A 144,179-nucleotide genomic window follows, 5' to 3' on the forward strand; every position below is an offset into this window, starting at 1 on the left:
AGAGATGATCCTGCCTCTTATGGGCTGAATTGTGTACCCTCAATATACATATATTAAGACTTTAACCCCCAGTACCTCAGAATACGGCTGTATTTGAAGATCAGGCTCTTGAATGTGTCATTAGGTTGAAATGAAGCTGTTAGGGGGGTCCCTGCTCCAATCTGACTGGTGTCCTTGTGAGAAGAGGAGATTAGGACACACGGTAAGAAAATAGAGGTGTGTGAACACGGAGGGACAGCATGTGAAGAGGCAGCGAGAGGCTGTCCATGTGCAAGCCCAAGAGAGTGGTTTCAGGGGAAACCAACCATATCAGTACCTTAATCTTGGCCTTCCTAATTCTGAAACTATGAGAAAATAAACTTTTACTTTTAAAGCCACCCAGTGGGTGACATTTTGTTATGGCAGCTCTTGTAAACTAATGCACTACCCCATGCTCTCCTTGCAACGCATCTGCACATCTTGATCAAAGGTGATGTGTGGGATCACATGAACTCAGCCACACACTGACATCAGAGTTCAAGGCCTAACAAACTACTACGGAAACTGTGTTAGAGTCTTAGCAATCTTACCATACTCAGAGGTAGCTGCCACACTGGTTGTGTTGCCAGCACGTCGGACCATAATCACAAAGAATGAGTCTGATGTGCGTTTGGTTCCATGAGCCCCTGCCATGACATTAACATCATAAGCCTGCTGATGTCCTGCCAGAGAATCAAAGAAACTTCCTAGAAGGCCTTTCTTAAACCCCATGTGCCATTTCGGGCTAATAATACGTTTCCATTCAGGAAGGAAAATAGAAGTTCTTTTTAATGTCAACTTTGCTCCCCTACCATGTTTTACCCAATGCCAGAAGGTTGTGACTCAATTCTCATCTGTCCTTAATGTCCATCCTTTAAGACTCATGTTTCCTGAGATGCAGATCCTGCCATCTGGACGCTCACTATTTTCTAGCTAGGTAGATGCATGTGGCTCAACAGCATTTGTAGATTGATGGGTTCTTGTGTGAAGAGTACCAGGGAGAGGGAAATTCCCATTATGTAAACACCTCAGGATCTAGTCTTTGGATGATTGAAAAATATTCCATCTGGGGTGTCTGGGCGGCTCAGTCAGTTAATCCTCTGACTTCGGCTCAGGTCATGATCTCACAGCTTGTGAGTTCGAGCCTCAGCATCAGGTACTGTGCTGACAGCTCAGAGCCTGGATCTTGCTTTGGATTCTCTGTCTCCCTCTCTCTCTGCACTTCCCCTGCTCATGCTCTGTCTCTCTCACTCTCAAAATAAATAGACATTTTAAAAATTAAAAAAAATTTTTGATCATGTTTTCATGTGTCATGTGAAACTCCATTGAGACATCATAATCCTGAAGACTCACCTGTTAACATGTGACATTCCCTCTTTCCTCTGAAAACTTATTGTAGATTTACTCAACTCTTCCTGGAAAATCAAGGCACTGAAGGTATGAAACCTACCTGCTCAAAGTAGATACTGTAGGCAAGTAAGAGCGAGGACACAGCAGGATGCCCCGTCGTTATTAATCCTATTATCACCCTGTTGATTGTCCCATGCTTGCCAATTAGTTATAAAATCTGTTTTGCAATAGATGAAGCAAACCCTTCAGATATCCAAATGAGAAAGGAGAAGTAGTGTGCTGGCTGGGTGCTATCTCTGTCAATTATACTTGCGTGTGTGTGCCAGAAAAGAGTCATCTAACGTGAAAGAAACAGTGAACAGGTTGTGTCCACAAACACTGACCCTGGGAAAATAAACTTTTTTTTTGCTGTTGTTGTTTGTTTGTTTGTTTTTCATTCCCATCTAAGATGGCTCGGTTTCTTTGCTGAAAGTTAGAAAAGAGTGTACAATTTCTCTGCTGTAATCTTGAAGTAATTCATCCACTAAGAAATGAAACTTCACCATGAGAGGTCTGAGAAACCGGTGTACATAATTTCTTACCTCACTTAGTTTAATCTTGAATAGAAAATAAAGGGTCTGTGGTGAAGAACCCTTTTAATTCTTTTCTGTCTTATAGAATTGAGAACACTTCACTCACTCATTTATTGGAACGACACATCTATTACTGGCACCTTGCCGAGGAAGGGGAATCTTACTTGATCTTTGCCTAAACTCTCCCCTAAACTCTCAGAGCTGTGCCTGAAGAGGCATGCGGGGAATCATGCACATGCCGACAGTGGAATGACAGAGGTTAGTTCCAAGTTTTTCTTACCAAACTGAAAGAAATGGAAACCTTGTTACTTCTAACCTTTAAAGTGTCTTCAGGATACATGCTACAAGGGTGGTTAACCTTGAAAACTTTACGGTAAGTGAAATAACCCAGACACAAAAGGACACCTATCACATGATTTTACAGATATGGAAAGTCTATACTAGGCAAAAGCATAGAGACTGAAAGTAGATTAGAGGATATCAGGGATGGGGTGGGAGGAGTAGAGGGGGGAGCTACTGTTCAATGTGTACAGAGTTTCTGTTCATACTAATAAGAACTTTGACAGGAGTGGTGATAGTTACACAATATTGTGAACCTAATTAATGCCACTGAATTGTACACGTAAAGTGATTCAAATGACCATTTCACACTATACATATATCTATATCTATATCTATCTATATCTATATCTATAACTATATATCTATATCTATATATATTACCACAATAAAAAATGGTGAGGGCATTTGATCAGGAGGCAGAAATCTCTCTTAAGGGCCAGAGGCAGCCATCTAGAAGGGGATTCTAAGTCTGTCTCTGGATAACAATTGCAGAGCCAGGCAGAGGGCCCAGTATCCAGCAAGGGTTCCATAGGTATTAGCTGCTACTTAAACTACTGTCTGTCCCTTTCCTTTCATGTGGAAGTTGTATCTCTGAGGTCTCATGGACAAACCTATGCACTTGTCAGCCTTCTGCTTGGCCTTTCCCTGACCTTTTCTCCCTTTCTCCCCTCCATTCTGCTGATTCTGATATGCTTTTACACTCCAATGTACGATTCTTAATGTCAGTGATTTGTATTTTTTTTTTTTTTAGTATTTCATTTCTTGGTGTATCCATTTGGTTGATTTTGAAGTTCTAGTTTTCTGATGAAGTCTCAATTTTGTCAGCCATATTCTTGAACATATTAATGATAATTATTTCACAGCCCATGTCTGACAATTATGCTATTGGGATATTCTGGGGATGTTTTTCTCTTCCTCTTTCTCTTAATCTGTTTCTTGATATGTCTGGTGGTTTAATTAAGTGCCAGGCGTTGTTGTGCCAGGTGGTTTAATTAAGAGCCAGGGCTCCTAGTCCTCCCAACAGCAGCGGTTCATGCCGTGGTAGATGCCTCCCTCCCCTGGGTATACTGGCAGATATAGAGTAGGAAAGCCAGTGGTACTGGGTGACTGAAGAACAGGCAAGGGGGAAATGCTCTATGTTCCTTAGGTCCTGAATCCCACACCCCCACCTAATGACATCCATGGCCCATGGAAGCATTTTTTCTGCTACTAGAGACATCTCCAGCAATCATCCATCAGAAAATCAGGTGGACTCAGAACAATGTAGTTCAGGATAGCTTTGCAAAAGCCCATTAAACTAAATGACTATGGAACAACAGTCCACCAAAGTAGGTCAGAACAGACAGGCCAAACCTTAAAACTGGGCAACTTACTGGGGAAGAATGAAGACTCCTTTTGTATAATATCCAAAATATGCAGGACGGGGAAAAAATAATTCTTTATATGCAGAACCAGGAAAGTTAAAACTTAAATGAGCAATGGCAATGCCCTGACAACAACAGAGAAGACTCAGATGTTGGGACTAGTTTGCAATGATTTTAACGTAGCCAATATAAAATTTCTTGAAGGAGTAATTATGGATTACTGTGAAATTAAAACATAGCAAACCTCTGTCAACTTACAGATATGATATAAAAAGTACCAAATGGAAATTAAAAATTAAAAACTACAGTGTAAAAAATAAAAACTTGCTGACTGGCATCCATTGTAGAATATAGATGATAGAAGATGAAAGCAGTGAATTTGAGTACAGATCAACAGAATATACTCTTTGGGGAAAAAAAGGGCAAGCAAACAAACAAGGGCAGAGAGGTGGGAGCTGTGGGACTAAAGTTAAAGAGCTAACATTTGTATCATCTGAGTTCCAGGAAGAACAAATAGTCGAAGCAATATACATCAATCCTGATATGACACAGAAGCAGTGGAATAATCAGACAGGGAAGATAAACCATAATGATAAATATGTTCTATGATAAATTTATTTCTTTTTTTTAATATATGAAATTTATTGTCAAATTGGTTTCCATACAACACCCAGTGCTCATCCCAAAAGCTGCCCTCCTCAATACCCATCACCCACCCACCCCTCCCTCCCACCCCCCATCAACCCTCAGTTTGTTCTCAGTTTTTAACAGTCTCTTATGCTTTGGCTCTCTCCCAATCTAATCTCTTTTTTTTTTTTTTCCTTCCCCTCCCCCATGGGTTCCTGTTAAGTTTCTCAGGATCCACATAAGAGTGAAACCATATGGTATCTGTCTTTCTCTGTATGGCTTATTTCACTTAGCATCACACTCTCCAGTTCCATCCACGTTGCTACAAAAGGCCATATTTCATTCTTTCTCATTGCCACGTAGTATTCCGTTGTGTATATAAACCACAATTTCTTTATCCATTCATCAGTTGATGGACATTTAGGCTCTTTCCATAATCTGGCTATTGTTGAGAGTGCTGCTATAAACATTGGGGTACAAGTGCCGCTATGCATCAGTACTCCTGTATCCCTTGGGTAAATTCCTAGCAGCGCTGTTGCTGGGTCATAGGGTAGGTCTATTTTTAATTTTCTGAGGAACCTCCACACTGCTTTCCAGAGTGGCTGCACCAATTTGCATTCCCACCAACAGTACAAGAGGGTTCCCATTTCTCCACATCCTCTCCAGCATCTATAGTCTCCTGGTTTGTTCATTTTGGCCACTCTGACTGGCGTGAGCTGATATCTGAGTGTGGATTTGATTTGTATTTCCCTGATAAGGAGCGACATTGAACATCTTTTCATGTGCCTGTTGGCCATCCGGATGTCTTCTTTAGAGAAGTGTCTATTCATGTTTTCTGCCCATTTCTTCACTGGGTTCTTTGTTTTTCGGGTGTGGAGTTTGGTGAGCTCTTTATAGATTTTGGATACTAGCCCTGTGTCCGATATGTCATTTGCAAATATCTTTTCCCATTCCGTTGGTTGCCTTTTAGTTTTGTTGGTTGTTTCCTTTGCTGTGCAGCAGCTTTTTATCTTCATAAGGTCCCAGTAATTCACTTTTACTTTTAATTCCCTTGCCTTTGGGGATGTGTCGAGTAAGAGATTGCTACGGCTGAGGTCAGAGAGGTCTTTTCCTGCTTTCTCCTCTAAGGTTTCGATGGTTTCCTGTCTCACATTCAGGTCCTTCATCCGTTTTGAGTTTATTTTTGTGAATGGTGTGAGAAAGTGGTCTAGTTTCAACCTTCTGCATGTTGCTGTCCAGTTCTCCCAGCACCATTTGTTAAAGAGACTGTCTTTTTTCCATTGGATGTTCCTTCCTGCTTTGTCAAAGATGAGTTGGCCATACGTTTGTGGGTCTAGTTCTGGGGTTTCTATTCTATTCCATTGGTCTATGTGTCTGTTTTTGTGCCAATACCATGCTGTCTTGATGATTACAGCTTTGTAGTAGAGGGTAAAGTGTGGGAGTGTGATGCCTCCTGCTTTGGTCTTCTTCTTCAAAATTACTTTGGCTATTCGGGGCCTTTTGTGGTTCCATATGAATTTTAGGATGGCTTGTTCTAGTTTCGAGAAGAATACTGGTGCAATTTTGATTGGGATTGCATTGAATGTGTAGATAGCTTTGGGTAGTATTGACATTTTGACAATATTTATTCTTCCAATCCATGAGCAGGGAATGTCTTTCCATTTCTTTATATCTTCTTCAATTACCTTCATAAGCTTTCTATAGTTTTCAGCATACAGATCTTTTACATCTTTGGTTAGATTTATTCCTAGGTATTTTATGCTTCTTGGTGCAGTTGTGAATGGGATCAGTTTCTTTATTTGTCTTTCTGTTGCTTCATTGTTAGTGTATAAGAATGCGACTGATATCTGTACATTGATTTTGTATCCTGCAACTTTGCTGAATTCATGTATCAGTTCTAGCAGACTTTTGGTGGAGTCTATCGGATTTTCCATGTATAATATCATGTCATCTGCAAAAAGCGAAAGCTTGACTTCATCTTTGCCAATTTTGATGCCTTTGATTTCCTTTTGTTGTCTGATTGCTGATGCTAGAACTTCCAGCACTATGTTAAACCACAGCGGTGAGAGTGGGCATCCTTTCGTGTTCCTGATCTCAGGGGAAAAGCTCTCAGTTTTTCCCCATTGAGGATGATGTTAGCTGTGGGCTTTTCATAAATGGCTTTGATGATCTTTAAGTATGTTCCTTCTATCCCAACTTTCTCAAGAGTTTTTATTAAGAAAGGGTGCTGGATTTTGTCAAAGGCCTTTTCTGCATCGATTGACAGGATCATATGGTTCTTCTCTTTTTTTTTGTTAATGTGATGTATCACGTTGATTGATTTGCGAATGTTGAACCAGCCCTGCATCCCAGGAATGAATCCCACTTGATCATGGTGAATAATTCTTTTTTTATGCCGTTGAATTCGATTTGCTAGTATCTTATTGAGAATTTTTGCGTCCATATTCATCAGGGATATTGGCCTGTAGTTCTCTTTTTTTACTGGGTCTCTGTCTGGCTTAGGAATCAAAGTAATACTGGCTTCATAGAATGAGTCTGGAAGTTTTCCGTCCCTTTCTATTTCTTGGAATAGCTTGAGAAGGATAGGTATTATCTCTGCTTTAAACGTCTGGTAGAACTCCCCTGGGAAGCCATCTGGTCCTGGACTCTAATTTGTTGGGAGATTTTTGATAACCGATTCAATTTCTTCGCTGGTTATGGGTCTGTTCAAGCTTTCTATTTCCTCCTGATTGAGTTTTGGAAGAGTGTGGGTGCTTAGGAATTTGTCCATTTCTTCCAGGTTGTCCAATTTGTTGGCATATAATTTTTCATAGTATTCCCTGATAATAGTTTGTATCTCTGAGGGATTTGTTGTAATAATTCCATTTTCATTCATGATTTTATCTATTTGGGTCATCTCCCTTTTCTTTTTGAGAAGCCTGGCTAGAGGTTTGTCAATTTTGTTTATTTTTTCCAAAAACCAACTCTTGGTGTCGTTGATCTGCTCTACAGATCTTTTAGATTCTATATAGTTTATTTCTGCTCTGATCTTTATTATTTCTCTTCTTCTGCTGGGTTTAGGCTGCCTTTGCTGTTCTGCTTCTATTTCTTTTAGGTGTGCTGTTAGATTTTGTATTTGGGAGTTTTCTTGTTTCTTGAGATCGGCCTGGATTGCAATGTATTTTCCTCTCAGGACTGCCTTCGCTGCGTCCCAAAGCGTTTGGATTGTTGTATTTTCATTTTCGTTTGTTTCCATATATTTTTTAATTTCTTCTCTAATTGCCTGGTTGACCCACTCATTCGTTAGTAAGGTGTTCTTTAACCTCCATGCTTTTGGAGGTTTTCCAGACTTTTTCCTGTGGTTGATTTCAAGCTTCATAACATTGTGGTCTGAAAGTATGCATGGTATAATTTCAATTCTTGTAAGCTTATGAAGGGCTGTTTTGTGACCCAGTATATGATCTATCTTGGAGAATGTTCCATGTGCACTCGAGAAGAAAGTATATTCTGTTGCTTTGGGATGCAGAGTTCTAAATAGATTTGTCAAGTCCATCTGATCCAATGTATCATTCAGGGCCCTTGTTTCTTTATCGACCGTGTGTCTAGATGATCTATCCATTTCTGTAAGTGGGGTGTTAAAGTCCCCTGCAATGACCACATTCTTATCAATAAGGTTGCTTATGTTTATGAGTAATTTTTTTATATATCTGGGTGCTCCGGTATTTGGCGCATAGACATTTATAATTGTTAGCTCTTCCTGATGGATAGACCCTGTAATTATTATATAATGCCCTTCTTCATCTCTTGTTACAGCCTTTAATTGAAAGTCTAGTTTGTCTGATATAAGTATGGCTACTCCAGCTTTCTTTTGGCTTCCAGTAGCATGAGAAATAATTCTCCATCCCCTCACTCTGAATCTAAAGGTGTCCTCAGATCTAAAATGAGTCTCTTGTAGACAGCAAATAGATGGGTCTTGTTTTTTTATCCATTCTGATACCCTATGTCTGTTGGTTGGCGCATTTAATCCATTTACACTCAGTGTTATTATAGAAAGATACGGGTTTAGAGTCACTGTGATGTCTGTATGTTTTATGCTTGTAGTGATGTCTCTGGTACTTTGTCTCACAGGATCCCCCTTAGGAGCTCTTGTAGGGCTGGTTTAGTGGTGACGAATTCCTTCAGTTTTTGTTTGTTTGGGAAGGCCTTTATCTCTCCTTTTATTCTAAATGATAGACTTGCTGGATAAAGGATTCTCGGCTGCATATTTTTCCTGTTTAGCACACTGAAAATATCGTGGCATTCCTTTCTGGCCTGCCAAGTTTCAAAAGAGAGATCAGTCACGAGTCTTATAGGTCTCCCATTATATGTGAGGGCACGTTTATCCCTTGCTGCTTTCAGAATTTTCTCTTTTTCCTTGTACTTTGCCAGTTTCACTATGATATGTCGTGCAGAAGATCGATTCAAGTTACGTCTGAAGGGAGTTCTCTGTGCCTCTTGGATTTCAATGCCTTTTTCCTTCCCCAGTTCAGGGAAGTTCTCAGCTATTACTTCTTCAAGTACCCCTTCAGCACCTTTTCCTCTCTCTTCCTCCTCTGGGATACCAATTTTGCGTATATTATTTCTTTTTAGTGTATCACTTCGTTCTCTAATTTTCCCCTCATATTCCTGGATTTTTTTATCTCTCTTTCTCTCCCCTTCCTCTTTTTTCATAACTTCATCTTCTAGTTCACCTATTCTCTCCTCTGCCTCTCCAATCCAAACTGTCATCGTTTCCATTTTGTTTTGCATTTCGTTTAAAGCGTTTTTCAGCTCCTTGTGACTGTTCCTTAGTCCCTTGATCTCTGTAGCAAGAGATTCTCTGCTGTCCTCTATACTGTTTTCAAGCCCAGCGATTAATTTTATGACTATTATTCTAAATTCACTTTCTGTTATATTATTTAAATCCTTTTTGATCAGTTCATTCGCTGTTGTTATTTCCTGGAGATTCTTCTGAGGGGAATTCTTCCGTTTGGTCATTTTGGATAGTCCCTGGAGTGGTGAGGACCTGCAGGGCACTTTCCCTGTGCTGTGGTGTATAACTGGAGTTGGTGGGCGGACTGCAGTCCGACCTGATGTCTGCCCCCAGCCCACCGCTGGGGCCACAGTCAGACTTGTGTGTGCCTTCTCTTCCCCTCCCCTAGGGGCGGGATTCACTGTGGGGTGGCGTGGCCCATCTGGGCTACTTGCACACTGCCAGGCTTGTGGTGCTGGGGATCTGGCGTATTAGCTGGGGTGGGTAGGCAAGGTGCACGGGGGGCAGGAGGGGCAGGCTTAGCTCCCTTCTCCTTAGGTGATCCACTTCAGGAGGGGCCCTGTGGGAGTCAGGAGGGAGTCAGATCCACTGCCGGAGGTTTGGCTCCGCAGAAGCACAGAGTTGGGTGTTTGCGCAGAGCGAGCAAGTTCCCTGGCAGGAACTGGTTCCCTTTGGGATTTTGGCTGGGGGATGGGCGGGGGAGATGGCGCTGGTGAGCGCCTTTGTTCCCTACCAAACTGAGCTCTGTAGTCTGGGGGCTCAGCAGCTCTCCCTCCTTTTGTCCTCCAGCCTTCCCGCTTTCCGAGCAGAGCTGTTAACTTATGACCTCCCAGACGCTAAGTCGCGCTTGCTGTCAGAACACAGTCCGTCCGGCCCCTCCGCTTTTGCCAGCCAGACTCGGGGGCTCTGCTTGGCTGGCAGGCTGCCCCTCCGCCCCGGCTCCCTCCCGCCAGTCCGTGCAACGTGCACCGCCTCGCCGCCCTTCCTACCCTCTTCCGTGGGCCTCTCGTCTGCGCTTGGCTCCGGAGAGTCTGTTCTGCTAATCCTCTGGCAGTTTTCTGGGTTATTTAGGCAGGTGTAGGTGGAATCTAAGTGATCAGCAGGACGCGCGGTGAACCCAGCGTCCTCCTATGCCACCATCTTCCAGGTCCTGATAAATTGATTTCTAATGGGAAGCATAGACAATGTGCAGCAATAGATAGATAACGTAGGTAGGTAGATGGAAACTGTAAAAGAGAATAAAAGGAGAATGCCAGCATTCATACTAGTTCACTAGCTATGAAAAATGTCTCTGTTTGGGTCATCAGTAGTTGTGACCTTGAAGAAAGGCCAACGAGGGCTTCCCAAAGTGAAACACAAGTAGAGAAAAGATGAAAAAACACAGAGTAGAACATCCAAAAACTGGAACAATTTCAAAGTATGTGACATACGCATGAATGGAATACCCAAAGTGGAAGTCAGAGCAGAAAAATATATTTGGAAAATGACGACTGTGAAATTTCCAAATTACTGATAGGCACTGAATCATACATCCAGATGTTCACAGCTATCAAAACAAAACAAACAAACCAACAAACAAGCAAACAAACGAGCAAACAAAAAAGCTACCTGGTGGCCTATAAATTTGAATTAAAGAAGAGACAAAACAAAGAAGAGATCTTGAAGAAAGCCAGACCAATGCACATCCCCCACCCCCCCCACACACACACCAAGAAGAGAAAGAACTACAATAACAAAAACTGCTTACTGATAGAGGAACAAGAAGAAAATTACAGTGGAGTCATGTCAGTAGCCATGCAAGCAGGAAGAGAGTATAGGAGATCTTGTTAAGGTGCCAAAAGATAAATAACTCACCCACCTATGATCATTTATGTGTCTAGTAAACAATATTTTGTTAAAAGGGTTGGTAAATAAAGTCTTTTCTCTCAGATAAAGAAAAAATGGAATCATCACCATTAGACGTATCCTGCAAAAAGTGGAAAAGATTTTATTGAGGAAATAAGAAAAATGATACAGGTCAAAAATGTGGATTTATATAAAAAAGGAAGTGCATCAGAGAAGAAATGCATAAAGGTAAATAAAGTTAATTTTTATCGTTTTTAATAGATCAAAAGTAACTTGTTTATATCATTAAATTTATTTATCTTTTTCTTAATAAATGGCAAATAAATGTTTAAATAATGAGTTATAATGTATCTGGTGATTATAGCATATGAAAAAGTGAAAAGAACGGCATTCATGTAAAAAGGGGAAGAAATAGTGTCATTTACCTGCCCGATTTGTCATTTGCAGGTGTCATTTGAATGTGGCCTTACATTAGTTTAAAATCTATGTGTAACCTCTAAGGAAAGCTCTAAAATGTTTTTAAAGACCTATAATTGATGCACTAAGAAGTGAAAAAAACTGGCTTTGTATAAAATGTTCAATTAAAACCAGAGAAGGCAGGAAAGTAAGCCTCTTGTAATGAGTAGAAAACAGCTATAAACATGGTTGATATCAATGCAAGTGTTTCAATAAGCACTTTAAATAGGAATGGTGTACAAAAAATAGCAATCAATAGTCACAGTACATTTGAAAATTCACAAGTGTAGGGACACCTGGGTGGCTTTGTTGGTTAAGCGTCAGACTCTTGGTTTTGGCTCAGGTCATGTTCTCACATTTTCTGAATTTGGGCCCCCTGAGGCTCTGTGCTGAGGGTATAGAGCCTGCTTGGGATTCTGTCTCTCTCTCTCTGTCCCTCCCCTACTCACTCTCTGTCCCTCTCTCAAAAATAAACTTCAAAAATAAATAAAATAAAATTCACAAGTATATAGTGTCCTCAAGCACCTATTTGCAATTCAGTGATTCTGATACGGTAAAGTAAAAGTATGGAGAAAGACACACCATGCTAACAGTAAGCTAAAGAAGTCTAGATAATTGATGTTAATTTCAAACTGTCAGGGAGCTCAAAACTCACAGAAATTGGCAGAACTGTCACAACCACAAGAAGCCTAAGATGGTACAACTACTAAATATGAGTTAGTATCCTTGATGGGATCTTAGAACACAAAATGAACATTAGCGAAAACCTGAGAAAGTCTGAATGAAGTATAGTCTTTGGTTAATGATAATGTATCAATATCAGTTTTGTTAATGTTGTAAATGTGCCTCACTAACCTAAAATCATAGTAATAGGGAAATGAGATTTTGGGGTATATGGGAATTGTCTTTACTCTCTTCATAGTAATTATGCAATTGTGAACTTTTTTAAATGTAAGATTTATTTTTAAGATTCTCCTATGATTTGTTTCTCTCTCTCTCTTTTTCCCCCTCCTGTATGGTCATCTGTTTGGTTTCTTAAATTCCACATATGAGTGAAATCATATGATTGTGGTGAACACTGGGTGTTGTATGTATGGAATGAATCACTGAATTCTACTCCTGAAACTAATATTGCACTATATGTTAACTAACTACAATTAAATAAAAATTTAAAAATTTAAAAAATTAAAAATAAATAAAAGTAAAATGTGACGTTTATTTCAAAAAGCACATTGCTATCATATTGCAGTAGTTGCAGCTATCTTGATGATCTCTGGACAGATTTAAGACATAAAATGTCACTTTTTAAAAAAGTATACCGAACCCTACTACTGCAACAAGTCTGCGGCCAACAGTGTTTGAGCAGCTGAATTGTAAATGGATGAATCTAAAGAGGTCTACTACCATTACAATCTCTCTTGTTCCCGCTTGGAACCCTTTGGGGATGTGACAGAGAGGAGGCAGCTGTGTGTAAAGCTTCAGTGTAAGGACTTCAAGTGTTTCTTGGGCACTTTCTTGTGTACCCAGAATTGCATGTGCCTAAAGATGAACCTGGCTTCTTTGGGGTGTTCCAGATCAAAGGACTGGCATATTACTGCTTTGACTATAACCCTCCCAGTGAAAACCAAATCTGGGACACCAGGACCTTCTGTACCTCTGTCACGGAGTGGGTGAGAACCAGTTTTTCAAGTACATGTCCCAGAATGAAATAGGCTATAACACCCACCAGCCAATTGATTTGTAAATGTTGAAAGATTAACACTTAAAAGAACAAACTACACCAAGTATTGACATTTGTATTATTGCACAAAATATTCACTGCCACACCCTGATGTGACTTTCCCTAGTGGAAGCATTGTACATCCCTGATGAACACATGCATGTCCACGTGACTTAGCCTGGTTTATGGCATATCTAATCCAAGTGGAATGTCTTTTTTGTGTATGTGTATGGTATGATATATTTATTATTTAATTTTTAGCATACAGTGTTTTATTAGTTTCAAGTGTACAACATAGTGATTCAAGAATGTCATACATCACCGAGTGCTCATCTCGGTAAGTGCACTCCTTAATCCACAGCACCTATTTAACCCATTCCCTCACCCTCCTCCCTCTGGTAACCATCAGTTTGTTCTCTATAATTAAGAGTCTTTTTCTTGATATGTCTTTCTTTTTCTCCTTTGCTCATCTGTTTTATTTCTTAAGTTCCACATATGAGTGAAGTCATATATTATGTGTCTTTCTGTGATTGATTTATTTGGCTTAGCATTATACTCTCTAGCTTCATCTATTGTCATTGCAAATGGCAAAATTTCATTCTTTTTAGGTCTGAATGATATTCCATTGTATATATACACTACTGCTTCTTTATTGATTCATCTATTGTTGGGCATTTGAACTGCTTCCATAATTTGACTATTGTAAATAATGCTGATATAAACATAGGGGTGCATGTGTCCCTTTGAATTAGTGTTTCAGTATTCCTTGGGTAAATACCCAATAGTGTGATTGCTGGACCTATGGTAGTCTATTTTGAACTTTTTGAAGATCCTCCATGCTATTTTGCAGAGAGGCTGCTCCAGTTTGCATTTTCACCAACAGTGTAAAGGTTTCTCCTTTCTCTGCATCCTCACCAACACCTGTTGTTTCTTGTGGTGTTGATTTTAGCCATTGTAACAGGTGTGAGCCGATAGCTCATTGTAGTTTTGATTTGCATCTCCTTAATGCTACATGATGACGAACATCTTTTCATGTGTCTGTTGGCCATGTGTATATCTTGGAGAAACGTGTGTTCATATCTTCTGCCCATTTTTAATTGGATTTTTCGTGTTTTGTGGTGTTGAGTTTTATAAGTTCATTATATATTTTAGATATTAACTCCTTATCAGATATGTCATTTGCAAATATATTCACTCATCCCATAAGTTTTGCCGTTTAGTTTTGATTGTTTCCTAAGCTGTGCAGAAGCTTTCCATTTTGATGAAGCCCCAGTTTTTATTTTTGCTTTTGTTTCCCTTGCCTCAGGAGACATTCTAGAAAGAAGTTGCCAAGACCAGTTTCAAAGTGAGTACTACCCATGTACTCCTCTAGGATTTTTATGGTTTCAGGTCTCACATTTAAGTCTTTCATCCACTTTGAATGTATTTTTGTGAATGCTTTAATAAACTTGTCCAGTTTCGTTCTTCTGCATGTTGCTGTCCCATTTCCCCAACACCGTTTCATGAAGAGGCTGTCTTTTTTCCATTGGATATTCTTTCCTGCTTTGTTGAATATTAATTTACTATACAGTTGTAAGTTCATTTCTGGGTTTTCTATTTTATTCCATTGATCTATGTATCTGTTTTGTGCCAGGACCATACTGTCCTGATCACTACAGCTTTGTAATATAACTTGAAGTCTGGAATCATGATGGCTCCAGCTTTTCTTTTCTTTTTCAAGGTTTCTTTGGCTATTCGGGATCTTTCGTGGTTTCATATAAACTTTAGGATTGCTTGTTCTAGCTCTGTGAAAATTTCTGGTGGTATTTTCACAGGAATTGTATTAAATGTATAGATTGCTTCAGGTAGTATAGACATTTTAACAAGATTTGTTCTTCCAATCCATAACATGGAATGTCTTTTCATTTCTTTGTATCCTCTTCAAGTTCTTTCATCAGTGTTTTATAGTTTTCAGAATACAGGCCTTTCACGTGTTTTGTTACGTTTATTCCCTGGTGTCTTACAGTTTTTGGTGCAATTTTTAAAGAAATGTTTATGTTTATTTATTTTTGAGAGAGAGAAAGACAGAGTGCGAGCAGGGGCAGGGCAGAGAGAGAGGGAGATACAGGAACCCAAGCAGGCTCCAGGCTCTAAGCTGTCAGCACAGAGCCCGATGTGGAGCTTGAACCCACAAACCGTCAGATCATGACCTGAGCTGAAGTCTGGCACTTAACCGACTGAGCCACCCAGGTGCCCCTGGTGCAATTTTAAATGGGATTGCTTCCTTAATTTCTTTTTCTGCGATTTCCTTATTGATGTATAGAAATGCAACAGATTTCTGTACATTGCTTTTGCACTCTGTGACTTTACTGAATTCATGTATCAGTTCTAGCAATTTTTTGGTGTAACTTTTGGGTTTTCTATACCATGCCATCTACAAATAGGGAAAGTTTTACTTCTTTCTTGTTGATTTGGATGCTTTTATATCTTTTTGTTGTCTTATTGCTGTGGCTATGATTTCCAGTACTATGTTAAATAACAGTGGTGAGAGTAGACATCTCTGCATTGTTCCTGATCATAGAAAGAAAAGCTCTCTGTTTTCCCCATTTATAATGATATTAGCTGTGGATTTTTTGTATATGACCTTTATTATGTTGAAGTATGTTCTTTCTAACCACACTTTTTTGAGGATTTTTATCATGCATGGGTGTTGCACTTTGTCAAATGCTTTTTCTGCATCTATTAAAAGGATCATATGGTTCTTACCATTACTTTTATTAATGTAGTGTATCACATTGATTGATTTGTGAATATTGAACCAGTCCTGCAGCCTAGGAAAGAGCCCAACCACCATTGCAATCCAGGAGTAAATCCCACTTGATTGTGGTAAGTGATTCTTCGAATGTACTATTGGATTTGCTTTGCTAGTATTGTATTGAGAATGTTTGCATTCATGTTCCTCAGATATATTGGCTTGTAGTTCTCTTTTTTAGTGGAGTCTTTATCCGGTTTTGGAATCAGAGTGATGCTAGCCTCACAGAATAAGTTTGGAAGTTTTCCTTCTTTTTCTATTTTTTTAATAATTAGAGAAGAATAGGTATAATCTCTTCTTTAAATGTTTGGTATAATTTACCTGTGAAGCCATCTCTTCCTGGACTTTTGTTTGTTGGGAAAATTTTCTTAACCAATTCAATTTCTTTCCTAGTTATCAGCCTGTTCAAGTTTTCTATTTTTCCTGTTTCAATTTTGGTGGTTTATATGTTTCTAAAATTTATCCATTTTTTCTAGGTTGTCTAATTTGTTGGCATATAGTTATTCATAATATTCTCTTAGAATTGTATTTCTGTTGTGCTGGTTGTTATTTCTTCTCTCTCATTTGTCATTTTATTTATGTGGGTTCTTTCTCTTGTTGATAAGTCTGGCTAGAAGTTTATCAATTTTATTAATTTTTTCTAAGAACCATTTTGTGGTTTCTTTGATCTATTGGGGTTTTTTTTAGTTTCTATATCACTTATTTCTGTTCTGATCTTTATTATTTCCTTCCTTCTGCTGGCTTTGGGCTTCATTTGTTGTTCTTTTTCTAGCTTCTTTAGGTGGAAGCTTGGCTGTTTATTTGAAATTTCACTTGCTTCAGGTAGGCCTCTATTTCTGTATATTTCCCTCCCAGTACAACTTTTGCTGCATCCCAAAGGCTTTGGACCACTGTGTTTTAATTTGTCTCCATGTATTTTTTATTTCTTCTTTGATTTCATATTTGACCCATTCATCCTTTAGTAGCATGTTATTTAACCTGCATATATTAGTGTTCTTTCTAGATATTTTTTCTTGTGGTTGACCAAGTTTCAAAGCATGGTGGTAAGAAAATATGCATGGTATGATCAATCTTTTTGTGTTTGTTGAGACCTATTTGTGATCTATTCTGGAGAATATCCTTGTGCATTGAAAAGAATGTGTAGTATGCTGTTGTAGTATAGAACGTTCTGAATATATCTATTAAGTCCATCTGGTCCACTATGGCATGCAAAGCCATTGTTTCCTTCCTTATTTTTCTGTTTAGATGATCTATCCTTTGCTGTGAGTGGAGTGTTAAAGCCCCCTACTACTATTGTATTATATCAATTAGTTCCTTCATGTTTGTCATTAATTGTTTTATATATTTGGATGCTGTCATGTTGGATGCATTAGTATTCACAATTGTTGTATCTTGTTGTGTTTTTTCCTTTATTATGATATAGTGCCCTAATCATCTCTTGTTACAGTCTTTGTTTAAAGTCTAGTTTTTCTTATGTAAGTATTGCAACTCCACCTTTATTTTGATGTCCAGTTGCATGATAAGTGTTTCCCCATCCCCTCACTTTCAATCTGCAGGTGTCTTTAGATCTAAAATGAGTCTTTTCTGGCAGCATATAGATGGGTCTTGTTTTTTTCATCCATTCTGACATCCTGTGTCTTTTGAGTGGAACATTTAGTCCATTTACATTCAAAGTAATTATTAAATTATTTGTATTATTTCTGGAGATATTCTCTGTTCCTTCCTTGTCTTTGTCACTTTTGGTCTGTCCCTTCCACTCAGAGTCCTCTTAATATTTCTTGCATTGCTGGTTTAGTGGTCACGAATTCATTCTGTTTTTGTTTGTCTGGGAAGCTCTATCTCTCCTTCTATTCTGAATGATAGTCTTCCTGGATAGAGTGCTCTTGGCTGCAGATTCTTCCCGATTCAGCACTTTGAGAATATTATGCCACTCCTTTCTGGCTTGCCAAGTTTCTGTTGAGAAATCTCTAGCTAGACTTATTGGTCTTCTTTTGTAAGTTAAGGACTTCTTTTGTATGGCTGCTTTTATGATTTTTTTTAAAATTTATCACTATATTTTTGCAATTTTAATTACAATATGTCTTGGTGTTGTGCTGCTTTTGTTGATTTTGATGGAGTTCTCTCTGCCTCCTGGATCTGGATGTCTATTTCATTCCCCAAATTAGGGAAATTTTCAGCTATTATTTCCTCAAAAATGTTTTCTGCCCCTCTTTTCTCTCTTCTTCTTCTGGGACTCTTATAACATGAATGTTATTATGTTTGAAGGAGTCAATGAGTTCTGTAAGTCTATTCTTATGTTCCATAATTCCTCTTTCTCTCTTTTGTTCAGCTTCATTATTTTGTCCTCTATATCACTTATTTGTTTCTCTGCTTCTTCCAGATGTGTGTTCGTTTCATCAAGCCTGTTTCTAATCTCAGTTATTGCATTCTTCATTTATGACTGATTCTTTTTTTAACTCATTTATCGCTATAGTAGGGGTTTCCCTGATGTCTTCCATTCTTTTCTCAAGTCCAGAGAGTATTCTTATGATCATGGCTTTTTTTTTTCTTTTTTTCTTTTTTTTAACTTTCTTTTTTATTTTTAAAAATTTACATCCAAATTAGTTAGCATATAGTGCAACAATGATTTCAGGAGTAGATTCCTTAGTGCCCCTTACCCATTTAGCCCATCTCCCCTCCCACAACCCTTGCAGGAACCCTCAGTTTGTTCTCTATATTTATGAGTCTCTTCTGTTTTGTACCCCTCCCTATTTTTATATTATTTTTGTTTCCCTTCCCTTATGTTCATCTGTTTTGTCTCTTAAAGTCCTCATATGAGTGAAGTTATATGATTTTTGTCTTTCTCTGACTAATTTCACTTAACATAATACCTTCCAGTTACAGCCACGTAGTTGCAAATGGCAAGATTTCATTCTTTTTGATTGCTGAGTAATACTCCATTGTGTGTGTGTGTGTGTGTGTATATATATATATATATATATATATATATATATACCACATCTTCTTTTTTTTTCAATATATGAAATTTATTGTCAAATTGGTTTCCATACAACACCCAGTGCTCATCCTAAAAGGTGCCCTCCTCAATACCCACCCTCCCACCCCCCATCAACCCTCAGTTTATTCTCAGTTTTTAACAGTCTTTTATGCTTTGGCTCTCTCCCACTCTAACCTCTTTTTTTTTTTTCCTTCCCCTCCTCCATGGGTTTCTGTTAAGTTTCTCAAGATCCACATAAGAGTGAAACCATATGGTATCTGTCTTTCTCTGTATGGCTTATTTCACTTAGCATCACACTCTCCAGTTCCATCCACGTTGCTACACAAGGCCATATTTCATTCTTTCTCATTGCCACGTAGTATTCCGTTGTGTATATAAACCACAATTTCTTTATCCATTCATCAGTTGATGGACATTTAGGTTCTTCCCACAATTTGGCTATTGTTGAGAGTGCTGCTATAAACATTGGGGTACAAGTGCCCCTATGCATCAGCATTCCTGTATCCCTTGGGTAAATTCCTAGCAGTGCTATTGCTGGGTCATAGGGTAGGTCTATTTTTAATTTTCTGAGGAACCTCCACACTGTTTTCCAGAGCGGCTGCACCAATTTGCATTCCCACCAACAGTGCAAGAGGGTTCCCATTTCTCCACATCCTCTCCAGCATCTATAGTCTCCTGATTTGTTCATTTTGGCCACTCTGACTGGCGTGAGGTGATATCTGAGTGTGGTTTTGATTTGTATTTCCCTGATAAGGAGCGATGTTGAACATCTTTTCATGTACCTGTTGGCCATCCGGATGTCTTCTTTAGAGAAGTGTCTATTCATGTTTTCTGCCCATTTCTTCACTGGGTTATTTGTTTTTCGGGTGTGGAGTTTGGTGAGCTCTTTATAGATTTTGGATACTAGCCCTTTGTCCGATATGTCATTTGCAAATATCTTTTCCCATTCCGTTGGTTGCCTTTTAGTTTTGTTGGTTGTTTCCTTTGCTGTGCAGCAGCTTTTTATCTTCATAAGGTCCCAGTAATTCACTTTTGCTTTTAATTCCCTTGCCTTTGGGGATTGATCATGGCTTTTAAACCCCCTATCAGTTATGTTACTTATATCTGTTTCACTTAGATCTCTGACCCAGCCTTATCTTGGTCTTTCATTTGGGATTAATGCCTCCATCTTGGTATTTTGTCTAAGTCTCTGCCTTCTTTGGTGTGTTAAAAAAGCCACTTATGTCTTGCTCCTGAGAATGATGGATTTGTAAAGAAGAAGTCATGTTTGTCCAGAGCCTGGAACTTCACAGAGTGTCTCTGGTATGTGCTGTATGCACACTCTTCTGTTGTGCTTCAGCTGCTCTATCCTTTAAGCCAGTCATCCACAGAGCCTCTCTTTGCCTGCAGTGGCAGTGTTTGGTCCTTCACCAGAGTGTGATGAGTTTTAAGTAGGTGTGCTCTGGTCTGCTTGTTAAATGAGACCTGATACTACTTCCACTATAACTGAAGCCCTGCTGAACTCTCTGGTCGGGAGATATAGTGTGTGCCAGAGTCTCTGCAGGTTTTCTGGGAAACATGCCCGTTGCTCTGGGACTGAGGCAAGCTCGAATGAAAATGGCAGTCCCACCAGAGCATGAGGTTGCTGATCTTGGTGTAAGCATGTTAGGCAACCAGTGTGGGCACTGCACTGCTTTCCACTGGTGTCTCTGTGTTTATGCTGAGGGTCAGGGGAGGGAAATGGTGCCAGTCAGCTCTTTTGTTCACAGAAAGGCATCTCCATGAATGCTGCACTCCAAGAGGAGTGAATAGTCTCCCTACTGTGTGTCCCACTGTTTTTTCAGATCGCTTTTTCTGTACTGTCTACCTTCAGGTTGTTTGCCTGTCTTCTCTCCAGGAGCAGCGCAGTTGCTTCCAGGCTCTATCCCAGCCAACCATGCTGACTTTTAAAACTCTAGGCTTTAGGGACATGGTGTGGGAAGGGATTTGTGCCTGTCTTCTGGATGAGGGACCTGCTGTACTGGAACTGGGACAAGCTTGAGCAAGAAGGGAACTTGGGTCAGAGTGCTGGGGTGTGGGGCTTGGTATAAGAAAGTTAGGCAGCCAGTGTCGGTGAGCCAATTCCTTTTAAGAAATCTCTGGTTCTGTTGCTTGGAGAGCAGTTACAAATATACTCTGCAATGTAATTTTTGCACTCTTAACTTCATCTTAGCATCTGTTTTCTGAAATCTCATCTGTGACAGAGATTAATATTGCAGGAGATGAGAAGTGGACAGATTCAGGATACAGTTTGAAGGTAGAGTTGACAGAGTTTGCTTATGGATTACATATGCCATATAAGGCAAATAATTATTAATATTTATTTTAATTAAATATACAGTAAATATTACTACTATTCATTAACTTCAAATATGAGAAATTCTATGCAATGGGGTGTGTCACATTTCCTTGCCCTCTTGAAATTAGACATAGCTATGTTCCTTTCTCTGATAAATGAAATATAAAAGGAAATAAAAAGTGTCACTTATGTTGGAGGCAATTAAGAATTGATGAATGTTTCCCATGCTTTCTTCTTCCTGCTGCTGTAACTGGTGAGGATTCAGAGGTTGTAGCCTCCATTATCTTATGTCCCCAAATAGGGATAATATAGAGAAAATATCCCATCTGATCCATGAAAAACATGTACAATCAGCAAGAAATAAATGTTAAACCACTGAGATTTTTGTGTATTTTATTACAACAATCTAATATTGCTCAGCCTGACTAAAATAGCTACTGGTACTGGAAGTGGATTGCCACAGAAACAAAACTCACAAACAAAACAGAGGGCTTGCTGTCCAGTACCACCTGCATCCATAGCCCTGGCTCCACCAGCACTAAGAAATAGACCAATTTTGACAAGATGTAGTGCTGTAGTGTGCCTGATGGGATACATTCAGTCATGACATCTGAATTGTCCAAAACGCCTTGCTCAGAAGCTTCCAAACCTTGTGGAAGTGTATTTTCATTCAAATAACATAGTGGTGATTCCAGAAGCCACTGGGTCCCCTGTAAAGCTCCAATGTTTGGATCTTAGTGACAATGCCTTAAACATTATTTGCCCAAAATTTTGTCATAGAGCTTTGTGTCATTTTTGATTAGCTAATAACCAACTGCAACACCTACCTCTAGTACTCACTGTGGACCAAAATCGCCTATGGTGTGTGCCTCAACATCTCTTCCAGTTGCCTAGTCTCAATGAGCTCTTTATGGCTGGAAGCCATCTTGCATGTTTGCCACTTGGCAGAGACAACAAGAACAAAAATAAGCAAATGGGACTACATCAAACTAAACAGCTTCTGCGCAGTTAAGGAAACAAAATGAAACCAAAAAGCAACCTACTGAGTGGGAGAAGATATTTGCAAATGATGTATCCAATAAGAGGCTAACATCCAAAATATATAAATAACTCATAAAACTCAAATCAAATTAGTCAGTCAGAGAAAGACGAATATATGACTTCACTCATATGAAGACTTTAAGAGACAAAACAGATGAACATAAGGGAAACAAAAATAATATAAAAACAAGGAGGGGGACAAAAAATAAGGGACTCATAAATATGGAGAACAAAGGATTACTGGAGGGGGTGTGGGAGGGGGATGGGCTAAATGGATAAGGGGAATTAAGGAATCTACTCTTGAAATAATCATTGCACTATATACTAACTAATTTGGAGTAAATTAAAAAATAAAATTAAAGAAAAGACAGTAAAATAAATAAATAAATAAACGGATTAAAAAATGGACAGAGGACCTGAATAGACTTTTCCAAGGAAGACATACACATGGTCAACAGGCACATGAAAAGATGTTCAACATTACTAACCATCAGGGAAATACAAGTCAAAACCACAATTTGATATATCACCTCACCTATCAGAATGGCAAGGATGTGGAGAAAAAGGATCCTTCATATACTGTTGGTGGGAATGCAAATTGGTGCAATCACTATGGAAGACAGTATGGAGGTTTCTCAAAAAATTAAAAATAAAACTATATAACGACCCAGAAACTCCACTTCTAAATATTTATCCAAAGAAAATGAAAACACTAATTCAAAAAGGCATATGTACCCCTAAATTTATTGCAGCATTATTTACAGTAGTTAAGATATGGGAGCCACCTAAATGTCCATTGATATATAAATGAATGAGGAAGATGTAGTATATGCGTACAATGGAATATTAGTCATAAATAATGAAATCTTGCTATTTGCGACATTGATGGACCTAGAGGGTATTATACTAAGTGAAATAAGTCAAATAGAGAAATTCTGTATGACTTCACTTATATGTAGAATCTAAAAAACAAGACTAACAATCTAACAAACTTACAAACTATCTAGGAGTTTTGGTCATAGATACAGAGAACATAGATAGCTATAGAGAACAAACTCAAACAATGGTTGCCATAGTGGAGGGGGTAGAAGGGCGCGTGAAATAAGTAAAGGTGATTAAGGGGTGCATTCTTCCAGTTATAAAATCAATAATGCACAGTGATGTATAGCGTAGAGAATATAGGGATAAAAGGTATAGATGTGAAATTTAGAAAAATAAATAGTATGAGAGCTAGATCTTTGAGCAGGATTTTGCCACCTAAGTTTTTAATTTGGTTTTGGATCTCAAAGTTTTTAAAATAGAGACAAGAATGTGCAGTGCTAGGGAAATCTGGAAGATGTTGTTAGTTGACTTTAAAGCAAAAATCTGGAGTTTCTACCAGTCATAGTTTTCAATAAAGTTCTTCAGTTTTGGGGGAGGGGAGAAAAAAATCAAGTATAAGTCTGGCTAGGCAACAGATCAAGATGAAATGCAGAATGAAGACACTGTGCTCTCCTTCATGCTGGCTATTACAGCACTGGAAGACACACTGTTGTAATTCCTGAGCCTGTGCTTGATGGTCGGTATGAAGTCTCCTTCGCTAGGACCTTCTCTGAGGGAACTCTTGGTATTTCTTGAGATTACTACTGTAAATCTCTAAGTCAGAGCTACCTCACCAGTTTTTTGATCTTTTAAAGGAAGCACAGGAATATTTTGTTCATCATGTGTCTCCTTGGCAGTGTCTCCTGACATCATACCTGGATGCTTGGGCACAGCGCCTGTCCTCTGGCACTCACAGCATCCATGCAGCTTGTTAGGTAGTATCACCTCCTACATTATGTGGGAGTTCCCTGCTGATATTGAAATGACGTGTTTTGAAAGACTAACATCATGGTGAACCAGGCCAACGTGCTTTTAAATTCCAGCTCTGCCATTTGATAGCTGTGTGATTTGGGGCTTATAAAGGTTATTTAATTTGTCTAAATCTCAGTAACAGGGTGAAATTAATACTAATTCATAACACTATTGTGAAAATTAAATAAGGTCCATTTAAAATACTTCTATCACTCATAAATAAGTCATAGACATGGAACCAATGTGAATTATTTTTATTGTTTCACTAGACTGTTAGAAAAGGTTGGGACTATGTGTGTCTTCACTTTTGTACCCCAAGCATGTAGCACAATGGCTAGCCTATTGCTCATAATAATTGGTTTGTTACCTGAACTATGTAATAGAAATAGAGATGCCGATGCTTGAATATTTAAACCCAACAGAAAAGGAAGCTTGCATTCAACTTCATTAAAATCAATTTATTTTAATTTTTAAAAAATGTATACAGAATTGTACAATGTACAATTCAACCCATGCACCCACCATGCAGCCTAATAAATTAAACTATATTTATGTTAATGTTTTGTGTTCTTTGAATCATTATTATGGTTCTGCAATTTTTTTAGTAATTCAGTGTGGGACTTTATTCTCTGAAAAACAAATAAGACATACACACACAGAGCAGAAGCATGAGCCATGCAGCATGCATGTGAAAGTTCCTTCCTAAATCAATGCATTTTAATTTTATTGTTTTTTCTTTAAATTTTTTGAGTATAGTTGACACACAGTTACATTAGTTTCAGGTGTAAAACATAGTGATTCAAAAAGTTTTTACATTTTGTTATGTTCACCACAAGTGTAGCTACCATCTGTCACCATACAACACTATTATAATATCATTGACTATATTCCTTATGCTGTTCTTTTTATTGCCATGACTTATTCATTCCGTAACTGGAAACCTTTATCTCCCACTTCCCTTCACCCATTTTGACCATTCCCCCCACCCTCCTCCACCTGGCAACCTTTACTTTGCTCTTTGTATTTATAGGTTTGATTCTGCTTTTTGTTTGTTTACTCAATTGTCTTTTTTTAGATTCCTCATATTAGTAAAATCATATGGTATTTGTCATTCTCAGTCCAAAACAATGAATTTTTAGGAGTGAGTTTAGAAGTCCAATGCGCTATCCATTGGGCTATGGAGTCTAGGAGTGAGTTTAAAGCGATGACAGTCAACAATCATGTCCACTAAGAAACCAGTTCTTGTTAACAAAGCCAAATTTGGCGACTTTGCCACCTGAAGAATCAGTCAGCCTAAACTGGAATGCAATATTCCAATTCCAACTAAGCTGTGTTAAAAGGGGCCTACCCATTTTATCCCTTTATTTCAGTGTATATTCTCAATCAACACTAAGAATTATCCCACATATTTTAAAAAGATAAGAAAATTAAAATGCAGAAAATGAAAATAAAGGCCATATTTCGTTTTTAATTTTTTATTGTTTATTTCTGAGAGAAACAGAGAAAGAGCGCAAGAGGGGGAGAGACAGAGAGAGGGAGACACAGAATCTAAAGCAGGCTCCAGGCTCTGAGCTGTCAACACAGAGCCCTATGTGGAGTTCAAACTCATGAACCATGAGATCATGACCTGAGCTGAAGTGACACTTAACCGGCTGAGCCACCCAGGCACCCCCAAATATCATATTTCTTTTTTTTATATGAAATTTATTGTCAAAATGGTTTCCATACAACACCCAGTGCTCATCCCAACAGGTGCTTTCCTCAATACCCCTCACCCACCCTTCTCTCCCTCCCACCCCCCATCAACCCTCAGTTTATTCTCAGTTTTTAAGAGTCTCATGTTTTGGCTCCCTCCCTCTCTAACCTTTTTTTTTCCTTCCCCTCCCCCATGGTCTTCTGTTAAGTTTCTCAGGATCCACATAGGAATGAAAACATATGGTATCTGTCTTTCTCTGTATGACTTATTTCACTTAGCATCACACTCTCCAGTTTCATCCACGTTGCTACAAAAGGCCATATTTCATTCTTTCTCATTGCCACGTAGTATTCCATTGTCATATTTCTTTAATCAACAGAACTCAACATTTTTCACACCTATTCTTTTGCCTGGCAGTCTGACAAACTTAGTTATTCTTCCCTGAATTTCATTGTAACCAATAATAGCATAGTCTTTTCACCTTTCATTTTAATTATATTTATTTAGTTTTGAATATCTCACACAATCACATGGCTTAAGATTTTAAATGTAGCAAAGGGTACATATTTAATCATTTATTAAAACTGTGGTGAAAAAAACTTCAGTGAAATAACTATCAGTTGTAAATATTAATTTTAATTTGCTTCCAACTAAATCAAATATAAATATTTCCTTAAATATGACCATTCCAAATGCACTGTCATACAGTTCCTAGTGTATTGTATTTATTTATGACACTAGTGACTTTGAAAACAAAATGGTACAAATTAACAAAACACAAGATTCCTATGAGGTGGCTAAATTTCACCTGAGATTTAAAACTCCATGCAAACCGGGCGCCTGGGTGGCTCAGTTGGTTAAGCGTTCGACTTTGGTTCAAGTCATGATCGCATGGTTTGTGAATTCAAGCAAGTCCTGTGTGGGGCTCTGGTGCTGACAGCTCAGAGCTTGGAGCCTGCTTTGGATTTTGTGTCTCCCTTTCTCGCTGGCCCTCCCTTGCTCATGCTCTGTCTTTGTCTCTGTCTTTCTCTCTCAAAACTAAAATTAAAACATTAAAAATATTTCTAAACTTCCATGCAAACTATAGTAATGTAAAGTTTATCCAATGCTTATGCATGCATGAGTTTGCACATACTATTAGAACAAAGGTACATTACAAGTGGTATGGTATTAAAAATTTGAAAATACATAAAACATAGAAGTTGAAACTCTAAGGCTAATTCAGTAAATTAATCTTTAGAAAACAGCCTGTGATTTTTCCAATTAAGAAAGTTGCATTTATTCATAATTTATATATATTTTTAAAATATACATATACAACCTGATTACTGTAGTGAAATAGTTTGCATTAGTGTTAACAAAGTCAGTTACCATAACTGTTAAAAGGCAGTTTGGTTAATTCAACTTTCTATGATCAGTTGTAAGTACTAAGTCCCAGATCTTTAGTAAGAAAGCACATTTGCATGACAACCCACATACATGCTTCCTTCACTGGTTCTTCATGTATAACCTTGTATGCAAGGATTCAACAGTGTTCCAGTCTTCTGCATAGAAGATGCTGATTGGCAAGGTCCTTACTGTGCTACAGTGGCAACAGAGATTTTTTTTAATACAACTATGCATCTTTTCAGGGCTCTTAGCCTGCACATAGAAAGTTCAAGATGATATTACAATTTCAAAAATAATTGCCCCTTATCATTACATTGCTTTTCTTACATTCTTGTACTTCATGATCCTCTTTAAGTGGTATTGTCAGGAAAATTTCCTTCTCCAGTCAAGATTTGAAATAGCCTATTGTGTTTTTATCCAATAGAAAAAAAATCTTCTCTTCCAGTTGTTTCATCACTACTCCATGCTTAACACAATATTCAGCTTTGATAACTGCACTATCTGAAGGTGGTTTCAGAGTAAAGCAAAGAAAGCTTCATGACCACTTCAAATTATTTGTCATACTTTCACATTTACTTACTTCTTACTGAGTTGGAGTAACGATGGGTACATCACTAACATCAGTTTTCTAAGACACTTACTTCTTCCCACATTCACCCTGGCAACTTAGGTTATCAGAATGAAGCTGTGAATCTGACTGCCTTTGAAATTTAATTTTTATAGCTTAGTTTAACACATTTACCCATTCTACTAGATCCTGCTGATTGTTAGCTTGTAAGGAAATATTTCCTCATCCATGTATTTACAACAAAACAGAACTCGGCCTTTGATCTTAGCTTAGTTGTATTGCTAACATTTGAAATGTACAAAATATTAATGGTTCCAATGCATGATGATCCAGAATATAGGTTGTGTGTATTATCCATACAAAACAATCTTCTCTGGACAGAGGAAGATGGTGATGGAGTAGGAGGTCACCTTGTCCATGAACACAACTAGATAACTATCAGTTTCTCCTACTAAATACCCAAGAAATAAACCAGAAAACCTACATTAAAAAACTCTACAAATAAAGGAAGAGAAGAGGCCACATAAAAGAAAGTAAGAAGTGTGGAGACCTGATTTAGGGGAAAAATGGATTGTGGGAGCTGCAGAGAGGAGGAAGACTAAGTTATGGAGAAGGGCAAGAGAGAAAGAGAGGAGCACATGGGGAAGCACATAAAAGGAATGTTTCCCCAAAGCCATTGGCTTGGAAAATGAGAAGGGCTAAATTTCATGAGTTCTTGAAACCAGCAGGGCATAAAGCCTGGAGTCTTAAAGGTCAGCAGGTTTGGGGAGGATAGAAGCCAGAGGGCATGGTGATGTTCCTGGAAAGAAGGCAGGCAAACAACACAGGGTCAGACAGCATGGAAACAGCAATCTGAATAATGCTTGGGAAACATAGTGGGGAGACTGTTCTTCTCATAGAGTGTCCCTGAGAGGCAGCATTCATGGAAATACTTCTCCAGGAAAAAAAGGAGCTAGCTGACCCATTTTCCTATCCTGTCCCTCAACATCAACAGAGAGCTATCTGTGGGAAAGTAGCACAGCATCAATACCTGATGCCTAACTGGCTTAAACTAAGCCTCATCACCCTGCATTCTAGCAGGACTGCCCTTTAAGTCATGCTTGTCTCAGGCTCAACATGGCAGGTTCCTCCCCCAGAAGACCAGCACAAACCACTACCCACACCAAATACCCCAACCAGAGTTCTGCAGGGCTTCAGTTCTGGTGGAGATGGTGCCAAATCTCTTTTCACAAGCAGACCAGAGAACACCTATTAAAACTTGCCACATTTAGGCCAGGGACCAAATGCTGCCTGCAGCAGACAAGGAGAGCCTCTGCAGATGATTGGTCTGAAGGACAGAGCAACCACAACACAACAGCAGAGTGCACCCAACATACACTAGAGGCATTCCCTGAAGTGGTAAGCCCTAAGCATTACATGACCTCTTCTTCAAAGGCCATTACTTTCAGGAGCTGTAGACAAGACTGGCTTTTCTAACACAGAAAAGAAGACAGAGACTTAGACAAAATGTGAAGATGGAGGAATTTATCCCAAATGAAAGACTAAGATAAGTCCATTGTCAGAGATCTAAGTGAAACAGATATAAGTAACATGCCTGATGGAGAATTTAAAGCAAAAATCATGAGGATATTCACTCGAGAGAAAAATGGAAGACATCAGGGAGTCCCTTACCACAAAGATAAAAGAGTTAAAAAAGAATCAATCGGATTGAAGTGCAATATTACATGAAGAATGCAATAAGTGAGACTGGAAACAGGTCTGACGCAATGAACAGCAGGCTGGAAAAAACAGAGGAATGAATTATTGGCACAGAAGACAAAATAATGGAAAATAACATAGCAGAACAAAGATAGAAAGAATTATGCACCACAAGACTAGACTTAGGGAATTCAGTGACTCCATCAAACATAATAATATTCGTATTATAGAAGTCCCAGAAGAAGAGAAAAGGGGCCAGAAAATTTATTTGAAGAAATAATAGCTGCAAATTTCCCTAATCTGGGGAAGGGCACACGTATATAGATCCAGGAGCCACAGAGAACCCCCACCAAAATCAGCAAAAGAAGGCCAACACTAACATATACTGTAATTAAATTTGCAAAATATAGTGATAAAGAAAAAACGTTAAAAGCAGGAAGACAAAGGAAGTCCTTAACTTACAAGGGAAGACCCATAAGTCTAGCTGGAAATTTCTCAACAGAAATTTGACAAACCAGAAGAGAGTGACATGATATAGTCAATGTGGTGAATGGGAAAAATCTACAGCCAAGTATACTCCTTCCAACAAGGCTATCATTTAGAATAGAAGGGGAGATAAAGAGTTTCCCAGACAATCAAAAACTAAGTTCATGACCACTAAACCAGCCATGCAAGAAATATTAAAAGGGACTCTTTGAATAGAAAGGAAATACCAAAAGTGACAAAGACAAAAAAGGATCAGGGAAATCTCCATAAACAATGATAAAACAAGTAATAAAATGGCTCTAAATACGTATCTATCGATATTACTTTGAATGTAAATGAACTAAATGCTCCAATCAAAAGACATAGGGTGTCAGAATGGATAAAAAAAGACCCATCTATATGCTGCCTACAAGAGACTCATTTTAAACATAAAGACATGCAGATTGAAAATGAGGGGGTGAAGAAACATTTATCAAGTAAATGCATGTCAAAAGAAAGCCAGAGTAGCAAAACATTTTTCAGACAAAGTAGACTTTAAAACAAAGCTGTAATAAGATACAAAGAAGAGCACTATATAATCATAAAGGAGACAGCCCAACAAGAAAATATAATAATTATAAATATTTATGTACCCAACATAAGAGCACTCAAATATATTAAACAATTAATAACAAATATAAAGGATTTAATTGATAATAGTGCAATAATAGTAGAGGACTTTAACACTCCATTTACATCAATGGACAGATCATCTAAACACAACATCAACAAAGAAACAATGTCTTTGAATGACACACTGGACCAGATAGATTTAACAGATATATTTAGAACATTGCATCCTGAAACAACAGAATATACATTCTTTTCAAGTTCACATGGCACATTATCCAGAACAGATCACATAGTAGGTCACAAAACAGGTCTCAACAAATACAAAAAGATTGACACCACACCATTCACCTTTTCTGATGACAACACTATGAAACTAGAAGTCAACCACAAGAAAAATTTTGGAAAGATTACAAATATATGGAGATTAAACAACATGCTGAAACAATGAAGGAATAAAAAATACATAGAAACAAATGAAAATGAAAACACAGTGGTCCAAAACCTTTGGGATGCAGCAAAAGTGGTCCTAGGAGGGAAGTATATAGCAATACAGGCCTATATAAAGAAGTAAGTAAAATCTGAAATAAACAGCCTAACCTTCCACCTAAAGAAGCTAGAAAAAGAACAACAAACAAAGCTTAAAGCCAGTGGAAGGAAGGAAATAATAAGGATCAGAGCAGAAATAAATGATATAGAAAGTAAAAAAAAAAACAAAAAAACACAAAAAACAAAAATCAAACAAACAAACAAAAACAATAGAGCAGATCAAGGAAACCAGGGCCTGGTTCTTCGAAAAAACTTAATAACATTGATAAACCTCTAGCCAGACTTATCAAAAAGAAAAGAGAAAGGATCCAAATAAAGAAAATGACAAATGAGAGAGGAGAAATAACAACCAACACCTCAGAAATATAAACATTTATAAGAAAATATGATGAAAAACTATATGTCAACAAATTAGACAACCTAGAAGAAATGGATACATTCATAGAAACACATAAATTACCAAAACTTAAATGGGAAGAAATAGAAAACTTGAACACACTGATAACCAGCAAAGAAATTGAATCAGTAATCAGAAAACTCCCAAAAAACAAAAGCTTGGGGCCAGATAACTTCACAGGTGAATTCTACCACACCTTTAAAGAACAGTTAATACCTATTTTTCGGAAACTATTCCAAAAAATAGAAATGGAAGAAAAACTTCCACATTCATTCTATGAGGCCAGCATTACCCTGATACCAAAACCAGATAAAGACTCCACTAAAAAACATAAATATAGGTCAATATTCCCAATGAACAAGGGTACAAACATTCCCAATAAAAACAGGGAGGGAGATAAAACATAAGAGATGCTTAAATATGGAGAACAAACAGAGGGTTACTGGAGGGGTTGTGGGAGGAGGATGGGGTAAATGGGTAAGGGACATTAAGGAATCTACTCCTGAAATCATCGTTGCACTATATGCTAACTAACTTGGATATAAATTTAAATAAATAAGTAAGTAAATAAATAAGTAAATAAATAAATAACAGAATCCAACAGCACGTTAAAAGAATCATTCACCACAGGCAAGTGGGATTTATTCCTGGGTTGCAAGTCTGGTTCAATATTCTCAAATCAATCAATGTGATATACCACATTAGTAAAAGAAAAGATAAGAACTATATGATCCTTTCAATAGATGCAGAAAAAGCATTTGGCAAAGTTCAATATCCATTCGTGCTAAAAACACTCAACAAAGTGTGGTTAGAGGGAATATACCTCAACATAATAAAAGTTATACATGAAAAGAATCACAGCTAATACCATTCTCAATGGGGAAAAACAGAGATTTTACTCTATGGTCAGGAACGTGACAAGGATGTCCACTCTCACCACTGTTATTTAATATTATACTTGAAGTCCTAGCCAGAGCAATCATGCAAAGCCAAAGAAAAAAATGGCATCCAAATTGGCAAAGAGGAAATCAAACTTTCACTCTTCAAAGATGATATGATACTCTATGTGAAAAATCCAAAAGACTCCACCCAAAAACTGCTAGAACTAATACATGAGTTCTGTAAAGTCACAGGACACAAGGTCAATGTACATAAATCTGTTGCATTCTTATGCACAAATAATGAAGCAGGAGAAAGAAAAATTAAAAAATCAACACCACTTACAATTGCACCAAAAACCGTAAGACACCTAGGAATAAACCTAACCAAACACGTGAAAGATCTGTATTCTGAAAACTATAAAACACTAATGAAAGAAATTGAAGAGGACACAAAGAAATGGAAACACATTCCATGCTTATGGGTTTGAAGAACAAATATTGCTAAAATGCCTATACTATTCAAAGCAATCTACACATTGGATGCAATCCCTATAATAAATGATCCTAAAATTTGTGTGGAACCACTAAAGACCCCAAATAACCAAAGCAACCTTGAAAAAGAAAAGCAATGCTGGAGCCATCGCAATTCCAGACTTCAAGTTATATTACAAAGCTGTAGTGATCCAAACATTATGCTGCTGGCACAAAAACAGATACATTGTTCAATAGAACAGAACAGAAAACCGAGAAATAAACCCACGACTATACAGTCAATTAATCCTTGACAAAGCAGGAAATAAAGGGAACAGGGCAATCTCTTCAACAAATGATGTTGGGAAAACTGGACAGCAACATGCAGAAGAATTAAACTGGACCACTTCCTTACACCATACCCCAAAATAACTCAAAATATATTAAGACCTAAATGTGAGACCTGAAGCCATAAAAATTTTAGAGAACATAGGTGATGACCTCTTTGACATCAGCCATAGCAACTTCTTGCTAGATATATCTCCTGAGGCAAGGGAAACAAAAGAAAAAATAAACTATTGGGACTTCACCAAAATAAAAACTTCTGCACAGCAAAGGAAATAACCAAAAAACTAAAAGGCAATCTACAGAATTGCAGAAGATATTTGCAAATGACATATCCAGTAAGGGACTAGTATCTAATATATATAAAGAACTCATAAAACTCAACACCCAACAAAACAAATAATACAATTTAAAAATGGGCAAAATACATGAAAAGACATTTTTCCAAAGACATATAGATGGCCAACAGACACACGAAAAGATGCTGAAAATCACTGATCAGGGAAATACAAATCAAAACTACAATGAGGTATCCCCTCACACCTGTCAGACTTGCCCAACACCAACAGCACAAGAAACTACAGGTGTTGGCGATGATGTAGAGAAAGGAAACCCTCTTTCAGTGTTGGTGGGAATGCAAACTGGTGCCCCCACTGTAGAAAACAGTATGGAGATTCCTCAGAAAATTAAAAATAGAACTTTCCTAATATCCAGCAATTGTACTAGTAGGTATTTATTCAAAGAATAAAAAAATACTAATTCAAAGGGATACATGTACCCTGCATGTTCTATGGTAAGTGAAATAAGTTAGAGGAAGACAAATACCATATGATTTCACTCACATGTGGGATTTAAGAAACAAAATGAGCAAAGGGAAAAAAACAGAGAGAGGCAAACCAAGACATAGACTCTTAATTATAGTGAACAAACTTATGGTTACCAGAAGGGAGGTGGGTGAGGTATGTGTTAAATAGGTGATGGGGATTAGGGAGTACACTTGTGATGAACACTGGGTACTGGATGAAGTTTTCAATCGCTATATTGGACACATGAATGTATTACACTCTACACTAACTGGAATATTTATTTATTTATTTATTTATTTATTTAGAGAGCACAGGCAGGGGAGGGGCAGGGAGAAAGAGAGACAGAATTCCAAGCGGGCTCTGCACCATCATGCAGAGACTGATGCAGGGCTGGAACTCACAAACCGTGAGATCATGACCTAAGCCGATCAAGAGTTGTATGCTTAACCAACTGCGCCACTAAGGAGCCCCAACTAACTGGAATTTAAGTAAAAACTTAAAAAAAAATTCTTCTCTGGTATCCATTATGAAGTACCTTTGAAGAAATTTCACTTATCATTTTCCTCAATGTCATATAAAATCACAAATGTGATTCTGACATTTCACTTAGGTACTCATGAGCCTGAATATTACACTGGGTGACCTTGTGCAAGTCACTTTCAACTCTTGCACCGGTCATCTGCACCATTAAAGTATGATGATTCTAGGGGCGCCTGGGTGGCGCAGTCGGTTAAACGTCCGACTTCAGCCAGGTCACGATCTCGCGGTCCGTGAGTTCGAGCCCCGCGTCAGGCTCTGGGCTGATGGCTCAGAGCCTGGAGCCTGTTTCCGATTCTGTGTCTCCCTCTCTCTCTGCCCCTCCCCCGTTCATGCTCTGTCTCTCTCTGTCCCAAAAATAAATTAAAAAACGTTGAAAAAAAAAAAAAGTATGATGATTCTATGGCACAGGGCAGAATCCACTTCTGACTCAGCGAGCCCAGTGCCCGCTGACTCCTCAGCAGACCCACAGTCACCTCACACCTTGCCTGTCTGCTCTTCTTGCCAAACTGCATTGCAGTCCTCCGCCCATCCACAGGCTTCCAGCCACCACAGTTCCCATGCAGTTGTGGCTTCGCTTTCACAGGCATGAACTGCTGGCACTGCACATGCATTTCTGGGCTGCCTCAGCCCACACATGGTGACAGAGATTCTAGAGCCCTCATTCCCAGTCCATGGAGTCTCGTGGTTCTGCAAATTTTGAGTACAGCATAAAGATCATGGATATTGATGTCAGGCCTAGGTTCTAGTCCACGTTTTACCTTTTAGTTAATTGACCTGGACAAGTCATTTAACCTCCCTGAGTCTCATTTTACTCATCTGTAATACTGGGGTAAGGATAAGCGCCCATTGTACTAGGTAGTTGTGACAGTTAAATGAGATCATTTTGTTAATTAAGATGCTTTATAACAGTGCCTGGCACCCAATAAATTTAGTTTCTTTTTAAAAATTTTTTAAAATGTTTATTTATTTTTGAGAGAGAGAGAGTGGGGAAGGGGCAGAGAGAGAGGGAAACACAGAATCTGAAGCAGGTTCCAGGCTCTGAGCTGTCAGCACAGAGCCTGACACAGGGCCCAAACCCATGAACCGTGAGATCATGACCTGAGCCAAGTTGGATGCTTAACCGACTGAGCCACCCAGGTGTCCCTTAATTTAGTTTCTACTGCCATTTTTGTGTCATCCCAAGCAGCGGAAGGGAAACAGAAGTAAAACATAGTTCTTGTCTTCAAGGAGCTTGTCAAAACTTAAGAAGGATAAAGTGGATACACAAATAGCTACTCTAAGAGCTATAATATGATAAATGCCATAGGGGTACAGTTACCAAAATGCTCTGAGTTCAAAGACTTGAATTGTGGTAGCTGATGTAAGAATTTTGTATCTAATTGTTACATGTGTGATTTTGTTACGCTGATGTCTGGAAATACAGCGTTAAACCAAAGAGGGCAAGTATGCTACCACCCCCTTTCCCATATCCATTGGCAGACACTACTACTTTAAGATAGAGCCTTAAAATTTTTGACATACTGACATCATTTCAGACATCATTACTAATCAATTGAAGTTGTCCTTGAAATAAAGTATGGTACCTAAAGTATGATGCTCCTGGGAGGACAGCAAGAAGCGGACATAGGCTAATTGTACCAAATAGTAGAGATAAAAGAGATAGAAAAGTATCTATTTTGAAGAAAATTATCACTGGTGAATGAGACAAATTATATTAAATTGTAATATATGATTCATAGTAAAAGTCATAGAGTTGGAGCTTAAAGTGGATAGAATTTTATCTGTTGGAATCGTAGGCATCAGGGAGGTTTGAAGCTAAATATGGAGGGACAATCTAAAGAAATCTTGAAGTCACCCATGGTGATGGTAAAAATTGCATGGAAAACAAGAACTGACTGCATGCCAAAGAGCAATGACAGAATACAGTAGATTATAACAAGGAAGATTTGTTAACATGTTCACTCCCTCTACGTGATGTATCTAAAAGCCAAGGAATTATATATATATATATATATATATATATATATATATATATATTTTAAATCTCAGATCTAAATACAGAGTACAAAACATTGAATGAGTGGATGAATGAATGAGGGAATGTTTGGTGATCATCAAGCAAGTAGATGTAGACAATTTATTTAAGAACAAGTTGAAAATACTACCCTAAAAAAGATTAGATTGGGACTAAAGAGAAGTAATGAAAACTGAGTCCATTGAGCAAATCATATCCTCTTTTTCCCGAGTTTTCAACAGGTAAGTTACCCTAGTGAGTATTCATTCTTATCTCAATGTATCCAGAGGTTCTTATTTTTGTCTGCAAGTTACCTTAAACTTGTAAAGTTGTAAAGTTGAACTTACAACCCTGAGATAGAGTGGCACACTCTACTGACTGAGCCAGCCAGGTACCCCTCGTCTTCTGTATTTTTTAAAAATCTCCCCAGGTAATTTGTGCTACTGAGATTGAGAACTACTCGGTTGAGATTGGCTAAAACAAGATGCAGGTGTATTCAATTATCTAATTACACAAAAATTCAACATTAAAGGCAGAATTAATTTCTAGTAATTTTCTGTAAGAAATGGAGTATCTCAGTTGTCAACTTCTACTTACAATGTTTATCCTACAATTACGTAGTGCCTGGAAGCCTAGAGATGGTTTGTGTTTGGCCCTCATAATGCTGAAAATTTTTGAATTGACTTCCAAAATTTTAGAAAATCATATTTCACAAAAAAATGAGAACTTGCAACTTCTCTTGATAATTAGAAGCACTGGTAACATGATGTTTGCATTGCCTAGTGGAACAAGTCAAAACTCAGTAGTTGCTGCCCCATTTAGATAGAATGTTCTTTTTTTTTTCACTCTGATTAGAGATTTGTCAATTTTACTGATCTCATTGAACCAGGTTTTGGGTTCATTTATTTACTCTGTTGTTTTAATTTTTTTCTCTTTTATCAGTTCCCACTTTGATCTTTATTATTCCCTTTCTTCTGCTTACTTTGGGATTAATTTTTCTCTTCTTTTTCTAGTTTCCTAAAAAGGATATTGATTTGAAACCTTTCTTATTGTATAATATAGACAGATATTCATGAATTTAGGATAAATTTCATCCTAAGTACTTCTTTTTTTAGATATAATTGAAATATATAACATTATATTATTTTCAGGTGTACAACATAATTTTCACATATTTTGTTTTCATTTTCATTCAATTAAAATATTTTTAATTTCCTTTTTGATTCATCCTATAATCTATGAGTTATTTATAAGTTTGTTATTTAGTTTCCAAATATTTACATATTTTCTGGAGTCTTTCCATTATTGATTTCTAAATTAATACCATTGTCATCTGAGACTATGCTTTGTATGGCTTGATTCCTTTAAAATTTATTGGGACTTGTTTTTATTCCACAGAATATGATCTATGTTGGTAAATGTTCCATGTGTACTTGAGAAGAATACATATTCTACTTTTGTTGAATAAAGTGTCCTACAAATGTCAAGCAAGTCTTCTGGTTGATTGTGTTGTTCAAGTCTGCTTCATATCCTTGATGATTTTCTGCTTACATTTTCTATCGGATATGAGAGGAGAGTATTGAAATCCCTGACTATACTTGTAGATTTGAATATTTCACTTTGCAGTTGTGAAACATTAGAAAATATATATACTGGTCTCAGCCCCCAGTTTCTGGCACAGAGCTCCTGAAACCACTGTGAACTCCCAAGTGATAAAAGAACTAGGAGCATCTTTTGTTCCAATGAGGCGACTTTAGGTGGGATCCTGGATGGGGATTGGTCACCAGAAAGTCCAAGCCAATATTAGAAGCTTAGAGTTTTCAGCACTCTCCACCTCCCCCTCCCCCCACTCTCCAGAAAAGGGATAGGGGCTGGAAATGGAGTTAATAATTGACCATACCTATGTGAGAAAATCTCCATAAAATCCCAATAATCTGGCATTCAAAGAGCTTCCAGGTTGTACACATCCATGTACAAAGAGGGTGATTCACCCCATCTCCATGGAGATAGAAGTTCTCATGTTCAGGACCATCCCAGACTTCCTCCTATGTATCTCTTCGCCTGACTGTTCCTCTGTATCTTCAATCATATCCTTAATAAATTGGTAAACATAAGTGTTTCCCTGAGTTCTGTGAGATACTGTAGCAAATTAATCAAATCCAAAGAGGAGGTTGTGGGACCCTCAGATTTATAAACCGTCAGTCAAAGCACAGGGTGCCTGGGTGGCTCAGTTGATTGAGTATCCAATTATTGATTTTGGCTCAGGTCATGATCCCAGGGTCGTGGGATTGAGCCCCACGTTGGGATATGTGCTGATACTTGAGCCTGTTTAAGATTCTCTCCCTCTTCTTCTGCACCTCTCCTCCACCCACTCTTAAATAATGATAAAAATAAGAAGCCCAGGTGACAACCTGGACTTGTGATTGACATCTGAAGTATGATGGGGCAGTCTTGTGGGCCCTGTGGACATGATGCTATCTCTAGGTAGATAGTGTCAGAACTGAATTGAACTGAGTTAAATTGTAGGATACACAGTTGATGTAGCAGAATTGCTTGGTGTGGGAAAATCCCCACACATCTGATGTCAGAAGGGTTGTGAGTGTGGTAGTACCATGAGAATAAAGGAGGAACACAGGACGAGAATTGGGTTTTGTCCTAACACAGAAGTTCTATCAAGTTTTCCTCCATATATTTTGATGCTATGTTATTGGGTACATAGACATAATTGTTATGTCCTCTTACCCAATTGAAAAATTTATCACTATTAAATATCCTTATTTTAATGTGGTAATATTCTTTGCCCTAAAATCTACCTTGTCTCTTCTTTACACTAGAGTTAACATGGTATCTCTTTATCAAACCTTTTATTTTTATTCCATTTGTTTGTATATTTAAAAGTAAAGTGTACTTCTTATAGTCTATAGACAGTTTCACTTTTATCCAGTCTGCCAATCTATGACATTAAACCAGAATGTTCAAACTGGTTATATTTTGTCATTATTGATATAGTTTGGCTTGAGTCTGGTATTTTTCAATCTTTTATTTGTCCTACTTATTCTCTTTTCTTTTTTCTGTCTTCTTTTTCATTAGCCAAGTATTTTTCTGAATTCATTTTGTCCCTGGTGTCAGCTTATTACCTATAATTTTGGGGGGAATTTTAAGTGGTCAGTCTTGGATTTATGCCATACATGTTTAACTTACTGTCGTCTACCTTCACGTGATATTTTACCAGTTTGGATACCATTTAAGATCTTTAAAATAGCCTGCCCATTTTGCCTCCTGACCTTTATTCTATTGTATATACATTTTACTTTTACATATGTTATAAAACTTACAATACATATTATTATTATTTTTGTTTAACGTCGATTTTATTTTAAAAGGTTTTAAATAAGAAAAGGATTTTCTTATACTTATCCATTTTGTTATGATTTTTAGAGAAAAAACACACTTTTGTGTGTCTCCTCCACTCTCAATACTCTACTACAATACTACCTCACTTCTGACACCAGATGTGTGTATGTGTGTGTGGGGGGGTGCTGTGTGTGTGTGTGTGTGTGTGTGTGTGTGTGTGTATAGGCGGGCATTCTGCCATACCAAACAATTTTGCATCAGCTGGGTCTCCTACAATTTAATTTCAGAGGTTAAAGGCTCAGTCCCACAAAACCGCCCACAACTTCAGATGCCAATAGAAAGTCCAAGTGGTTACCTGTGCTTCTGACCTACTGACTATAAATCAGAGGTTCACATGATCCCCTCCTCAGGTTTGATTAATTTGCTAAAGCAACTCACATAACTTAGGAAAATATTTAATTACTAGATTACTGGTTTATTATAAAAGAATATTAACTCCGGAATAGCCAGATGAAAGAGAAACAGAGGGCACAGAGTTTCCATGCTCTCTCTGGGGACACAATTATCCTCACATCTCCAAATGTACACCAGTCTGGAAGCTCTCTGAACCCATCCATTTGGGTTTTCATGGAGGCCTTATTACATAGGCATGATGTATTAAATCTTTGGTTATTAGTAATTGAACACAATCTCCAGCCCCTCTCCCTATCTTGCAGGTTGGGAAGGATAAATAGAAATGAAAGTTCCAAACCTGTTATCAGGTTTGGTTCTTCTGGCAACCAGCCCCCAGCCTTAAAGGCTTTCCAAAAGTCACTTCATTAACATAACCTCAAGTGTGGTTGAAAGGGGTTTGTTTTGAGTAACAAAAAATACCTATTTCAACTTTGTGCTCTGAATCTATTTCAGGAACTGAGGATAAAAGATCAAATATTATAACAAAAGATGCCTCTATAGCTGTTACACAAGAAATTACAAGGATTTTAGGAAATACTTCCCAGGAATAGTGGACAAAGACCAAATATGTTTTTATTATAAATAACATTTTTATAAATAATATCACACCACTTCAGGCCCTCTCCATTCCTTTATATAGGTACATATTTTTATCTATCATTTTCCTTCCACATGAAGCACTTTCCTTAACATTTCTTATATTACAGGTCTGCCAGTAATAAATTATTTCAGCTTTTGTAAGTCTGAAAAATGTCTTTATTTTACCTTCACTTTTGAAAGATATTCTTGTCAGATATAGAATTTTACCTTGACTTTTTCTTCTTTCAATATGTTTAAAATGTTTCTTCATTGTCTTGCTTGCATTGTTTCCAAGGAGAAATCAGATGTCATCATTATTTTTGTCTCTTCAGACATAATATGCCTTTTACCTCTGTTTTTTTTAAGGATTTTCTCTTTTTCACTGGTTTTAAGCAATTTGATTATAATATGCATAGGTGTGGTTTTCTTCATTTGTCTTGTGCTTGGAATTTATCTTCCTGATTCTGTATGTTTATAGTTTTCATCAAATTTAGAAATTTTCAGCTATTATTTCTTCAATTTTTTTTTCTCTTTCCTTCCCTCTCCTCTTTCAGACACTCCAATTATCCACCTTTTAGTCACTTGGAAAGTTGTCCCACAGCTTATTGATACTTTTGATCTTTTACAATTCATTTTTTCCTCTGTTTATTTTGGATAGTTTATGCCATCAACTACATTAATCTTTTTTTTCCTGCAGTGTCTAATCTGCCCTTAATTCTATTCATCATGATTTACATCAAATAAATTTTAGTTTTCACCTCCAGAATGTCTATTTGGGGTCTTTTTAGATATATTCCATGTCTCTACTTAACTTTCTGAACAGATGGAATATAGTTATAATGTCTATTTAAATGTCTATGTCTCCTAATTCTAACATCTCTATCAGGCTTGGGTCAGTTCCAATTGTTTTAATTTTCTCCTCAATATAGTTTATATTTTTATGCATTCTTTTCATTCTTTGTAACGTTTAATTGGATATTAGGCAGACATTGTAGATTGTACCTTGTTCAGTGCTGGATATGTCTTTACTCCTTTAAATATTACTGACATATTTCTGGGACATGTTAAGGTACCTGGAAATATTTTGATCCTTTTGAATCATGCTTTTAAGTTTTTTACAAGACTGGAATAGTGTTCAGTCTAGGCTTGATTATTCCCCATTCAAAGCCACCCTTCTATGTACTGTGTGCAATGCTCCATGAATTTTGAGGTTCTCTACTGTGGTTGGTGGGAATAGGCATTATTTCTAGCCCTGCATTCACCCCAGACACTGTTAGCTCTAATTTTTTTGGGTGATTCTCTACCTGGACTTGAGGATACTTTCCTCAAATGCGTGTTCTGATTAGTCCTTAGCTGAATGTTGAAGGGTAATCTTTGTAGATATCTGGGGATTTACCTCTGTGCACTTTCTCCTCTTTGGTACTCTCCCGAAAATTCTAACCATCTAGCTCTCTCTGGACACTCAGCTCCATCTTCTGAATGCAAGGAGTCCATCAGTCTTTTCTTCAATTTTCCCTCCCTGCATCATAGCCCAGAAAATCTCTCAAGGCAATAAACTGGGGAAATCTTTGAGCTCACCTCATTTGTTTCCATATTTGAATCTTTGGATCTCCAGTGTCTTGAAACTGATGTTTCATATGGTTTGAAACATTTTTTGGCTGTCACAACTACGAGGGTAAATCTGATTTTTTTATTCCATATTGTCCACCAGCAAAATTATCTGTTCTTTTTTCTTAATGTCTTTTAAACTGAGGTATTGTACAAGCAATAATACACACTAACATGTGTGTACAGCTCAATTATTTATATATCTGTGCAATCACTCTCAAGATCAAGATACTAAAATTTTCAAGCACTTCTACAAGGCTCACTCATCCCCCTTCATTGTTCTGTTTTATTGAGCGCTATCTACCTTGTCTCTTCATTTTGACCTTGAGGAAACTTTTGCTACATGTAAGCCATGTAATTTTATTGCTGCCACGCTTCAACTATCAATCTCTGTCTTTTAGAAGTAGTCTCATTTAAGATATTCTCTATTTTTTTTAAATAAATGACCATTACAGAATAGAGTGGCTTTTTTTGCTTTGTTTTTATTGAGGTATAATTAACATATAGCATTATATTAGTTTCAGGTGTACAACATAGTGATTCAGTATACATATAAATGGTGAAATGATCACAAGTTTATTTAATATCCATCATTATACAGAGTTACAATTTTTTTTCTTGTGATGAGGACTTTTAAGATTTACTCTTAGCAACTTTCAAATATGAAATGCAGTATTATTAACTGTAATCATCACGCTTACATTATATCCTCATAAATTATTTATTTTATAACTGGTAGTTTGCACCTTTTGGCCCCCTTCACCCATTTTGCCCACCCCTTACCCCCTGCCTCTGGCAACCAGTTTGTTCTCTGTGTCTGTGAGCTTGGTTTTGTTTTGTTTTGTTTTAAATTCCACTGTAAGTGGGATAATATGGTATTTGTCTTTCTCTGTCTGACTTATTTCACTTAGCACAATGCCCTCAAGGTCCATCCATGTTGTTGCAAATGGCAAGGTTTCCTTCTTTTTTATGGCTGAATAATATTCCTGTGTGTGTGTGTGTGTGTGTGTGTGTGTACCACATCTTCTTTATCCATTCTTCCATTGATAGACACTTAAATTGCTTGTATATCTTGGCTATTATAAATTGTGCTGCAATGAACACAGGGATGCATAGATCTTTTCAAATTAGTGATTGTCTTTTCTTTGTATAAATACCCAGCAGTGGGATTGCTGCATCTTATGGTAGTTCTATTTCTAATATTCAAGGAACCTTCATACTATTTTCCATAGTTGTGGTACCAATTTACATTACCACCAACAGCATAAGAGGGTTCTCTTCTCTCCGCGTTCTCGCCAACACTTAGTTTCCCCAAATACTGGGCCTAGGTATTCAGATTTTCCCACTTTGATAATGAAATTCACACCAATCTCACTGTTACCAGGTGTTATCAGTCACATAGTAGAATATCAATAGATGGTAACAAAAGTGAGTGGTGCTAATGGAATTATAATTATGACTTTGATCAGGAAAAGCAACATGATGCTGTGGAAAAAATAATTACTTACTTCCTCTTCTTCATCTTTTTTGTCTACATGGTAAGTCAAAAACTTTATTTTTAAATAAGTGATATTCTTTTCTGAGTTTATTATTTTTGTCTGCCATTACCAATATTTCATGTTTCCCATACCTCAACAATTGAGAAATAAAATAATAGTTAAAAAGGAATATTTCTTTAATTCTGCTCTCATTTAGCTTTCACAAACTTGAGCCCTTGACAAATTCTACCTAAATGGCTTTGAATGAACCTAGGGAGGTTTCTTATGCCCCCAAGTTTTCTTGTCTTGCCCATTACAAAGATTATCTCAGAACTATCTGAGATCCTGTCCTCAGAGAACTGATGTGGTTCCTTTTGTTTTGCATTCTGTTTTATTACGATAACCTCTCCCTAAAACTCAACCTTTGGGTCCCTGGGGCATGGCTGGTGGACAGTCTGAATGACTGGCTGGGTCTTATTTATAATTCCTCTCTTCATGTCTTTGATACACATTTTCCTGATGGCTAATGATGTTGAGCATCTTTTCATGTACTTACTAGCAATTTGAGGAATGTCCATTTAGATCCATTGCCCATTTTTTGAGTTGTTTGTCTTTTCATTTTTCCATTGTACAAGTTCTTTATCTATTACGTATACAAGTCCTTTATCAGATATCTGATTTGCAAACATTTTCTCCCATTTTGAGTATTTTATTTTCACTTTCTTGATGTATCCATTGAAGCATGAAAGGTTTTAATTTTGGCGACTCCAATTTTACCTATTAGTTTTTTATTTTGTTGTTTGGACATTTGTATCATATCTAAGAGGGCTTTGCCTAACTTATAGTCACAAAGATTTACTCTTATACTTTCTTCTAACATTTGTACAGCTTCAGCACTTATATTTAGGCCTATGATCCACTTTTTGCTAATTTTTGTGTATAATATGAGGTAGGGTTCAGGAGGTTTCATTATATTCTTAGTTTGAATTTTTTTATTATGAAAAGGTTTTGGATTTTGTCAAATGCTTTTTCTGTGTCTTTCCAGATGATTATGTGGTTTTTGTCTTTTATTTAGTTGATATGTGTCTTACTTTAATAGATTTTCAGGTGTTATTACCAATTTTGCATTTCTAACATACATTCCACTTAGTCATGGAGTATAATTCATATATATCAGTGGATTTGGTTTCATAGTATTTTATTGAGGATTTGGCATAAAGGTTTGTGGTTTTCTTTTCTTGTCATGCTTTTGTCTGCTTTTATTAGTAGGAAAATACCAGACCTATAGAATTTGGAAAGTATTTCACTTCTATTTTCTATAACAATATGTAAAGAAATGGTATTGGTTGCAATAAGTTACTTAAAAGTTTGGTAGAATTTATCAGTGAATTTGGACATGGATTTTTTCTTGTGGTAAAGTTTTTTAAATTACAAATTCAATCTCTATAGGTGTAATAGGTCAACTTCAATTTTCAACTTCTTCTTGAATTTATCTCAGTAGTTTGTTTCTTTTTAGTAATATGTTCATTTCACCTAAGTTATCTGATTTATTGGCAAACAGTTGTTCATAGTATTCTCTTATATTCTTTGTTTCTTTAATGTCAGTAGTAATGCCCACTCTCTCATTACTCATTTTAGTAATTTGAATATTCTTCTTCTTTTTTTTTTTGGTCAGTTTAGTTAAAGACTTATGAATTTTGTTGGTCTTTTCAGACAAACAATTTTTTTTTTGGTTTTGTTGATTTTCAATTTATTGGGGCTTATTTTATGGCATAACATATTGTTTATCCTGGAGAATGTTCTATGTGCACTTGAGAAGAATATGTATTCTGCCTTGTTGGAGGGTAGTATACTATAGATGCTATTATGCCTGGTTTTTTTATATTGTTGTTCAAATCTTCTATTTCCTTGTTAATCTACTTTCATGTTCTATACATTCCTAAAAGTGGAGTATTAAAGTTTCCAACTATTGCTGAATTCCTTATAACTCTTCTCAATCTTGTGACTTTCTGTTTCTTTAATTTGGGGCTCAGATTTTTAAGTGCATATGCACCTATGTGTATAATTTTACTTTCTTACAGATGGATAGACTCTTTATCATTATAAAATGTTTTTCTTTATTTGTAATAAACTTTCATGTTTTAAAGTCTATTTTTTCCATTATTACAGCCACTCCAGCTCTACTTAATAGTGAAAAACTGAATTCTTTCCTTTTATTTTCTGGAACAAAGCAAAGATACTCTACTCACCATTCCTATTCAGCATTGTAGTAGAAGTCCTAAATAGTGCAATTACTCATGAAATACAAACAGCATTAATACTAAATGGAAGGGGGAAAAATCTTTCCCTACTTGCAGACAACATAATTGTCTACAAAATAATTCCCAAGAAATCTAAAAAACAAAAACCTTTAGGAATATCAAGTGAGTTTAACAAAAATTTGGAATATAAGTCAACACATAACATCTATCATATATCTATAAACCACTAATGAATTTAAAAAAAATCTACATTAGTTCCAAAAATTAAAATTGAATAAAACAATATAATTTATGATAACTCAAAATAGGAAAGCAATTATGTGTGAATTTAACAAAAAAATAAACAAGATCTGCATGTTGAAAACTATAAAGCACTGATTCAAGAAATCTAAGGAGATCTAAAGAAAGGAAAGACATCTAGCATTCGTGGATTTGTAGAATCTACATAGTAACATGACAAATATCCCGAAATTAATCTAGATTTAACACTATTTCCACCAAAACCCAATTTTTTTTTCTAGTTTTGGGAAAACTAATTCCATAACTTATAGGAAAAATCAAAGGAATTAGAATAACCAAACAGATTTTGAAAAAGAGGAATATATTTGCAGGAATCATACTACTTGAGATTAAGATTCAATTTATTTTAAAAAAATCTTTTTAATTTATTGATTTATTTTGAGAGGGGGGAAAGGAGAGGTGGAGAGAAATGATGACAGAAAATTCCAAACAGGCTCTGCAGTATCAGCGCAAAGCTCAATGCGAAGCTCAATCCCACGAACTGTGATCATGACCTGAGCCGAAATCAAGAGTCAGAGATTAACTGAGTAAGTCACCCTGGCTCCCAAGATTAAGAAGCACTTTAAAACGACAATGTCATTGACAGAGACAAGATGGTGGTGTAGGAGGACGCTGGGCTCAACGCGTCCTGCTGATCACTTTGATTCCACCCACACATGACTAACCCAGAAAACAGCCAGAAGACTAGCAGAACAGACTCTCTGAAGCCAAGCAAGACAAGAAGCCCAAAGAAGAGGGTAGGAAGGGTGGAGGGATGGTGCACTCTACTCGGACTGGCGGGAGGGAGCTGAGGCTGTGAAGGGCAGCCCACCCTGCAAGGCAGAGCCCCCGAAGTCTAGTTTGCAAAAGTGGAGGGGCCAGACTGCATGAGTTCTGACACCCAGTGGGACTTAACATCTGGAATGTCATAAGTCAACAGCTCTGCTCAGAGAGCAGGAGGGCAAGAGGACAATGGGAGGGAGAGTTGTTGAGCTCCGGAAGACAGAGTTCAGCTCCGCGGGGAACAAAGGTGCTGGCCAACGCCATCTATCTCGCCCATCCCCCACCTAAAATCCCAAAGGGAACCAGTTTCTGTCACCGAACTTTCTAGCACTGTGCAAACACCAGTGCTGTGCTTCTGTGGATCCATCCCTTTGACAGGTAGGCCTGCCTCCCTCCCAGTGCTGCAGGACCCTCCCCCAGCAGACCACTAATGGCAAAGCGAGCTAAGCCTGCCCCTCCCACCCCTGTGCACCTTTCGGATCCACCCTGGCTAATATGCCAGATCCTATGGAAGCAGCACCACAAGCCTGACAGTGTGCAAGTAGCCCAGACAGGGGCCACACAACTCCACAGTGAGTCCTGCCCCTGGGAGAGGGGAAGATAAGCTACACACCAGTCTGAATGTGGCCCCAGCGGTGGGCTGGGGACAGACATCATGTCTGACTATGGCTCCACACACCAACATCGGTTACACCAGACAGCACAGGGGAAGAGCCCTGCAGTTCCCCAATACTCCAGGGACTATCCAAAATGATGAAAAGGAAGAATTCTCCTCCAAAGAAACTCCAGGAAGTAGCGACAGCTAATGAACTGATCAAAAATGATTTAAGCAATGTAACAGAAAATTAATTTAAAATAATACTCATAAAATTAATCGCTGGGCTTGAAAAAAGCATAGAGGACAGAAGAGAATCTATTACTACAGAGATCAAGGGACTAAGAAACAGTCAGGAGGAGCTTAAAAAAATGCTACAAATGAGGTGCAAAATAAAATGGAGGCGACCACCGCTCATATTGAAGAGGCAGAGGACAGAATAGGTGAATTAGAAGATAAAATTATGGAAAAAAAGGAAGCTCAGAAAAAGATTACAAAATCCAGGAGTATGAGGGGAGAATTGGAGAACTAAGTGATGCAATGAAACGTAACAATATCCATATAATAGGAATTTCATAAGAGGAAGAGAGAGAGAAAGGGGCTGAAGGTGTACTTGAACAAATCATAGCTGAGAACTTCCCTGATCCAGGGAAGGAAAAAGGCATTGAAATCCAAGAGGCACAGAGAACTCCCTTCAGACGTCACTTGAAGCGATCTTCTGCAAGACATATCATAGTGAAACTGGCAAAATACAGGGATAAAGAGGAAATCCTGAAAGCAGCTAGGGATAAATACGCTCTAACATATAAAGGGAGACTGATTAGACTAGTCACGGATCTATCTACTGAAACGTGGCAGGCCAGAAAGGAATGGCAGGCAATCTTCAATGTGATGAACAGAAAAAATGTGTAGCGGAGAATCCTCTATCTAGCAAATCTGTCATTTATAATAGAAGGAGAGATAAAGGTCTGCCCAAACAAACAAAAACTAAAGGAATTCATCACCACTAAACCAGCCCTACAAGAGCTCCTAAGGGGGATTCTGTGAGTGAAATGTTACAAGGACCACAAAGTACCAGAGACATCACTACCAGCATGAAACCTACAGACATCACAATGACTCTAAACCCATATCTTTCTAAACTAACACTGAATGTAAATGGACTAAATGCGCCAACCAAAAGACATAGGGTATCAGAATGGATAAAAAACAAGACCCATCTATTTGCTGTCTACAAGAGACTCATTTTAGACCTGAGGACACCTTCAGATTGAAAGTGAGGGGATGGAGAACTATCGATCATGTTACTATAATTCAAAAGAAAGCTGGAATAGCCATACTTTTATCAGACAAACTAGACTTTAAATTGAAGCCTGTAACAAGAGATGAAGAAGGGCATTATATAATAATTACAGGGTCTATCCATCAGAAAGAACTAACAATTATAAATGTCTATGCGCCGAATATGGGAGCCCCCAAATATTTAAAACAATTAACCACAAACATAAGCAACCTTATTGATAAGAATATGGTAATTGCAAGGGACTTTAATACCCCACTTACAACAATGGATACATCGTCTAGACACAGGATCAATAAAGAAACAAGGGCCCTGAATGGTACATTGGATCAGATGGACTTGACAGATATATTCAGAACTCTGCATCCCAAAGCAACAGAATATACTTTCTTCTCGAGTGCACATGGACATTCTCCAAGATAGATCATATACTGGGTCACAAAACAGCCCTTCATAAGTTTACAAGAATTGAAATTATACCATGCATACTTTCAGACCACAATGTTATGAAGCTTGAAATCAACCACAGGAAAACGTCTGGGAAACCTCCAAAAGCATGGAGGTTAAAGAACACCCTACTAAAGAATGAGTGGGTCAACCAGGCAATTAGAGAAGAAATTAAAAAATATATGGAAACAAATGAAGATGAAAAGACAGCAATGCAAAAGCTTTGGGATGCAGAGAAGGCAGTCCTGAGAGGAAAATACATTGCAATCCAGGCCTATCTCAAGAAACAAGAAAAATCCCACATACAAAATCTAAGAGCACTCCTAAATGAAACAGAAGCAGAACAGCAAAGACACCCCAAACCCAGCAGAAGAAGAGAAATAATAAAGATCAGAGCAGAAATAAACAATATAGAATCTAAAAACCTGTAGAGCAGATCAATGAAACCAAGAGTTGGTTTTTTGAAAAAAAATTAACAAAATTGATAAACCTCTAGCCAGGATTCTCAAGAAGAAAAGGGAGATGACCCAAATAGATAAAATCATGAATGAAAATGGAATTATTACAACCAATCCCTCAGAGATACAAGCAATTATCAGGGAGTACTATGAAAAATTATATGCCAACAAACTGGACAACCTGGAAGAAATTGACAAATTCCTAAACACCCACACTCTTCCAAAACTCAATCAGGAGGAAATAGAAAGCTTGAACAGACACATAACCAGCGAAGAAATTGAATTGGTTATCAAAAATCTCCCAACAAATAAGAGTCCAGGACCAGATGGCTTCCCAGGGGAGTTCTACCAGACGTTTAAAGCAGAGATAAAACCTCCTTCTCAGGCTATTCCAAAAAATAGAAAGGGAAGGAAAACTTCCAGAATCATTCCATGAAACCAGCATTACTTCGATTCCTAAACCAAAGAGACCCAGCAAAAAAAAGAGAACTACCGGCCAAATCCCAGATGAATATGGATGCAAAGTTCTCAGTAAGATGATAGCAAATCGAATTCAACATCATATAAAAAGAATTATTCATCGCGACCAAGTTGGATTCATTCCTGGGCCGCAGGGCTGGATCAACATTCACAAATCAATCAATGTGATACATCACATAAATAAATAAATAAATAAATAAATAAATAAATAAACCTGATAAGAACCATATGATCCTGTCAATCGATTCAGAAAAAGCATTTGACAAAATTCAGCATCCTTTCTTAATAAAAACCCTCGAGAAAGTCGGGATAGAAGGAACATAGTTAAACAGCATAAAAGCCATTTATGAAAAGCCCACAGCTAATATCATCCTCAATGGGGAAAAACTAAGAGCTTTCCGCCTGAGATCAGGAACACGACAGGGATGTCCACTCTGCTGTTGTTTCACATAGTGTTGGAAGTGCTAACACCAGCAATCAGACAACAAAAGGGAATCCAAGGCATCAAAATTGGCAAAGATGAAGTCAAGCTTTCACTTTTTGTAGATGACATGATATTATACATGGAAAACCAGATAGACTCAACCAAAAGTCTAGAACTGATACATGAATTCAGCAAAGTCACAGCATAAAAAACAATATACATAAATCAGCTGCATTCTTATACACTAACAATGAAGCAACAGAAAGACAAATAAACTGATCCTATTCACAATTGCACCAAGAAGCATAAAATACCTAGGAATAAACCTAACCAGTGATGTAAAAGATCTGTGTGCTGAAAACTATAGAAAGCTTATGAAGGAAATTGAAGAAGATACAAAGAAATGGAAAAATACCCCGTGCTCATGGATCAGAAGAATAAATATTATCAAAATGTCAATACTACCCAAAGCTATCTACACATTCAATGCAATCCCAATCAAAATTGAACCAGCATTCTTCTCAAAGCTAGAACAAGCAATCCTAAAATTCATATGGAATCACAAAAGACCCCGAATGGCCAAAGTAACTTTGAAGAAGAGGACCAATGCAGGAGGCATCACAATCCCAGACTTTAGCCTCTCCTACAAAGCTGTAATCTTCAAAACAGCATGGTATTGGCACAAAAACAGACACATAGACCAATGGGATAGAATAGAAACCCCAGAATTAGACCCAAAAAGTATGGCCAAGTAATCTTTGACAAAGCGGGAAAGAATATCCAATGGAAAAAAGACAGTCTCTTTAACAAATGGTGCTGGGAGAACTGGACAGCAACATGCAGAAGGTTGAAACTAGACCACTTTCTCACACCATTCACAAAAATAAACTCAAAATGGATAAACGACCTGAATGTGAGACAGGAAACCATCAAAACCCTAGAGGAGAAAGCAGGAAAAGACCTCTCTGACCTCAGCCGTAGCAATTTCTTACTTGACACATCCCCAACGGCAAGGGAATTAAAAGCAAAACTGAACTAGTGGGACATCATCAAGATAAAAAGCTTCTGCACTGCAAAGGAAACAATCCACAAAGCTAAAAGGCAACAAACGGAATGGGAAAAGATATTTGCAAATGACATATCAGACAAAGGGTTAGTATCCAAAATCTATAAAGAGCTCACCAAACTTCACACCCAAAAAGGAAATAATCCAGAGAAGAAATGGGCAGAAAACATGAATAGACACTTATCTAAAGAAGACATCCAGGTGGCCAGCAAGCACATGAGAGGATGCTCACATCACTCCTCATTTGGGAAATACAAATCAAAACCACACTCAGATACCACCTCACGCCAGTCAGAGTGGCCAAAATGAACAAATCAGGAGACTATAGATGCTGGAGAGGATGTGGAGAAACGGGAACTCTCTTGCACTGTTGGTGGGAATGCAAATTGGTGCAGCCACTCTGGAAAACAGTGTGGAGGTTCCTCAAAAAATTAAAAATAGATCTACCCTATGGCTCAGCAATAGCACTGCTAGGAATTTACCCAAGGGATCCAGGAGTGCTGATGCATAGGGGCACTTTTACCCCAATGTTTATAGCAGCACTTTCAACAATAGCCAAATTATGAAAGAGCCTAAATGTCCATCAACTGATGAATGGATAAAGAAATTGTGGTTTATATACACAATGGAGTACTACGTGGCAATGAGAAAGAATGAAATATGGCCTTTTGGAGCAACGTGGGTGGAACTGGAGAGTGTTATGCTAAGTGAAATAAGTCATACAGAGAAAGACAGGTATCATATATTTTCACTCTTATGTGGATCCTGAGAAACTTAACAGAAGACCATGCAGGAGAGGAGGGAAAAAAAAAAAGAGGTTAGAGAGGGAGAGAACCAAAACATAAGAGACTCTGAAAAACTGAGAACAAACTGAGGGTTGATGGGGGGTGGGAGGGAGGGGAGGTTGGGTGATGGATATTGAGGAGGGCACCTTTTGGGATGAGCACTGGGTGTTGTATAGAAACCAATTTGACAATAAATTCCATGTTTAAGAAAAATAAAATAAACAGAAATAAATTACTTATAAAACTTAAAAAAACTACAGTGTCATATTGGTGAAAGGATGACATATAGATCAGTGGAAAAGAATAGTGTTTAGAAATAGATCAGTACAAATATGATGAAGTGATTTTTTTTACAAAGGTGCAGTTTCAATGGAGAAATTATGGTCCTTTTAACAAATAGTGTGCACACTATAGCCACAGATTCTGCTACATACCTATTCGAATAACTAGCATTAAGAAAAGTGTGAAGGGGCACCTGGCTGGCTCAGCTGGAGGAGCCTGTGACTCTTAATCTCGAGATTGTGAGTTCGATCCCCAAATTGGAATTAGAGATTACTTAAATAAATAAAAACTTTAAAAAAAGTATGAAGAATGCCAAGTGCTGGCAAGAATGTGGAGCAATTATAAATCACATATTTCTGATGGGAATGCAAAATGGCTCATCCACTTTGGAAAACATTTTGGTAGTTTCTTATAAACACCCATATGCGATAACCATTTATGAGCAATCCTACTCCTAGGCATTTCTTTTGAGATATTAAAACTTATGTTCACACAAAAACCTGTACGTTAATGTTATAGCCTCTTAATTCATCCTCTATGAAAGTGGAAACTACCCAAATGTTTCAATTGGTGAATTGATAAGCAGTCTGTGATACATCTATACAATTAAATACTATTCGGAAATAAAAATTAATGAAAAATTGAAACATGTAGCAACTTGGATGAATCTCAAAAGTGTTGTCCTAAGTAAAAGAAGCCTGTCTCAAAAGGTTACTTATTCCATGCTCCCATTTATATGACATTTTAGAAAGCAGAAACTAGATTGAAAGACAAGAGTCTTTGTCAGAGTTTGTGAGTGAGGAAGATTTTATGATGAAAACAGGATATCATAAAGACTTTTAGGAGTTATGGGATTGTTTTGTATCCTGACTGTGCTGTGGTTACATGAATCAATGCATGTGTTAATACTAAAAGTACTTGTTTATACCAAAAAAGTAATTTAATATATTTAATTTTAAGAAATAACAAATATCCTTATGTAATAAGGTGAAACACATGCCTACATATATAGTTAAGTAAAAAAAAAATCCTGGTGCAAAATAGTTTGTGTTATATGTTGCTGTCTGGTAAAAATGTAATATATATATATATATATATATATATATATATATATATATATATATATGTTTGATTGCATATGTATAAAATATCTTTGAAAGAATAAGCAAGATGGCTCTTTCTAGCCCCTAGGTGGCTGGGGGCCAGGTACAAAATGAAAAGTTTTTATATACACAAACTTTTATTTACACAACATATAAATTTTTGTAAGTTTTGGGTAACTGTTTAAAATTACTTTTTATTTCTTTATTATAATATATGATATATCCAAAATAATGCATGTGGTTCTAATGGGCACCTGGAATGAAGAACTGCTGCTTTATAAGTTCCATATTTATTGTTATTTGTTTATTGCTTGTCTTCCTCTCTAAAATGTGAGTTTCAAAAATGTGAGGATTTTTTCTACTCCTTTGTTTATGCATGTATTTCTACTGTCTTGAACAGTACCAACCGCACAGTAGTTGACCAACAAATGTTTGCTGGGTGAATAAAATAAAGTGATAAGAACAGGGTACATGGTAGAAGCCGAGAAGAGGAGCAGCTGTCTGATTTTGGTTAAGGAGAGGAAGGAAGGGTCAGCAAGGTTTAATGAAAGAGATAAAATAAGAGCTGATCTATGCAAGGTGAATATTAGATAGTAGGGTTTGAAAGTACACAGATTTGAGATCTCAGTGTACTTTCCAAATTGTAAGCACTTTTGTGATACTTGAACTTAGGGTGGGAAAAGCAGAGTGGTGAGAGATGGGACTAGAGAGAGAGAGACCAAGTTAGACTACCGAGATTTTTGTATACCATGGTAAGGAGTTGGGATTTGGTTAGAAACATGGAGGGTCTGAACTACGTGATCCTGGTGATTGAGAGGAGTAGATGAAGTCTATAAATATTCATACATCACCTTTTCAGTGAGCTTTTCCATAATGGCATTCTTCTCCCCCTCCCCCATGTACATTGCTATCCTACTTACTTGCTTTATTTCTTCATAGTACTTGTCATTTTTTGGCACGCATTTTCTTAAATATTTTGTTATCTGACACAAGAATTTAGTTCCTTTGAAGGCAGAAATTTTTGTCCATTTTGTTCATAGTTCTATCCTCAGAGCCTTATGTGTATTAACAGCTCAATAAATATTTGTTATGTGAATTTGTCAAAATTTTGAATGTGGATGAAGTCAAGGAAAAATTATCAGGTTTCAATGCCTCTGGATTTATGATAATATACTGGCTATTTTTTCCAGTTCAATTCTTAATTCATTATTATTATTCCAGTTAATTATTCCTTATGATCCAGTCCTAATTCATTATTATATTTTCCAGTTCAATTCCAATTCATTATTAAGTATAAGCCTCTAATTTTCTGTATTTATTCATCGGTTAATACAATACACTCTAAATCAACCTCTCTGCCTCCAGATTGCAACAATACAACCTATTCTATATATTCTGGTTTTAAACATTAATATATACTTTATTGCTTAAAATTCTTCGACTTTCTGTTTTCCATGACATGGCTTGCAAGTTCCTTCCTTCTTTGGTCTCTTACGTTCAGCTTCATCTCTGATTAGTGTTGTTTTCACAGTATACTTCAATACTATTACCATTCTTCCCTTTCATTCATCCATTCAATAATGTATTCAACATCAAACAAGTCTTTATTGAGCACCCTCTAGGAGATAAGGTATATTTCAGGTTTTTAGTATCCACCAATCAATGGGATAGCCATAGTTCCTACACTGTCTCTTCTACCTATTATTTTGTAACAGTATAGTGCTAGTAGTTGTTTGTGTTTATTTCCCCAACAGTTCCGAAGGCCTTGAAATCCAGGATTGTGTCTTATTCTTCCTAAGATGGGCACTATCAGGAACAGAAGCTTACACTCAATGGTTGTTCAGAATCTGCTGGTTGAATGAGAAATTTGAGTTAAAATGTTGAAATGAACTATAAAAAATACCAACAAAAGTAAGGACCTGTTTGCCGCTGATCACATTTTGGTTATTTATTCATTCAACAAACATTGATAATCACCTATTTTATGGTAGGTTCTTTCTTATGCTTAAAATGTCACCTTTAGCCCTTACACTGTGGGTTCCTACTGTAATGTCAGTGGGTGTAGCATAGTATTTGGGACATGGTGGATGCTCACTATATAATTGTGGATTCACTGAAAATAACCACAAAAGAGGAGAACTGGGGTACAGGTTTGGGGCCCAGAAGAGATTTCTGGAGGTAGTGGCAATAGGTGATTCAACATTGAACTTAAAAAAAAATTATGTTTATTTTTGAGAGACAGAGAGAGAGCATGAGCAGGGGAGGAGCGGAGGGGGGGGGGTGTATGCAGAATCTGAAGCAGGCTCCAGGCTCTGAGCTGTCAGCACAGAGCCCAACTTGGGGCTTGAACTCAGGAACTGTGAGACCATGACCTGAGCCGAAGTCAGATGCTCAACCGACTGAGCCACCCAGGCGCTCTGAGAACTTTTAACCAGAGTGAGGATTATTTTATTACTGAAACTTTTTGTCAGTTGTTATTTTCCTCGTTTTCTTGGGGTGGTGGTATATAAGCATACAAGAATTCTTTCTAAATGAGTTTACCTTTATTTGTTTTGAAATTCGAGTACAGCATGTAACTCTTTGGATACAATTCCGAGACAAAAATGATTCATATTTAAGATTTTTTTTAAATCTTGAAATCAAAGTATGCCACTAATAAAAATAAACTTTGTTTTCAACATGGTATGCCAGAAAACAGTAAACCAGTATAGCAAATATGTAACTGTTGACATCCAAGAGTTAAGAGACTAAGGGTTAGGAATGCGAGATGACAAATTGGATAAGTGGGGTTTGACTGAAATACTGCAGTTCCTGGGATGACTAGAACTAGGATTTGTAAAAAGTTACCCAGTCCCCCTCCCAGCCGGTTTACAATACTACCCAGTTTCTGATCTGACAAGAGAGCCATAGCGATAAAGTATTCCTAGGGCTTGCTAGAGAGGCACGGGAAGTTGCTTGAGTAAAGGGGGCGTGGTGGCGGAAGTTAATTCTTCAGCTCAAAGAAAGAAAATAACACTTCCGGTCATGCTGTCGTTGCGTCGCGGTTTTCTTCACCAAGGTGAGTGTAAAGGAAGACTGATAATTTTCGCAACTGAATCCCTAAACACCTCGGGGAAGCTTTCCTCCTTCCTACAACGTGGGATGGAACGAAGAATTCATCCCGAGTACATTCTGTGAAAGATGTTTCTGACGAGTATGGCTCTGCTCGCCAATCTTTTCTCCCTTACTCCGAAGATGGCCGGCTGTCATCCCCTCCCCTTTCTGACTCTTGTAGTCCTTTTTTCCCTGGTCATTCTTCACCTCTCTTCATTATTCCAGATCGTCTTCCTGATTTTTCTGAGCCTGAGTCATTCCCTCTACCACAGATTCTTTTCCTACCTCTTAGTCCCACCTTCTTCCCCGCCCCCCTTTAGCCTCAAAACTTTTGCAACCCAGTTCTGCCACTCTTAATCTACGTTCTTCCTTTTCCTTCATCCCCGGTACTTTACTCCCCTCCTTGCTGCACAAAGTTTCTGATCCATTCTGTCTCCCTCCTGCAGAGGCCATTAAACTATATACTTTCCCAAACCGGGTGTGGCTTCAGTTTCAAGGTCAACGCTGTTTTTGTTCTTAAAAATTAACAGTGGCAGAAATTTTAGAGTCTTAAGAGACATAGGGTCTTGTTCAAATTATTATTATTGTGTTTATTTTTACTCTAAACAAAATTACACATCAGATACTGCACTGATTTTTAACCGTCTATTCGTGACATTAAAAAAAAAATTTGGGGGGCGCCTGGGTGGCTCAGTCAGTTAAGTGGCCGACTTCAGCTCAGGTCATGATCTCGCGGTCCGTGAGTTCGAGCCCCGCGTCGGGCTCTGTGCTGACAGCTCAGGGCCTGGAGCCTGTTTCAGATTCTGTGTCTCCCTCTCTCTGACCCTCCCCTGTTCATGCTCTGTCTCTCTCTGTCTCAAAAATAAATAAACGTTAAAAAAAAATTGGCATAGAACTGAATCCCCACATTTTTATGGGGGCAAACTTAGTGGATTTTCCTGTAACCTGGTGTCATCTCTTGAGGGTGGAAGCTTTTCCCTCTCCTTTAGAACTTGTCATAGATCAGAAATCATTGAAATATATGACATCCAATCACAAATTTATTTTTTCATTTGAGTTATGCTTATTATGCAAATCCTTTTCTGGTCTCTGGTAGCAACATTGAACAGCGAACTGGCAGATTTTTCAGTTTTCCTGGGAACTTTGCAAGTATTATCTATTTGGTGCAAGGTCAAATGTATTTTTCTGTTAATTTATCGTGTTTGTCTTGGGAGAACATTAGTTAATCACAATCTATTATTTCAATTTTTTTACCCAAGAGAGGGGGGAATGATCATTAAACTTATAATGAGGGTCAAGGTTTTTCAGGCTCTAAAGAGGAATTTAACCAAAGATCTCCTTGAACAAGTAATTTATTTCTCCCTTCTCCTGTAGCTACTGTGTTACACTTGCCAAAATAAGTGTAAGAATAAGTAATTCTTTTTTCTAGGCCAGGAATAGTTTTCAGTTCTTTTATAAAAAGATGAGGCAGAGATGTTGTGATACCAAAACACTTAGGAACTTTTGGGAATGTCTCTGTATTCTCTATTCAAATCATAATTACACACCATTTAAATGTCACATGGCTTCAACCCACTGTGCAACCATTATTTATTCATGCAAGAATTTTTTATTGAATAACTTTTATGTGTCAGTGTTAAACACTGAGAATACAATTGGAAAATAAAAAGTTTTAAAAACTATAATTGAGAGACAATAAATGATTAAAATAAATATGAATAGGTTGTGATAGGGAGGGGATGTACTATTTTAAATTGGATGGTTAGGAAGACCTCCCTGGTATGGCAGCATTTTGACTACAAACCTAAAGGAGGTGCAAGCACAAACTATATAGATGTTAGTGGGAAAAACAGGATGTATCTATGTCAGTGTCTGCATTTGTTGTTCATTTGGCTCCCCCCACACACACTTTGTCTGTGGTCACTTTTCCTCACAGCTTTAATGCAGCAATCTGCATACTCAAATGACCTAATCCAGTCACATAAATTTCTCATTCTTTTTCTCCTGGCTAGCTTCTTGCTATCCAGTTAGGTATATTGTCAGTTACCAACCCCTCTAGGAAGGTATCTCTATATCTATCCTCACATCTTCCTCAGTCTGTTTGTTTGTGGTGCACTGTGTGCTATCCTACAGCATATTTGCTTGCCTTTCTCAGTGCTCTTACTGCTGTGTGTTCATGATATTTTACCCACAAATGTTTGATATGTTAAATTGGAATGAATTTAATACTTGTCTGTCTGTACAGGCAACCTTTTAAATATAGTTGGCCCCCAAATTTCAGAACCACCCTATAAGGTCAGTACTATCATTGTCATTTTACTGTTGATAAAACCAAGACTCAGAGGTGGATAGTAACCTGATATTGGTGGTGGAATTCATGGAGGTAAGGTCTGTGAGACACTCAGTCCTGGCCTGGTTTTCTTTGTCTTTTGTCTGTGCCTCTTTAGCTGTTTATTAATGAGAAGTACAAAATATATGGACTATTTTATTATTTTATAAGACATAATCTGGGTATAGAAATTTCATTTTTAAAAATTTCCTTTAATAAATCAGATTATATCAGGAGCTTGAATTACTTCCTAACTATAAATATTAAGAGCTGAGAGGTGTAGTGACTCTTTTTACTTGAACATTTTTTAATTAATTTAAACAAGCATAAATTGAAAGAAGAGTACAATGAATACTTTTATACTCTAAACCTAGATTCAGTAGTTGTTAACTTTTGCCATATTAGCTCACTTGTTCACTCACTTGCTCACTCTTAACCATCCATTCATCCATTTATTTAAAAAAAATTTTTTTTGCATTTATTTATTTTTGAGAGACAGAGACAGCATGAGCAGGGGAGGAGCAGAGAGAGAGGGAGACACAGAATCAGAAGCAGGCTCCAGGCTCTAAGCTGTCAGCACAGAGCCCGACGTGTGGCTCCAACCCACGAACCATGAGATCATGACCTGAGCTGAAGTTGGCTACTTAACCAACTGAGCCACCCAGGCGCCCCTCCATCCATTCATTTTTAAAATTAAGGCATAATTGTTTATCTGTTTTCTGATCTATATATTTTGGTTGAACCATTTGAGATTTGCAGGCTTTATTATTTTTTATTTATTTATTATTTTTTAATTTTACATCCAAGTTAGTTAGCATATAGTGCAACAATGATTTCAGGAGTAGATTTCTTAATGCCCCTTACCCATTTAGCCCATCCCCCCTCCCACAACCCCTCCAGCAACCCTCTGTTCTCTGTATTTAAGACTCTTATGTTTTGTCTCCCTCCCTGTTTTTATATTATTTTTGCTTCCCTTCCCTTATGTTCATCTGTTTTGTATCTTAAATTCTCCATAGGAGTGCAGACTTTATTTTTAAATAAACTTAAATATACACAAAAAGGTACATGTATCAAAAGTGTATGGCTCAAGGCATTTTTAATGTAAACACACATGTGTAACCAGCATCCAAATTAAGAAATAGAACATGATTAGCATCTGAAGGCCCTTGAATGCATTCCCTTCCAGTTACATCTAAACTCCCAATTAGCCACAATCCTTGCTTCTATCACTGTATAATAATTTTGCCTGTTTTTGAACTTTATAAAAATATGGTACTAAATCATTATTTTTTTTGGTGCCTGACCTCTTTGGCTTAAGATTTTGTTTTTGAGATTCATCCATATTATTGGGTGCAGTAGTATGTTTTTGAGATGCATTCATATTATTGGGAATGGTGGTAATTCCTTCATTCTCATTGGTATGTATTCCATTGTTTGAACATATCATAATAGATGGACATTTTGTTTGTTTATATTTTTGGCTTGTAAACATTTGTGAACATTATAGTATATGACTTTTGGTGATATATGTACATATTTCTGTTGAGGATATACCTAAGAGAAGAATTGCTGAATTAAGTTATGTATATTATTAGCTTTAGTAGAGACTGTCAACTAGTTTTCCACAATGGTTGTACAGGCATACCTTGTTTTATTGCATTTTGCTTTATTGCACTTTGCAGATACTGTTTTTTACAAATTGAAAGTTTGTGGCAATCCTGAGTCAAACAAGTCTTTCGGCATCATTTTTCTAACAACATTTGCTCACTTCATGTCTCTGTGTTACATTTTGGTAATTCTTGAAATATTTCAAACTTTTTCAAAGTGATTATGACTTTCTGAAAGTCCGATGATGGTTAGCAATTTTTTAGCAATAAAATATTTTTTCATTACAGTATATACGTTTTTAGACATAATGTTATTACATACTTAATAGACTAAAGTGTAGTGTAAACATAACTTTTATATGCACTGGCAAACCAAAAAATTCATTTTACTTGCTTTATTGTGATACTCACTTTATTGTGGTGGTCTAGAACCGAATCTACAAGTTCTCTGAGGTATGCCTGTACTATAAAACTCTCAGTACAAATCTTTAAGAGTTCTACTTTCTCTAGAATATTGTCAACACTTGTCATTGTCTTTTCTTTTTAAGGAAAAAAAGTAGCCATTCTAGTGGTTATGAATGGTATCTTATTATTTTAATTTGCAGATCTGATGATAAATTTACATCTGTCCGTGTTTGTTGGCCTGGATATCTTTTTATGAGATACCTTTTCAATCTTTGACCACTTTTTCTCCTGGACTATCTTACTGATTTGTTGAGATCTTTTTAATTAAGGATGTTAATATTTTGTTATATTTATTGCAGATCTCAGTTGCTTGCATTTTCAGTTTCTTAATGGTGTCTTTTGATGAACTATCCCAATTTTAGTATTGTTGTTCAATTTCATAATGTTCCCCTTTATGGCTAGTGCTTGTTTTGTTAAAAAATCTTTGCCTTTTTCAAGGCCATGAAGACATTTTTCTGTGTTGTGTTATTGTTTAATCTCTCATTTGTATTCACAATTTATTTGTAATTGATTTTTGTGTATGTTTTCAGTATGAGTTATGGGTATGAGTAAAGGTCTCCTCCCTTTTTTGTATGTCAAAATGGACATCCAATCAACCCAGTATCACTTACTGAAAAGATCATTCTTTCCCTTCTATAGCATCATATTTTTGATAAATCAAATGGTTAGGTTATATATGTGGGTTTGTTTCTGAATTCTGTTCAGTTTGGGTTACTTCTCTATCCTTGTATAAGTACCACTGTCATAATTAATGTCATTTTATAATATACCTTATATACAGTCATTTAGTTCTACAGTTTTGTTCTTTTTTTTCAATAATGCCAAATGGTTTTTTGAATTTCCATTTGCATTTTAGAATCAGCTTGTCAGTTTCCACAAAAATTCTTCTTGGCATTTTGATTGAGATGCCACTTAATATCATGGCATTTTACACCTAAATATCTCAGCGTTCATCTCCTAATATTAGGGACACAATAATTTCCTAATATCACCTAACACTTAATCCATTTTCAAATTTCTTTTTTTCCTCAATGACCCTTTTATAGATGGTATTTCTTTAAAAAAATACACAAGCAGCGTTTACTGAGGTTCTGTTTTTTATCAGGCAATATATATATATATTATTTAATTTAATCAAAACAAAAAAAGAGTAATGATGTACATATTCTTCCATTTTACAGGAAAGGAAAGGAATCATACTTGGTTAAGAAACTTGTTCAATCATAAAGCTTCAAAGACCATTCACATTCAAATGCATAGTTCTATAATATGAAATCCCTTGCTCTTATCACTGTATCATATCAAATACAAAAGAATAAAAGTAAAACTCAAATCATAAAGAGATAGGGAGAGGAAGAAATTCTGCTGAGGGATCTATTAATTATAAAATGCAGAATATAGTTCTTTTTTTTTTTTTTAAAACAATTTAATTTTTTTTTGAGGAAAAAATTTATTTATTTATTTATTTATTTATTTTAATTTTTTAATATATGAAATTTACTGTCAAATTGGTTTCCATACAACACCCAGTGCTCATCCCAAAAGGTGCCCTCCTCAATACCCATCACCCACCCTGCCCTCCCTCCCACCCCCCATCAACCCTCAGTTTGTTCTCAGTTTTTAACAGTCTCTTATGCTTTGGCTCTCTCCCACTCTAACCTCTTTTTTTTTTTTTTTTTTCCTTCCCCTCCCCCATGGGTTTCTGTTACGTTTCTCAGGATCCACATAAGAGTGAAACCATATGTTATCTGTCTTTCTCTGTATGGCTTATTTCACTTAGCATCACACTCTCCAGTTCCATCCACGTTGCTACAAAAGGCCATATTTCATTTTTTCTCATTGCCACATAGTATTCCATTGTGTATATAAACCACAATTTCTTTATCCATTCATCAGTTGATGGACATTTAGGCTGTTTCCATAATTTGGCTATTGTTGAGAGTGCTGCTATAAACATTGGGGTACAAGTGCCCCTCTGCATCAGCACTCCTGTATCCCTTGGATAAATTCCTAGCAGTGCTATTGCTGGGTCATAGGGTAGGTCTATTTTTTTTTTTTTTCAACATTTTTTTATTTATTTTTGGGACAGAGAGAGAGCATGAACGGGGGAGGGGCAGAGAGAGAGGGAGACACAGAATCGGAAACAGGCTCCAGGCTCCGAGCCATCAGCCCAGAGCCCGACGCGGGGCTCGAACTCACGGACCGCGAGATCGTGACCTGGCTGAAGTCGGACGCTTAACCGACTGCGCCACCCAGGCGCCCCAGGGTAGGTCTATTTTTAATTTTCTGAGGAACCTCCACACTGCTTTCCAGAGTGGCTGCACCAATTTGCATTCCCACCAACAGTGCAAGAGGGTTCCCGTTTCTCCACATCTTCTCCAGCATCTATAGTCTCCTGATTTCTTCATTTTGGCCACTCTGACTGGCGTGAGGTGATATCTGAGTGTGGTTTTGATTTGTATTTCCCTGATGAGGAGCGATGTTGAACCAGAATATAGTTCTTATGGCTGGTATTCAAAAGCATCACCCAACCTAGATTAATGTATATTTATAGTTTTTGAGATTTTTTGTTGTCATTTTCCCTGTTTTGTTGAATTTGTGGATATTTATATATTTGGTACTTTTCAATCCATTGCAGTCATTATTTCTTCTGTTGCTCAAACTGTCCAGTTTAGAATGAACCAGTTGGAGCCTCTGATATTGGCTTCTTTTTTTCCTTTATTACTGAAATTTTCAAATATATTTAAAGTAGGATATAGCATGTATCCATTCTCAGCTTCAACAATTAATACCATTTTGCTGATTTTGTTTGATTTTTTCTCCTCACCCACTTTTTCACTGGGGTATTTAAAAATTTTTTTAAGTTTATTTTGAGAGAGAGACAGCATGAGTGGGGGAGGGGGAGAGAAGTAGGGAGAGAGGAAGAGAGAGAGAGAATCCCAAGCAGGCTCCACACTGTCAGGGAGCCCGACGCGGGACTCGAACTCACAAAACTGTGAGATCATGACCTGAGCTGAAACCAAGCGTGGGACACTTAACTGACTGAGCCACCCAGGCGCCCCTTCACTGGAGTATTTTAAAGCAATCTCAGACATTATGTCATTACACAGGTAAATAACTCACTATACAGCTCTAACTCTTAAGTGCATTATATTAAGTAACCAATAAGCCATTACACTTAATAAGATTAACAGTAATTCTCATACTATGTAATACCCAGTTCATATTCAAATTTCTATGATTTTCTTAAAGATGTCTTTGTATAGTTTCTTTGTTAAATCTATATCTAAACAAGGGCCACAAGATATTTTTGTCTTCAGGTGTTTTCCTGTTAAAACCTTGTATAGCCAACCCCTCCTCCACATTTTAAAGACCATTGGTTTGTTAGAGAAACTAAGTCATTTATTATGTCGACAAATGGATTTAGATGATTGCTTCCTTCAGGTGGTATTCATTTTGTTTTCCCATCTACATGTTTCTGTTCACTGGCATTTAGAACTAGAAGATTTATTAGGTTCACTTTCAATTATTATTATATTTTGTATTTTGTTTTGCTTTTTAAATTTTTTTTTTAGTTTTTTATTCTCATGTTAGTTAACATACAGTGTAGTCTTGGCTTCAGGAATAGAACCCAGTGATTCATCTCTTACATATGACACCCAGTGCTCATCCTGAAAAGTACCCTCCTTAATGCCTATCACCCATTTAACCCATCCCCTCACCCCTATCAACCCTCAGTTTGTTCTGTGTGTTTAAGAGTCTCTTACGATTTGCCTCCCTCTCTGTTTTTATCTTATTTTTCCTTCCCTTACCCTATGTTTATCTGTTGTTTCTCAAATTCCACATAAGAGTGAAATCATATGATATCCATCTTTCTCTGACTGACTTATTTTTTAAGGGAAAAAATCATTTCAAGTAGTGATATGCACTTTCTATTGCATTTCATCATATCTGGTTTAAATTTTTAACTGATTCTGGGGTTCATTTGTGTTTTCAGGTGTTGTCAGCCTGATCTCCATTTTTTTTTAAATTTTTAAAAATGTTTATTTATTTTTGAGAGAGAGCGCACGTGTGCACATGCACGCACTCATGAGCCAGGCAAGGGCAGAGAGAGAGAGAGAGAGAGAGATACATAATTCGAAGCAGGCTCCAGGCTCCAAGCTGTCAGCACGGAGCCCAAAGCAGGGCTCAAACTCACAAACTGAGGTCATGACCTGAGCCAAAGTCAGATGCTTAATCTGATGCAGCCACCCAGGCATCCCAACTCCATTGTAGCATCTCCTACCAACCTTTCTCCTGTTTAGCAGCCATTGAAGATAATTGTCTAAATTCATTATTTTACTAATAGTTTAAAAAGAGTGGTCTAATTTTATCAATCCTTCTGCATTTATTAGCTGGAATTATTTCAGAAAAAAGACCTCTTTATCAGCTTTTTTTGGGGGAGGTCCCCAAATGTATTCTATAAAAAAAAAGTCAGGATAAATGCTTTTTTTTTTTTTTTTCATTTATCGGAGTAATGGGTTCGTTCCCTAGGGAATTTCATTGTTTTCTTTAATATTATTAGGAATTCATGGATTTTTATGTATTTTATGTACCCATTGTGGTTTATTTTTGATGCCCGAACTGTGTCATTTTAGAAATTAGGAGACTTTTCCTATATCCTTTACATGATCTCATTAGATTGGCTTCCTTGCTTTCTAACATAAGATATTTTAGGCTTATTCCCTGCCCCAGTCCTGACATCAGCCATTTTGCAAGGAGCCATGTATTCCTTCAATAAGGATTGGTACTTAGAAACCAAGATATGAGTGCTCAGGGGATTATTACTATTTTTTTAGTAATGCTATGTGGCCTTTTGTTGTGACCCTTTTCCTTACTATTTTGAATATAAGTGAATGATTCCACCAGCATTACATTGATAATTAGCTAAGCATGGCTTTCGTTTGTTTATGTAGGCATTCATTCAGTAAAAATTTATAGACCACACTACCATGTATTTGATCTTATGCTGGATACAGGGGATGTAAAGGTAAACCTGACATGTTTCCTGTCCTTGATGAAGATTCATTATAGTGAGGGTACGAGTAAATGAACAGACAGTGTCTAAAGAGTATGATAAGTACTGTAGTGGGCATAGTACACAGTGGGGGCAAGTGGTAAGCTGTGGGGTAGCACAGAAGGGGCATCTGAAAATGCTTTGGAAAGGAAAATAATGCTTGATCATGGGGGAATAGAGGAAGTATGAAGGTAGAAGAGCTATGAAGGGTGTTCCAGTCAAAGGAAACTGGAAAGAGGTGGGGGAGATCTTGATATATTCAGAGAAAAACATATGCGTGGTTGGTTATAACTGGAATGTAAGTTTTATGTAGAAGAGGAGAAATGAAACTAGAGACATAGATAAGGGCCAGGATGTTGAGTGCCCCAAAAGTCAAGTCAGAGAACGAGGATTTCACTCTGAAGCCTATGAGGAAGAAGCAATGGAATTGTCTTAAGCAGATGAGATACACAGTTCTCTTTGTAATGTACTGATGATGCACTGGGTGAATGGGTGGGAATGAGACAGTAGGAGACTGATGGGGGGGGGGGGAGAGGTATAGTGGTCCAGGAGAGAGATAATGTCATGTTACACTGCATTCTGCACCTTATGTGTGTGTGTAGTGTATGGGAAAGTTATGTGTGTATGTATTACATATACTATAATCTATTATAATCCATAATATACATATACACACATTTGTAGGGTGCAGTGTAACATGACATTTTTTGTATATGATAATATAATATAGGCAACATATATGTATATAAAATAGATCTGTGCATACACATGTACATAGCTATATGTGCATATATATCCAGGGGCTGTCCCATTACAGCAGGTCTAAACCAGAGTATATTTCAGTGAAGAAGTATTGCCCAAGGACAACTGAAAAGTGGAAAAGGGCTAATAAGCACTCCCTCCTTGACCAAATGTGAGTCATGCCCCTCGGAGCCCTCTTTTCAACTAGATCTCATCCTTGGGCATTGTCTTTGGCCTGTCTGGTCTAGTTTTAGAAAGTATCCTGCTGAATAAATTTAATGAGACCCCCCCAACATTTGATATGTGATCATCCTGGTTTGCCTTCAGCAAGAATTCTAAGTCTGTTTAGCAAGAATTCCCCTATCCTTATGTCTCCTCTTAATTTTCTGTCTACTGACCTCCTGCCCCCTCCAAATCTACTCCTTGGCTATAGATTTCCAGCTGTCCTTACTTAATTCAAAGTAGAGTCTATTTTCTCTTCCCTTTTACAATAGTCTTGACACTTCTCAAAATAGTTCTTATAATCTTACCATTTTAACAAGTGTCAGGATAATTTTTTTTTTCTTTTAACAGGCCACACGAGAATTTCGTTTATTGTAGTCTTCCTTTTCAAAGCTCCACTAGTTGGCACTGCGTCCCAGTTGTGTATCCTTGAGTAATCTGAGAATTCTTCTTCCTCCTCTTCTTCCTGGGATTTAAGGGTATGAGGAGGAGATGATTGCTCAGCTTCTCCCAGAGGTTGGAAGGTAGCCCTAACAGTTATCTCTGGCGGAGTGGAATGGTAATGAAGATACGCATCTCCTTTTATGTGTTTCTGAGTGCCAAGCACTGTTGTATACTAATGAACATGTATTGCGTTTGTCTTTTAAGATTACTATCTTAAACCTTTTTTAATATAAAACATGAAATTTCTTTACATGGTTATATAAGTTGTAAATTCAGAGGTTTCTGTTAGATTAGGGATTTAGGGGAAATGAGGGCAGTGAGTATGTATGGATTAGAGTTAGTGAAGGCTAATGTGCAGAGGACTAATAATGTAAATGGTGAAAGTGTTGGTCAAATGAGTGTAGACTTTGGTGTCAAAGATCCTGTCTATGAAAAATAGAATAAATAAGAGGTGGTACATGTATATTTTTAGGATGAGAGATTTGAACAGGTTTATATGTTCTACAGGGGAGGAGCTGATAAAACCAGAGGTTAGAAATAATATGAGAGAGAGGGGATAACTGGAGAAGCAAAATGTGGAAAAGATGTGTTGAGAACATGTGAAGTACCAGCCATGAACATGAGAAGGGACATCACTTCTGACTTTGGAGTTACAGAGAATCAGAAGTGGATGTTTTTGAAGTTTTGGAAAGGCAAGAAACAGGAGGAGTTTTTTTCTTGGTGTCCCTATATTCTCTGTGAATAAGGTAGCGAGGGCATTCTGGAGTGTGAGAGGGGATGGCCAGGGCCAGTGGAAAGAGGAGAAGGTTACAACCTTCTTTACTGAATGAAAAAAGATTGATGGGCAATAATGAGTACCTATCTAGGTTGGAAATTAAGTGTGTTTAGTTTTGTCTTTTTTTTTTCCAGATATATTCAGCTGCCAAGAAGTAGGAGCAAGGAAGGCAAACATTGGGCTTGATTTTAGACTTGTAAATGTGCTGGTGATGACTGAGGGGCTAAATAAGTAAGTTGTTGAGGTTACTGATGAGATTTGTTCAGGTTATAGACCATGGGATCTAATCTAATCAGGGAAGAGTATATTCTCAGGAAGATTCATTCTGTGGATCCAGAGAAAGAGAAGCTGTGTGAATATATGGTTGGGTGTGGGAGAAGTTGTATAGAAATTTCAAAGCTCAAAGAGTAGAAGTTAACAAGGTGATATGGCAGACAAGAAATCGTGGTCAAAGTAGGTTATTGGAGCTTAAGATTTCAGAGGAAAGGTAGTTCTGGATGATGACAAGGTTTAGTGGGTGGGTGAGTTGGAATAGAAGAGGTCAAAGAACTGTGAAGCTGGGGTGATGGACAGGTTAGCCATGAGATCATCAAAGATACTGGGGAAGAAAAAGAGTTTAAGGGTTGAGAGGAAGACAAGGAAGATGCTATATTTTGTGGAAGGGGTGAGTATAGATGAGAGACAGATGTCATGGTAATCAAAGGAACAGAGATTTTCACAGCAGGGAGGACGATTTAGGGAATGGGAGCAGCAATGGCTAGCATGAGTTGTTGCCCTTAACCAGTTTAGCAGTAGATCCCTTGGATGGCCCTGGCTTTATTTGTTACATTTTTGTCTTTGTCTCTGCCTTTTTGCGGAGGTTGGGGGGGGGGGGGTAATTACCAGGGTTAGGTGCCAGGAAAGGACTGGTAGTAAAATCTTGAATGTAAGGGGAGCTAAGATATCCCTCCATATTGATTTCTGTTCTTGGAGGGACTTGAACAGCTGCCCTTAGCAACTTTAAGGGAAATAATACTGCTGGTAGGACCCTGGCTTGCCCAGATGTGTGTTTCCAAAAATCCCATTGCAAATGAATATGGATAGCCAATCCCATAGCTTTTACAGAAAGAGGTGGATGCTTTTTATATAATATTCCTCATATCAGAAAGGTTGAGAACATATGCTTTAAGGGAGTTCCATAGGAAGGCCCTGGATTCTTCCTTTTAAAAAAATATTTCTTGGGGTGCCTGGGTGGCTCAGTTGGTTGAGCATCTGACTTCAGCTCAGGTCGTGATCTCACAGTCTGTGAGTTCGAGCTCTGTGTCGGGCTCTGTGCTGACAGCTCAGAGTCTGGAGCCTGCTTCAGATTCTCTCTCTCTCTCTCTCTCTCTCTCTCTCTCTCTTTTTCTCTCTCTCTGCCCCTCCCCCATTCGTGTTCTATCTCTGTCTCTCAAAAATAAATAAACGTTAAAAAATATTTCTTAAATTGTGCAGTATAACAAAAATACTGAAAGTTGCATAAAATGTAAATGTACACTAAAGTGAATAATTATAGGGGCACCTGGGTGACTCAGTCACTTGAGCATCCAACTTCAGCATAGTTCATGGTCTCACGGTTCGTGGGTTTGAGCCCCACACTGGGCTCGCTGCTGTCAGCCTGTCAATGCAGACCCCACTTTGGTTCTTCTGTCCCTCTCTCTCTGCCCCTCTCTTACTTGTGCTCTCTCAAAAATAAATAAACATTTAAAAAATAACAAAGTGAATAAATATAAACACCGATAAAAGAACCTTCCAAAACCAAAATAGAACATTGCAGGTTATCCAGAAGCCTCCATTCTTAATTCTGTCTCTCTCCCAGAGGTAACCATTTATCCTGACTTGACTTTTATGGTAATCACTTCTTTGCCTGCTTTGCCTGTGTGTATAGACATGTGTGCACATAAATACCTATTTATACATTTTACTGTTTATGAACATTTGGATTGCCTTCTTTTTTTGGTTGTTGTGAATAGTGTTGCTAAGAACATTTTTGTACACATCTGTTGCACATGTACATGTGTTTCTCTAAGATATATATCTGGGAGACAGATTACTTGGTAATAGTTTGTGCATCCCTTCAACTTCATTAGATAATGGAAAACTGATTTCCAAAAGGATTGCACCAGTTTTGACTTTGAGATATATGTAGATTTATACTTTGGTATTTTCTCCCCCCACAGTTTTGAGGCCAGAAAACTGTGGCTTGGAGTTGATCGTGGTAGCCAGGACCTGTGATTTACTGTGGATATGGGGGACTTGGTTACTGTCTCACATTTCTCCTGGAACAGTTACACTTAGCTGCATCAGAGGGCTTCCATAGGAAAACCTTGGTTTGGTCTTATCTTTCCCAGGATCTTAAGGTCCAAGAATTGGGCCCCAGAATTGAGTGTGTTTGCCCGGCCTCTGAGGCCATTTGAGAATGAAGGAGGCTTGATTATTATCCTGCAATGCTCCTCCTTCTTGGGAGGTCCAAACAATTGATCTTAGCAATTAGCCAAGGGTTGTGTAGGGGGACTCTGAGTCAGTTGCCTCTTCTTCAGACTCCGGAGTCAAGAATCAAAACCAGGAAGTTATTATCAGAGATAACCAGCATCTGTGGATGGCAGAATATAAAGACTGGTTTAGTGGCTTAGATGACCCTGTGTCTTTGGAGGGTCCTTGAACAACTATCTTTAGCCATTTAACCAACTCCCTCCTTGTTCTTTTTGTCACAGAGTCTATCTGTTAGGGAGCCTTTTCCTTAGGGAGGGCCCTGGCTTGTTTATTTCCTTCCCAGAGTTTCACGGTTTGGTAGAAGTGCTTGTAGTGATTAAAAATTATGAGTTTATCAACTTTCAGAAAACTGACAAAATGTTCTATGTGAAGATGTGAAATATTATACGTATGTATTATTGATTTTTTATTTTGAAATAAATAATGGAATAACAAATAATTCTAAACTTTAATTACAATTAGTATTTAATGTACTTCTTGGGCCTGACTGTATTTTTTAGTTATTTTACAAAAAATAACGTATTAGCATATTTACCATTATGAGATGCTTATTTTATATTTTATTTCACTGTTTCTTTACTTTTAACTACTGTTACTATTTTTGCTTTCTTTCTTCATGTTGAGAATTTGAATTTTCAAGATAATGTCATTGAAAACAGTGGCATGTTTGTTGTAGCTCTTCACTTGATATCCTTTCATCCTTTGGCTGCTATTTGTGTCAAGTGGTTTAATGCCTTGACTACAGTCCCTCACATATTCGCAAAGGAAAGATATTCTAGAAAACATGTCATCTTTTTTTATTATTATCATCAGTTGGGCACTATACGAGCCTTGTTACTTTTTACATGTTGTGCTCTGCTCTGTATCACATGGCAGCCTACCTGAAGATGTCCATCTCACAGATACTGCTTGAATAGTGTGTCACTAACAAGTTTGGAATACTAGTGTGCTGTGGTTTACCAGTTGGGAATGTTGACACCAGGGGTGTGGGAGAATCAGCAGGCTTATGAGAGCACTGTTTTATCTATGGCTAGGTGAAGGGGGTGTTCTAAAAATCACTGAAGGATATAGGTAAGCTTCTTTTTAAAGGAGAGAGATTCTGCAGGTCACAAAGGAAAGATTCCAGGTGGGAAGGAGAACAGGAAGCGATCGCTTCCAGGGGAAATGGGCATAGCTCACTACTTTTCATGCCTTCTGTTTGCCTTCTTGGCTATCAGGAAAATATTTTTCCAGGGCCTTGGTAGACAAGAAGTGTGCATGAATAAAGGGGGATGTCATAGAAAGTAAGAGGGGAAAGGTACACAGTCTGAGAATGTCAGAAGTGCTAGGACACTAGTGGGAAATATAGAGTAGCCCTAAAAAAATTAGATACACCATTAATTAATTAATCAATTAAGTAAGCAAAAATGTAGTGATCTAGACTCTGCTGGATACTGAGGACATAGTTAAATTAGATGTATTTTCTACTGAATCTAGTGGATGAGATAGGCACAGACATTGCAACAGGAAGTGCTATGATGGAGGGGAGACCCGGATGTGGTACTTTCAGTAGAAACATGAAGGAAGAGGGTCCTCCAATGCATTCTAGAGGCTGGGAGAAGGTCTCCTGGAAGGCACCAGGTTAAGAAATTAATTTTGCATGGAAGTAGCCATTAATCTGGCAGTGGATGAGAATCGTCTGAGTTTGGGGACCAGAGAGCAAGTGGTCATTAGACTGTGTATAGTAGCTGCCTGGGTATGCCATCGAGCCTTGAGCTTGGGAAGTACCTGAAGAAATGGGCCGTTGAGAGGCCACTCTGATATAATAGAGCTAAGGAAAAGAGTTCAAGTAGGAATGAATATTTTCACAAATGGTTACATTTAGATGTAATATTGATAACCTTAACCCTCATGAAAGAGCAGTCTCTTCCACTTTCCTCAGTATGCCATGAAATTATCATTTTCTACATATGCCATGTTTTCACCTTGTTTAAGGAACTCTTTCTTACCTTGATTTCCTAAAGGTATTCTACTATATTCCCCTGTAAAACTTTTATAATTTGGTTTTCACAATTTTATGATCCACTTGGAATTTTATTTTTGTATATTGTATAATAAGGAGAACGTACTTAAATTTTTTTCTGAATGATTTATCAGTGGTTTCAGGATTATTTACTTAAATCTATTCTTTCTCCACAGATTTACAATGTTGTATCTGACATATACCAAATTGTAATAGATGTATAGGTCTGCTTTTAGGGTTTCCATTCTGTTTCATTGGTCTATTTGTCTATATTTATACTAGTTCTACACTGTTAATCACTATAGCTTTGCAATGCATGTTAATATGTGGTAGGGAAAGATCCTTTTCCTTATTCCTCTTCCTCAAAACTATACTTTTTGCTCTTTACTTTTCCATATGACTTTTAAGGTAAGCTTAACATGGTCTTTAAGAAACATGGAAAATTTTATAAGAACTTCTTTCTATATATCGATATGTAGATTTGGTTGCATCTTTACAACAATGAAGGTGGTTCATCTCCTTTTATCTAGGTATTTTTAATGTCTTTGAAAGAAAGTTTTATAGTTTTCCATAAGAGTCTCATGCATATTTTGTTTAGACATATTTCTGTGTCCCTGATAAGCTTTTGTTCCTCTCACTGATATTTTTAAATTACATTTTGTAATTGATTTTGACTGGTGTATGGGAGTGCTTGATTCTGGTGTATCGTTCTTAGATCCATTGTGCTTACCTCTTTCTCAGGTCCAATTGTTGTTTATAGGTTTTGTTGAGTTTTTATATAAATTTTATATAAAATATACTTAAAAGTATGTAAATCATAACTCTACAGCTCAATGAATTATTACAAAGTGGTTTTGGCTTGTTAATGTGATTTGTGAATAATTGTAATTTTTCCCCCTTTCAATCCTTGTACCTCCAAAGATTGATATCATTCTGTATAAAATAAAATAGAATTTCTTTTCTGAAACAGTTTTTACTGAAACATCTCTGAAGATTCATACTCTAAATAGTGGTGTTTTATGTATAAAAACTGTTGAAGTTATCAAAGAAAGGAAATTACCTTTATTTGGAAATTCCAACAGAACTTAATAGAAGAGCCTTTAGGGTGGTGATTTTTCAGTTAATTAACTGCAGTCCAGGATTTGGTGAAATGCTGAAATGAAACTTGGTGATAGACAAATATATACAAATTAATGTGCTGAGACTAAAATAGATATAGAAAGAAAAATACACCCATCCTACACTAATACATACTTTCTAGTGACCAGAACACTCAGGTCCTCTCTCCAGGGCATGTCAGTTCCAATATTAGGATACTTGGGAAGTCAAACTAAGAAAACAGCTTGTTGCTTACTACGAACATTGAATTAAAGCAAAGAAGGTAGAGAATCTCACAAACATGGGTGGGGTCTTTGTGTCGCTGTGGATCATTTGAGGAATACATTTGAATGCGTTGCCCTCTCTATCACACTCTAAGGAGTTTGAGGGACGGCAAGATGTAGTGGAAAAATATTGGATTTTGTTGACATTGAGAGGGACTTGAATTCTAGATCTTTGCACATTATTCTTAGGAAGCAAGATGGTTTCCACCCCTCCACACCTCCAGGAAAGAGAGTACAGAGCCTTCATCTCTCTTTGAGTTTCCTTTTGGTGATTGCAAAGATTTGTATTTGTAAAGTTAGGCTCTGGAATTCTATTAACTAATTTTAAGTCAAAAGCAGATCTGGAGCCCAATTTTGCTTGTGAAAGTAGAGAAAGGGCTGAAAAAAATTTATTTGTTATCAATGAAATTGTATGTTTTGTGCCTTATAAAGTAATTAAGATTCAGTGTGATCACTTTCACAAGGCCCTGACACCTATTTAGTGAATGAGAGCAGTTTGAGTCTTTAATACTCTTTTCTGTACCTTTTTCTCATTTTGTACTGTAATAATTTTCACAAATTATTTTCTTAATCTGTTGATTAAAGCTATTCCTTGGGTTTTTCATTTGACGCACTGTGTTTTTCTTCAAAAAGTTTGATTAGTTTTAATTGTGATATACCACTTGTTATAGTTTCCTGATGCTTGGAAAGATTTTCAAGTTTGTTATTTACTTCTTTGTCTGTAGGAAAATAGGTATCTTATAGTTTGTGTTTGCTAACCCCAGTGTTTAAGTTTTTTCTATCATCAGCTCATCCTGCTGTTTGGCTTCTTTATCGAATTCAAGGCTCAAGGATCCCCAGGGCAAGTCATGTAATTTAGTCGAAGCTTCAAAATGGCCTGCTTCCATTCATCCTCCCCTTGGGAACGTAGGCCTTTTGAGGATCCCGCTTACTGTAGGAAGAGTCTCCTGTTAGTTTTCTTCTCTGTGTAGTTCTGGACTTTAATCTGTCTCCTTTGAATTTGAAACAACTAAAATGAAAGTTAAAATTTTTTTGGAATGGAAAAATGCCTTAAGGACAGAAATTGCCTCCTTGCATATCTATTTCTCTAGATTCCCCTTTCCCCCTGCTGTTGTCCTGATGTTTCCATATTTTTATTGCCCTGTATTTTTATTGTTTTTAAGTAGATGTTGGTTTTTCATTAAGATTTTGTTTTGTTTGTTTTCAGCTTGAGGGTTTGTCCAAACTACCTCATGGGCAATTACCAGAATTAGGAAAATTTCCTACAACTTTTTCCTACATTTTCTTTGAGATTAGGTTTAGGCTCAGAACTTCTCGTTAGCTTGTGGGTTTTCTTTTCTTTATTTTATAGAGGAAACATCCAGTACTCAGAAAAGTAAAGATACTTGCCTAAGGTCACATAGCAAGTAAGTAGTAATATTGGAATATGAGCCCAGCTCTGTTCAACCCTGGAGCCTGTGTGCTTGACCCATTCAATATACTGCATCCTTTGGATTACATTGTTTTGTTCCTGGAATATGGGACATTTTTCTTCTAGGAGGAGAGTAAATGTCTCAGTGTGTTTTTCTTACTCGTTTTTTAATCCCTCAAGGTCAGCACTCTCTCTCTTGCTCCTGGGGAACACTGCATTTCTATGTCTTTTTCAGAGATCCATGCCTATTTCTGAGACATCCTAATATATAAGAGACCCTCTTCTACCACCTACCCTGTGCCTTTCAGAACTGAATTTAGGGACATTCAGTACCCCAGCTTTAACCACAAAGCTTTATTTCCTTTTTGACTGTGGGATTTTCCACAGTTGATCAACATGCATTCCCAGCTGAATTTGGAAAGAGCTAAGGACAAAGGGATCCAGGAAGAAATTCTCTTGGGTGAGCAAAGAAGGGAGAATGAGACAGGTACGAGCTTGAGGACTTATAGTTTTGTTAGATAGTGTTAGGGTAGTTTTGGAATTTTGGTTGGTTGAATGCCCACAAGACACCTTGACATGGCGGAAAACACAGGAGCTTTGGAGTCAGACACACTTGAATTGACACTCAGTTCCCCTACTTAGTAACTCTAAAATATTGGGTAAGTCAGTTCTCCTCTTTGACATCAGTTTCTTCATGTACACAATTTGAATAATAATACTTACCTCTGTCTCAAGGTTTCCATGTGAAATGTAGGTAATATATTTTGGTGAAGTGTATGTAGTTGGTATGTACTTGGTAGATAGTTACAGTAATTATTATCATTATTGTTGTAACTGTAGGGGCAGAAAAGTGTCCCTTTTTTTCTAGGTGGGCTATTTCATGTATTTATTATCTTTTTGCTTTTTTTTGTGAATGGTTTACTCATGTTCTTTGCTTATTTCTGTATATGAGCCTATCATTTAGTTGATGAGATTTTGATGAAGAATAGTATCTAGTTCAAAGAGGGAAATTTCAGAAAAAGTTGAAATTCTTGGATGGAACTGGAAGATATTATGCTGAGTGAAATGTCAGAGGACAGATATTACATGTTTTCACTCATATGTGGATCTTGAGAAACTTAACAGAAGACCACAGGGGAAGGGAAGGGGAAAAAACAGTTACAAAGAGGGAGGGGGGCAAACCACAAGGGACTCTTAAATACAGAGAACAAACTGAGGGGGGATGGGGGGTGGGGGAGAGGGGAAAATGGGTAATGGGCATTGAGGAGGGTACTTGTTGGGATGAAGACTGGGTGTTGTATGTAAGCCAATTTGACAATAAATTATATTCATAAAAATTTTAAATCAAACAGCAAAAGAAAGAAAGAAAGAAAGAAAGAAAGAAAGAGAAAGAAAAGAAAGAAATTCTAAAGAATGTTATAGATCCAGAATCCAAGGCCAGTTCGTCAGTCTCTTCTGTGGAGATTTGGCATGTGATGACATAGGCTACAAGAAAGTTTGTCAGGCAAGAACCGAACATATTCATTTTTTTTCTGGGGAAATATGTTGCGGGTACAGTACTGCCACTTATAAAAGTAATCCTACCGAAGAGAAAGACTTTGAGTGCATTGACTGAGGAAAGACTGAGCTAGGTGTTTCTATATGAGGAAAACCCCTGGGAGAAAGATCATAGAGGTATGGTTTATAGGACCACAAGTGCAAAGGTTTTAGAATTTGTGAGACACTGGAAAATTTCCAATGGGGAGAAGCCCTATGTGTATGATTAATGTCTAAAACCCTTTTTGTCAGTGTTCAAGGTCAATGCCTCAGAGTGCCCATAGTAGAGAGAAACCCTGTGAAGGTAATGAGTATAGAAATTTTTTATCATGATGTCAGGCTTATTTGACATCCGAGGATTCACACCTGAGAACTTATTCTTATGGCTATGAAAACATGGGGAGACAACCTTCAGGCATGATTTAATTCTCTTTCAACACCAGAGATTTCGTAGGGTAGGAAGACTTTCCCAATGTGAGAGAAATGGCAGTGGGTAATAAGGTGTTTTCAGTCATATGAAAGTGCATAGTGGAGAGAAACCTTGTGAATGTAATGACTATAGGAAAGACTTCAGGACAAGCTCAGACTTTTTTAAACCTAGGAGAGTTCATAGGGGAGAAGAACTTTATGCTTGCAATGCCTGTGGGAAGGCTTGGAGATCAAGGTCAGACCTTACAAAGCATAAAAGAATGGACAGTGCAAAGAAACCTTATGTTATGTAATGAATGTAGGAAAGGGATTTTGGTGATATCAGTGCTTATTGAACATCAGAAAATTTGTAATGGAGGCGGAAGGAGATCTTTGTTTCTCACTGTAAATTCATAGTGAAGAGAAACTATATCGTAATGAATAAGTCTTCAGTTAGAGGGTAAGTCTTAGCTATTGTCAAATGATTGATAAAGACAAGATCTTCTGTGTACATTAAAAATGTGAGTATGCTTTCAGTATGATTTAATCTTATTTGACATCAGTGGGTCCATAGTGAATAAGAATCTTTCAGGTGCAGTGAATGTAGAAAGGCCTTCAATTTGAAGTGTAATCTTACTCAGCATTAGACAGTACAGGCTTCTTAGTAATGTAATGATGTGGGAAGGTCTTTGTGAGAAAATCAGATCATGCTAAAAATAAAGAAAAGATTCATAATAAGAGTTGACTAAAAAAAATACTTTACGTTTATTCCATATAATTATACACCTACCATGTGCCAAGCAGTATAAGAACTTTATGTAGTTTGTTTCATCATTTAACTCTTGAAACTGTCATGTCACATAGGGACTCTCATCCTTGTTTTACATGTGAAGAAACTGAAGAAATGAGATGGAAGAATTTTCCCAAGGTCACATAGCTATCACTGGAAGAACCAGGATTTGAATCCTAGATAATTTAATTGTTCTAGGTTTCTAATGATAATGGCAATGTGTAAATCTTCAGAGATGTGTTAGCCTTTATTCATCATTAAGGAATTCATTCCAGAAATTGGAATTAACTCTTCAGTGCAATGAGTTTTGGAAGCCTCTAGTCAGTTTTGGAATCTGATAGATACTCCCAGAAACCCCACATTGGGCTCCATAAAATGGAGTAAAGATTATAAAGAGTTTATCCTGTAACTCCCTTTGAATAGGGATTACTGCTAATCTTGGAAGATTTTATTAATAACAAAATTATGCTCTCAGATGCCCATCCTAACCATTTCTTATGGCTTAGGCAATTTGGTGTAGTATAGAGAACACAGTCTGGGGTTGGCTAGGACAGTTCATCATCAGGAAATAAGGAAGAACGGTCTAATTCTAAAAATGACTGAGTAGGAATGGAAGACAGACAGATGTGCTGAGAGCCTTAGAAACAGAGCCAGATCGTTTTAGTTATTGTAACTAGACAAGCCAAAAAAAACAGACTCTAGTCCATAAGAAGTAGAGACTAGGGTATATGCTGTGATTTCTCCTTGGATGGGTATAGATACAGGTTGCTTGTCTATCACCCAGTATTCAGAAGAACTGCTACTTGAAATTGCCACAGGAATATTCATTGTCCTAGCATTCAAAGATTGGTGTGACTTCCAGAAACTCAAGGTATAAAAAATGATAGCAAATTGATTTTTATATCCTCTCACTCTGAGGAGGCAGCATGGTACAGCAGAAAGTATCCAGGTTCTAGAACCAGATATACCTAGGTTTAATTCCCAACTTAACCACTTTCAGCTGTGTGGCCCAGGTTACATTAATAATCTCTCTGAGTCTCAGGTTGTTTATTTTTTAGGTCAGGATATTAATAACACATGAAGTTGTAAAGATTCAAAGGATTATAAGGGATATAAAATGTCTAGTACATTGTATGCCACATAGCACACACTTAGTGAATATTTGCTATTATTTTTGTTAGTTCTGCCAGGGCTTCAATCCTCTACAATACAGACCTCCCTCACCCCAGTGCTTTACAGCTGTGTTGAAATATTAATCACTTTGGACCATGGCGCTTCTGCTAACTCATGTGGTACCTTTGTGTAAATTGGAAGATGGTACCACTTTTTAAAAACACTTTATTACTACCTGTTAGAAAAAAACGTCATAATCAATACAAGTATTTATTGATGTGTGTAATGTGAATGATATTCTGCAGAATCATATGTAATGCACCATTAGCACAATCTGCATTTGGTATGCTAAATAATGGACCTCCAAAAATGTCTGCCTCTTAATCCCCAGAGCCTGAATATGAACCTGATGTATCTGATGTGTACCTGAAATGGTAAAAGGGACTTTGCAGATAGATTAAGTGAAGGATTTTGTGATGCAGAGATTATTCTGGATTGTTAGGGTGGCCCAATGCAATCACAAGGATCCTTATAAGAAAGAGGCAAGAGGGTCAGTGTTCTAGAGAGAAGATGTGATGAGGACAGAAGCAGAGGTCAGAGAGGAAGGAAGATGTTAAGTTGCTGGCTTTGATGATGAAGAAAGGGGCCATGAACCAAGAAATGTAGACACTTGCTAGAAATTAGGAAAAACAAGGAAATGGATTCTTCTTTAGAGCTACCAGAAGGAATCTAGCTTTGTGAACCCATTTTAGACTTCTGACTTCAAGAACTGTAATGAAATAAGTTCATACTGCTTTAACCCACTAAGTTTGTGGTAATTTGTTGTGGGAATAAGAAACAAATTCACTGCGCAGGCAGCCCAGTTTACCTGGAACTTCCAGGCAAGTTATTTCTGGTCATGAACAGTCTTATGCAGTATACCCCATGTGCTCTATACAAATAATCATTGTATTTATATATTATGGATTTTGGTATTTGGAAAAGTGCCCCTGATAGATGGTTTTCATTTGAGAAAGAGGTTTTTAGTCTCTTCTGTACTTTCCTGGAGGGTCTGGATGCAGAAGGAATGAAGATGATAAGTTGATCCATTGTTTCTCCCAAGTGTGATAGGCCTGTTACCTGGTTTCACAGATGTAGCACTTTGCTTACTGGGTTTCTGATCCATGGAGATGAATATTTTCTGAATGAGTTGATAAAACTGAAGTATTAATCAGAATACCAATATATGGGGTTTTTGTCTCCTCTTATGACACAATGTCTCTTCAGTGGACATTGCTGGATGCACATGGACAGAATTTACCTCCCAATACCAATTTTTGCTACAGCATTCCTTTGTTATTTGTGCCATTGCTATAGTTATACTGTTGCGAAGATTGTTTAGAAGATACTGTACCTAATCCCATGTTAATTCTCTTAGATCAAGTCTGATTATTATTGAGGCATGCCATTGTGGCAGCTTACATTCCAGGAAGAGAAATAAATGTTATATCTGTGCCAATTCCAGCAGATTGAAGTAGGTTTTCATAGTATGCTGTCTTGAGAATGATTCTGAGGTGCAGGGGGACGATACTGTGGTTGATTACTAATGTCTGCCATAGATGTGAGAATGACGTCAGACTAGCCTCATACATTACATCCTCATGATGACTCTTAGTCATCAGAAACATTTATTTGTTAAGCATCTTCTCTATAGGAGGCACTGTAATAGATATTTTGAATAGAGATATGAATAAGACATGCTTCTGGTCCCAAAGGAGCTGATATTAGTAGAAGAGACATGTAAACAAATATACACAGAGTTCCGGAAGATGGCGGCGTAGGAGGACGCTGGGCTCACCGCGCGTCCTGCTGATCATTTAGATTCCACCTACACCTGCCTAAAGAACCCAGAAAACCGCCAGAGGATTAGCAGAACGGAGTCTCCGGAGCCAAGCGCAGACGAGAGGCCCACGGAAGAGGGTAGGAAAGGCGGCGAGGCGGTGCGCGCTCCACGGACTGGCGGGAGGGAGCCGGGGCGGAGGGGCGGCTCGCCGGCCAAGCTGAGCCCCCGAGTCAGGCTGGCAAAAGCGGAGGGGCCGGATGGACTGTGTTCCGACAGCAAGCGCGACTTAGCGTCTGGGAGGTCATAAGTTAACAGCTCTGCTCAGAAAGCGGGAAGGCTGGAGGACAAAGGGAGGGAGAGCTGCTGAGCCCCCGGACGGCAGAGCTCAGCTTGGCAGGGAACAAAGGCGCTCGCCAGCGCCATCTCCCCCGCCCATCCCCCAGCCAAAATCCCAAAGAGAACCAGTTCCTGCCAGGGAACTTGCTCGCTCCGCGCAAACACCCAACTCTGTGCTTCTGCGGAGCCAAACCTCCAGCAGTGGATCTGACTCCCTCCTGCTGCCACAGGGCCCCTCCTGAAGTGGATCACCTAAGGAGAAGGGAGCTAAGCCTGCCCCTCCCGCCCCCGTGCACCTTGCCTACCCACCCCAGCTAATACGCCAGATCCCCAGCACCACAAGCCTGGCAGTGTGCAAGTAGACCAGACGGGCCACACCACCCCACAGTGAATCCCACCCCTAGGAGAGGGGAAGAGAAGGCACACACCAGTCTGACTGTGGCCCCAGCGGTGGGCTAGGGGCAGACATCAGGTCGGACTGCGGCCCTGCCCACCAACTCCAGTTATACACCACAGCACGGGGGAAGTGCCCTGCAGGTCCTCACTGCGCCAGGGACTATCCAAAATGACCAAACGGAAGAATTCCCCTCAGAAGAATCTCCAGGAAATAACAACAGCTAATGAACGGATCAAAAAGGATTTAAATAATATAACAGAAAGTGAATTTAGAATAATAGTCATAAAATTAATCGCTGGGCTTGAAAACAGTATACAGGACAGCAGAGAATCTCTTGCGACAGAGATCAAGGGACTAAGGAACAGTCACGAGGAGCTGAAAAATGCTTTAAACGAAATGCAAAACAAAATGGAAACCACGACGGCTCGGATTGAAGAGGCAGAGGAGAGAATAGGTGAACTAGAAGATAAAGTTATGGAGAAGGAGGAAGCTGAAAGAAAGAGAGATAAAAAAATCCAGGAGTATGAGGGGAAAATTAGAGAACTAAGTGATACACTAAAAAGAAATAATATACGCATAATTGGTATCCCAGAGGAGGAAGAGAGAGGGAAAGGTGCTGAAGGGGTACTTGAAGAAATTATAGCTGAGAACTTCCCTGAACTGGGGAAGGAAAAAGGCATTGAAATCCAAGAGGCACAGAGAACTCCCTTCAGACGTAACTTGAATCGATCTTCTGCACGACATATCATAGTGAAACTGGCAAAATACAAGGATAAAGAGAAAATTCTGAAAGCAGCAAGGGATAAACGTGCCCTCACATATAAAGGGAGACCTATAAGACTCGTGACTGATCTCTCCTTTGAAACTTGGCAGGCCAGAAAGGCTTGGCACGATATCTTCAGTGTGCTAAACAGAAAAAATATGCAGCCGAGAATCCTTTATCCAGCAAGTCTGTCATTTAGAATAGAAGGAGAGATAAAGGTCTTCCCAAACAAACAAAAACTGAAGGAATTTGTCACCACGAAACCAGCCCTACAAGAGCTCCTAAGGGGGATCCTGTGAGACAAAGTACCAGAGACATCACTACAAGCATAAAACATACAGACATCACAATGACTCTAAACCCGTATCTTTCTATAATAACACTGAATGTAAATGGATTAAATGCGCCAACCAAAAGACATAGGGTATCAGAATGGATAAAAAAACAAGACCCATCTATTTGCTGTCTACAAGAGACTCATTTGAGATCTGAGGACACCTTTAGACTGAGAGTGAGGGGATGGAGAACTATTTATCATGCGACTGGAAGCCAAAAGAAAGCTGGAGTAGCCATACTTATATCAGACAAACTAGACTTTCAATTAAAGGCTGTAACAAGAGATGAAGAAGGGCATTATATAATAATTACAGGGTCTATCCAGCAGGAAGAGCTAACAATTATAAATGTCTATGCGCCAAATACTGGAGCCCCCAGATATATAAAACAGTTACTCATAAACATAAGCAACCTTATTGATAAGAATGTGGTCATTGCAGGGGACTTTAACACCCCACTTACAGAAATGGATAGATCATCTAGACACACAGTCAATAAAGAAACAAGGGCCCTGAATGATACATTGGATCAGATGGACTTGACAGATATATTTAGAACTCTGCATCCCAAAGCAACAGAATATACTTTCTTCTCGAGTGCACATGGAATATTCTCCAAGATAGATCATATACTGGGTCACAAAACAGCCCTTCATAAGTTTACAGGAATTGAAATTATACCATGCATACTTTCAGACCACAATGCTATGAAGCTTGAAATCAACCACAGGAAAAAGTCTGGAAAACCTCCAAAAGCGTGGAGGTTAAAGAACACCCTACTAACGAATGAGTGGGTCAACCAGGCAATTAGAGAAGAAATTAAAAAATATATGGAAACAAACGAATATGAAAATACAACAATCCAAACGCTTTGGGACGCAGCGAAGGCAGTCCTGAGAGGAAAATACATTGCAATCCAGGCCTATCTCAAGAAACAAGAAAAATCCCAAATACAAAATCTAACAGCACACCTAAAGGAAATAGAGGCAGAACAGCAAAGGCAGCCTAAACCCAGCAGAAGAAGAGAAATCATAAAGATCAGAGCAGAAATAAACAATATAGAATCTAAAAAAACTGTAGAGCAGATCAACGAAACCAAGAGTTGGTTTTTTGAAAAAATAAACAAAATTGACAAACCTCTAGCCAGGCTTCTCAAAAAGAAAAGGGAGATGACCCAAATAGATAAAATCATGAATGAAAATGGAAATATTACAACCAATCCCTCAGAGATACAAACAATTATCAGGGAATACTATGAAAAATTATATGCCAACAAATTGGACAACCTTGAAGAAATGGACAAATTCCTAAACACCCACACTCTTCCAAAACTCAATCAGGAGGAAATAGAAAGCTTGAACAGACCCATAACCAGCGAAGAAATTGAATTGGTTATCAAAAATCTCCCAACAAATAAGAGTCCAGGACCAGATGGCTTCCCAGGGGAGTTCTACCAGACGTTTAAAGCAGAGATAATACCTATCCTTCTCAAGCTATTCCAAGAAATAGAAAGGGAAGGAAAACTTCCAGACTCATTCTATGAAGCCAGTATTCCTTTGATTCCTAAACCAGACAGAGACCCAGTAAAAAAAGAGAACTACAGGCCAATATCCCTGATGAATATGGATGCAAAAATTCTCAATAAGATACTAGCAAATCGAATTCAACAGCATATAAAAAGAATTATTCACCATGATCAAGTGGGATTCATTCCTGGGATGCAGGGCTGGTTCAACATTCGCAAATCGATCAACGTGATACATCACATTAACAAAAAAAAAGAGAAGAACCATATGATCCTGTCAATCGATGCAGAAAATGCCTTTGACAAAATCCAGCACCCTTTCTTAATAAAAACCCTTGAGAAAGTCGGGATAGAAGGAACATACTTAAAGATCATAAAAGCCATTTATGAAAAGCCCACAGCTAACATCATCCTCAATGGGGAAAAACTGAGAGCTTTTTCCCTGACATCAGGAACACGACAGGGATGCCCACTCTCACCGCTGTTGTTTAATATAGTGCTGGAAGTTCTAGCATCAGCAATCAGACAACAAAAGGAAATCAAAGGCATCAAAATTGGCAAAGATGAAGTCAAGCTTTCGCTTTTTGCAGATGACATGATATTATACATGGAAAATCCGATAGACTCCACCAAAAGTCTGCTAGAACTGATACATGAATTCAGCAAAGTTGCAGGATACAAAATCAATGTACAGAAATCAGTTGCATTCTTATACACTAACAATGAAGCAACAGAAAGACAAATAAAGAAACTGATCCCATTCACAATTGCACCAAGAAGCATAAAATACCTAGGAATAAATCTAACCAAAGATGTAAAAGATCTGTATGCTGAAAACTATAGAAAGCTTATGCAGGTAATTGAAGAAGATATAAAGAAATGGAAAGACATTCCCTTCTCATGGATTGGAAGAATAAATATTGTCAAAATGTCAATACTACCCAAAGCTATCTACACATTCAATGCAATCCCAATCAAAATTGCACCAGCATTCTTCTTGAAACTAGAACAAGCCATCCTAAAATTCATATGGAACCACAAAAGGCCCCGAATAGCCAAAGTAATTTTGAAGAAGAAGACCAAAGCAGGAGGCATCACAATCCCAGACTTTAGCCTCTACTACAAAGCTGTCATCATCAAGACAGCATGGTATTGGCATAAAAACAGACACATAGACCAATGGAATAGAATAGAAACCCCAGAACTAGACCCACAAACGTATGGCCAACTCATTTTTGACAAAGCAGGAAAGAACATCCAATGGAAAAAAGACAGTCTCTTTAACAAATGGTGCTGGGAGAACTGGACAGCAACATGCAGAAGGTTGAAACTAGACCACTTTCTCACACCATTCACAAAAATAAACTCAAAATGGATAAAGGACCTGAATGTGAGACAGGAAACCATCAAAACCTTAGAGGAGAAAGCAGGAAAAGACCTCTCTGACCTCAGCCGTAGCAATCTCTTACTCGGCACATCCCCAAAGGCAAGGGAATTAAAAGCAAAAGTGAATTACTGGGACCTTATGAAGATAAAAAGCTTCTGCACAGCAAAGGAAACAACCAACAAAACTAAAAGGCAACCAACGGAATGGGAAAAGATATTTGCAAATGACACATCGGACAAAGGGCTAGTATCCAAAATCTATAAAGAGCTCATCAAACTCCACACCCGAAAAACAAATAACCCAGTGAAGAAATGGGCAGAAAACATGAATAGACACTTCTCTAAAGAAGACATCCGGATGGCCAACAGGCACATGAAAAGATGTTCAACGTCGCTCCTCATCAGGGAAATACAAATCAAAACCACACTCAGATACCACCTCACGCCAGTCAGAGTGGCCAAAATGAAGAAATCAGGAGACTATAGATGCTGGAGAGGATGTGGAGAGACGGGAACCCTCTTGCACTGTTGGTGGGAATGCAAATTGGTGCAGCCGCTCTGGAAAGCAGTGTGGAGGTTCCTCAGAAAATTAAAAATAGACCTACCCTATGACCCAGCAATAGCACTGCTAGGAATTTATCCAAGGGATACAGGAGTACTGATGCATAGGGGCACTTGTACCCCAATGTTTATAGCAGCACTCTCAACAATAGCCAAATTATGGAAAGAGCCTAAATGTCCATCAACTGATGAATGGATAAAGAAATTGTGGTTTATATACACAATGGAGTACTACGTGGCAATGAGAAAAAATGAAATATGGCCTTTTGTAGCAACGTGGATGGAACTGGAGAGTGTGATGCTAAGTGAAATAAGCCATACAGAGAAAGACAGATACCATATGTTTTCACTCTTATGTGGATCCTGAGAAACGTAACAGAAACCCATGGGGGAGGGGAAGGGAAAAAAAAAAAAAAAAGAGGTTAGAGTGGGAGAGAGCCAAAGCATAAGAGACTGTTAAAAACTGAGAACAAACTGAGGGTTGATGGGGGGTGGGAGGGAGGGCAGGGTGGGTGATGGGTATTGAGGAGGGCACCTTTTGGGATGAGCACTGGGTGTTGTATGGAAACCAATTTGACAGTAAATTTCATATATTAATAAATAAATAAATAAATAAATAAATAAAACAACAAATATACACAGCAGGATATTACACGTTTGATAAAAAAAAAATCCATATAGAATGTATTAGAGACACAAAGGAGGAAATAGTTAATTCCAGTGAGGGAGAATGCTCCAGAAAGAAATTAATGCTTAAGTTAAATATTGAAAGGTGTGTTCATGTTGTCCATTTTACCTGCTGGGGTTGAGGAATAGAAGAGAGTTAGTCATTCCAAGCAATGATGGTAGGAGCAAAGATACATTATATGAAATAACTCTGTTGTTTACAGTATGTTTATGGTATGTTTAAGAAGCTAAGTATAGTTGGAACATAGAAAGTGAGAGAGGATGTAATGAAAAGGAGCTCATGGTTAGATCAGGGAGATCCTTGAATGCTATACTAAGAACAGTGGGGAGATATTTGGAGATTTTAATCAAGGGATTAACAGGATCAGATTTGCATTTTAGAAATATCCAGTGGAGGGGCGCCTGGGTGGCTCAGTTCGTTAAGCGTCCGACTTCGGCTTAGGTCATGATTTCATGGTTCATGAGTTCGGGCCCCGCGTTGGCTCTGTGTTGACAGCTCAGAGCCTAGAGCCTGCACTGGAACCTGTGACTTCTTTCTCTCCCCTCTCCTGTTCACACTCTGTCTTTCTCTGTCTCTCAAAAAATAAATAGATGTTAAAAAAATTTTAAACAAACAAAAAAGAAATATCCAGTGGATGAGAATGTAATGGATAGACTGGAAAAGACAGAACTGGGTACAGGGAGACTAAATCAGAGGCTATTACAGAAGAGGAGAGGTGTTGAAGCCTGAATTAAGGCAATGTGTATACATATGAGAAATTAAGAACTCAGGATATAGAGGGGCCAGTGGAGAAGAAGGAATCTAGGATGATCCTAAATTTTCTTTCTACCTTAGGTAGTTGAGAAGATGTAAGAGCCATTCCATGAGCTGGAGAACTTAGAATGAGGAGCAGATTTGGGGGGCAGGAGGTGGGATGATGAGCTTAATTTTGAACACACAAAGTCTCGAACACCTTCAATGTGTCCATGAGGAATTATCCAGTAGGCAGTCAGAAATTTATTCTGCTACTGTGTAGCAAGTGAGATTACAGATAGACTTGGAGGTCATCAAGCATGGAGGTGATAGTTTTAAGGTATGAATGAGATTGCTTCAGGGAAATTTGTGGAGTGAGGGGAAAAAAGGAGAAGGAGGGTGGGGGAGCAGTGCGGAATCCCAGAAACAGGTATTTTAAGGGAGTGTAAACCTAGCTGAAAAAGATGTGGGAAAGGTAGGAGGGGAACCAGAGAAACTATTGCATTCTAGTGTGCCCTCTTGTGGTGGTCTGAGTTTTTTCCCCCCAGAATAAATATCCCCTTTGCTCTCTTCAGTTTCCAGTCTTCCCTGTCCCTGACTAATTTGGATTCATAATTCCCAGCCCTACTCTACCTGTAAAACTGGGGCTACCAGGTTCTCTGGCAGTCACTTCCAAAGTGTAAAATACCCCTTTAATTGCTACAATGTAAGAGCGATTTGGAACACCCCCCTGCAAAAGAGTTGCAAAAGAATAAAAAGCAAACATTGGAGGGTTCCTCAGTTTCTACATTTATATGTTCCCCACCTCTTTTGTCTGTTCTACTGGCCATATTAATTTCAGTAAATCCAAGTTCTCGTTACATCCCCTTCCTTTACAATTAAATAGATCCCTTTATAACTAAAATGTATTTATTTTATATTTTTAGTATAGAAGGTATATATTCTATATTATAGTAAGACCTATATATGGTTTAAAAACCAAATAGTAACAAAAAATGATAGTGTTCAGCTTCACCTTTTCCCACCCACCAGGCTCAAATACCTGAAGTAGCCAGTTTTGAAATATATTAGCTATTTATTTTGCTTTTTTTTTTTTTATCTCAATAATGCTAAACAATATGGCTATACCGGCATAGCTTGGAGATACTGAGGGTTCAGTTCCAGACAACTGCAACACAGTGAATATTGAAATAAAGTGAGTCAAATGAATTTTTTTGTTTTCCCAATGCATGTAAAAGTTATGTTTACACTATACTGTAGTCCTTTAAGTGTACAATAACATGTCTACAAAAACAATGTACAGACCTTAATTGAAAAATACTTTATTGCTAAAAATGCTGACCATCATCTGATCTTTGAGTGAGTTGTAATCACAGATCACCACAATAAATATAATAATAATAAAGTTTGAAATACTGTGAGAATTACCAAAATGTAACACAGAGACACACAGCAAATGCTGTTGGAAAAATGGTGCCAACAGAATTGCTCGATGCAGAGTTGCCACAATTCTTCAGCTTGTAAAAAATGCAACTCTCTGTGAAACTCAATAAAGCAAAGTGCAGTAAAACAAAATATGCTATATAGTGTTTCTTGAGTTATTTCAGATATTAGCTGTTGATTTCCCATTATGATAGATGAAGATTAAACTCTCACTCTTTCTCTTCCACTTCTCTTCTTCATCCTTTTAATATAGTTATAGCATGTATTTTGGTTAATGATAATGTTTATATTGTGATTGTGCAAACACTGTACACTAAAGAGACAAGTAGTTAATTGTGATTACATTTCTCTTGTACACTTTTTCGTCATTTCTAGAGATAATAACTGCTTTTCACTTCCATATTTTAATATATTCCTATCTTTTCCATCATATCTATCATGTCTGGGTTTTTTTTTTTTTCAACATGCTCAAGTAAGTTAGCTTATCTAAAAAATGCTTTTCTGGAAATCCCCTTTTTAGAGCCTTATGTTCTGCTCCGATCTTCTGGACTGTTTCCATTCCTGATTCCTAGAAGGTTTTAGGCTTTCCACTTTATCATCGATATTCTGAAATTTCATAGTGATGTGCAGACTTTGTATCCTATTGTGCTGGACACATGGTAGACTCTCAGGCTCTAGAAATTTTTATTATTTCTTTTTATAATTTCTGAGCTCCATAAGGACAGTGGTTTTTATCTATTTTTATTTATTTCCGTGTCCCCAGCACCTGAATAATAACAATGCCTGATTCATGATAGGCATATATTATTTTTTGAATGAATTAATTGCTATTTACATTTAAAATAATATAAAGTAATGCCAATAAATCCCCTAGCCAGGGCAAGTAATAGAATATTAGTGGTACCTTAGTGCCCCCCTCCCCAGCATATGCCTTTCTCCAGTCATACACCTATCTGCCTCCACCTAGAGGTAGCAACTACTCTGGCTGTTGTATTAATAACCCTCTTGGTTTTCTTGTAGTTTTATCACCTATATGTGTTATAGATGATATTATAAATGACATATTGTTCAGTTTTTAGAAATTGAAAAGCAAGCACAAATCTAGTTGCATGAGGAAAAGATAATATTGCCCCTGTTAAAGTCTTCCAGGAAAACAGGTTTTGGGTCAAAAACTGACTTCAGCTTCTCTGAGAATTTAATAAAGCCATTTCTGGGAAAATGAGTGAATTATATCATGAAGTTTGGTGTTACTGATGAAAATCCTATGGTCCATCTAATTTACTTTTTCTATTGTAAGTAATTTTTTTCTTTCTATCTGTAAGTTTGTAAAATGCTTTCTTTATTCTTTATTTAGTTCAGGAATTTGATCAGGGTATGCCTAAGTGTTTCTTAGAATATAAGCTCCACGAAGGTAGGGATTTTTGTCTGTTTTGTTCACTGATATATCTAAAACGCCTAGAACAACTGTTGGTGGGAATGCAAATTGGTGCAGCCACTCTGGAAAACAGTGTGGAGGTTCCTCAGAAAATTAAAAATAGACCTACCCTATGACCCAGCAATAGCACTGCTAGGAATTTACCTGAGGGATACAGGAGTGCTGATGCATAGGGGCACTTGTACCCCAATGTTTATAGCAGCGCTCTCAGCAATAGCCAAATTATGGAAAGAGCCTAAATGTCCATCAACTGATGAATGGATAAAGAAATTGTGGTTTATATACACAATGGAGTACTACAGGGCAATGAGAAAGAACGAAATATGGCCCTTTGTAGCAACGTGGATGGAACTGGAGAGTGTGATGCTAAATGAAATAAGCCATACAGAGAAAGACAGATACCATATGGTTTCACTCTTATGTGGATCCTGAGAAACTTAACAGAAACCCATGGGGGAGGGGAAGGAAAAAAAAAAGAGGTTAAAGTGGGAGAGAGCCAAAGCATAAGAGACTCTTAAAAACTGAGAACAAACTGAGGGTTGATGGGGGGTGGGAAGGAGGGGAGGTTGGGTGATGGGTATTGAGGAGGGCACCTTTTGGGATGAGCACTGGGTGTTGTATGGAAACCAATTTGACAATAAATTTCATATATTGAAAAAAAAGTAAAAAAATAAATAAAAAATAAAATGCCTAGAACAGTGCCAGACATAAATAATAGATCCTTGTTAAATGTATTGATTAAATTAATATGTGGAAGCATAAATTAATAAATGTATGGGTGAACGGATAAATAAATCAATCTTGTCTTGCAATTCAGAGGGCCCTTTCTTTAGCTTAGGGAAATTTTCTTCTCTCATTTTCTTAATATGACCTCTCTTCCCAAGTCTTTTTTCTCCTGTAACTCCACAATCCACCCACCCATATTCACATGGTAGGTCCCTAAATATCTTGTCCCTCATTGACTCTGTTCCTTTATTATTATTATTATTATTATTATTATCATTATTTAAGTGCTTTGGTATAAATCTTACATTTAATTTTCTAGTCCAGTAATTCAGAGCTCATTAGTGACCCATCATTTTTCATTTTATTATTTATTTAAAACGTTTTAAAACTTTGAGCTTTCGGAAAGTTTTTGATATGTGTGTGCCGTACTTGACTTTCTTTAGGTGGTTTTTATTACCCTTTAGTCAGGTCTTCACATATCTTGTCTAATAGTTTTATTTCCCTTTGCTGAGATATAATTTTGTTTATATGTTTGTTTTTATGAATGACAACTTTGTAAGCCCTGATGTAGATTGAAAAAGGCAAGTATTTAGGTGAGTACTGCTAGAACACCAACTGTATGTAAGTATGAAAAGTGTTCCTATACAAAAGACATCACATGTGAATTCTAATCCTCACACCATTGTATTTCCAGAGAACAGTTGGCATTTCTTTACAACACTGATTGTCCCAGTGTAGAACTGAAAATTCCAATATTTGGGCCTAGTCACCTTGGACACAAATTGTACTCTGAAATTCTGTTCTTTCACTGAGAGCAGACAAGCACAATATTTAAGTTTGTATGCAGGGGCTCAAAAGCTAGTGCAAAGCTAATGAGCAAAAAAGAAAGAATTGAAATGACTGTTAGATCTAAATTTTCGGAGAACCTGTTAACATGAGTATCCTATCAAACTAAATTCCAGTTTTTTATTAAAAGGTTTTTAACCCCAGGGCACCTGGGTGGCTCAGTTGGTTGAGCATCTGACTCTTGATGTAGGCTGAGGTCATGATCTTATAGTTCATGGGTTTGAGCCCTGTGTTGGGCTTTGTGCTGTCAGCACAGAGCCTGCTTGGTATTCTCTGTCTCCCTCTCTTTCTGCCCCTGTCTTGCTAGCTCCCCCCTCTCAAAAATAAATAAACATTTAAAAAAATAAAAGGTTTTTTACCCCTTAAGAAATGGTTCACATTGATCTTTCTTTAATAAGGCTTCCATACATCTGGATGAATATCTAAATCCCTGTCTGATATTCCATATAAAGATTTGCTGTCCCATCCCATGACAGAGCTCTTGGCTTCACCCTCCTAGGACTTAACAGTATGGCCAAGGAAGATAAGTCCAGTTGGTGCCTGTTCCCCACCATCCTGATTAATTAGGTAGCACCTACTGTACAATGGCAACTACTTCACATTCTGGACTCCCTAATCCAGAGGAATTGGGAGCCTCCAGGTGGTGGACATACAGTTTCCTTGCTTAGACCTAATCTTAATTGCTGCCAAGTGTTTGTCTAAGTGCTAATCAAAAACAAACTTCACTTGGAAACTCCTCTGTGTTAAAACCTGGATAAAGCCAGTAAAGAGAATTTCCATTTCAATGGTCCACATTGTGTGGGAATTATAAAGGACCAATAAAAAACACTTGTCTTCCCTGCCTAGGTTCAGAACCAATTGAAATATAAATTTAAGAATCAGATGGAGACCAAAATATCATCTTCATTACTAATAAAGATGGTTGGAGAAGATGGTTTTAGTGTGGACTCTCTAATGCTGGACTCCAGAATTAGGCAGACTTACCTAGGCAATTACAAGCAATGCTGAAAAACAGAGACTCCAGGCCAAAAGTAGGCCCCTTATTGCATGGCAAGGAGCTGATCAGAATGCATGTTCTCTATAGGCATTCAGACTCCTGGGAGAAAAGCAGAGAGCAAGGGCCTGAGCCAAGTACACTCAGATATTTCTCTCAAACATACTAATCTTACAACTCATTCTTCCTCACTTGGGCAAAAAAGAAGGAATGCTAGTCTACTTGAAGTTCTTCCACATGGAAACATGAGAAGTAAAGATTAAGTGTTCCCTCTAACACAGCTCAGTGATAAATTCAGTATTGCCATTTGCTTGAAGCTGTCTGTCTCTTCAGGACCAAAAATATCACAATTTTGCTATAACAAAAAAAAAGCTATTAGGATATTTTAGGAAGACTTAAGTACAGTGCAGATAGCTTAATTGCATAGATCGTAATTAAAGATACATCAGCGAAGTATTTAAAAAACCTCATCCAAATGCTGTAACAAAATATGAATAAATTCTGCTTAAAGGCAAATGTACCAAAAAGAATCCATTCACAACTATTTGCCAAGTAAGAACACTAAATATTGTACCTTTTGAGCATGATATGTTCCTCTACTTACTAGAGTTCTGAAATGAGGCTTCAGGTTAGAAATTTCTCTATATTATCTGAGTTCATGTAATATCCACATGTTGGGGACAATGGAAGGGAGAAAAGAGAAAATGAGGAGTGTTTTCAGGGATGGGCACAATGTGTAAAATTGTAGATGATCTGGGCCATGTGTTTTATGCAGAGATAGGGAGAGTATTGAATGACAGTGGGATAGTGGGAGTGATGTGAGCAAGGTGTGTGTGATAATCATGGCATTGGGGACGGTGTGAATAATGGGGGAGAATAGTATGAAGTCATTTTGAAAATGAAAGGGGAGCAATGTGAATAATAGTGACAGGACAAGATCAGAATGTATGTGATAATGGTAGTTATGGTCACAGTGTTGTGTGTCATACTGTGGAAGATGAGAATTGTGTGTGCATGTGTATGTGTGTGTGCTTGTGTGAGAATGTGAGGAGGGAGAGAGAATAGTGGGAAAGGACACAATGAAAGAGTGGGATTATTGTGTTTAAAAATGTTGATGGGGATTTATAAAGACAGTGGGTGGAATGGGGAAAGTTTATGGGCTGGTAGAAAACAGATACATAGTGGAAGTGATAGGGTTAGTGTTTGTGTGTGTGATGCTGGGGAAAATGAGAAGCGTATCTACTTTTGGGAGCAGATAGGTGCAGTGAGTATGAGTGATAAGGGGGAATGGAAAAGCGTTATGATAATTTGGAATGTGGACATCATGAGTGGGGTTGTTGAATAAAGTATATGATGGGAAAATGCAGAGTTTCGTATGTCAGTGAGGAACAGGAAGAGTATGTGTGTGACAGTAGAGGTGACATGGGTATTGGTTGTGAGTGTGTATGATAGGGAGATGGCATGAGCATGTGGGAAAAATTGATAGATGATGAAGGTTTTATAGTAGGGATAAGGACTATGTTTGATAGTGGGTGTGGTTAGAAACTGTTAGTGTAGGGATTGAGTGATTGTAGGTGTGATTGTGAATGATGTCGATGGTATGTGTGACAGTGGGGGGATGATTAGAACTAGTTGTATTTGACAGTGAGAGTCATGGTACTGTATGGACATTGTGTATGTGATAGTACAGGATAGGACTGTACATACAAAAATGAGAGTAATAGAGATAGTGTGCATGCTCGTGGGATAGTTAGGGGAATTGGGACAGTGTGGAGAGATCATAAGTCATAAATCATAGTCATAAGTCATAGAGGGAATCATGTGTGAATAAAATAGTCTGTTAAAGACCGTGTGTGTGAGAGAGAATGAGAGAGACAGAAATTTTTCATGTTTTGTGATGGGCATTTGGAATTGCATTTGGGTATATAAGTAACAAATCTGAAAATGAATTGTTTAAAATGATTAGGGGATATTTTATCTTATCTAAAAACCAGTGAATTGAAGTCCAGGGCCTCCATGATTTCATCAATGTCTCGGGCCTCTCACATATATATATTTTTTGGTTTCATGATCTTTAGCATGTGGCTCCCATCTTTCAGGTGCCTCATGGTTGTAGGATGCCTTCTACAACTCCATCCGTCATTTCTGTGTTCCAGATAGGATAAGGAAGAGGAGAGGACAAAATACCTTGTCAGTAGAGTTAGTTTCCTTTATATGGAGCTTTCCAAAAAATCTTACCCAACAATTTCCACTTATATCCATTGGACAGAAATGTCACATATGGCCACCACTGTCTGCAAGGTGTCTGGGAAATGTAAGTTTACAGCTGAGAATGTTGTCACCTATAATAAAAATCAAGGTTTATTTCGTAAGAAAGAAAGAATGTTGGGTAGGATACAGCCAGTAGAAAAGGAGAGTGTTTGCAAATATGGGAGAGAATGTATAATTAAAAGATCAGAATCCCAGGGGTAACAGATAAAGGCAGGATTCAGGGTATAGGGGCACTATAAGACTGGCACAGTTTCCGATGCTGGTGATACCATGGTAAACAAAAATAACCATGTTTTCTCTGCCCTCATGGAGCTTACTGTCTTGTTATTAAAGACAGACATTAATCACAGACCCAAACATTTGTGAGGCTGACATTGTCATAAGTGTTGTGAAGTACATGGTTCTGTGAATAGATTTAAAGAGGGTTTGACCTACCCTGGAAGGCCAGTGATGGAGGAAGTGACAATTGAACTGAGACCAGAGGGCAGATTCAGAATTAACTGGTGGAAGGATTGATGGATGGTTGGGATGGGGGAAGAATATTCCCAGAAGAGGAAATGGCATAAACAAAAGCACTCATATGCTCTATTTGTTTTTAAAATGTATTTTATTTTTATTTCATTTAGAATATTTGCTGTTGTTATGTCTTCTTCAAGTTCACTAATCTTTACTAGTTAATTCCATCCAGAGAATTTTTTATTTCCAATATTATGGTTTTTATCATTAGACATGATTTGCACCTTACTAAATATGTATCATTTCTCTACCTAACATGACCATTCTTCTAGTTTTTTGCATATAAGGAACACAGTTGTAGTAACTTTTTAAATGAGTTTGTCTGCTAAATATAACCTCTATGTAAGTTGTGGATCCGTTTGGATTATTTATTTATTTATTTATTTTCCTCACGACGGGTCACATTTTTCTGTTTCCTCACATGCCTGGTTATTTATTTACTTATTTATTTTTGAATGCCAGCCATTATGAACTTTACCTTTTGAATTTTATATTTTGGTGAAATTTTGGTAAATTTTTTACCTTTTGGTGCTAGATATTTTTGTATTATACATCGTCTTGAGGTTTATTATGTGATGTAATTATTTGGTAGCAGTTAAATCTTTTTTGAGTCTTGCTTTTAAGATTTGTTAGGCAGGGCCACAGCAGTGTTTTGCGTAAAGCTAATTATTCCAGACTACTGAGGCAAGGCCCTTTTCAATACCCCATACCTCATGAATTATGAGTTTTTCTGTGCTGGGTGGTGGGAACAGATGGGAACAGGCATGATCCCCAGACCTGTTTGATCTTCTGACACTTGTTTCCTCTAATCTTTTCAGGTGGTTCTTTCCCCAGTATTGGATAATTTCCTTATATGTATTAAGTGATCAGTTTTCTGCTGAATACTTGATAGCAATCTTTCAAAATTCTCCAGAATTCTCCTTAAGTGCATCTCTCAGCTTTTTGGTATTCTGTTCTCTGAACTCTAGACACCTTGGTCTTTCTGATCTCATCTCTGTCACTTCAACAAAGGAAACCCTCTGGGTTCTGATTGCATTCTCCTTCATTGCACCACAAACTGGAAACTCTCCCAAGTTGTAAAGGCTCACCTCATCTCCCGCCCCCTTCATCTCTCAGGGATCACTATTTTTCACTGACTGATGTCCTATGTCTTAAAAACAATGATTTCATATCTTTGTCCCTTTGTCCCTTTGTCCCTTTTTTAGTGTTTTTGTCATGTTGGAGGGTAAATCCAGTCCCTAGCTTGCCTCTTAGGAAGATATGTGGTGGAAACTTGTTAGATAATCCTTTCCTTTTCTTTTTCTCTTCCTTTTATCTCCTCCTCCTGTCTTTTCCCTTGAGCTTGCAGATATAAGTGACAGTTTTACTTCTAAAAATTTCATTATCAAGATGAGGAGGAAGAGTCTGAACAAGACAAGAAACATTCAAAATCAGGGATTTGGAGAAGATTTTGGATCACAGGGAGTATGAACACATATTCCAAGGGTAACTCTTCATGACTTCATACTTAAGAAACTTCTGAATATAAAAATAAAGTTAAAGAGGAGATTAACCTCCTTTCAAAGGATGGATATTTAAGGCTTGCAATAGATACAGGACTTGGCTCCAAGCCAGGGAGCTTCCAAGACTATAGTAAGTGTTAGAGTAATGGTGCTCTAATCTCTGACAATGTCCTACATGAAAATGAACCCATACATAGGACAGGGAGCCCACGGTGTGGATCATAGGATTATAGCTTTACCCAATTTCAGAGATTATAAATCACTAAGAAGGTTATGATGGTGAGAAAACATGTATAAAGAACAAAAAGAGCTTTAGCCAGGCTTCATATTTTGTTAACATCAGAAAATTCATCAGTAGAGATAAACCCTGCGAATGTAGTGATCATGGGTCTTTGAACCAGAGTTCAAATGTTAATTCAATATAGTTGAATAAATGGTGAAGGGAACCTATAGGAATGCAGTCAATGTAGAAAAGCCTTTAGGAGCAAGTGAGACTTGAGTTTAAAAGTCACATTCAATATCCTGCTAAATTTGTATTGTTTCTGCATGCTGAAATGACAGAAATAGACTTCTGCCATTGTTTAAACATCAGAACAATTTAGATTTGCATAATTCCCCACTAAGAACAAAATCTTCATAGGTAAGTTACTGAGGAAGCATAGATTATTTTAGGCACTAAGTATGCATTTCTGAATTACTTTCCATAAAAATGAATATTTATTTGGCTTTTGAATAGGTAAGGACACCCCTAGCATTTTTTAAAGAATGGAGTAAATGACAGTGGAAAAGAAAGTAATAGTTTGCATGTTTTCCTTGATCAAGAATTCATGAACAAAATTAAGAGGCAAGCCACAACCTAAAATAATGTATTTGCAACAAATATGATAGATGTAAGGTTAATATCTTTAATATTTAAAGAACTCTCACAGGAGAAATGACTAAAGAACATTGTGTGTTCCCCTTCATTAATCATAAAATACAGTTTAAATCAATTAAATATTTTGCCTACCAAATCAGAAAATGTTTTTTTATTTATTTAAAACATTTTTTAACATTTATTTATTTTTGAGAGATGGAGAGAGACAGAGCATGAGCGGGTGAGGGGCAGAGACAGAGGGGCACACAGAATCCGAAGCAGGCTCCAGGCTCTGAGCTGTCAGCACAGAGCCTGACGTGGGACTCAAACCCATGAACTGTGAGATCATGACATGAGCTGAAGTCAGGCGCTTAACCAACTGAGCCACCCAGGCGCCCCAGAGAAGATATTTTTAAAACATACTTAATATGATCAAGGGTACATGAGAACTCATATGCATTATTAGTGTTGATAAAACTTTCTGGAAAGCATTTTAGTATTGAATAACAGCCTTAAAATAGTTTATACCCCTTTGACCTAGTAATTCCATTTCTAATAATATGCCATAAGGAAATAATTGGAGATATGCACAGAGCTTTGTGTGGAAAAAAATCACCACAGTGATAATCTAATGAACAAAAATAAATGGAAGCAACACCCTGTTAATCAGCTGAGTAGGTAAATTTATATAATGGGATATTATATAATTATAAAGAAGTTTGCAAAGGCTTTTTAATGTCTTGGGAAATCTTATGTCTGAATAATTGTTATGTAACATTATCTGCTAAAAACAATCTCAGGTGCAGCATATTAATTATCATTGTCCATGTGGAAGGGTGTGTGTGCAATGTTGGAATTGGTATGGACCATTTTCCCAGTGTTTTTCAGTTGATCCTTGTTTCATAAAATGAAATCAGAAAATGCCATAAGCTGAAGTGTGTGATGACTTAAGTCCAGCTCCCTACCTGTTACAGTTGTTGGTAATGTTTCATTATTCTCAATTTAGGTGGTTTATAAATTTTATATTGATGGTGAGCATTGAGGATACATATGGAGCTAAGTCATAACCTAGGTATCTAAGAACATTCAGATATACCTGTGGATTTTCCAGTGCACATGACAGAGGGCCTCTAAGTCACAAGATAACAAAGGCTCATATGGTAAGATTTGAAATATCAAACACCTTCAAACTGCATGGAGGTTCTACTTGCAGGCTTCCTCTTCTTGTCTCTTCTGATAATCTGCTTTTTAATGGAATGTTAATTGCTATAGGTTATGGGAGTGAGGAATTAACTGGAAGGGAACAGGGAATTGTTCATTGTGATGGAAGATGTAACCTATTTAAGTTTATGCCAAGATCATTTGATGTAATCTTGAGATGTTACTTTCCCTGCTCTCATGTTGCAAATTGGCATCGAAAACTCAATAAAATATGGTAAACTTGTGCAAGTCTAACTGGACTCAGTTTTGTTTCCATTTGACTGAGATGCATTAGTCCTTGAAAATAAGTAATGCACGTGTTTTTGCTCATCATTGTTTCCCCAGAATTTATCACAATGCATAGCCACTTAGTAGGCATACTTTAAAATTTCTTTTAAAATTCTTACACATATACAAATAAAGGAGATAAAGTCAAGTTAGCTCCCACCCAGAAAACGTGAAAGAAGGATTTAAGAATTCTGTAGTGCTCATTTTGAACCACCATAATGTTTTTGTAATTTAATTTTTTTTAATTTTAATTCCAGTATAGTTAACGTACAGTGTAATATTAGTTTCAGGTGTACAATATAGTGATTCAATAATTCTATACATTACTCTGTGCTCATCATAAGTATTTTCTTTAATCCTTACCACCTATTTCACCCATTCCCCCACCTACCTCCTCTCTGGTAACCATCAGTTTGTTCTGTATAGCATATATATATATATAATATATATATATACATAATATATATATAATATATATATTATATATAATATATATATAATATATATATAACATATATATACATATATATACATATATGTATATATATACTGCATCTTCTTTATCCATTCATGTATTGATGGAGATGTGGGCTGTTGCTTCCATAATTTGGATATCTGCAATAAGCATAGGGGTGCATATATCCCTTTGAATTAGTGTTTTTGTATTTTTTTGGTAGATACCCAGTAGGAAGCACCATAATGTTTTATGTTTGGGTCTCAATGTATATAGTACCTATGCAGAAGTTTCAAGAAGGACCCATTATTTCATAGGATTATTCTATCATTGACTTAGAAAAGGGTGTTGTAGTCTCATGTTATGATTTTGGTTTTATTATTTCTTCTTGCATATCTGTTAAATTATGATTTGTATATTATTTATATTATCCAGTGAACTTTTCATCTAAAGTAATGTTTTGGCTTAAAGTATTATGTCTGTTCTTAATACATCATCTTTTGTTTATTGTATGCCATAACTTATTCCATCCTTTTGTTTTTATCCTTGATACATGTTTATGCTTGAGATACTTCTCTTTTGTATTACATGCAATGGAAAAATGTATTGCATAAATTTCCTTTGATTAAAGCACCACAGAATATCGGTAATTGCAGTTTTGATTTCCTCTTCGAAGGAAAGCTTCATTTATTCCCTTTCCAATGTGCTTCCTGTCTATGTAGTTCCAAGTTTCTGCCCTATACCATTTTCATTCTGCCCCAAGAAAATCTTTTAACATTTCTAGTAGGGTAGATATACCGGTGGTGAATTCCTTCAGTTTTTGTTTGAGAAAATATTTCTCCTTCACTTTTAAAGGATACTTCGCTAGATATAGAAATGTAGGGGCACATGGGTGCCTCAGTCATTGAAGCATCCGACTCTTGATTTCAGCTCAGGTCATAATCCCATGTGGTTTGTGATCAAGTCCCACATCAGGCTCCGTGTGCTGACAGTGTGGAGCCTACTTGAGATTCTCTCTCTCCCTCTCTCTCTCTCTGCCTCTTCCTCACTCATGAGGCTCTTCTCTTTCTCTCTCTCTTTCAAGATAAATAAATAAACTTAAAAAAAGAAATGTGCATCAGCGTGTTTTTTCTTTAATGTTTTAAAATATCTCCTTCCACTTTCTTCTTGCTTACATGATTTCTGATGAAAAGCCTTCAGTAATTCTTACCCATGTTTCATTATAAGTAAGATACTTTTTTCTTCTAGTTTCTGTCAAGATTTTCTCTTTGTCATTGGTCTTCTACAGTTTGAATATGATGTGCCTCAGTGTAAATCTTTTAGTATTTACCTGTTTGGTGTTATTTGAGTTTCCTGGATCTATGATTTGTTGCCTTCATTAATTTTGGAAAATTCTTAGCTATTATTATTTGCAGTATTTCTTCTGCCCCATTTTTCTCCTTCTGCATTCCATATATTCACATGTTGCATCTTTTGAAATTGTCCCATAGTTCTTAAATGTTCTATTTTTTAAAGTTATTTTTCCTTTTTAACTTTCAGTTTGGGAATTATCTCTTAATCTACCTTTAAAAAGCTTTCCTCAGTTGTGTCATCTACTAATGAGTCCACCAAAGGCATTCTGCACTTGTTATGATTTTTTTCCTAGAATTTCCTTTTGATTCTTAGAATTTCCATCACTCTGCTTACTTTACCCATATCCTTGCATGTTTGCTTTTTTTTATTAGATCCTTTAACATATTAATTACAGTGTGTTAAATTCCCTATCTGATAATTCAAACAGCTCTGTCATATTTGAATCTAATGCTTCCTTTGTCTTTTCAGAATTTTTCTTCTTGCTTTTTGGCGTGCCTTCTAATTTTTTGTTGAAAGCTGGACGTGATGTATTAGGTAATAGGAACTGAGATAGATTGGTCTCTAATGTCAATCTTGCTAGCAGCTGGGCTTTGTTTAAAGTTTCTTTTAGTATTAGGTGCCAGAGGTTCCATATTCTTCTTGTATCCTTCATTTTGTTTCCTTTCCTGAGTTTGGGCTTCCTTAGAGAGTCTTTGTCTTGCAGCTCATTCAGCTATAACCCACTGTTAATACACTCAAGCCCTGTTGGTGTGGTGGTATGGTATGGGATAAAAGGGAGTGTTTTATAATATTCTAATTAAGTCTCAGAGTTCTAGTGGGCCTGTCACCTTTACAGGTATTTTTCTTGTGTAGTCCCCCTCTCTGTGCCCCTACCTTAGGTGAGATAGGAAAGCTAGAGGGGGCTGGAGTGAGAAGGATGTCCTTCCTACATGACTCTGGAACAAGGCTCTGGTGGTCCTTTGTCCTGGGAAGTAGGCCTTTGTTATGGCTTTGGGCATACTTCATAAGGATATTCAAAAGGACTCTTTCCCTCTTCCTGCCAGGGCCACAAGGGTGTCTTTTTTGGATCTGCACTGTGAGAACCTGGTGAGATTCCTGGAAATAAAGCCCGTGAAAGTGTGTCTGCCCCTAAGACTACCACTCCCAAGAGTTTCTCTTTCACTCTAGTCCACATTCGGCCTCCAGCAGCTTGTCAAAATTATCAGTTAGGTGTCCCTACAAGTTTATAGCTCTAGTGGCTTCTGTTTCAGGTAAGCATATCTCATTTGTGACTCTGGATTTGCCTATCCCTCATGATTTCAGGATGGTGGTTTGTTCTGAAACCTCATTTCCCTGTTGGGTCCAAGAAAAGTCATTGATTTTTAGTTTGTTTAGCTTTTTGTTGTTTTAGTACTTCTTTTCAAGGCTGTTCTTCACATTGATTGTGTTGAGAAGAAAAGCAGAAACAAAACAAGGAGTCAGTAGATATTGTGGATTCCTGAAAACCAAAGAAACTTAGGCCCTGTATTTCAGGGATGGGAAGAAACCCCAGGTAGGTTTGCCAAGATCTTCTAGCAATGTGGCCTTGTGCTTCACTTCCTGGGTAAGGCCAGGAGAGATCAAGACTACAAAATAAAAATAGTTGTGTGGTGTCTATAGGGATTTTGAGCTTTAGGCCTCCTCACATAGTCTCTCTCAGCTCAGGGTATCATAGGAGTATAAGAATATGTTAGACAAAGACAGCATCACAGAGATAAACAGGCCCCAGCATATGATAGGAGCTGCAGAATATTTCCCATATATACGAATGGTATATGACACCCTCAGAGAGTAAGACCCCAAGAGGGTTTTGTAGTAATGAATGACGCTTAACTCAACAGCTACCTGATTGGACAGACATTGGTAAACCAGAGATGACATGAATGCCAGAATGGATATAGTATACTCAACAGTTATCACCCATTCTGATGTTTTGACACTAAGGTCCCATAACTTAAGACACAACCCCAAAGAAAGGAGAACTCCATACTGCTGAAGGTTGAGTTTTAACCACTCAATGGATTGGGAAGTTGAAATAGAATTTATAAATTGAGTTACAGAGAAAAACAAAACATATTTCCTGTATACCTGAATTCATCAGATAATATCCATACCTGATGAATGACCACCAGCAGATGGTACGCGATAAATGCTGAGTATTCCAAACAAATATATCTATTCAAAACATGGGACAAATGGCTCTTACTAATTGAAAACCACAGTGGTCTTACCTCAAGGCAAGAGTGACATCATGTGAGAAATGACTTCTGGCACTTTGATGGGTATCAGATATAAAGAGAACTGGGTATTTGAGGAGAAAAAAGAGGAACTCCTTACATTCAACATTCTTCTCTCTGCAGAATGAAATCTGCCACTAATGAGGTGTCATTCCACATCATTTCTTTTTCTTATCTCTGTCCCTCTTATTCAAACACTTCTCTTTTCTCCCTTATTGTTTATTTCCGATACTCCCTTCTTCCTCATTTTCTTCCTTCTCCTTTCTTATGTTCCTTTCTTCATCTACTTATTAACCTCTCTATTTCCTTCCACCTCCCTCTCATACTTTTCCATTCTATGTCTCTTCTTCCTTCTACATTCTACTTCCTTATTCTCTTTCCTCCTACTTTTTCTATTTCAACTTAATATCTATTCTTTCTCTACTCTCTTATTTCTCCATATCTTAATTATTCCATTTACTTGCAACTACTATTTTCATTCATCTTTTCTCTTATCCCTGTTTTCTTCTTTCCTTCTTCCATCTATTCCTCTTCCTCCCCTCTTTTCAACTTTTCTTTCTCCATTTCTCCCTCTTTTCATGCTCCCTTCTAACAATATGATTGTAGAATAGAGTGGAATTAAAGTATACTTAAAATGGCAGAGACAGCAGGAGTAGGTGATAGATTAGATTTGTGAATGAGGCAGAGGAAACATTATGAATAACTAAGTAAAATATAAAGAGAAACTACTAAATAAGATTTTTTAAACTACTTGTAAAAAAGCAATAAACTTTCTTAATGGTGAAATGGTAATCATTTCAGGAAAAAGGAAAGGTTGTTCCTTATTGAGATTATTACCCAAAATTGTTCCTGGTGTTTTAGCAAATCATATAAGACAATAAGTGCTGTATATATTGTAAAATAAGAGATCAAGTTATCTTTCCTACAGTGTGATTGTACATTAGAAATTCCAATAGTTGTACTTTTTTAAAAACACCAGAATTGAGGACTTCTACTTCCAGCAGGAAGGGGTAAATGGCATAGATGTACTTTCCCCTGGGCATTATATATAAACCAAACACAAGAAGACCTTGAAAGTTATAGATAAGATGGCATACTCTCTAGGGAACTTGCATCCCAAGGAATAACATGGTGGTGAGTTCCCTGGATTTTCTTTTGGCCTCATATAGCCCAGATCACCTCCTGAAGAAGCTTGCAAACTGGAAACACCAAAGGACATAGACAAAAAAAAAAACAAAAAACAAAAAACAACCTCAACATACCTCTGTTCTTTCCATATCTAAAAGACAAAGACAGCAGAAAAAGACAAAAAAAATTAGACAATAACTGCTCTACTCTAGCTATATATTAGAGGGAGAACTGTGGCCCTATCCCTGCCAGCAAAATCCAATTTAGAGACCCTATACTTCCACCCTTGCCAGCCTGTAATGGGGTCTCTAATCTTCTGACAGAGTGTCAGAGAAGGGCAAATGGGGAATGGGAATAGCCCAGTCACCACAATGCCAGAAACCATGTGGGGAGCTTCGATCTCCATCCCTAAAGATGATAATGAGATGCTTCTGTCCCTAGCCAATGAAGTCATGTCAAAAAAAAAAAAAAAAAAAAAAAAGGCCTAGTGGAAAATCACCACCCAGCACTAAAAATGATAGACATTTACCATGTAATTAGGTACCCAGGTCTCTTGCAGTCAGGCTGATACTAGTAAAACTTTAATATGGAGCTGGAACTTAGCCCTCAATAACAAAGAGCCCCTTGCTCTCAGGTGCCAATGGAGGCTGAGTGGGAATGTGGACTTCCAACCACATGTGATAAAAGAGAAGATTTAAACAAAATTCAGATCCTCATAGCATACTATGCAAAATATCTAGGTTCAATTGAAAATGACTCACTATATTAAGGACTATGATAATCACAACTTGAATGAGAAAAGACAGTCAATACACACCAACACCAAGAGGACACAGAAATTAGAATCATCTAAAAAGGATTTTAAATAGCCATCCTAAAAGTGTTTCATTGTGCAGTTTGAGCATTCTTAGAACTAAAGGAAAAATAGAAACTCTTTAACAAAGAAACAAAATTTTCCGGGGTGCCTGGGTGGCTCAGTCGGTTAAGCATCCAACTTCGGCTCAGGTCATGATCTCATGGTTCGTGAATTTCAGCCCCATGTCGGGCTCTGTGCTGACAGCTCAGAGCCTGGAGCCTGCTTCGGATTCTGTGTCACCCTCTCTCTCTGCCCCTCCCCTACTCACGCTCTGTCTCTCTCTCTCTCTCTCTCAAAAATAAATAAAAATGTTTAATAATTTTAAAACAAAGGAAACAAAATCTTCCAAAGAAATAGAAGATATAATGAAGAATCAAAAAGAAATTTAAGAACTGAAAAATCCTGGGCGCCTGGGTGACTCAGTTAAATGTCTGACTTTGGCTCAGGTCATGATCTCACTGCTCATGGGTTTGAGCGCCATATCAGTCTCTGTGCTGACAGCTCAGAGTCTGGAGCCTGCTTCAAATTCTGTGTCTCCCTCTGTCTCTATTCCTCCCCCACTCATGCTCGCTTTCTCTCTCAAAAATAAATAAACATAAAAAAGAACTGAAAAATCCAATAAATGAACTTTTAAAAAACCTCAGTAGATTACTTCAACAGCAGAACAATATGATGTAAGAATGAATCAATGAACTCTAAGATAGAACACATTAATGGCTGCTAAGGGTTAAGGATAGTGGAGGGAAGGATGATGAGTGTGAGTGTAAAGGGGTAGTACAGGGAAATCTGTGGGGGTGGAATAGTTCTGTATCTTGATTGCTGTGGTGACTACTATAGAAACCTCCACATGTGATAGAATTAGACATATATATCATACCAATGCCAATTTCTTGAATTTGATATTGTATTATAGTTATAACTGTGCCCATTGGGGAAAGTGGCTGAAAGGGTACTCTTTACTATCTTTGCAATTTCTTGTGAATCTATCATTATTTCAAAAAGTTAAAAAAAATAGAGCAGAATTGATAAAATAATTTGTTAAGAGCATCTGGCCCAGCCGTATTTCAAAAATCATGCCATGAGTATTAGCTGGTGGCTCCCATTACTGCTACCACTGACACTGGATACTAGATGCTGCCCTTGACCCTGCTACCAATGCCACTCCTAGAAACTGGATTTTCTTGTGGCTACAGATATGGCATTGAATTCCATCATTGCATCTTTGAATCACTTCTTTCAGACTAAGTGTTAGGTTGGAGATGTGACTATTTATGCAGTAGAAGAATTGACTCCACAGGTGTGTGGGGTATACAAACCCTGGCATTCCAAAGCAAAATTGTACATTCCAAAGAAAGGTCTGGCTCTTGACAAGCTCCTGGGGGATAAATCTCTAAGTCTGTAATATCTTGCCTGAGTAGACTGTCTTTTTGTTCACCTGGGGCTTGGGCCACACCAGATAGCTTACGTTAACAATGTAATTTATAGTGGGTCTTGGCCCTTGTGGTATTATATATTGGCTTGTGACCTAGTGGTACCTCTGCACAGGCTGGAGACTGAGTAACTAAAGTCAGCCACACAAGTGTCCCATGCCTACCTGATCCCCACCCCCTTAAAATCCCAGCTCAGGCAAACTTCCCTGGTTGCCACATACCTCACTGGGAGATTTGAGCATGGGCCATACAACTCCACTGAGAAAAGACAACTGGAATCTTATGCCTGGTTTCTCATGGAGTCTTTCCTGTACAATTTTTAGTTTTGTTTATTTAAAATCAGTATCCTTTCACTGTAATAAACAATAGCTATGAATATAACACCTTTTCTGAGTTCTATGAGTCCTAGTGAATCACTGAACCCGAGAGTAATTTTCAAGACCCTACCACAGTGGTAAATCCTACACCACGTTCTCTTGGCTGTTGAGAGAATGTGAAAAAGTGAATATCTGGCCTTTATGTTGAACTGTTATGTAATATAAATTATATACATAGTATTTCCTTACTAAAATGTGAAAAAATAATTGAAATATATCTAGTCCTAAGGGTTTTCAATAAGCATCTATAAGGCTGTATAAAGAAGTCTAAAAAATAAGACAGACAACACAAAATAAATAGGTAAAAGACTTGCACAGTTACTTTACAAAAGAAATATAATCAGTCCACTAATATATGAATATGTGTTTCACTGCTTACATGAGAAATGTAAATTAAAACCACAGGAGATACCAATAAAATACACATCACATTGGCAAAAAGTTGGAAAAGTCTTCATATTCCCAAGCACTGTAGAGTATGCCAGTCTTTCTCCCGGGCATCTGGTCACAGGAATGAAAAACATTAAACATAAAATACAAGGATATATGTAACAAATATCTAATTGCAATGCTTGTATGTATGTGCCCGTGAAACCTGAAACTAGAATGACCATCAGTGGGGAAATGGTTGACTACATTGCAGTATATCCCTGCCATGGAATATTATGCAGCAATGTAAAAGAATGAATTTGGTAGATTAGCATTAACTAATAAAATAACTCTGATGCATTTAAAGTGTATATGATCTTAATTTTGTAAAACAGTAAAGAATGACTTTTTGACCATGGAAAAATATAAAAATGGCTGTTAAAATGTATGTTTGGCAGATGAAGGTAGAGGTGAAAGGAATGGGAGGCAATAAGCAAAAGAATGCAATTTAAAACATTTATGGCATACATATAATCCCATTTATGTAAATATATATGCATGGAGTGTTACATGAAAAGGTAGCATCAAAATCTTAATAGCAGTTATCTCAGGGTGGTGCCATTGGGAGTGATGTTTACTTAATTTCTAAAATATTTAAGTAATGTTTAAATTTTTAATGACAAATATGCATTATTTGTATAATGAGGAAAAGTAAGTGAATTCATCACAGGAAAGAAAAAAAAATGCCTCTCAGGTTTCTTGCTTGAGCAACAGGGTGGATGGTGGGATTTATTCATTCATTAACAAACATTTTTTAGCATACAGAATCTACCAGGTATCATTGTAGATACAGGAGATACAGCAACGAATAAAACAAACAAAAATTCATCTCCCTAAAAGGCTTTTATTCTAATTGGGGGAGTGGCATGACTAAAGGAGAAACACACTGTGTTTGAGGAAGAGGATATATACAAAGGAGTCAGTTTGAGACCTGTTCAATTTGAAAATATTAAAGGTTATCCAATTGCAGAAGTGAGGCAGACAGTTGGATTATGGATCTAGAATTCATAGGCCAAGTCAAGACTGGAGATACAGATACAGAAGCAGATAGCATTCAAAATGGTATTTCAGACCTTCTTTCCTGAGTCTGATCACGTACCACTGCAGACACTTTACAGAGGAAATGCTGAGAAAAAACAGGCAGCTGACAGGGGAGGTTGCTATGCAACAGATGAGGAAAGTCATCCAGCCAGGCAGAATTGATGTTGGCCTTTGGGGACCAAATGCTGCCATCCTTTCTAGCATTAGCTTTCTTTCATATGCAGACTCCTGACTGGAGCTGATGCCAGAACACATGTGAAATGTACAAAGATCTGCCTTGGATTTTTGGAAAGTTATCAGTTCAATTTGAGTCATTTCACATCTGTATATGATTTTCTGACTCTCCAGTCATCTGGAAGCATAGCAGCATGTGTGTCCTTGGGTCGGACTCCAGTCAGTGCTATTTGTGCTTCCCATTTTGCATGTTGAGAAGCTGGCTCAGAGAGGTGGAATGACCTGAGCAGGCTCACACAGCTATGGATAGAATGGCACAGCAGTCCATCCCAGGAATTGAGGACCCAAGCCTGGAAGGAACCAGGGTAAACATTTACTCTGAATCCAGGCTTGCCATGGGTCAGGCACACAAATGCCTGATTGTCCTGGCTGCTCCAGTGGGCACCAGCAAGGCCTCATGGGCAGTGTGTTTGTGTCACTCACAGGGAGAGGCCTGACAGAGTAGGGAGTGAACCCTGAAGAACAATCCCCACACCTGGATGGAACCACATAGAGGGGGTGGGGACTAAGGGCCTCTACCTGTGTTCAGTGTGCAGAGCATGAGCTTAAGTCTTGGAGAACACAAACCTTGCTTCTTTGGGGCAGGTGTTGACAGGGAAGGGAGTGTGTGTGTGTGTGTGTCTGTGTGTGTGAAAGAGAGAGAGAGAAATCTGTCACTCAACCTGAAGAGGGGAGGGTGCCTCAGTTCCCAGGCCAAAACTAGTGGAACGTGGGTTTTGGAGTCAAGAAGGCCCTGGCCTGCGTTTTACATTTTCTGTTTATTGGCTCTATAGCCTTGTCTAGTTTATACAGTGTATCTGTGCTTTAGCTTCCTGACCTATAAAATAGGGATGCTGACACCCACCTCCCAGGGCTGCTGTGATAAGACAAGCCCCAGCACAGACTGTGCTGTGATGTTTAAGCTGTGCCCTTCCCTTCCCATCTCACTAGCACACAAGCGCATGGTTGGAGCTGCACAAAGTGCAGGAAAGAATCTAATGTTTAGGAGTCTGGGATCTGTGGAGGGGGATCATATAGATTTGTGTGTCAGGTGCAGACTTGTTCTATCTCCAACAGTGTATTCTCTCTGTTCCTTTTCCTGGGTCCCAAAGTAGGTAAGCTTAGCAGGAGCCTAGCACTTGTTGCAGTTAGAGACCCCACACAGACACCTCCTTAACAGTGACCTAAGTGGTGCTAGGCAAGGGGGTGGCGATGCATGCCGACCCGACGGGAGGGGCCATAAGAGGGGAGGGATAGAATGGAGACGCATTGCGGAAAAGGTTGGGGGCCGGTGTGGGGCAAGGGGTGGGACCTAAAGGCGCCGCGCATCTGTTTGGGGGAGGGGATATTGAGGAAAGAGGTGGGACCCTGGTATACTGTCGACCTGGTTGGTGGTGGGGTGGTGTGTTGGCAAAGGGGCGGGATTGCTGGCCACTGCACATGCGCACCGTGATGTTCAGGACGAAGCTTTTGTTGGGGAAGCGGGCGGGACTTTTATTTGGTCGGTCAGTTCTTGCGCATGCGCACAACTATCTGAGGCGGTGGGTGGTATATTAGGCGGAGAGGCGGGGTCTTCTTAGCTGCCGCGCTGGCATTTTCTCCTGGACAAGGAGAGGGTGCGGCTGCCGAGAGCCGATCACTGCAATCCCGATCCTCTGAGTCGTGAAGAAGGGAGGCAACGAGGGGGTTGGGGTTGGGGCCTGAGGCAAGGTGAGAATTAGCCCCCAGACAGGGCATCTGCCCCCTGGTGCGGGCCCCCTATTTTTCATTTTGATCCCTTTACCCCGGATTCTGATTCCCCTTCCACTCCCCGAACCCCGATTCACACCCCTTACCCGACCCTCCTTTACTCAGAACCTCTGTTTGCTCTCCGAACCCCTCCCATCGTTAAAAATCTCCACAGATTTCTCGACCTCAATCTGTACTGTCATACGATTCCTCCTGATTCGAAACCTCCATTCAATTTACCATATGCGAGTCCTAACCCATTCCCCTTGGATTCAGAACTGTTACTGGTTTTCCGAACCCTGATTTGAAGCTTCTTTCCGGCAGTAGCTTCTCAGGATTCAGAACCACCATCCTGACACCCATTCACTTTTCCCACCCCGATCCAGCCCGTTCCCCTCGCATTCAGCGCCTCATTCACCCCCACAGTCAACCCCCAGACACCCCCCCCAGTTCGGTCCTTCGTATTTGCCCTCTGTAGTATAACGCCCAGCTTCCCCCCCCACCCCCACCCCCCAGGCTCTGCTCTTGCCAGAGGGACAGGAGCCATGGCTCAGAAAATGGACTGTGGTGCGGGCCTCCTCGGCTTCCAGGTGAGATCTCCACTCCCCACCCCACCATTTCCCTAGCCGACAGTTCCCTGGGGCCCCTTTGGCTGGATCTGATTTTTACCTCTTCGTGCCTAGACTCCGTCGTCTTTCAAATTCCCATGGTTTATTGAGGGGGGGAGGGGCATCCCTTTTCAGCCGTCAGTCCCTGCTTAGAGAAAGGGGAGACCCTGTTAGTAGTCAGGGCAATCTGCCCAGAGAATGCGGGTTGGGTAAGGAACCATTTTTTTTCCACAGTCCTGACGCTTGTAGAGCAGTCTGCCACCCCCTCCCCCCAACCTCCTGACGCCACCCTCCGTCTGTCTTGCATTACCCATCCCTGCGACCGACCCTTCTTATTCCCCTCAACTCCTGGAGGCGGCACCCTTGCTCTGCCTCACCTCTTGTCCTGAGCTGCTCCTGAGCAGCCACACACCGCATTGCTCTGCTGTAACCTCCTCCATCACCCCCCCTCCCGCGCCCCCTTCATTCCACTTCGACCCCACTCCTCATTCTGCCCCACCCCTCATTTAGTCCATGCCCCACTCCATCCCTGCCACACGTTTTGTTACCACTCCGCCTCCCATCGCCCCTTGCCGGTGGTCTGGATCTGTGTCTCAGACTTTTTGTACCATCCTCCTGCCTGCACCTCCCCTGCATTGCTTCCCCTACCCTCCCGCTTCAAATTTAATTTTTCCCCCTGTATTTGCAGGCTGAGGCCTCCGTAGAAGATAGCACCTTGCTTATGCAGACCCTGATGGAGGCCATCCAGATTTCAGAGGCTCCACCTACCAACCAGGCCACAGCAGCTGGGCCGAATGCTAGTCCCCAGAGTTCACAGCCCCCAACAGCCAGTGAGATGGCTGACATTCAGGTTTTAGCGGCTGCCGCTAGGCCCAAAACAGCCTTTAAGGCTCAGAATGCCACCACAAAAGGCCCAAATGGTGCCTATGATTTCTCTCAGGCTCTTAATGCCAAGGACATGCCCAATGCACCGACTAAGGCAGCCTTTAAGTCCCAGAATGCTGCTCCTAAGGGCCCAAATGCTGCCTATGATTTTTCCCAGGCAGCAACCACCAGTGAGTTAACTGCTAACAAGTCTGAGATGGCCTTTAAGGCCCAGAGTGCCACTACTAAGGTGGGCCCAAATACTACCTACAGTTTCTCTCAGTCTCTCAGTGCCAGTGAGGTGGCCAACACTCAGCCTAAGACAGCCTTTAAGGCTTGGAATGACACCACTAAGGCCCCAACGGTTGATACCCAGATCCAGAATATTAACCAAGCCAAGATGGCCACTTCCCAGACTGAGGTAGAGACCAACCCAGGTATCCCTGAATCTGATGGTGCAGCTGCACAGACATCAGCAGATGGTTCCCAGGCTCAGAATCTGGAGTCCAGGACTATAATTCGGGGCAAGAGGACCCGCAAGGTGAGATCCCTCCTAGCTCCACTTTGCTTTGGGCTCTCCTTTATTCTCTGAAGTTGTTCATTTGTTCTAAACAAAACAAAACATATGTATATAATGGCCTGTATTCAGCTAGGTTGTAGGGGATAACAAGATAAATGTGATCATTTCTGCTCTCTGAATATCCACAGACTCATAGGGAGATGAGACATGGACACATAATATATGCACCCCGCATGTAATTCAGCTTAACACTTTGCATAGTAGCCACCATGTGTTAGGGTTGAGCTGGGCACATTCACACAGGTTATCTCATTAAATCTTCAAGATAATACCAGGTAGGGATCATAGTCTCAGTTTTACAGAGAAGGAAACTAAGTCCCAGAGAGGTGAAGTGACTTGAGTGATTTGTCCAGGGTGGTACAAGCAGAGCCAGTGGTGGACATAGGAAGAGGAGAAGCCTCAGGCCCCACCCTTGGGTTGCTCCTGGCCTGGTTCAGAGATGAAACTCCTGCCTGGAAGACAGTGAAAGACAAGCCCAGGACTCAGGGTGACCATTGGCTAGTGGGTCAGGCTGTCACTACAGGTGAGGGTTTTAGGGGGCTTTCCTGGAATAGATAGGGTGAGGCCACAGAAACAGCTGGTGACCCTGGACTTTCCTTCTCTCTGATGATGCAGATTAATAACTTGAATGTGGATGAGAACAGCAGTGGGGATCAGAGACGGGCCCCACTGACTGCAGGGACATGGAGGTCTGCACCGGTTCCAGTTACCACTCAGAACCCACCTGGCGCACCCCCCAATGTGCTCTGGCAGACCCCATTGGCCTGGCAGAACCCTTCAGGCTGGCAAAACCAGCCAGCCCGGCAGACCCCACCAGCACGTCAGAGCCCCCCAGCTAGGCAGACCCCACCAGCCTGGCAAAACCCAGTTGCTTGGCAGAACCCAGTGATCTGGCCGAACCCAGTGATCTGGCAGAACCCAGTGATCTGGCCAAACCCCATTGTCTGGCCTGGTCCGGTTGTCTGGCCGAACCCACTAGCCTGGCAGAATCCACCTGGATGGCAGACCCCACCTGGATGGCAGACCCCGCCAGGTTGGCAGGGTCCTCCAGATTGGCAAGGCCCTCCTGACTGGCCGCTACCACCCGACTGGCCTCTACCACCTGATTGGCCACTTCCCACTGACTGGCCACTCCCACCTGACTGGATCCCCACTGATTGGCCAGTCCCACCTGACTGGCAGAACCTACGACCCTCACCAAACCTGCGACCCTCTCCCAACTCGCGTGCCTCACAGAACCTGGGTGCCTCACAGCCCCGAGATGTGGCCCTTCTTCAGGAAAGAGTAAGAACTATTATCCCTAGTCACTTTTCCCTCTCTTCCTCTTGTCTTTGTCATCCTTCCATCTGTAATGTAATCAAGTTTTCTATAAATATCTTAGTAACTTTAATGATTTCCTTTTCCCCTCCCAGGCAAATAAGTTGGTCAAGTACCTGATGCTTAAAGATTATACCAAGGTGCCCATCAAGCGCTCAGGTAGGCACCCAGTGCCCTCCCCCGGCACCCTGCCCTTCCCCTCACCGCATGCTCTGTGGACATCCTTTTGCTTATAGTCCCCTTCCTTTGAATCCCCTCTTTCCATGGCTGATTCTTCTTGTTTCATCCTTGAGGGCCCTGATTATTTTCCCTTTGGTAGGGCTGGCAAAGGGGTTGTACCTCTGTGGCACCTGCTCAGCTCAGGTACTCTCTTCTCCTACAGAAATGTTGAGGGATATCATCCGTGAATACACTGATGTTTATCCAGAAATCATTGAACGTGCATGCTTTGTCCTGGAGAAGGTGAGAAGGCAGCCCTGAGGAATAGGAATAATGAGGGAAGGTCTTGATTTCAAAGATTTGTGGGATTCCTACTGGGCATTTAGGGCTGAAGTATCACAGGGAGGTGAGCAAGTGAGTATGGGTAGCTTACGCTAGATTTTGTAATTTCATAGTCTGTTTTCTTGTCCCTGTAGAAATTTGGGATTCAGCTGAAGGAGATTGACAAAGAAGAACACCTGTATATTCTCATCAGTACCCCGGAGTCCTTGGCTGGCATACTGGGAACGTAAGATGGGAAGAGAGATGGAACATTGCCTTTATCAGTGCTTTTTTTCTGGGAGTGTCAAGCAGGTCAGGGTCCAAGATTCAGGGTCACATACCAGGTCATGGTCAGAACTGGGGTAGAATTATCCCCTTGCTGAGGAATGCTGGGTAAGCTATATCATTAAGCTACCTGGGGTGTCTCATACAGATGGCTGCTGAAAATATAACTTTCTGTACTCTGTTAGGACCAAAGACACACCCAAGCTGGGTCTCCTCTTGGTGATATTGGGCGTCATCTTCATGAATGGCAACCGTGCCAGTGAAGGTGAGTGGCTGGACCTGCAGCTGGGGGTTGGCTACAGCCTGATTTTCATGCTCATTTTCCGTCCCTTGTCTCCCCTTGCCTCCCATTGCAGCTGTCCTCTGGGAGGCACTACGCAAGATGGGACTGCGTCCTGGGTATGATTGGGCTCTCTCATCTCTTGCCTGTTTATATCATCCTTTGGCGACAGAGGATGGTCCCAGGATTGCATCAGCCTAGTGGTCTAGGGGGATTGGTTTGGGGAGGTACAGAGCCCAAGGATGTGACCTGGGTGGATGGGGAAATCGTCCTGAACTCTATGCTTCTTCTCTCATCTCTGACCTCTGTGCTTGAAAGCTCTTTTCTTTTCTTTGGGCAATCTCATAGTCTCTGATTATGGGTTTCTTTTTTATATTATCAGGGTGAGACATCCTCTCCTTGGAGATCTGAGGAAACTTCTTACTTATGAGTTTGTAAAGCAAAAGTAAGTGATGTCTAAGGGCCTTTGTTTGGTCCTCATGAGTTCTATGTGCTGGTCAGCCTCAGACAGTCCTTCCTGTGCTCATTTCTTACACTATACCTATACATATACATAGAAAAACACACATGTACTTGGAACTGTTGATTGAGTGGACTGCTTATGGTTGGATTTTTCTGCAGTATAATTATCTTGCATGTGAAGCCTGTCCAGTATACCCACAGTAGACATTTCCAAGGCTGAGGTTTACACCCCACTGTAATCATTGCAGTGGGCCAACTATGGCTTAATAACAATATTACAAAAATGTGGAGCTAGAGCTGTGATGGAAGAGGTGAGATTAAGCATTGTCCTTTCTATGACCCTATATAAGCCACCCTGAAGTTCTAGGTGATTACTTAATGTAGAAGCGCTGGTACAGGAATTTGAAGGCCTGTTAGAATATAATTATGCTAGGTTTAGGAATGAGTCTGGGGGGACTTGCTACCTGAAATTGGGGGTGTCAAAATATAGTATCATTCATTGTTGGACTACCATTCTTGCCTGGGTGGAAACAAAGACCTTTCTGCTCTAAGGTACCTGGATTACAGACGAGTGCCCAACAGCAACCCTCCTGAGTATGAGTTCCTCTGGGGCCTCCGTTCCTACCATGAAACTAGCAAGATGAAAGTGCTGAGATTCATTGCAGAGGTAATAGAGGAATTGCTCTAGAGCTGATAGGTCAAAGGATGAGGTATGACTGGCTGGGAAGGGTCCAGAGCAGGAATGAGACCTTAGATATCGCACATGGTAGTGCTGCATTACTGGTGGCATTTATTGTCGTTGTTATGTAAACAGCAGCACAAAGTGGGGCACTGAATACCTAGTAGGTGCTTCATAAATATTAACTCATACAATTAGGGATTTTTTTTTTATTTTCTGTTCCTCATCTCAGGTTCAAAAGAGAGATCCTCGTGACTGGACTGCACAGTTTATGGAGGCTGCAGATGAGGCATTGGATGCTCTAGACGCTGCTGCAGCTGAGGCTGAGGCCCGGGCTGAGGCGAGAACCCGCATGGGGATTGGAGATGAGGCCGTATCTGGGCCCTGGAGCTGGGATGACATTGAGTTTGAGCTGCTGACCTGGGATGAGGAAGGAGATTTTGGCGATCCCTGGTCTAGAATCCCATTTACCTTCTGGGCCAGATACCACCAGAATGCCCGCTCCAGATTTCCTCAGACCTTCGCTGGCCCCATTATTGGCCCTAGTAGTACAGCCAGTGCCAACTTCGCTGCCAACTTTGGTGCCATTGGTTTCTTCTGGGTTGAGTGAGATGTTGGGTAGGTATATCACTTTGGATTGGGCAGTTAGGGTCATTGGTAGATACAGGATCCATGGGAATGTATTTATGTATACCATCTGGGAGTCTTAGGAAACCCATGGTGGGAAGATGAAGAAAGTATAGGGAAACACTATTTGGTGTTTATATTACTATTTGATATGTATCATTGATTTTATTTTTTTTCTTTCTTATGTCCACAGATATTGCTAATCAGTTGCAATAGTCTTTCCCCTGAGTGAGGCTGAAGCCTCAGATTCCTTCTAAACACAGCTATCTAGAGAGCCACATCCTGTTGACTGAAAGTGGCATGCAAGATAAATTTATTTGCTGTTCCTTGTCTGTTGCTTTTGCCCCCCCTTGTGTGCTGTCAAGTTTTGGTATCAGAAATAAACATTGAAACTGCAAAATGAATGAGATGTGCTCTCTGTTTTTCCCATGTTTGAGGAGCGATCAACTTGTTTATATGGGAGAGATAAGGCCTCAGTTCTAGCCTCAGGGGCAGATTAGCTTTCAACTGATAAAAATATGGGTAGACCCTGCTTATGGATTAGGAAACAAAGGAGGGAGTAATGAACACAGTGTTAATCAAGAACTACTATGGTCTACTTTATAAGTAATACTTAAGTGAATTATATGTGATAGACATGCTGCTAGGTGTCCTGGGGTGACATTAAAAGAGATGAAATAATGGGAGAGGGTGTAGGTGGTCAGACAGTTGCAATTAAGAAGACAAAGGAGGTAGAACTCCAGGTAATGACAAGGTCCAGAGAGGGTGGTTGAAGGGGAGGGAAAATAACTGTTCCTGGAGATGATGTTCCTGGGATTCCAGGTTGTTGGTTGTATTAACCATGTGGAAAGTGAAATAGCTCCAGGATGGGGGCAGGAGTAGGAGCAGAGAACACTGTGATCCAGGTACCTGAGTTCTCCTATGTGAGCAGGAAGATATCATACACTTAGCCACGTTGCCTATAAAGAGGTGGATTCATAAGGCACCCCCTCCTCATCTCTGGATATGCTTCCCAGGAACCTGTCCCTCTAGAAAGCCCTCCCAGTCTCCCATCTCCACAGGATCAGGGCCTCATCACAGAGACAAGTTCTTATGGATAATAATGGAGGCCTCACATTGGCCTCTTCTCCCCTCCTGCAGGGAGAAAGAAGAAACTTTGTTGCTTAGAGAATAAGAATTGAGAAAGACAAGGCCTTGTGAGAGCTAGCCTTCCTTTTGGCGTGACTGTAAACAAGAACCTGGCTTGAGCTGCTGAGGTCTTTGCTGGAAGCAGAGCTCTCAGTGAGGGTGAAATTAGGCCTCGGCCATAACTTCCTCAGAGGCCTGGTGGTACCTACACATGTGGGCAAGGGCAGAAACAGGAGCTATCAGGGTAGAAAACAAGAGCAAAGGCAATTTAGCCTCCTGGGAAGGGCTCAGTAGTGGGTAGGGACAGTGTCCAGGGCTTCCTCAGGTTCTCGGGAGATGTCCACATTCTGGGGAGAGCCCAGGATTAATAGGAAGGAGCCAATACTATGGAGACCCAGCCCCTCCCCTGCCTCTTGTCCTTACTGCCAGGCTCCACTCAGCCAGGCCTGGATCCTGACCCTTTTCCTCAAGCAATACTCTGGGGAATTTCAGCATGAGGTCTTTTAGGTAAGGGTTGCTCTAGCCCTGTATCTCTATGTCACCTCAGGCCTGGGCCACGGTTCCTACATTTTTGGTTGCTGGTTATTCTACCTGTTGATATGAAACACCCAAACTCTGTGGGATTGAGGAGGCATTTCTGCGCAGGTGGATGATTTCACCACGTGCCAGCATATGCCATGGAATCCCTCACCTACCTCAGGTTTTTCCCATTGTGTGTTTACAGTTTCCATATTCAGGTAGATGGAATCCACTTTGCAGCCTCAGAAAAGAACCAATCCATCCATAAGCCCCCAAGGTAGGCACAGGTCTTTCCTGAGGTGTCATTCATTTCCATACCCATCACCACCCATACCCCCAGCTCCACTCTGTGTGCAGATTGTGACTGGGCTGTAGGGAGGGGAATGTTGACCAGCTGTGTAATGTGTGGAGAAGACATCAGGTCTAAGAAGAGCCAACTGGTGTCCTCCCACCTGCCCCTAGTAGTTTCAAAGTTCTCAGAGCCTCAGTTGCTCAACTGGGAATGGGAAGGACATGAGAACAGGTGATCTCTGGGGCCTCCCCCAACTCTTGTGATTTGTGAGGCAGCAATCTAATCTATACAATAATGATGGAGCCCTGTGGATCTTCTAAGCTGTGTTAAGTGCTGAGTGGTGGAAGAGTCTTGGGACAATCAGTCCCAGGTAAAGTTTAGAGAACAATGTGGTTATGGCAACACTAGAGGTGTGGAAGGTCACAAGGAAATTCTGGAAGCCTGAAGAGAGGAAGGATTGGATCATTGGAGCCTGGGGATAGCAGAAGAGGCCCAACATCTGTGGAAACCCCCTTAGCTCCATCCCTGTGGATTACACACCCTACTCGGGGCTTCAGTGCACTGTCTGCACTGTTCACACCCCAGAAGAGATTTAATTCTGTCCCTCCCCTGCTCATGAAATTTTGGTACAATTTGGACAGTTGACAAAATCTATTGAATAATGTCTCCAAATTAAATAAGAGTATTATATCAATGTTAGTGGTCTGATTTTGATTATTGTACTGTTTTCTGAAAGAGAATACCTTTGTAACTTACACTCAAAATATTTTAAAAAGTGTGTGTGTGTGTGTGTGTGGAGACAGAGAGAGAGAGAGAGGATAAGACATACAATAAAATGTCAACATTTTATTGAATCTAGGTTAAGTGTATACAGGAACTATTCCCCATTATATCATGGAGAAGTTAGTTGGCTTTATGATTTCTCCGGAATAAACGAGTATTTTAGACATAGAATTGACTTTTCTGCCTACAAGCACTTCTGTCTGCATTATAACATGTGATCTTACAAAGAATTCTTCACAGTTTTGAATTTTATGCAACATTGCTTCTGATCAAGGGACTCACTTTAAAACTCAAACTGTGGTGATTGGCTTATTCCCATGGAATTCACTGGTTTTATCATGCACTGCACCACTTAGAAAAAAGTTGTCCTTATACAATGGAATAATGACTCTATTGAAGAAAGATAGTTATGCCACCAGTTGAGAGACAACACTCAATGTGTTAGAGGTGCTGTCCTACAATATATAGTATATAGTATACATTGTGTGGGTATAATAAAAATATATAATAATAATATATAGTATATATTCTAAACTAGTCACCAATATATTTAACACCATCTAGTCAATCAGAATTCCTACATTTAAGAACTAAATTATGGAACTTAAAGTTGTCCTTGTAACTTTGGGCTCTACCAGTTTAGAGATTTTAGTACCCAAGCAAGGCATGTTTCTACCAGGTTACTCAACAATGGTTCCATTGATTTGGAAGTTGAGATCTCCACTTGGCAGTTTGGTAATAGTCATGCCAATGGACAAATAAGTAAAAAATTGAAGCTTTTGTACTGGCTAAGATGATTGATTTCAATTTTCAGGAGGAAATAGCGTTGCTGCTACATAATGGGGCAGTCCCTAGTCTGGGGACTAGGAGATCTTCTAGGGTGACTTTATCACATCCCAAAGTGGTTAAAATTCTTAGGCTACTACCGCAATCCCATGCGGGCAAGGCTAACAATTCCTCAGACTACACATAAACAAATATTTGAATCATTTCTCTAGGTAAAGAACCGATCTGACTGAGATGGTGACACTCTGATGATAGAAAAATGACATGGGGAGTAAAGAAAATGTTTATATCAACTTTGACCTGGTAACCAGTTTTAAAAATGAAGACTAGGAGGACTTTCTGAGGGGAGAAAAGATGAAATATATATATATATATATATATATATATATATATATATATAAAGCAACAAAAGATTAGAAAGGACCAGAGAACATCGCCAGAAACTCCAACTCTACAAGCATCATAATGGCAATAAATTCATATCTTTCAGTACTCACTCTAAATGTCAATGGGCTCAACGCTCCAATCAAAAGACATAGGGTAACAGAATGGATAAGAAAACAAGATGCATCTATATGCTGTTTACAAGAGACCCACTTTAGACCTAAAGACACCTTCAGATTGAAAATAAGGGGATGGAGAACCATCTATCATGCTAATGGTCAACAAAAAGAAAGCCAGAGTAGCCACACTTATATCAGACAATCTAGACTTTAAAATAAAGACTGTATCAAGGGATGCAGAAGGGCATTATATCATAATCAAGAGGTCTATAGACCAAGAAGACCTAACAATTGTAAACATTTATGCGCCAAATATGGAAACACCCACATATAGAAATCAATTAATCACAAACATAAAGAAAGTCATCAATAGTAATACCTTAATAGTAGGAGATTTCAACACCCCACTCACAGCAATGGACAGATCATCTGATCAAAAAATCAACAAGGAAACAATGTCTTTGAATGACACACTGGACCAGGTGGACTTAACAGATATATTCAGAACATTTCATCCTAAAGCAGCAGAATACACATTCTTCTCCAGTGCACATGGAATATTCTCCAGAATAGACCACATGGTGGGACACAAATCAGCCCTAAGTAAGTACAAGAAGATCAAGACCATACCATGCATATTTTCAGGCCACAACGATATGAAACTTGAAATCAAACACAAGAAAAAATTTGGAAAAGTAACAAATACTTGGAGACTGAAGACATCCTACTAAAGAATGAATGGGCTAACCAAGCAGTTAAAGCGGAAATTAAAAAGTATATGGAAGCCAATGAAAATGATAACACCACAACCCAAACCTCTGGGATACAGCAAAGGCGGTCACAAGAGGAAAGTATCTAGTAATCCAGGCCTTCCTAAAGAAGGAAGAAAGATCTCAGATACACAACCTAACCTTACACCTTAAGGAGCTGGAAAAAGAACAGCAAATAAAACCCCAAAACAGCAGAAGACAGGAAATAATAAAGATTAGAGCAGAAATTAATGCTATCAAAACCAAAAAAAAACAAAAACAAAAACAAAAACAAAAAAACAAACAACAACAAAAAAAACCCCAAAAAAACAAAAAACAGTAGAACAGATCAATGAAACCAGAAGCTGGTTCTTTGAAAGAATTTACAAAATTGATAAACCACTAGCCAGTTTGATCAAGAAGAAAAAGGAAAGGACCCAAATAAACAAAATCAAGAATGAAAGAGGAGAGATCACAACCAACACAGCAGAAATAAAAACAATAATAAGAGAATATTATGAGCAATTATACGTCAATAAAATGGGCAATCTGGAAGAAATGGACAAATTCCTAGAAACATATCCACTACCAAACTGAAACAGGAAGAAATAGAAAATTGGAACAGACCCGTAACCAGTAAGGAAATCGAATTAGTAATCAAAAATCTGCCAAAAAACAAGAGTCCAGGACCAGATGGCTTTCCAGGGGAATTCTACCAAACATTTAAGGAAGAGTTAACACCTATTCTCTTGAAGGTGTTCCAGAAAATAGAAATGGAAGGAAAACTTCCAAACTTTTTCTATGAAGCCAGCATTACCTTGATTCCAAAACCAGACAGAGACCCCAGTAAAAAGGAGTACTATAGACCAATTTCCCTGATGAACATGGATGCAAAAATCCTCAGCAAGATATTAGCCAACCGGATCCAACAATACATTAGAAAAACTATTCACCATGACCAAGTGGGATTTATACCTGGGATGCAGGGCTGGTTCAGTATCTGCAAAACAATTAACGTGATTCATCACATGAATAAAAAAAAGGACAAGAACCATATGATCTTCTCAATAGATGCAGAGAAAGCATTTGACAAAATACAGCATCCTTTCTTGATAAAAACCCTCAAGAAAGTAGGGATAGAAAGAGCATACCTCGAGATGATAAAAGCCATATATGAACGACCCAACACTAATATCATCCTCAATGGGGAAAAACTGAGAGCTTTCCCCCTAAGGTCAGGAACAAGACAGCGATGTCTACTCTTGCCACTGTTATTCAACATAGTATTGGAAGTCTTAGCCTCTGCAATCAGAAAACACAAAGAAATAAAAGGCATCCAAATCAGCCAGGAGGAGGTCAAACTTTCCCTCTTCACAGATGACATGATACTGTATATGGAAAACCCAGAGATTCCACCAAAAAACTCAAACTGATTCATGAATTCAGCAAAGTCGCAGGATATAAAATGAATGCACAGAAATTGGTTGCATTCCTATACACCAACAATGAAGCGACAGAAAGAGAAATCAAGGAATCAATCCCATTTACAGTTGCACAAAAAGCCATAAAATACCTAGGAATAAATCTAACCAAAGAGGCGAAAAATCTATACACTGAAAACTATAGAAAGCTTATGAAAGAAATTGAAGAAGACACACAAAAAAATGGAAAAAGATTCCATGCTCCTGGATAGGAAGAACAAATATTGTTAAAATGTCGATACTACCCAAAGCAATCTACATATTCAATGCAATCCCTATCAAAAGAACACCAGCAGTCTTCACAGAGCTAGAACAAATAATCCTAAAATTTGTTTGGAACCAGAAAAGACCCCGAATAGCCAAAGCAATCTTGAAAAAGAAAACCAAAGTGGGAGGCATCACAATCCCAGACTTCAAGCTATACTACAAAGCTGTAATCATCAAGACAGTATGGAGCTGGCACAAGAACAGACACTCAGATCAATGGAATAGGATAGAGAACCCAGAAATGGACACACAAACGTATGGCCAACTAATCTTTGACAAAGCAGGAAAGAATACCCAATGGAATAAAGACAGTCTCTTCAGCAAGTGGTACTGGGAAAACTGGACAGCTACATGCAGAAGAATGAACCTGGACCACTTTCTTATGCCATACACAAAAATCAACTCGAAATGGATGAAAGACCTCAATGTAAGACAGGAAGCCATCAAACTCCTCAAGGAGAAAGCAGGGAAAATCCTCTTTGATCTTGCCTGCAACAACTTCTTACTCAACACGTCTCCAGAGGCAAGAGAAACAAAGGCAAAAATGAACTATTGGGACCTCATCAATATAAAAGCTTCTGCACAGCAAAGGAAACAATCAGCAAAAGTGAAAGGCAACCTACAGAATGGGAGAAGATATTTGTAAATGACATATCAGATAAAGGGTTAGTATCCAAAATCTATAAAGAACTTTTCAAACTCAACACCCAAAAAACAAATAATCCAGTGAAGAAATGGGCAAAAGACATGGATAGACACTTCTCCAAGGAGGACATCCAGATGGGCAAGCGACACATGAACAAATGCTCAACATCACTCATCATCCGGGAATTACTAATGGAAACCACAATGTGATACCAATTTACACCTGTCAGAATGACTAACATTAACAACCTAGGCAACAACAGACGTTGGCGAGGGTGGGGAGAAAGAGGATCTCTTTTGCATTGTTGGTGGGAATGCAAGCTGGTGCAGCCCCTCTTGAATACATTATGAAGATTCCTCAAAACTCTAAAAATAGAACTACCCTATGACCCAGCATTTGCACTACTAGGCATTTATCCAAGGTATACAGGTGTGCTGTTTTGAAGGGACACATGCACCCCTATGTTTATAGCAGCACTATCAACAATAGCCAAAGTATGGAAAGAGCCCAAATGTCCATCTATGGATGAATGAAGAAAATGTGATATATATATATATATATATACCCACACACACACACATATATATATACATATATATACATATATATGTGTATACACACACACACACACACAATGGAGTATTACTTGGCAATCAAAAAGATTGAAATCTTGCCATTTGCAAATACATGGATGGAACTGGAGGGTATTATACTAAGTGAAATTAGTCAAAAAAAGACAAAAATCATATGAATTCACTCCTATGAGGACTTTAAGAGACAAAACAGATGAACATAAGGGAAGGGAAACAGAAATAATATAAAAACAGGGAGGGGGACAAAACAGAAGAAACTCATAAATACGCAGAAGAAACTGAGGGTTGCTGGAGGGGTTGTGGGAAGGGGTATGGGCTAAATGGGTAGGGGTATTAAGGAATCTACTCCTGAAATCATTGTTTCACTATATGCTAACTAATTTGGATGTAATTTTTTTTTTAATTTCATTCACACTGCTAAGGCAAATGCAAATTAAGATAACAAGGTATCATTTTCACCCATCACATTTGCAAAATTAAAGTTAAATAACAGTAATGGCTGATATTATCCATTGTTGAATAGTGTGAAAAGAACGCCATGTATGTTCTTCAGGGGAGTATAAAGTAGTACAGAAATGTGGGGAGAAAAAAAGTGTGTCAATATCTGTCTCAGAAAGTTAAGTTTCAAGCCTCTGTCCCTTACAAATAATAAGTGTCTATGGAACTATGAACAAAATTCAAAATTCAACATTGTTTATTGCAGCATTATTTGTAATAGTAATAAAACAATTCATGATCTAAAAAAAATAAATAAAATAAACTGCATCAAGAGAATAGACCTAGAGAGTTCATTTAATCCATTCTAAATGGCTTCTGGTAGAGGAATGATTCTTGACGCTGACTACATATGAAAGATATATGGGGGGCTTCTAAAAGGTACCAATTTCCACATCTCATTCCCACAGATTTTTTTTTCCAAAAAAAAATATCTTTCCTTGTGATGAGAAGTTTTAATATCTCTTGGCAACTTCCAAGTATACAATACGGTATTATTAAGTATAGTCACCATGCAGTATATTACGTCTCCAGGACTGATTTATTTTATAACTGGAGGTTTGTACCTGATTCAATGGTATGTAGTGGGGCCCCTGATATCAGTAATGTTTTGAAGTTTCTCCAGTTTCTAGAACTATAAAACGCAGCCCAGATTTGAGAAATAGTCTTCACTAGGATCATCTGAGGCACTTTTTATTATTTATTTATTTATTTATTCATTAACTTTTTTTATTTTTTTAAATAAAAAATGGATTTGTTTTAGCCATTCAAGTTGTTGTCATTTGTTTTGCATTAATAGAAAACTAATATGTAGTCTTTGTGAAATGACATGTCCAGATGCTTGCCTCCCACTACTGAAATCGAGTAAGCCAGATTCTTCCTCTTCTTGTCCTGATATTGCCAAGGGGCAGGATTACAATCTACTCTTAATCACATGCCCTTTTTGGACTTTGAAACTTAGATGATTGTCACAGGAATGAAATAGAATGGCTTATGTGGTTTTATACCCAGAGCAGCATCCTGATCAGATTATTCCTGTCTTTGTGCTTTCTATCCAGTTCTCGTTACTTTCTTCAGTCATCCTTCAGTTCTGTGAGTCTCTGACATCTTTCTAGTAACATCCACTTATTTACATTGGCAAGAAAATCTTCTTGTTGCTTTTGACCAAAGATGTGTTGAGGCCAGCTTGCACCTGTGTGCACTTTGACCCACATTTATATTCAGTGAAATTGGTAACTTGAAATTGGTCATGGTGGGATTATTTACTCCATGAAAAATGGCAACAACTACCAATCATGGGGTTTTGTTTTGTTTCGTTTTGAGAAACAATTGTTAACCATTTACTAGCACACCATTGCTTACAGTCAAAATCATAAATGATGGAACATGTAAGTTCATGGAAAAGGTCAGGATAGTATTAACTCTAGGAGGCCAAGGGCAGGAGGGTATTGTAGAAAGAACTTGGATTTTGCCATCAGAGAGCTTTGGCTTCTAATTCTGAATCCCCCAATGTGTGATTTGGGGCAAGCATTTTCTACTTTGTGCCTTAGTTTACTCATCTATGAAAATATATGAGGAAAATAAAGTACTTGGGGGGGAACACCACTAAATGTTTATTAAATTTCTATGCACTCTCCTACATTTTTCAGCCACCTTGCTGTTTTGTTGGGGTCTTATGACTATTTCTAGTCAATGAATAGGAGTGATATATGAACTTCCAGAGCAACAACTAAGAGCTCATACATCTTCAACATGATGTGTGTGTGGCAGAGTCCAATGGGGGTGGTTCCCTGGGTGGGTAGCTGGATGTCTTGGTGGAGGTGAGGCTGGTGGTAGTAGAATGAGAACAAGGAAACACGGAATGGCCTTTAAATCTGGGTCTGGCTCCAATTTTCTCTGTCTCTGCAGTGTATCCAGGTACAAAAGTGCTCACGTGCAGAAGGAGTTTAATATTTCTTTCAGAATGGAAGGAGCAAGTGAAAGAGACAGACTACATTGGAAGACCTAATCCAAAGGTGACCAGAGGAACAAATGTAGAATGGGGCCACGTTGAAGAAAAGTTTCAAAGATCAGACTGATCAATTTAGATTCTCTTCTGAGGCATTAGCTATGCACATGATGTCATTTTTTTTCACCCACTGGGTTTAGTATCCATTGATGATTCTTGCCTCATTCAATTATTACCGTGCTTATTGTCCAGAGATGACTCTTTCTACTTTCTAAAAGTTGGATTTCTGCCGTTGATTTTTTGCTGTAAAGAAAATTATTTACCTTTCCATGTAGGAATGTATATAAGCATGTATGTGTATCAGTGTTGATTCATTGATATTACTCTATTCAGTGTGTTATAATCCTTTACTAAGATTAATTATTTAGATATGATAACAGTTACAGATTCAGTCAATGAGAGACCCTTCAGGTTGACTCCTAAGTCCATTTAACACATCCCCATCATTTCTTGAGCATTTCTTAAATTTGGCACAGCAAGCTATTACAGATTCATCTTCAGTATTTCCTGCCCCAGGCATCATATATTTCACCATGGAGCCCTGGCTTTTTTCAGTGGGTAATAGTGCTTATAAACCAAGAACTGGGTGTTAGATGTGCTCACTGCTATAGTGGTATCATTGCCATTAAGCCCTCTCAGAGGACACATATGGGAGTATATATGTGTATGTATGTATATGTGTGTGTGTCCACATTTTAATCTATTTTACATCCATATTAAAAACCATGAGTTCATACTGTTACCCAAATTATAGTCCAACAGGGGATTCATTTCAAATTTCTCCCTTTCAATAATTGTAATCCCCTTCTCTGACAGTAAGAAACATAGCTCATATTATCCATGTATATAATTTATTTATTTACTCAATGCTAAGTCTATACAGAAATTAGTTTCAGAATTTCTACCCCATGATTCTTGAGAAAAAATCAAACATCAAAAAGAACTATAAAACTATTAGAGTGCAGTACATTTTTATTTTTTATTGTTTATTTATTTTTGAGAGAGACAGAGCATGAGTGGGGGAGGGCCGAGAGAGAGGGAGACACAGAATCCAAAACAGGCTCCAGGCTCTGAGCTTTCAGCACAGAGCCCAGTGTGGGGCTCAAACTCAAACCGTGAGATCATGACCTGAGCCGAAGCCAGACACTTAACCGACTGAGCCACCCAGTCACCCCTGTATATTAAGTTTTTATTTTAATTCTAGTATAGTTAACATACAGTGTTATATTAGCTTCAGGTGTATAATACAGTGATTCAACAATGACATACATACCTGCTGTCCATCACAACAAGTGCACTCCTTAATCACAATTGCATATTTCACACATCCTCCCCAGCCAGCTCCCCTCTGGTAACCATTAGTGTGTTTTCTATAGTTAAGAGCCTGTATCTTGATTTGTCTCTCTCTGTCTCTTTTTTTTCTTTCCTTTGTTTTGTTTCTCAAATTCCACGTATGAGTGAAATCATATGGTATTTGTCTTTCTCCGACTGACTTATTTCACTTAGCATAATACTCTGTAGATACATAATACTCTGTAGGTACATGTCATCATAAATGGTGAGATTTCATTCTTTTTTATGGCTGAATAAAATTTCATTACATATATATACCACACCTTCTTTATCAATTCACCTGTTGTTGGACATTTCAGCTGCTTCCAAAATTTGGCTATTGTAAATAATGCTGCTATAAATATAAGGGTGCATGTATTCCTTTGAATTGTTTTTGTATTTTTGAGGTAAATACCCAGTAGTATGATTATTAGATCATACAGTAGTTCTATTTTTAACTTTTTGAGGAACCCTAATACTGTTTTCCACAGTGGCTGCACCAGTTTGCATTCCCACAAACAGTGCAAGAGGGTTACTTTTTCTCCACATCATTGCTTGTTGTTTCTTGTGTTTTTGATTGCAGCCATTTTGACAGGTGTGAGGTGATACCTCATTGTAGTTTTGATTGATGTTTCCCTGATAATCAGTGATGTTGATCATCCTTTCATGTGTCTGTTGACCATCTGTATATCTTCTTTGGAGAAATGCGTGTTCGTGTCTTCTACCCATTTTTAATTGCTTATTTGTTTTTTGGGTGTTGAGTTGTATAAGGTCTTTATATATTTTGGATACTAACCTTTTATTCGATATGTCATTGCAAATATCTTCTCCCAGTCAGTAGGTTGCAGTTTAGTTTTACTGATTGTTTCCTTCTCTGTGCATAGCTTTTTATTTTGATGTAGCCCCAATAGTTTATTTTTTTCTTTTATTTCTCGTGCTTCAGGAGACATATCTACAAACATGTCATTATGGCCAATGTCAGAGAAATTACTGCCTGTGCACTCTTCTAGGATTTTTATGGTTTCAGGTCTCACATTTAGGTCTTCAATCCATTTTGAATTTATTTCTGTGTATGGTATAAGAAAGTGGTCCAGTTTCGTTATTTTACATGTAGCTGTACAGGTTTCCCAACACCATTTGTTAAAGAAGATATTCTTTCCTACATTGTCGAAGATTAACTGACCATATAATTGTGGGTTTATTTCTGGGATTTCTATTCTGTTCTACTGATCTATGTGCCTTTTTTTGGTGCCAGTACCAAAAAAAATATTTAGAGTGCAGTATATTAGAGTGCAGTATATTTTTATTTGGTTATAGTTTTATTTATATTAGAGTGCAGTATATTTTTATTTGATTACTAAAGTTTTGTAGTATGACTTGAAGCCTAAAATTGTGATACCTCCAGTTTGTTTTTTTGTTTGTTTGTTTGTTTGTTTGTTTTAGGATTACTTTGTCTCCTTGCAGTCTTTTGTGCTTCCACACAAATTTTAGGATTGTTTGTTCCAGTTCTGTGAAAAATGCTGTTAGTATTTTGGTAGGGATTGCATTAAATGTGCAGATTTCTTTGGGTAGTATATACATTTTAACAGTATTCTTTCTTTCCATGGGTATGGAATGTCTTTCTATTTCTTTTTGTCCTTTTCAATTTCTTTCATCAGTGTTTTACAGTTTTCAGAGTACAGGTCTTTCATCTCTTTGGTTACGTTTATTCCTAGGTACTTTATTATTTTGGGTGGGATTGTAAATTATATTGTTTTCTTAATTTCTCTTTCTGCTATTTCATTATTAGTGCATCGAAATGCAACAGGTTTCTGCACATTGATTTTGTATCCTGCAACTTTACAAATTCATTATTAGTTCCATAGTGGAGTCTTTAAGGTTTTCTATATAGAGTGTCATGTCATCTGCAAATTGTGAAAGTTTTACTTTTTCCTTTCCAATTTGGATGCCTTTTATTTCTTTTTTTTTTTTTTTTCCTGATTGCTGGGTTTAGGGCTTCCAGTACTATGCTGAATAAAAAGTAGTGATATTGGACATCCTTGTCTTCTTTCTGACCTTAAGGGGAAAAGTTCTTAGTTTTTCCCCATTGAGTATGATGTTGGCTGTGGGTTTTTCATCACAACATACCTTTATTATGTTGAGGTATGTTCCCTCTAAAACTGCTTTGTTAAGGGTATTTGTTTTTTATCATGAATGGATGTTACACTCTGTCGAATGCCTTTTCTGAATCTATTGAAATGATCATATGGTTCTTATTTTTCTCTTATTGATATGATATATCACATTGATTGATTTTCAAATATCTACCCTTGCAACCCAGGAATAAATCCCACTTGATCATGGTGAATGATTTTTTTTCATGTATTGATGGATTTGATGTGCTAGTATTTTGTTGAGCATTTTTGCATCTATGTTCGTTAGTTATATTGGCCTGTAGTTTTCTTTTTTAGTGATTTCTTTATCTGGTTTTGGTATCAGTATAATGTTGGTGTCATAGAATGAATTTTGAAGCTTTCCTTTCTCTTCTATTTTTTGAAATAGTTTGAGGAGATAGGAATTAACTCTTCTTTAAATGTTTTGTAGAATTTTCCTGAAAAACCATCTGGTCCTGGATTTTTGTTGGGAGTTTTTTTTATTACTGATTCAAGTTCAATGACAGCAATTGGTCTGTTCAAATTTTCTATTTCTTTCTGTTTCAGTTTTGGTAGTTCATATGTTTCTAGCAAGTTATCCATTCCTTCTACGTTGTCCAATTTGTTGGCATATAATTTTCATAATATTCTCCTATAATTCTGTGTAGTTCTATGGGGATGATTGTTATTTCTTCTCTCTCATTTGTGATTTTGGTTATTTGAATCCTTTCTTTTTTTTATGATGAGTCTGGCTAAAAGTTCATCACTTTTCTTAATTGTTTCAAAGAACCAGCTCCTGGTATCATTTATCTGTTCTATTGTTTTTAGTTTCCATATCATTTATTTCTGCTCTAATCTTTATTATTTTCTTCCATTTACTGGTTTTGTATTTTGTTTGTTCTTCTTTTTCTAGCTTCTGTAGGTATAAGTTTAGGTTGTTTACTTGAGACTTTTCTTGTTTCTGGAGGTAAACTTGAATTGCTATAAACTTCCCTCTTAGAACAGCTTTTGCTGTATCTCAAGGATTTTGGATCATTACATTTTCATTTTCATTTGCTTCCACGTAATTTTTGCTATTTTCTTTGATTTCATGGTTGACACACTCATTATTTAGTAGCATGTTATTTAATTTCCATGTATTTGTGCTCTTTCCAGATTATTTTCTTGTGTGTTATCTCTAGTTTCATAGCATTGTGGTCAGAAAAGATGCATGGTATGACTTCAATCTCTTCAAATTTGTTGAGACTTGTTTCGCGGCCTAATATGTGATCTATTCTAGAGAATGTTCCGTGTGAATTTGAAAAGAATGTGTATTCTGCAGTTTTAGGATGGAATGTTCTGAATGTATCTGTTAAATCCATCTGGTCCAGTGTGTCATTCAAAGCCACTCTTTCCTTGTTGATTTTGTTTGGATGGTCTATCTATTAATGTAAGTGGGGTGTTAAATTCCCCTATATTATTATTATTATTATTATTATTATTATTATATTACTATTGATTAGTGTTTTACGTTTGTTATTAACTGTTTTATGTATTAGGGTGCTTTATGTTGGGTGCATAAATATTTACAATTATTCTAGCCTTTTGTTGGATTGTCCCCTTTATTATTACATTGTGCCCTTCTTTGTCTCTTTTTACAGTCTTTGTTTTATTTTTATTTATTTTTTACATGCACTTTATTTTTTATTATTTTTTACATATGAAATTTATTATCAAATTGGTTTGTTTTAAAGGCTGTCTTGTCATATACAAGTCTTGCTACTTTGTCTTTCTTTTGACAGCCACTTGTATGATAAGTGCTTCTCCATTCCCTCACTTTCAATCTACAGGTGTTTTTAGGTCTGAAATGAGTCTCTTGTAGGCAGCATATAAATGAGTCTTATATTTTTACCCACTCTGTCACACTATGTTTTTGATTGGAGCATTTAGTCCATTTACATTCAAAGTTATTATTGATATGTATGTACTTATTGCCCTTTTGTTACTTGTTTTGTGGTTTCTATAGTTTTTATTTGATCCTTTATTCTCTTGCTTTCTTTCATTGTTTGTTGGCTTTGTTCAGTGATATGCTTGGACTCCTGCCTCTTTAGTCTTTGCATATCTATTAATGGTTTTTCATTTGTGGTTACCATTATGTTTGTATATAACAACTTCTGCATATAGCAGTCTGTATTAAGTTGATGGTCACTTACGTTTGAACCCATTCTTTACTCTTCTCCTCCTTACCCATCTTTTAGGTATATGGCATCATATTTTACACCATTTTATTTTGTAAATCGCTTGACTGATTTTTACAGATATACTTATTTTTCATACTCTCATTTATCATCTTTCCTTTCCACTCAAAGAAAGAGTCTCCTTTAATATTTCTTGTAAGAGTGGTTTAATCGTCGTGAACTTCTTTTGTTTTTATTTGTCTGAGAAACTCTTTATCTCTCTTTATATTCTGAATGATAGCTTTGCTGGATATAGTATTATTGGCTGCAGATTTTCCCCTTTCAGCAACTTGAGTATATCATGCCACTCCCTTCTGGCTTGCATAGATCATACTAAAAGTCTGCTTATAGCCTTAGGGGTTTCCCCTTGTATGTTACTGTCTTCTTGTGTCTTGCTGCTTAAAAATATTTTTTTAGGGGCACCTAAGGAACATGTTCCTCTGTATCTTCAGTTTGTCTGTGTAAGTTTCTGTGTTAGGAAAGACAACTATGTCTCCTGCATTGGAACTAGTGAGTGGCCTTATGAAGAAGACATCCAATGCCTTGCATGTAGTGACCCTGTTCCCCAGAACCTGGCATGCAGGACTGTCTCCTATGTGTGATACATGTACCCTGTTGTTGTGGTTGAGCCACTTTTTCCTTCAGTTCAGTCATCGGCAATGGCTCTCTGTCTTTGTGGGTAGGGTTTGTTCCCTGTATTGTTAGTGAACCAGTATGGTAATGCTTTGGGGTCGAATTGAGTCACACCAGGCATTTGCCAGACATGCATATCACTAAACTGTAGGGCCCTTTCCCCGTGTTGTCTCCTGAGAAGGTTTCATTGGTGGGTAGGGCCTGTAGTCAGACCAGTTGCCTGCCACCAGCCTACTGCTGGGGCTTCTGTCATGGTGTTGTGTGTGGTTAACTTTCGCTTTCTCTGGGGCAGCATTCAGTTTGGAGTGGTGCTGACCACTATAGGGGTTGTTTGCACACTGTTAGGCCTGTGGCACTGCCCTGTGTGGGTTCTGGCCAAGAACATATTGGAGAGGATGGATTTCCCCACATGAAGTGCAGTGGTGGTGTGGCAGCGCTGGCAAGATTTGTGTTCCCCAGCTCCTCTGTGGAGGGGCCTTACCATGCCTGACTGAGGTAGGATGTCAGGAGGGGTGGATTGGCAGAAATACAGCATGTGGGGGTAAAGTGGAAGTGCTAACAATTTAGGTAGCCATTCACTTAGGTCCCCATGTATTTATGCTGGGGTGGGGGAAGGGGAAGGAAATGGCACCTGCCAGTTCCTATGTTCTCCAGCGATTTCTGTCTCTCCAGGACAGGCACTGAAATAAGTTAATAACTTTCCCTCCTATCTTCCCCAGGCACCTTTCAAACTGCTGCTTATATGCTGTATCTCCATGGGCTGTTTTTTGTGCTGTTTCTTTAAGGTCAGAGATTCAGTTCCCTCTCACCCTTCTGACTCTCTCAGAGCTGAGTCTGCTGATTTTTTTAAGTGCCAGGTTTAAGTCCTGCTGCTTGTAAGAACTCATGAAATTCATCCCCTTTGGTTTTCAAAGCCAAATGTTACAGGTATTCATCTTCCCCTTGCAGGCGTCACAGTGTGGAAGTCTTTTTCTCTTCCTTTTCCATGTCCAAGGCATCCCTCCCCACTCCATGGACAGTATTGTGAGTGTTTTTGGCTCCCAATTTCATCTCTGCCCTCCCTACTCTTTTCATTGTAGCTTCTTCTACACATTTAATTGTAGAGTTTATTCTGCCAGGTTTCAGGCCATTTTCTGAGTTACTTACACTGCTGTAAGTGTTCTCTAGTTGTATCTGTGGGATCAAGTGAGCCTAGGGTCTTTCTACTCTGCCATCTTCCCCAAAAAAAATCTCTCTGGAATTCAATATTTAAGTTTTGTTGTTGTTGTTGTTGTTGTTGTTGTTGTTGTTATTGTTGTTGTTAGTCCTAAAGAATGCAATGGAAATACTTTCCAAAAGTCACTTGGGGGAATCTTGCTTCCAGAATTATGGAGTATACATATTTTTTATTCCAAAGGAATAAAAATTTTAGACTTTATTTGCCAAACATCATGGAAAAACCTGCTCTGCACCCCAATCCTTACCTCCAGTGAAGTTTGAGTGGAAAGATTAAATTTCTACCCTAACCTGAGTATAAAGAAGCACTCCAAATTCTGACCCTGCCAGGGTGGTGTCAGACAAAAGTGAGTGGGGAGCCAAGACTTTTATCCTTTCTGGGTAGTAATTAGTTTCATCCTTTACCTCAGGTGTCATGAAGACCATGTGGAGAGACTGGACCTCCATTCTCATCCAGCAGTAATGAGAGTCCTTCCCATTCCTGACTGTGGTGATGTAAGAGAATACCTAGTGGACAGTTGGAAATTTCATCACCTCTAGTGAAGAGTCCACCCTTGTCCCTAGTAGCATTAGTGGAGACCATGTGACCATCTTGGACATCTAAACCCACCCAGGATTAAAGAGATGGTGTCAGAGAAGATCTGTAGAGAGCCCAAACTATCACAACCCCTTATCAGTGACAAGGCCACCATCCCAATGTGTCAGTAGAGACCACAAGGGGTGTGGTACCAAGGCACTTCTGCCTTACCAGCCAGGGTGGTATCAGGAGAAGCCTAATAGGAGCCTGAACTCCTGACTATGAATAGCAGTAATAGGAGCCTGAACTCCTGACTATGTATAGCAGTAATAAGGAGTCTCTCTTGCACTGTGGGTATCAACAGAGTCCACATGGAGAAACAGCACTTCCACCCCACTGTAATAAGAATGAGGCAACGCCATTCAACCACTGGAGTAATGTCAGAGGATGCCATAAGACTTGAACATAAGATAGCAAATTTCATCACGAAACACCCCAAGTTTCTGTATTTAATATGAAATCACTCATCATAGTAGAAACTCAATGTTTTAAAATATTTTATTTGTAATTATTTATTTATTTTAATTATATTTTTATTGTGACAAAATACAACATAAAATTTACTATCTTAATCAATCATTTCTAAGTATACAGTTCAATGATACAACCATCACCACCATCCATTTCCAGAATTCTTTTAATCTCACAAAACTGAAACCCTGCACTCATTAAACAAGAACTCCCCATGACACAGCCTCTGGTAACCACTATTCTACTCTCTGTTACTCTAAGTTTGGGTTATTTGTAGTTTTTTATTATATTCTACATATAAGTGAGATCATGCGGTATTTGTCTTTTTGGGTCTGGCTCATTTAACTTAGCATCATGTCCTCCAGGTTCATCCACGTTGTCCCAAATAGCTGAATAACACTCCATTATATATTATATATTGTTAGTATATAATTATCATTAATATAATAGTATAATAATTATTAATGTATATCACATATATCACATTTTCTTTACTCATTCATCTGTTGATGGACACATAAGTTATTAACATGTCTTGGCTATTATTAATAATGTTGTAGTGAATATGAGGATGAAGATCTCTTTGAGACAGTGATGGCATTGCCTTCAGATATATACCTGGAAGTGAGATTGACAAATCATGTTAGCTCTATTTTTAGTTTCTGAGAAACATTCATACTGTTTTCCATAGTGGCTGCACCAATTTACATTCCCACCAACTGCATAAGGGTTCCATTTTCTTCACTGTCTCACCAACACTTGTTTTCTTTTGTCTTTATGATAATAGCCATTCCAAGAATTGTGAGGTGATATCTCATTGTCATTTTGATTTGCATTTCCCTAATTATTAGTTAAATTGAGCATCTTTTCATATACCTACGGGCCATTTACATGTCACTGAGAAAATCTCTATTCAAGTTCTCTGCCCATTTCTTAATAGGACTGTTTATTTTGATGAGTCATATGAGTTCTTTATATATTTTGGATATTAATCTTTTATCAGATAGACAGTTTGCAAATATTTTCATCCATCCTGTAAGATCCTTTCATTTTATCAATTGTTTCTTTTGCTGTTCAGAAGCTTTTCTAGCTTTATGCAATCCCACTTGTTTATTTTTGCTTTTTTTGCTTACACTTTTGGTGTCATATCCAAAAAGCAATTGGCAAGACCACTATCAAGAAGCTTTTTCCCTATGTTTTCTTCTGGTGGTTTTACAGTTTTGGGTCCTGCATTTAAGTCTTTCATCCATTTTGATTAAATGTTTGTGAGTGGTGTAAGATAGAGGTCCAATTTCATTCTTTTGCATCTGAATATAGTTTTCTGGATAACATTTAGTGAAGAGACTATCCTTTCCCCATTGAGTATTTTTGGCTCTCTTATCAAATAACAATTGATTACATATGAATGTTTATTCATTTCAGGTTTATTTCTGGGATGTTGATTCTTTTTTTAAATATTTATTTATATATTTTGAGAGGAGGAGAGGGGCAGAGAGGTAGAGAGAGAATCCTAAGTAGTATCTGGCTGTCAGCACAGAGCCTGACATGGGGCTCTATCTCATGAACCATGAGATCATGACCTGAGCCGAAATCAAGCCTCAGATGCTTAACCAACTGAACTGCCCAGGTGCCCTGTCAGGGTTCTTGATTCCATCCCATTGGTCTACGTGTCTGTTTTTATGCCAGCACCATATGATTTTTATAACTATAGCTTTATAGTGTAGTTTGAAATCAAGAACTGTGATGCCTACAGCTTTGTTCTTTCTTCTCAGGATTTCTTTGACTACTCAGGGTCTTTTGTGGTTCCATACAAATTTTAGGATTGTTTTTCTTTTACTTCTGTAGAAAATACCCTTGGAACATTAATATGCATTTCACTAAATCTATAAATGTCTTTGGGTAATATGAACATTTAAAAAAATGATGAATGGATAAAGAAGATGTGGTTTATATATATATAATGGAATACTACTTGGCAATGAGAAAGAATGAAATCTGGCTACTTCCAGCAATGTGGATGGACTGGAGGGTATTATGCTAAGTGAAATAAGCCAGGAAGATAAAGACAGATACCTTATGTTTTCACTCATTTGTGGATCCTGAGAAACTTAGCAGAAGACCATGGGGGGAGGGAAGGAAAAAAAAATTTACAGAGAGGGAGGGAGGCAAACCACAAGAGACTCTTAAATACTGAGAACAAACTGAGTGTTGATGGAGGTGGAGGGGAGAGGGGAAAGTGGGTGATGGGCATTGAGGAGAGCACCTGTTGGGATGAGCACTGGGTGTTGTATGGAAACCAATTTGACAATAAATTATATTTAATAAAAATAAATAAATAAATAAAGAAATAAATGTATTAAATTTGAATATACTTGACAAAATGTTACATTAGTTTCGGGTGTACTACTTAGTAATTTGACAAGTTTATACATTATGTTATATTTACCACAAGTATAGCTACCATCTGTCCATTACATCACTATTACAATAACATTGATTATATTCCTTATGTTCTGCTTTTATTCCCATGACTTATTCATTCCATAACTGGAGGCCCATATCTCCCTCTCTTCTTAACTCATTTTGCCCAATTCCCCACTTCCCTCCCCTCTGGCTGCCATCAGTTTGTTCTGGGTATTTACACTTTTATTCTGCTTTTTCAAATTAATTTTCAAATTAATTCAAATTAATTTCAAATTAATTTTATTAGATTCTGTCTATAAGTGGAATCATATGGTATTTGTCTTTCTCAGTTTGACTTACTTCACTTACATAATGCCTTCTAGGCCCTCGATGTCGTCTCAAATGACATGATCACATCCTTTTTATGACTGTGTAATATTCCATTATATATGGATTATATATTCATTATATATGTATATATCTAATATTTCATTATATATATAATTCTAAGTGATATAAATATACATATATGTATATTCATGTATACATACATGTACACACATATATACATATGTATATGTATATATATGTGTGTATATACATGCATGTATACGTATATATGTATATATATATGTGTGTGTATATATATATCACTTTCTTCATCCATTTTTCTATTGATGGAGACGTAGGTTGCTTCCATGTCTTGGCTACTATAAATAATGCTACAATAAACATAGGGTTGCATATAACTTTTTGAGTTAGTGTTTTCATTTTTCCTAAGTAAAATTTTTGACAACCTTCCATCCTGTTTTCCACAGTGGCTGTACCAGTTTACATTCCAACTAACAGTGCACAAGCACTCCTTTTTCACCACATTTTAGCCAACACTTGTTGTTTCTTGTGATTTCGATTTTAGCCATTCTAACAGGAATGAGGAGATATATCATTGTGGTTTTCATTGGTATTTCCCTGATGGTCAGTGATGTTGAGCATCTTTTCACGTGTATGGTTTCCATACAACACCCAGTGCTCATCCCAAAAGGTGCCATCCTCAGCACCCATCACCAACCCTCCCCTCCCACCCACCCCCCATCAACCCTCAATTTGTTCTCAGTTTTTAAGAGTCTTTTATGTTTTGACTCCCTCCCTCTCTAACCTCTTTTTTTTTCCTTCCTCTCCCTCATGGTCTTCTGTTAAGTTTCTCAGGATCCACATACGAGTGAAAATATATGGTATCTGTCTTTCTCTGTATGGCTTATTTCACATAGTATAACACTCTCCAGTTCCATCCATGTAGCTACAAAGGGCCATATTTCATTCTTTCTCATTGCCACGTACTATTCCATTGTGTATATAAACCACAATTTTTTTATCCATTCATCAGTTGATGGACATTTAGGCTCTTTCCATAATTTGGCTATTGTTGAAAGTGTTGCTATAAACATTGGGGTACAAGTGCCCCTATGCATCAGTAGTCTTGTATCCCTTGGGTAAATTCCTAAAAGTGCTATCACTGGGTCATAGGGTAGGTCTTTAATTTTTTGAGGAACCTCCACACTGTTTTCCAGAGTGGCTGCACCAGTTTGCATTCCCACCAACAGTGCAAGAGGGTTCCCGTTTCTCCACATCCTCGCCAGCATTTATAGTCTCCTGATTTGTTCATTTTAGCCACTCTGCCTGGCATGAGGTGGTATCTGAGTGTGGTTTTGATTTGTATTTCCCTGATGAGGAGTGATATTGAGCATCTTCCCATGTGCTTGCTGGCCACCTGGATGTCTTCTTTAGATAAGTGTCTATTCATGTTTTCTGCCCATTTCTTCACTGGGTTATTTGTTTTTTGGGTGTGGAGCTTAGTGAGCTCTTTATAGATTTTGAATACTAGCCCTTTGTCTGATATGTCATTTTCAAATATCTATTCCCATTTCATTGCTTGCCTTTTAGTTTTGTTGATTGTTTCCTTTGCTGTGCAGAAGCTTTTTATCTTCATGAGGTCCCAGTAGTTCATTTTTGCTTTTAATTCCCTTGCCTTTGGGGATGTGTCAAATAAGAAATTGCTGTGGCTGAGGTCAGAGAGGTTTTTTCCTGCTTTCTCCTCTAGGGTTTTGATGGTTTCCTGTCTCACATTCAGGTCCTTTATCCATTTTGAGTTTATTTTTGTGAATGGTGTAAGAAAGTGGTCTAGTTTCAATTTTCTGCATGTTGCTGTCCAGTTCTCCCAGCACCATTTGTTAAAGAGACTGTCTTTTTTCCATTGGATATTGTTTCCTGCTTTGTCAAAGATGACTTGGCCATACGTTTGTGGGTCTAGTTCTGGGGTTTCTATTCTATTCCATTGGTCTATGTGTCTGTTTTTGTGCCAATACCATGCTGTCTTGATGATTACAGCTTTGTAGTAGAGGCTAAGTCTGGGATTGTGATGCCTCCTGCATTGGTCTTCTTCTTCAAAGTTACTTTGGCCAGTTGGGGTCTTTTGTGGTTCCATATGAATTTTAGGATTGCTTGTTCTAGCTTTGAGAAGAATGCTGGTGCAATTTTGATTGGGATTGCATTGAATGTGTAGATTAATTTGGATAGTATTGACATTTTAACAATATTCTTCCAATCTATGAGCACAGAATGTTTTTCCATTTCTTTGTATCTTCTTCAATTTCCTTCATAAGCTTTCTATGGTTTTCAGCGCACAGATCTTTTACATCTTTGATTAGGTTTATTCCTGGGTATTTTATGCTTCTTGGTGCAATTGTGAATGGGATCAGTTTCTTTAATTGTCTTTCTGTTGCTTCATTATTAGTTTATAAGAATGCAGCTGACTTCTGTACATTGATTTTATATCCTGCGAGTTTGCTGAATTCATGTATCAGTTCTAGCAGACTTTTGGTGGAGTCTATCAGGTTTTTCATGTATAATATCATGTCATCTGCAAAGTGAAAGCTTGTCTTCATCTTTGCCAATTTTGATGCCTTTGATTTCCTTTTGTTGTCTGATTTCTGATGCTAGAACTTCCAACACTATGTGAAACAACAGCGGTGAGAGTGGACAATCCTGTCATGTTCTTGATGTCAGGGAGAAAGCTCTCAGTTTTTCCCCATTGAGGATGATATTAGCTGTGGGCTTTTCATAAATGGCTTTGATGATGTTTAAGTATGTTCCTTGTATCACGACTTTCTCAAGGGTTTTTATTAAGAAAGGATGCTGAATTTCGTCAAATGCTTTTTCTGCTTCGATTGACGGGATCATATGGTTTTAATCAGTTTTTTTTATTAATGTGATGTATCACATTGATTGATTTGCGAATGTTGAACCAGCCCTGCAGCCCAGGAATGAATCCCACTTGGTCGCAGTGAATAATTCTTTTTATATGCTGTTGAATTCGATTTGCTAGCATCTTATTGAGAATTTTTGCATCCATATTCATTAGGGATATTGGCCTATAGGTCTCTTTTTTTGCTGGGTCTCTCTTTGGTTTAGGAATCGAAGTAATGCTGGCTTCATAGAATGAGTCTGGAAGTTTTCCTTCCCTTCCTATGTTTTGGAACATCTTGAGAAGGATAGGTATTAGCTCTGCTTTAAATGTCTGGTAGAATTCCCCTGGGAAACCATGTGGTCCTGGACTCTTATTTGTTGGGAGATTTTTGATAACTGATTCAATTTCTTCGTTGGTTATGGGTCTGTTCAAGCTTTCTAATTTCTTCCTGTTTGAGCTTTGGAAGTGTGTGGGTGCTTAGGAATTTGTCCATTTCTTCCAGGTTGTCCAGTTTGTTGGCATATACTTTTTCATAGCATTCCCTGATAATTGCTTGTATTTCTGAGGGATTGGTTGTAATAATTCCATTTTCATTCATGGTTTTATCTATTTGGGTCCTCTCCCTTTTCTTTTTGAGAAGTCTGTCTAGAGGTTGATAAATTTTGTTTATGTTTTCAAAAAAACAACTCTTGGTTTCATCGATCTGCTCTAAAGTTGTTTTTTTTTTTTTTTAGATTCTGTATTGTTTATTTCTGCTCTGATCTTTATTATTTCTCTTCTTCTGCTGGGTTTAGGGTGTCTTTGCTGTTCTGCTTCTGTTTCCTTTAGGAGTGCTCTTAGATTTTGTATTCGGGATTTTTCTTGTTTCTTGAGATAGGCCTGGATTGCAACGTATTTTCCTCTCAGGACTGACTTCGCTGCATCCCAAAGCGTTTGCATGGTTGTCTTTTCATCTTCATTTGTGGAAACAAATATTTTTTTAAATTTCTTCTCTAATTGCCTGGTTGACCCACTCATTCTTCAGTAGGGTGTTCTTTAACCTCCATGCTTTTGGAGGTTTCCCGGACAGTTTCCTGTGGTTGATTTCATGTTTCATAGCATTGCAGTCTGAAAGTGTGCATGGTATGATCTCAATTCTTTTATACTTATGAAGGTCTGTTTTGTAATCTACCTTGGAGAATGTAATCTATCTTGGAGAATGTTCCATGTGCACTCTAGAAGAAAGTATATTCTATTGCTTTGGAATGCAGAGTTCTAAATATATCTGCCAAGTCCATCTGATCAAATGTATCATTCAGAGCCCTTGTTTCTCTATTGATCCGGTGTCTAGATGATCTATCCATTGTTGTCAGTGGAGAATTTAAGTTCCTTGAAATTACCACATTCTTGTCAATAAGGTTGCTTATGTCTGTGATTACTTGTTTTATATATTTGGGAGCTCCCGTATTTGGCACATAGACATTTATAATTGTTAGCTCTTCCTGATGGATAGACCCTGTAATTATTATATAATGTCCTTCTTCA

General features: G+C 38.2%; 1 protein-coding gene and 1 pseudogene across 4 annotated transcripts; one reads left to right on the plus strand and one right to left on the minus strand.

Annotated features, from left to right (window-relative positions):
* Window positions 1-27,240: 27,240 nt before the first annotated feature.
* On the minus strand, window positions 27,241-35,091 carry LOC131502068 (pleckstrin homology domain-containing family A member 1-like; annotated as a pseudogene).
* Window positions 35,092-57,221: 22,130 nt separating this feature from the next.
* MAGED1 (MAGE family member D1) lies at window positions 57,222-118,586 on the plus strand. Of its 4 annotated transcripts, none has more exons than XM_058714746.1 (13): window positions 57,263-57,287; window positions 112,517-112,590; window positions 113,297-114,013; window positions 114,668-115,336; window positions 115,465-115,528; window positions 115,752-115,831; window positions 116,005-116,096; window positions 116,320-116,399; window positions 116,491-116,533; window positions 116,797-116,859; window positions 117,429-117,543; window positions 117,788-118,173; window positions 118,376-118,586. In XM_058714746.1, exons 2-12 carry the CDS (start codon window positions 112,546-112,548, stop codon window positions 118,163-118,165), a joined length of 2,346 nt encoding a protein of 781 aa, XP_058570729.1. In that variant the 5' UTR covers window positions 57,263-57,287; window positions 112,517-112,545; the 3' UTR covers window positions 118,166-118,173; window positions 118,376-118,586. The 4 variants fall into 4 exon arrangements, with proteins under 4 accessions (XP_058570732.1, XP_058570729.1, XP_058570731.1 ...); XM_058714747.1 differs by lacking the exon at window positions 57,263-57,287 and adding an exon at window positions 111,810-111,982; XM_058714749.1 differs by lacking the exon at window positions 112,517-112,590 and having other exon boundaries at window positions 57,222-57,287.
* The last annotated feature ends 25,593 nt before the right edge of the window (window positions 118,587-144,179 follow it).

Source organism: Neofelis nebulosa, chromosome X (assembly GCF_028018385.1).
Source record: "Neofelis nebulosa isolate mNeoNeb1 chromosome X, mNeoNeb1.pri, whole genome shotgun sequence".
Classification (NCBI taxonomy): domain Eukaryota; kingdom Metazoa; phylum Chordata; class Mammalia; order Carnivora; family Felidae; genus Neofelis; species Neofelis nebulosa.

Coding starts and splice junctions, on each gene's coding strand:
- MAGED1 (XM_058714746.1), top strand. CDS start 112,546: ATGGCTCAGAAAATGGACTGTGGTGCGGGCCTCCTCGGCTTCCAG. Junction 115,529..115,751: donor GGTGCCCATCAAGCGCTCAG/GTAGGCACCCAG, acceptor CTTCTCCTACAG/AAATGTTGAGGGATATCATC. Junction 116,400..116,490: donor TGGCAACCGTGCCAGTGAAG/GTGAGTGGCTGG, acceptor CTCCCATTGCAG/CTGTCCTCTGGGAGGCACTA.